The sequence below is a fragment of the Hippopotamus amphibius genome, chromosome 7, assembly GCF_030028045.1.
Source record: "Hippopotamus amphibius kiboko isolate mHipAmp2 chromosome 7, mHipAmp2.hap2, whole genome shotgun sequence".
NCBI lineage: Eukaryota > Metazoa > Chordata > Mammalia > Artiodactyla > Hippopotamidae > Hippopotamus > Hippopotamus amphibius.
The window spans coordinates 104,568,971-104,713,149 of NC_080192.1; the positions used below are offsets into that span (position 1 = coordinate 104,568,971).

Consider the following 144,179-nt stretch of genomic DNA (forward strand, 5'->3'; position numbering starts at 1 on the left):
TACAGCTGGAATTACAGCTCCATTTTGGATATGTTTATGTAATTATAACACTTGCTTCAGTGTATTGGGTGAGAGTACAGCCTCCCAGGGATTTTCTACATCCCTATTTGACATGGAAGTAGTTGGATGATTTCTTTACTCTCAAGAATGAGTAGTATCAGGAAAATCCACTGGACTGATGGGGCTATTTGAACAAAACAAGGGACGTTTTGTGTTTGGGTAGCAGACTGAGTCACAGTCATTTAGGGGTTTCAGTAGATGCCTTCACAACTAGATGGTGTTTATTATTTATTTAATAGATAAATAATGCTTATCAAGCACCAAAGGCTGTCCAAGCGCTTAATAAACATTAACTCACCTAATCCACATGACAACCTTTGACATAGGTACTATTATTATCCTCAGTTTACAGATAAGAAAGTCGAGGCACAGAAGGGTTAGGTGCCTTGCTGTGGTTTCTAATAGCTAGTAAGTAGCAGACCTGGGATTCAAGCCCGGGCTTCTGGTCCTGCATCCTCACTCTTCCCTCCTCTGCTCCTATCAGCTGCTCCACCCAGTTGTCACCGAGGGCTTCTCTGCAGACCCCTTGGCAGATGTACGTGCCCCACTCTCCTGAAATCCTGGGGAAGAGGTCTCTGAGATTATATTTTTACCACCCCCTCCAAATAGGATATTGAAGTAGGAATTTTAAGTTATCAAAAATAAAATTGCTACATTAAAAAACATATCTGAGTTTCATAGCTGCCACACAAATATAATTTGTCAACATCAATAACTGGCCTCTTGAGTCTGTTTTGTTTGTATGCAGACTCCTCAGTTCTCGGGAACCATAGTGCCACAAGACGGGGCTGAGAATCTTTGAGGCTCAGGGCAGAGAGGAAGCTCCTCTTCTATCACCTACACTGTTGCCTAAATGTGAAGGGCAGTTCTCTTTACCTTTTCCTGTCAAAGGGTAAACAGACAAGTCAGGCAGTGTCTGAACAGGAAGCTCTTCCTACTGAACATATTTTTGGAAGAGCCAAGGTTGTCTGTAATTCAGTATGAGTACGTGTTGGATATAGGCTAGTCCAAGAGCCCAAGGGTAAAAGGCTCAGAAACTTCTGCAACAATATCAAAAGATGTAGAAACAATCAATTTCTTTTTCCTTTTGTCTAACGTAAAACAAAAGTCATGCCGAATCACCCCAGTATTATTTTTAACTGTGGACACTGACCTCAGTGGCCGCTGTAGTTGCCTAATTGAGAACATGATTATTCATTTATCCCTCATTTCGTGTAAGGAGCTGGTTGCCCTCACGTTGGATTATTTCACACAAGGATCCAAATGCAATGAAGTTTTCACGGTTGTTAGGGAGGGCTGCCAGCTGCCCTGCAGCGTAGAATTTTTCCCTGAAATCTTTCTTAGAATACAGCCTTTATGTTTGTTATTATAGAAAAAGGTGAAAGGACTGTATTGATGGGAACAGTTGTTTTTAGACACATAAGGAGTAATTTATCTCTGGGGAGGACTGTGAGACCAGCAATGGCTAAGTTTGAGGTTGCATTAGACCAAGAAGGGCACGAATGTAGACTTGATTAATAGTTACTAACATATTAAGCAACTCCACATGCCAGGCGCTATCCTAATTTCTTTATACTTATGGTATTAAAACTTCACAAAACTCTATTAATTAGGTACTATCACCATTGCCTTTTCAAAACCAGGAAATTGATGCTTAGAGAACTTAAGTAGCTTGCTTAAGGTCACACAGCAAATAATGTCAGAGCTGGAATTTGAACCCAGGTTTGTCTAAGTTTATTCTTCTAACCATTACACTACACTGATAGAGCAAGGAATTAACCTCAATGTGAGGAGACAAGAATGTGTGTGTATATTGGGGAAAAGTTGGTCTCGATGGGGTTTGGCAAGCTTTTTCACTGAAGGACCAGATAGTAAATATTTTAGGCTTTGTGGGTTATATATGGTCTCTATTACATAATCTTCTTGGAAATCAGAGAGAATTATCCACCTAGTCTTAGGCTGTACTAGGTAACTGCAGCCCTCCCCACCAGGGGCAGAGTCTTTCCTGCTATATACCATATGCTTCCAGGAGGGTGGACTAAGGCAGTGTCTTTGCAGGGAGGCAGATCTGGAAGAGAGGAGGGATGAGTTCTGCACATTGAGTCCCCTTGCCCCAGACTTGACCATCACCCCGAGAGAGTCAGAAGCAAGAGGCTTAGCCTAGGGTTTCCAATTAAGTTACTGGTTTTATTATCCAAAGTGGAGACCCTGAATGGAGGAATTGATGCTCAAGTGTGAAAGGTACACTGGTAGCTATTTTATCATCATTTTATGGAAAACTAGATGAAAACCGTGAATGTCATTTCAGCTTTTACTTAGCCTGAAAAGGTAAATCTGCTTTGGCCCTATGCGTGTTTTGTCCTGGTCAGTGACATTAATGTCAATCGAATGATTTATTGTGCTGCTGAAGTGCTGGCAGTAATTTGGGCTGGGTCACTTACTCTGGTGGCGGCTTTTCACCCGGGGGCAGGGATGCCTGCCACCCAGCCCACCGCCACCCGAGGGGCCCAATGACAGAGCCACAGTCATTGTTTTCAACGTGTTCAGTTGTGGCAATCTAGATCAGTAAGCTGACTGGTGGGAACAGTGTTGTTAGCTTAAATCAAAACATCAGCAGCAGAAAAGGGATAAATTGCCCTAGTGTTCTCTCTTCCTAACATCAACTATCGCATGACACAGAGAAACCACTGATTTTTCTCCCTCACCATCCCCAGCTCCCTGCATTTACTGCATATTTGGAGTGTGGGGCTACGAGAGGGGCGCAGCCATCCTCTCAAGGCCATGTGGTTCTCTTCATTCCTCCCCTCTCCTCTACACATCCAAGAATCTCAATTAACTTCAAGTAGACAAAAGCTACAACGCAGCTTTCAGCCTGTTGGATGCCAGGCTGCCCTGAGATTCTTGGATGTGTAGATTTAAATGTTTTCATCAAATTTTGCCTGGAAACTTAATCCCATATAATATTTTGTCTGATTTGTGAATTTATTTAAATAGAAAGTGTTTAAAAGGCATAAGATTGCATTTATATTACATTTAATGAGTTGTATTTGTTAACCTGTATTATTATTTTTTTTCTTTAAGAATAAGAAGCAGCAATCTAGGGAACTGGCCGGGACTGGGGGCCCCATGATGGTTAACGCGTACTGACCAAACATCCTCACACTGCAAAGTAGTATCAGTACTTCCTCAAGAGGGGATATTTGCTGCCTTCCTATCAATTTCCTATTAGCCCTGTGTCTATTTTTAACCTACAAAAATGTAATATTTTTGGTTTTTCTTTGAAAATGTGGTCAATAAGGAGAACATTTATTCTGAATGTCAGGAAGGCTGTGTACGAGGCCAGAGAGCCAGAGATGGGTATTTTCTTATGTCATCTAGTAACTCACAAGAAATGGTGGTGAATAGCAGCTGAGGATCGGAGGGAATAAGGGCACTTTGAGTTTGGGGTCATCTTAGGTAATACGTGGCAGAGACAGAGAACTGATAATAAATCCCGCCTCTGTCATAGGAATATAGTACAGGAGCTTTAGGGATGTTTGAAATTAGTTTTTGCTCGAAGGGTGTGATTTCAGAAATTCACTTTTGCCTATTTGGTTATGAATCAAAGTAACTACATTTGAAATCATTGCTGGCTAAGGTGTCCCTGCCTGTTCCCCTGAGAGTGGCTCCTCCTGTTCTTTGCTCTCCTTCCACATCTTTGAAGAATTATTCGCCATATGACAGTTCCTATATTAGTAACAAGGTAGCCTCAGATTTTCGCTTCTTTCCTCTTTTCTCCGATATACCATTGGAATTGATTTACCTTAATTTACAACTTGAGATTTCACCCCGGGCATAAATGACTCAAGACTGATCATGCTCCTTTCAGTGGATTTTTAACCTTTCTTTGCTTAATATATTTATGACGAGGGTCAGAGACACTTCACTCAAAAGCAGCAGGGGGTCTGATGGTTCTGGGAGTGAAAAGTTCTTGCTTTTTAATTTAAGAAAGTTGAAGACAAGTCAGCAGTAAAAGCAAGGCTGGTGAACAGAGCATTTTGAGGTTTGGTGGCATTACTTGGATGCTCAGCAGGGCTGAAATGATTGAGTAGAGCACAGATGATGTAAAGTAATAAATAGGCAGGGTCCGAAAGATCAGCTGATAGCTTACACACATCAGACATGCGGCCCTCCTCCTGGAAATGGGTCTCCTCTCCTCTCCATCCTAATAGAGAGGGTGAGATGTCATCCAGCTGTCACAGTGAAATATGCCTCTTGGTAACAACTCCAGAATGGTAGGATATTTAAATGCCTAGTGTGAGAACCTCTTACTCTTTTCTCCTTAGTACAGTGATTGGGAGTGGAGGGTGAGTTGTAAGCAATAAAAAAGTTGAAGAGGGACTTCCCTTGTGGCGCAGTGGTTAAGAATCCACCTGCCAATGTGGGGGACACGGGTTTGCTCCCTGGTTCGGGAAGATCCCACATGCTGCGGAGCAACTATGCCAGTGCGCCACGACTATTGAGCCTGCGCTCTATAGTCCGTGAGCCACAACTGTTGAGCCCGTGTGCCACTACTGCTGAAGCCAGTGTGCCTAGAGCCTGTGCTTTGCAACAAGAGAAGCCACAGCAATGAGGGGCCCGTGCACCACAACAAAGAATAGCCCCTGCTCGCCGCAACTAGAGAAAGCTCCTGTGTAGCAATGAAGACCCAACACGGTCAATAAATAAATAAATTAATTTAAAAAAAGAGGAAGAAATGACAACTTCCCCATCACATGTACCCTCCATGCAGACTCACAAAATGGTGCAGCTGTTTCACAAAGTAGAATTAAATTCAATTAGCCCCAGAAATGAAAATATTATACCTGTTGCTGGGGATAAGTCTAAATAGTTAGTTGCTGAAGAGCTAGTCAGTCTATAGCAGTTTCTCTTTAAACTACTGTGAATCCAACAATATCATATATCATATTTATTGTCTATGAAAAGGCTTTATCATATATTTGTTAAGAGAGAAAAAGTTTACCAAATGGGATGAGAATTGTGATTCTACTTTGTAAAAAGCATACATTGATATATATTTAGAAATATACACATCAAAATATTAATAGCTATTAATATTACTTATCAATGAGAGGTGGGATTATGAGAAGTTATGTTTTCTTTGTATTCTGATTTTTCTGTAAAGGAGATGTCTTATTTGTGTGATAAGAATCATGAAATTAAAAAGAAAATTCCTGATCAGTTGAGTTGCTTGTCAGTAGTTCATAAATCTCAGGTTCTTTTAAGAATTCCATCTGAAGTTCAGAACCTTTGCACAGAGATTCGCTGAGGCTTTGTAACTCAGACTTGCCGTTTCTGAAGCTGCTAACAGCTTGAAGGGCTGAGGGCTTGAGTAGGGGAAAGCTTCTTAGAGGTTTCCCAGGGCCCTAGTCAGGGCTCTTACTCAACAGCTAACCATTCTTGTGACAAACTAAGGCATATGAAGTAGGGAGAAGACATGAACTTGGGAATTATTCCTGGTGAAGACCTTCCCACCTCCACCTGTCCAAATGTGATTGAGTTCCAGTTTCTCCACCTCTACAAAGCTTTCTTTCATGTCTCTAGAAAGGACAGGAGTAGTTTTTGTCACATGGCTATTTTCATTAAAAAGAAATATGTAGGATGACCAGCTCAGAAATGAGGGTGAACTTGTCTGCTTAAATGCGTTCCCATCTCTTATGTCTTCTTCACTTGGTCAAACAGCTGCGCCATAGAGCAGGAAGTCCATTACTTTCTACTTGAGGGTCACCTCTCCCTATCCTACCCCAGCAGCCTCCAGGAACCCAGGCTCATTCATTCAAATGGGAACTGACTGTCTCCACCAGAGCCAAGCAAAGGGAACTGGTGTCCTCTACACCCATGTCTCTTAGAGCCACAAGGTGTTGCTGTTGAAGTTCATTCCTGAGGCTGTGGTACCTGCGCCCAGTATGGGAAACAGTGTGCCCAAGCTGGGACTCCAGGATGATGGTTTTCTTAGTGTCCTCTCACAAGCTTGGCCACCTCAAAAGCACAGGACATATCCATCTGTTCTTTCTGACCAGACCTTCTTGTCCCAAACCCTTGAACCTGGGTCACTAGCCTAGACTCTCCAGGGAAACTGATTTCATGGAGCTTTTGTCCTTCCATGCCGCAGTGTCTTGATCAGAGCCTCCCTGGTCCATGCCAGTAGGTAGACCTAGCTTTGAATGTCAGAAAGCAGGGATGCCATATAGGTCCTTCTTTCTCCCAATGCCCTGGGATCCTCCTGTGAAAGAATCCAGTGGGAGTTTGGTCAATGTGACTAGGCTATCTATGTTTGCTATATTTTAATAATCAAATTTAGGTTTCTACCCTCTTTATCAGAGACTGGGGAAAGGGGTGGTCCTATCTTTCTTGATGATGACATTTCAAAGAGATGGCTTCCAGGTCCTTGAGAAAGACATTCCTGAGTTGTAGAAGATTTACATCTCAAAGAGGCAGAAAAAGAATTTACAGTTACAAGTTTCTAATGTAAATGTTCTAAGAAAAGTATGCTCTGGTGCCTATTGTCAGGAAGTAAGTAGCCTATCTAAAGTTTAGTCAAGCTGAGGGGAATATTAAGCCCATCTTGGTGAATAGCAGTCTTGATGTAATCACAAAAGTTCTATTTCACCTTCCCTCCTCCATTCCTACAGCAGGGAACTACTGTCCCAGTGTCTACAGCTCAGGGAGACTCTGAGATTGAGTTTTCTATAGCAGGGGCCAATAGGGTTCTGCCTTATAGCACAGCATAAGGTGCTGTTCCAACTTTATGGTAATCCTCTTTGTGGGGAGTTATACTTCATATAATGCTTTGGGTACAAAAGAACTTAAGAAATTACATGTCCTTAAGGAGATGCGAAACTGCAAGTTGGGGAGTCTATATTTTTCATTTTAGTGACAACTTTGTAGGTTTTCTGCTGCAACTTTATAAATAAACAGGCCCTCTGCACCTCCAAGTTAGTAACTCAAAGAAAATTTACTTCACCACGGTGCCATTTCCTATTGTATATGAGTTTAAAATGTGTTGCAGTGTGTCTTCATTTGCTCTTATTCAATGGTTAAAGAAACATACAAGGGATCTGGTAAAATTTATTAGACCGATTGATTTTTAGAGACTATTCTGAGTTCCATATAACTATTATAAGATCCACATGGGGAATTATGGCCAGAATTATTAGCTCTGTTTAGATCAAGACATAATACAGAAACCTCTGTCCAATTAGGAACTCATTCCATTGTTTCTCTCTGCCTATCAAGTCGGGGTCTACAAACAAGAATATTTCCTGAGTACCTTCATAAGGGACATACCGTGTTGTTTGTTCTGTTCATCACCAGTGAGAAGTAACTTCATGTTTTCATTGCTAGTAACTCCCTTGCAAAGTGTATTGACACTTCAGTCATTTTGGAACCAAATCAACAAATAAAGAGTGTCCCCGTTCTGTGAGACCCGCCCACACAGTTCTTGCTTGCAAATGACTCTATATCTCAAGAGCCAAGATATAGGCATGTGGGTAGTGAAGTCATGATGGACTGCTTAAATAAACACTCACGATATCAGCAGAGATTTCACCTCGAGGTATGTGACTAGTTGCAGAACAAACTCTGAAGATATTAATTACCACAGGAGGTGGTAGTTAATGGAAGAACATGTACAAAATGGACCTTGTGTTTCTTGCCAAGCCTGCTTTGTCTTTCTCTCAATCTCTTTTGCATAGGGCAAGCATCCTTAAAAATTTCCCCGTGCATAAACCTCTTTCTTCTTGCCTGCTTTCCTATGCCAATCCTTCACTGCAGATAAGTAGATTCATTCTTTTTTTTGTTGAAGTATAGTTGATGTACAATATTATATGTTACAGGTATCAATAGAGTGACTCACAATTTTTGAAGGTTATACTCCATTTATAGTTATTGTAAAATATTGGCTATATTCCCTGTGTTGTACAATATATCCTTGTAGCTTATTTTATTTATTTATTTTTAAAAAATCAGCAGTCCTTTTAATCATTAAATAAATCTGTCAATATATAAAAACATCATTTGCCTTTTTTTAAGAAGCAAACTCAAATTTATGATGACATGATACAGAGTAAGAATAAATCTGACTCAAATGTTAAGATAAAGGTGGAATGTAAATGTTTGCCTTGTAGCTGATTTTATACATAATAGTTTGTACCTCTTAATCCCCTACTCCCATATTGCCCCTCCCCCCTTCCCTTTCCCCACTGATAACCACTAGTTTGTTCTCTATATCTGTGAGTCTGTTTCTTTTTTGTTATATTCACTAGTTTGTTGTATTTTTTTAGATTCCACATATAAGTGATATCATACAGTATTTGTATTTCTCTGACTTATTTCACTTAGTATACTACCCTCCAAGTTAAACAGATCCTTTCTTAATTTCCTAAACACACTGTCATATGTAATGCTTCTGCCTCTACTCTGGGAGTGGGGGCCATGAACCTATGTTCTAATGTGCTTTCCAGGTGATCTTCATGTACATAAATGTTTGATAAATACTGCTTTGAAATGTTCTGCTCTGTCTTTTTAATGGGGTGCCCCCATCCCAAGCTTTAAAACTTTCTGCCCTGAGTCTGTTTCCAGAACTTGTATGGGTCTCTCCCACAGGTCCAATTGTTTTTTGGGGCTGTGGATGAGGATGGACATGTGAAGTGCCCACATACATGTATGCCAGGCCCCTTGCCAGGCAGCATGGAGCTGAGGGCAGGAAGAGAAGGGCAGTGAGCCACAGGCTGGGGGCTGGTTTTTCTTCTAGTTCTAAATTTGAACCTACCTTCTGGGTCATTTTGAAGTTGAATTTATTAGGATAGCAGTAGAGAACATATTTTATTTAACTGTTTGCTAGCTTGATATATACCATTTCGACATTCAGATACATGGTATGAGGGCCTCTGTGCCCTCTGCCAGGCCTGCAAATATTAAAGTGGAGGCTGCTGTGAAGTTTTACTATTGGTTTCCTTTCTGTGTCTTCCACTAGGCTGGAAGTCCTTGGGGCTAAGAACTGGATTTGTTTGGCCCCAACTCCATTGCCTCCTGCAGTGCCTGGCATAAGTGACTTAGCGAATGTGTGCCAAATGGTAAGTAAATAAGTGAATGCCTTTGTGAAAATTGGTGCTGTCAGGGAAACCCTGTTGGGGAGATGCTGGCCCCACATGGTGTTTGTTCTTTGAGCAGGATCAATGAATCCACTGCGGGCAGATGGAGTGTCCTCAAGCAGGCAGCACTTTCTGCTATTATCACATAAATTGTTAGAATTAGGGAAAATGAAGGGGGTAAAACATCCTCGTGATGTCATCTGATGGAACTGGTTCCTTAGATGAAACAAAACTAAGTGGGCTTTTAAAGTCCAAGCAAGGTGACAAAGAGAACCAAATGCCATAGATTAATTAGAAGTAATGAAAACAGCTATCAAACTAGTCTGAAATCTTGGCTTACTACAATTAAGTGTTCAATACAAACTAACTAAATTAGCAGTTCCCAGGTGTTGGCTTTACAGACTGTGTAAATTATGCATTGAGGCAAGAAGCTCTGTCCATACTAGGGCCTTATTTTGGTAGTTCTTTTGTTATTTGGTTTTCTGTGTGGCATTTGTTTCTGTTTTTTTTTTTTTTTTAATTGAAATAAAGTTGATGTACAATATTATGTTAGTTTCAGGTGTACTACATGACTTGACATTTGCATACATTATGAAATGATCATCGTGATAAGTCTCATAACCATCTGTCCCTGTTATTACAATATTATTGACCATATTCCTTATGTGGTATATTGCATCATTGTGACTTGTTAATTATATAACTGGAGGTTTGTGCCTCTTAATCTTTGCCTATTTCAACTACCCCCCTCCCCCCTCCCTTCTGGCAACCACCATTTGTTCTCTGTATTTATGAATCTGTTTTTGTTTTGTCTTGTTTGTTATATTTCTTAGATTCCACATATGAGATTATGCAGTACTGGTATTTCTCTGCCTGACTACTTCATTTAGCAAAATACACTCTAGATCCATCCACCCATGCTATTGCAATTGGCAAGATTTTATTTTTTATGGCTAATATTCCATTTTGTGTGTATGTGTGTGTGTATGTGTGTGTGTGTGTGTGATGTATCACATCTTCTTTATCCATTTATGTATTGATGAACACTTTCTTTCGTATCTTGGCTGTTATAAAGAATGCTGCAATGAACATTGGAATGCATATATCTTTTTAAATCAGTGTTTTTGTTTTCTTTGGGTAAATACTCAGAAATGAAATTGCTGGATCATATGGCAGTTCTATTTTTATTTTTTTGAGAACCTCCATACTGTTTTCCATAGTGACAGCACCAATTTACAAGCCCAGTAATAGTGCACAAGGGTTCTCTTTTCTCCACATCCTTGGCAACACTTGTTATTTTTTGTCTTTTTGATAGTAGCCATTCTGACAAGTATGAGGTGATATCTCATTGTGGTTTTGATTTGCTTTTCTCTGATGATTAGTGATGTTAAGCATCTTTTCATGTGTTTGTTGGCCATCTGTATGTCTCCTTTGGAAAAATATCTCTTCAGGTCCTCTGCCATTTTTTAATCAGATTGTTTGTTTTTTTGGTGTTGAGTTGTATTAGTTCATTTTGTGTTTTGGGTATTAACCCCATATTGGATTATTGTTTGCAAATATCCTCTTCCATTCAGTAGATGGTCTTTTCATTTTGTTGATAGTTTTCTTCACTGGCAAACTTATTAGTTTGATGTAGTCCCATTTGATTATTTTCACTTTTGTTTCCTTTGCCTGAAGAGACAGATCCAAAAAAATGTCACTAAGACCAATGTTTTCTTCTAGAAGTTTTGTGGTTTCAGGTCTTATTTTAAGTCTTTAGTCAATTTTGAGTTTATTTTTGTATATAGTGTGAGAAAGTAGTCCAGTTTGATTCTTTTGCATGTAGCTGTCCTGTTTTCCCAATACCATTTATTAAATAGGCTATATTTTCACCATTGTATATTCTTGTCTCCTTTGTTTTAGATTTACCATATAAAAGTGGGTTTATTTATGGGCTCTCTATTCTGTTCCATTGATCTGTGTGTCTGTTTTTGTGCCATTACCATACTGTTTTGATGACTGTAGCTTTGTAATATAGTTTGAAATCAGGGCACATGTGACCTGTTCTGTTCTTCTTTCTTGAGGTTGTTTTGGCTATTTGGGTCTTTAATGTTTCCATATAAATTTTAGAATTATTTTTTCTAGTTTTGTGGAAAATGCCATTCATATTTTGATAGGGATTACATTGAATCTGTAGATTGCCTTGGGTAGTATGGTCATTTTAACGATATAAATTCTTCCAATCCATGAGCACAATATATCTTTGAATTTATTTGTGTCATCTTCAATTTCTTTCATCAATGTCTTATAGTTTTCTGAGTATAGGTCTTTTATCTCCTTGGTTAGATTTATTCCTAGGTATTTTGTTCTTTTTGATGCAACTGTAAATTTTTTTTTCTTAACTTCTCCTTCTGATAGTTTGTTGTTAGTGTATAGAAATGCAACAGATTTCTGTATATTAATTTTGTATCCTTTGACTTTATTGAATTCATTTATCAGTTCTAATAGTTTTTTTGGTGGCGTTTTAAGGATTTTCTCTATGTAGTATCATTCATCTGCACAGTGACAGTTTTACTTCCTTTCTAATTTGGATTTATTTTATTTCTTTTTCTTGTCTGATTGCTGTGACTAGGACTTGCAATGCTGTGTTGAATAAAAATGGTGAGAGTGGGCATCTTGTCTTACTCCCAGTCTTAGAGAAAATGCTTTTAACTTCTCGCTATTGAGTATGATGTTGGCTTTGGTCCCTTTATGTTGAGTTATATTCCCTCTATACTTGCTTTGTGGAGAGTTTTAATCATAAATAGATTTTGAATTTTGTCAAGCTTTTTCTGCATCTATTGAGATGATCATGTGATTATTATCTTTCTTTTTCTTAATGTGGTGTATCATGTTGATTGGTTTGCAGATACTGAACCATCCTTGCATCCCTGAGATAAATCCCATTTGATCATCATGGTATGTTATTCTTTTAATATATTGTTGAATTTGGTTTGCTAATATTTTGAAGATTTTTACATCTGTGTTCATCAGGGATATTGGCCTGCATTTTTCTTTTTTTGTAGTGTCTTTGTCTGGTTTTGGTATCATGGTAATGGTGGCCTCATAGGATGAGTTTGGAAGTGTTACCTCCTCTTCAACCTTTTGGAATAGTTTGAGAAGGATAAGTATTAACTCTTATTTAAATGTTTGGTAGAATTCCCCTGTGAAGCCGTCTGGTCCTAGACTTTTGTTTGTTGGGAGTTTTAGAATTATTGATTCAATTTTATTACTGGTAATTGGTCTGTTGATATTTTCTATTTCTTCCTGATTCAGGCTTGGGAGATTGTTGGTTTCTAATCTGCTGTTAATTCCTTTTAGTGTATTTTACATTTCAGTTACTATATTGTTCAGTTCTGAGTAATTCTTTTCTATGTTTTTCCGTTCTTTGTTGAAATTCTCACTGTGTTCCTTCATTCTTTTGCCAAGTTCAATGAGCATTTTTATGACCATTGCTTTGAACTCTTTATCAGGTAAATTACTTATTTCCATTTCATTTGGGGTTTTTCCCTGGGGCTTCATCTTGTTCTTTCATTTGGAACATATTCCTCTGTCTTCTCATTTTTTTAACTTTCTCTGTTATGTCTATGAAATTAGGTGAAACAATTACCTATACTGGTCTTGCAGTTGTGTTTTTGTGTGGGCATGTCCCTATGCAGTCTGTGTGTGCTCAGTGGCTTTGATGGGAGAGTTGGATCTGAAGTGAGTGTGGGCTGGGCCTTTTTCCATGATGCTCTGGGGCCATTGCCTTATCAGGGTGGGCTTGAGACAGAGGGAGAGGGCTAGAGCTGGAGTTTGGCATGGCTTGGGCTTCTCCTGGGATGCACAGGTGGCTGCCACCCTGGCAGGGATAGACTGGAGCCAGGAAGGCTAGAACCAGAGCTCACTGTGAGCCACAGCTTCTCTCAGAACATATTGGCAGCTGCTGCCTTGGCGGAGGGTAGGGTGGAACTGCAGGAACTGGAACCACAGCCTGGTGCAATGATGGTCATTGCTTTCATGGAGCATGGGTCTACAGCCACACCCTGATGGGAGCTACAGATTCTCTGGGATGTGATGATGGTCACTGCTTTGGTAGGGGATGGGGCAGGAGTTGGATGGGGGGCTGAAGCCACAGCCCAGTGTGAGCTGTGGCTTCTCCTGGAGTTTACTGGCAACCAGTGCCCAGTGTGTGTTGGGGACATGCTGGGTGGTCTTGGCAAACTGGCCAGAGGACCAGTCACTTTTTAATCTGCTGCCTCTGCGTTGGGACTGAGAGTAAGCAGTTCTGTGTGTACACCCTTTAAGAGTGGAGTCTCAGTTTCCTACAGCCCTATGGGAAGCCCTACTGGTTTTCTAAACCAGCCCAGGGGGCTCATTTTCCCAGTATTGGTCCCCTGGGCTGGGGTGCCCAATGTGAGGCTTGAACCCCTTGCTCACTAGGGGGGATCCCTGAGCTTGTGATATCCCCCTCCTCTTTTGGGTGACCCACCAGGTGTGTAGGTCCTGACTAGATCACTTCTCCTTTCCTCCTGCCAGTTTCAGTGTGGCGTTTTCTTTATATCCTTGGTTATAGAACTGTTCTGCTAGTCTTCAGCTTATTCTCAGACAGAGTTGCTTTATATATAGTTGTAGTTTTGGTGTGTTCGTGGAAGGAGGTAGGCTCAGGGTCTTCCTACTCTGCCATCTTGATTCTGTCTCTAGTCTTTTCTTTTTTTGTTGTTTGGCTTTGATGTTTTTCATTATTCTGTTTTCCAGTTCACAGATCTGTTCCTCTTTACCATTTAATCTACTGTTGATTACTTCTAGTATCTTTTTATTTCAGTTATTATGTTTAGCTCTGTTTGGTTCTTCTTTATATTTTCTAACTTTTTTGTTAAAAATCTCCTCCATTCTTCTGAGTTCATTGAATATCTTTATAATCATTACCTTGAACTCTTTATTAGATAGATTGCTTGTTTCTACTTCATTTAGTTCTTTTTTTCTGAGATTTTGTCTGGTTCCTTTATTTGGAACATATTCCTCACTTTGCCTAATTCCTTGTGTTTATTTCTGTGTTAGGTAGGTTGATTACATTCCCCCATCTTGGAGAAGTGGCCTTATGTAGGAGAAGCCCTAAGGGGCCCAGCAGCATACATGCTGTAGGGGTGCCCCCTACATGAGCTGCATGGGCTCTTTTGCTGTGGTAGAGCCACCTACTGTGGGTGTGCTGGTAGGTGGAGCTGGCCCCAGCCCAGTTGACTGCCAGGCCCTTCCTGATGAGGTGGTTGCTGGTCCACTTTCAGGCAAGGCCAGGTCCTGGGGTGACTGACGGCAGGGCCCAGGGGTGCTCAGGGCTGGTGCCAGCCTGCTGGTGGGTGGGTAAGCCCCTAGGGCTAATAGGCTAGAGGGAGCACTCCAAAATGGCATTTGCCAGCACCAGTGTCCTTGTGATAGAATGAGCTCCAAAAAGTGGCTGCTGCCAGATCCGTAGGGGGATCCCACTTAAGTAAGTGGATCTGACCATGGCTTTTTTCAAATTACTACTTCTGTGCTGGGACTTGGATCCTGTGAGATCTTGCATGTGCTCTTTAAGATCAGAGTCACTATTTTTCTATAGCCCTCTGGCTTTCCCATATACCAGCCCTTCTAGAGGCTATCTGCTCAGTGCAGGATCCCTGGGCTAGGAGCCTGATGGGGGCTTGGACCCCCTGCTCCTTGAGAAAAGCTTTGTAATTGTGATTATTCTCCTGTTTGTGTGTCACCTACCTGGGTGTATGGATCTTGACTATACTGCACCTCTGCGCCTCCTACCTATCTTGTTGTGGTTCCTCTTTTATATCCCTAGTTGTGGAATATATTTTCTGCTGGTCTTCAGGTCATTCTCATAGAGGGCTGCTCTCTAAGCAGTTGTAATTTGGGTGTGCTGATGGGAGGAGGTGAGCTTACGGTCTTCCTACTCGGTTTTCTTGGCCCCGTGCTTTGTTCCTGGTTTTATTGTAATGCTTCATGTCAGATAGGCCCCGAAATAGCAGCATAATTGGACAATTAGGCATGGATACTGAATATTTAATAGGTTCATATTTTGATTTTTTTTCTTTCTTTGAAATTCTTCTTTTTTTCCCCTCTAAACATTTTACCCGAGTCTCTTAATAAAGTTGATGGTTTGTAAGATTCATCCAACCCACCAATAGTCATTAAAAATCTACTTTGTGTGCGAGGCCCTGGGCCAGGCTGGGAGGAAACTGTGAAGTGGAATGAAGGCTGTCCTGATCCACAGAGAGCCGAGAGTGCAAGTGAGAAGTTAGGACACGTACGCAAACTTGCACTGACTCACAAGCCATGTGTGCCCAGTGCCAATTATATTGTGCAAAGTAGGCGATCATTTCAGGATGGAATCCCTTCCAGCTGAGGAGAGAAGGGTTGTCCACGAGAAATGTCCCGCATCACTTTGACATCCTTTTGAGCCGTGTTTTTCAAATTGTATTGACCTTGAGTCACAGTAAGTAAAGTACTTGTCACAACCATACACATTTATGCATGTGAATCACCGAAACTGAAGTTTCACTAAACAATGCTTAACCCTTTCTATGTGTTGTGCACTTTGGCCTATTCGATTTTTTAATACTCTATTCTATAAAAATATTCTACTTTATGAAAAACAATGCAGGTTTTGCCATCTCAATAAATCGTTAAATGCCCCGCTTATTTGTTACCATCCACAGACTGAACAACATTGCTTTAGAGGCCTGACTTAAAATCCTGCTGCTTCTGAATGGTCAGGCCACTCAAGATGGCTGTTCTCTAGCTCTCTGTCCGTCCCTGCTTGACCAGTGCCTGCTCCACCTACACCCTACTCACAGGACTCCCCTTCCTACATTCTTGCCCCAGGCCCCAGCTGGTGCTTCTTATCAAAGGGGCAGTGAGGGGCGTGCCCCTCTGCTGGTTTCCCTGGTAACTAATGAGCCTCCCCTGTAACTGCTAACCTCCCCGCACCCCCGCGCCCCCGGGGGGTGCCTGCCCGCCTGCGGTCCCGCCTCACAGCGTGGGGTATCACTCCAGGACCTTGCTTCAAACAAGTAAGCTCCCCTTTCCATTAAAATCCATTGATGTCTCTGTTGCTGACTCTGGCCTCTTCCCTTGGTCTTAAAGCTGGGCAAGTACAGGCTTTGTAGACCTGCAGGGTGTAGGCCAATAGCTTGCTATTGTGCCATCTGCCCTACTCTCCTCTCTAGACCCTCCTATAATATGAAGCTAATGAAATCATCAGTGTCTCTGCAGTGGACTAGCTAGGGTTAATTCTTGGTGTCTGCATAGGATAGGTGTTGCTTCCATAAAAATTTGAGGATTTAATTTCTCGCCTTTACCTCCCCACCCCACCAAACCAGGTCGGGGCCGCTTGTGTGGGGTACCCAGTAAGGGAGAACCATGGAACCCCTTTGCCAAGCTGACTCAGATCCAGTTATTTGTTTCATGCCTTTTAAATCAGGTTCCAGATGGTTATTCAGGGGGAAGTAATAGGAGGTATGAAGAAGTGTTTGGGATGTGGGAGGAAGGTTTTAATAATATTTTCTTGCCCTTGAGGAATTTCTTCTCATTGAAGTTTAAGGTGATTATTCCTAGAGTCACTTTAATATTAATCTATCTTCAGGAAACCTTTTTCTGGACCAATTTATATAACAATAGCTGCTTTTAGGATAGCACCAGGTATTTGGCTGGAAGAATGTTTCATTAAATGTTATCCTTTGTTTATGCACTTAAACATTCACAGAGAGTCTTTTATATTCCTGGTCCTCTGTTCTGGGTTATCATGTTCTGACACACGAAAGCTTCAGAGTCTGAGGTGAGAGACAGACATATAAAATCAATCCCATGGAAGTGCTATGTGGAGACTATGGGCCACACAAGATGCAACCCCCAACTGCCTGTAAAAATCAGGGCTGTTTTTTGGAGGAGGTAACATTATGTAGGGGGAGGTGGAGTTAGCTAGGAAAGAGGTTAAGCTTTCCAGGGGGAGGGAACAGGATGTGTGAGGCATCAAAGATGTGAAAGAGCCCAGAGCTGCAAGAAGCTTAGTGAGGGTGATGGAGAGGAGAGAGAGAGGAGGTGGAGAAATGTGAAGAGGTGAGATGAGGAAGGAATTCTCATGCCATGCTGAGGAGTGTGGATTTTAGCCATTGAGAACTGGGGAGAGATGCATTTAAGGATTATTACTAGAGGAGTGATGTAAGTAGAATTTACATTTTGGAAAGAGTACCCTGGTAAATAGCATATTTCTGAGGAATTTGATTGTTCCCAAAGGCCTCATATAATGACCACACAATTTTAGAGTGGGGAAGGGGATGTGGAGTATGGATCAGTGTTTCTCAAACTTGAATATGCATCACCTGGAGGGCTTGTTAAACCAGGTTGCTGAGACCCACCCACAGAGGTTTTGCATCAGTAGAATTGGGGCAGGTCCTCAGAATTTGCATTTCTAACAAGTTCCCAGGTGCTGCTGCTGCTACTAATCCAGGGACCACAATTTGCTTTCTGAATGATGCGGTAGGAGGAGTAGCGGCCCTCAAAGATGTCCATGTCCTAATCCTTGGAACCATGAATATATTATGCTGGATATAAAATGGGAATTAGGTTTTTGAAAAGAATTAATTTATAAGTAATTTATTGATTAATAAATCAGTAAAGTAAGATTGCTAAAGAGCTGACCTGAAAATAGGGAGAGTAGCCTGGATTATCCAGGTCGGCCCAACGTAATCACAAGGGTGCTTAAAATGGTAAGAGACACAGAAGAGAAGAATCAGAGGGAGATGTGACTACTGTAAAACGGGCAGAGATGCAACGTTGCTGGCTTTGAAGATGGAGGAAGGCGGCTGTGAGTCAAGAAATGTGAGCAGCCTCTAGAAGCTGGAAAAGGTAAGAAGACAGATTCTCGCCGACAGTCTCCAGAAGGAACACGGCCTGCTGATACCCTGATTGCAGCCTGATAAAATCTGAGTCAGATTTCTAATTTACAGAACTGTTAGATAATACAGTTGCATAGTTTTAAGCCACTAAGTTTGTGGTAACTTATTACAGCAGCAAAAGGAAACTAATACAGACCGTGGTGGCTACTTGGAACCCAATGGTAAAAATCGACTTGGTCAATGACTGCCAGCTTCCTTAGTTTTTGCCTTCCCATCTAACTCAAGACCAACAGAGAAAGCCAAATATGTTTCCAAAACAATCACATAAGGTGCCCTGCCTCCAACTTCCCCATGCCAACAACTGCCTTCCAGAGCACTCCTGAAGCCTTCCCCTTTTTTCTCTATAAAGCCTTTCCACTCCCCTGCCTGCCTTTGAGTCTCTGCCAATCACAAGGGATGGTGGTCGACTCCCTTGCTATAGCAAGCTCTGAATCAATAGCCTCTGTTTATTCTCATTTGGGTGATCTGCTCTATTTTTTTTTCTCACTGGTTATTTTAATGCAGCGGTTTTCATTGGAGGGAGACTTTGCCCCTCACTCACGTTCCTGAACCAGGGGCATTTGGCATTGTCTGCAGACAGTTTGTGTTGTCAAAGCTGGGGAATACTACTGGCATCTAGTGGGTAGAAGCCATTGTAGGAATCTGCTGACTGTAATGCACAGGAATGTCTCCAACAACAAAGAATAATCTGGACCAAGATGCAAACAGTGCTGATCTAATGACAGAAATTTCTAGCCTCCATGCAGTAGAGAGGTGTTATGTGGAGGTATCTTTATGTGAGTGGGATAGTAATACTAAAATAAGAGGTGGCCAGCAATCTGTGTATTTACTCTGATTAGGCTTGGTCTTGTAGCAAAGAGTCCTTATTTTTGCTTCCAAAAAAGAATATGACCTCCCTTATCCTGAAGGAGCAGGAAAGTCTAGCATTTCATTTTGTTCCTCTGCTTAGTAACTCCTAGAGATTTATAGTGTATGTAAAAATATGCCAATATATTTGCATCTATTTATCTTTATATGTACATATGAAATATGACTATAACATGAAATTTCCATGTATGAATTGTGGAAATGATCTTTTTTACTTCATAGCTATATCATACACGCAGACACACACATAAATTTGTTTCTAGCTGGTTCGATTTGCAAAACTACTTCCCTAATTCTCTCTGTGCACTGGTGATCCAGTCCAGTGGTGCGGTGCTTCGTTGGAATTTTATGTATCTGAGACACTCTCATCTCTGGATCTTCAGAGCTGATTTGGAATGCATGCTATTGAAGCTTTCACATTCTTCATGCATTTAAAACAGAGCTGTAGTTGGAGATTTCTTCCACAGATCGACCTCTAGTGTTTCCAAATGACAAGCTCAGGAAGGAAGAGGCAAGGTAAGCTGTTAGCTGTGGAGAGAGGCATTCTCAGTCCTTTTGCTCTGACATTTTGCAAGCTCACAGGCTAATTAATCAATTTCATTAAGGAGGCGAGCCTGTTGCCATGGTATCATGAGGCATGTTTATACTGCCACATTAAGATTTCAGAGTATTTTTAATCTTTAATTACCTACTTCCATTTTTTTTTTGAATTGGTAAAGACCTTAAAATTTTTTTTCCTTTTGATTATGTGATTTTTCTGCCAGTGTTTTCTGAGATGGAGGTACTAATTGAAACAGAGCTGCCTCTGTTCTTTGAGAAGAAATAAGATCACCTCTGGAGCCCTGGTTCTGTGCAAGATTTGATTAAAAAGTTCCACGGAGGGCACTGTGCCAGCTTGCCTTCCGTGCACGTGCTTATGCACAAGAAGCCGCTCATTTATCGCCAGAGACGTGACCCAGAAGCAGTTTTATCTATAATGGATGTAACATATGCTCGCCAGGATTCAAAGTACTTCCAGAGACATATTCAATTCTAGCTTTTTCTTTCCCTACAGCATCACAGAAATGTTTAGTGTTAATAATAAAGCCAGTGACTTTTTGTCTTGGACAATAGTTTTCTGGGAGCGTTGAGAGTATTAAATATGCCCAGGTTCATTTAAAGAGCTGTTAACCACCTGAAGTAACAAGTAACCCTGATTATTTAAAGAGCCCTTTTCCAGCATATTTTCTAACTCCTTGTCACTAAAGGGATGAGTGAAGGTGGGGAAAGAGAGGGTGCAATATAGCTTTTGAATTAGATCAGACGGAAACTTTCTTATTAAAGTAGACCAGAAATAACATAATAAAAACAAGTCAGACAGAAACACTCTCCTGCATTTTATGAAGGATGTGAAAATGTGTGCAATAATTCTTTTCTTTTTCTCTTTTTTCTTTTTTTTTGATTTACTAGAAAGTCTGTGCTTAGGGGTATTTGGAATCTTATTTAAGAAGAGAAAATGAATGCATGGGAAATATATCTCTGTGTGTGTGTGTGTGTTTATAAGGGGCAGTCTAGCTAGTGCTAGTACTCCTCTGGGCCTTATCTATGCTTTGTTATTAATGTTTAATTTGTGGCTTGAATCATAATGTTCATTTATAAGATGTACCCAATTATAAGATCTATATTACTGAAGCTGACACCTTAGGTTTTTCATGTAGCTCAGCACTGTTAGTAGTGCTTTTGGAAAAAGCCACTTCTTCAAGGACAAAGGTAGTGTCCCAGCAATACAATCTATAAAGAACATCTTAGAGATACAGTGCCTTTCAGTATGGAAACCTCATACACCACCACTAGGAGTTTTCATTTCCATTTGCAGACAGGCTTGTGGGCTGCTTTGTGACCTGGGCTGGCCACTCTCAAGCTTGTGATGGCTCTGTCCTCTTAGATTCCACATGAGAACAACAATTAGAACTGCCTTATAGGATGACTGGACAGCCAGTCTAGGTGACTGAGAATCTAGCTCTGTAGTATAAAAAGTGCTCTATTTTCAGCTATGTCCTGTATTAACACACAGACACAGACACAGACACACACACACACACACACAGACACACACACACACACACACTGAGAAAAGTACTAAAAAGCTGTCAGCATGTTTCTTCATGGAACATTTGAAGTATGATTGCTGGTACTAGTAGCCTTTGGGTTAGCATAAAAGTATTATTATCCATCTAGGTAAAATCGACGTTGTCTAATATTGCATTTTGCTCATATAGCATGTGACCTTCAGCTGTGACTCCAAGGACAATACAGATTCCAAACCCTCTGCAATCTAGCAATATTAATTAAACTAGTATTGAGTGTCTTTTAAATGTTAGGGCTGTGCTAGAGCTAGAGATACTACTAAAGGTAAAACATAGTTCCTGCTTTCAAGAGCTTAGACTCCTTGATAGGATGGATGGAAGGATGCAGATAAGAGAAGTAGTTGAGGTAAAATTTTCATATTGTTAGTTTATTTGACTTCGGTTTGGAGTCAGGGTTTACTGCAAATCTATTCTGATTTGCACTAGGAAGGTCTCCTAGGAAATGAGTATTTAATTCCTCTCTGTTTTTTTAGGAACACGTTGGAGGGTTGATCTAGCCTGGCACTTTCTTCTGTGACATCCTGAGGGACAGGCTGGTGTTAGTGATGAAGGGATTGGAGTTTGGGGGAAAAGAGGTATAGGGACAAAGTCTGGGAGGCAGGCTGGGAGATCTGCGGCTGGCTTGTGAGGGAGCTGTGCTCAGATTGTGCGTTTGTCATAATGGGAAAGTGACATGGCGTTAAGAATCATCTGTTCATTGATTTACACAGGCAGAGACTCTCCCTGGAGTGTGTCAAGTGCGTGCACTGTGCGTGAATGCTGGATTGGGATCAGTGAGCTGAAAGATGCAGAGCGGCACAGTTGGCTGGATGAGTCCCTGTGGATTGTGGACAGGGAGGAACCCTGAGCACTCTTCCCTCTAGAAGGTAGGAGACATGGTGGCTGTTTGGTGATACTGTCTGGCTCTGAAGCCAGATTTAGCTGTGGCTAAATGACCTTCCATGGAAGTCATGCACGGTCTTTTTTTTTTTTTTTTGTCTCGCAACTTAAGATTTATGTGTTAAACATAATCACATAATCCCAGCTCTATTGCTCACTTTCAAAGCAATTAGAAGTCTTAAGCTGATGTTGTTCTAGGTAAGCCATAAATACACCAGAAGGTCAGCTTTCATCCCACTTTGGAGGAAGATATATATGAGAAAGTGTGACAAGGACTGAGGAAGCTAGGGAAACTGACAAAACCGTTTACCCTTCACTTTTATAGTTGGCAGGGTTTCTATTCAGAGCAGGCAGTGACTTTTTTTTTTTCCTTGACGATTACATTTTACCTTCCCAAAAAGAAGAAAAATGCTAAGCCTGGGTGTGGTGCTGTCTATACTCTGATATTCGGTGTAGGCATGTACCCTAGGCCCTGGGCAGTGTGCGAGGAGTTAGCATGCTGGCCTCTGGCTGGGGGTCAGTGTTTTCTGGATACGGAGCCCTGTAACAGGACTGCTGATGGGGATAGAGGACCCAGTGTTTCCACAGGGCAGGCGTCTTCTCTCTGTGAGAGGCAGTAGCGCTGAATGAGACAGCGCTAGCTGGCGAGGAGCCAGACTCTGGAGTTGGCATCTCAGTCCAGGTGCAGTTATTTGATGGGTTGTCATTTAATCTCCATGCCTCAGTTCGCTTCTCCTCTTATCATTAAAATTGAGCCAGTAATATCTGCCCCATCCTCATTACAAGACTATTATAAGTTCCAATGGAAAGATGATTTAAAGTACTCAAAAAAATGTAAGTTGAATTAGCGTACGTAAACATGTACAGTAATATTGTGGCAACAGGGCTCTGTTAGTTATCTTTACAGATAACTGAATATTATAGCTTTAATTCAAGCATTTAAAAATTACCACCCTTTAATAAAAAAAAAAAACCTTTCAAAATGCATGACACTTTCTATGGCCATTTAAACTCAGGTGACAGTGAACATGAGAGTCTAAGCTAGGAGATGGTAAGTGTTTTCCTGTAAAGGGCCAGACAGTAAATATTTTATGCTTTGTGGGACATAGGGTCTCTTTCACAACCACTCAACTCTGCTGTTGTAGCACTAAAGTAGCCTAGAAGCTTTGTCAACCTGTGAGCGCAACTGTGCTTCAGAAAATCTTTACGCAAACGGGCATTGAGCTGAACTTGGCTCATGAGGGCTGTAACTTGCTATCCCTGGTCTAGCCTAAATTTAAGGGGTGGGGAAATGTAATTAAACCATTTTCCTGGGAGAAGAACTGGAATATTTGTGAAGAACATGCTTAGCTGATTGGAAGCAAGCACGGGAGAGGCAGGTGCTGCAGGCTAGGCAGTTTGGAGTTTTGGAGGTGGTGATCATGAATGGGGTGTGATGGATGAGGGTAAGGGAATTAACGGTGTTTTTAAAGGAGTGATTACTTCGATGCTAACCCAAAGAGTGAGGAGGTAAGGGGGGTGAGAGTGGCGAACATTGTTGGGGTCAGCGGGTTGGTGTTTTGATGAAGTCTAACAGTCTTGAAATGGGAATAATGATAAGAGTGCACTGGAAGGATAGGAGATGGTGGTCAGTGGGCAGGAACTGGAAATCCACTCTTATGGGATTGGTGGGGAGTGGGTGGAGGTGAGATAGGAAAACAGCCTTCTAGAGGTGAGTAGGCCAAGACGTTGAATGGAAATATTGAAGGCATCAAGAATGATACAGAAGTAGAGAGAAAGACAGTAAACTAGGTGCTAAATTCATTGGTAAATGAAAAGGAGTTCCTGAGAAGTCTGTAGGGGTGTGAGAAAGTCAAAAGCGAAGGACTTGTGAAGTGTTCTGGAGTGAAGGAAGAAGGATGACAAATGGTCTGGAAGCAAATACTGTGGCCAGCACTGCCTAGGTATGCACTGATCTCCTTAATGCTTCTTCCTGGGCATACAGACTATATTTCTTAGCCTTCCCTGCAATTAAGTGTGGTCAAATGATATAGTTCTGGTCCACAGAATGAGGGTGAAAGTGTGCTCAGCACTTCTAAGCCTGTCCCATGGAAACCTTCTATGTGCAGGTCTCCATTCTCTCCCCTCTTTTGTCTGCTTGATGGATGGATACAGAGGATCCTGGAGGACACTCAGACCCTGGGGGATGAAGACCCACTAAATGGAAGGATCCTGTGGTCCTGAATCTTTGCTGCTTTTGGTCACTAGGTTGCACTTTACCTGAGCAAGAAAGAAACTTCTATTGTGTTAAGTCCTAGCATTACTTACTCTAATACACATACCCTAACTCTAGGTTCTGAAGTACATGGAGTGTGAGAAAAAAGAAATTAAAAAACCAAAACAACCCAAAACCTTAAGAGGGCTTTAAGGGAAGTGAAATCATACAGGGGCAACCAGATGTCTGATTATGAAGATACTATTATTGACTCTAACAATAACAGCAGCGATAACAATACCTCTGCTACCTATTTGGTGCCAAATGCTGCAGGGTGTGAGACCTCTGTCCTAGGTGCTGGGAATGCACTTAGAGATTGTGGCGGCTTTTGGTGTTGAATCTATTGACTCATTTCCTGTGAACGCCCAGGCATTTTCCACAGGGACTTCTATTTTCCCTTGTCTCTTTCATTTCCTACTTGCCCAGGTGTGATTTTCAGACCCAAAATGCTGACCCATGCAGTAGTCTACTTGCTACCTCACCTTCCCTCAGAGATCACCGTGAGACGTGGCATTCTCATCTGTTATTCTCTTCATAATCTCCTCAAGCTTCAGTTTTCTCACTTGTGAAATAGGAGTAATAAACAATATCTCCAACAATATGAGGAGTAAATAACAAGATTTCTATGAGTAAATCACTTAGCACTTTGTGTCCAGCACATAGTAAGCCCTCGATAAATGTTAATTATTATTATTGTTTGTTCAGAAATTTAATTTATCCAAGCCAAGGAAAGAAAATTATTTAGAGCAGTTATTTTCAAAGTGTGGTCTTCAGACCAGCAGCGTTTGTAGCAAAATTCTTGGACCCCACTCTAGTCCTACTGAGTTAGAAACTCTGGAGGTGGTGGCCAGTAATCTGTGTTTTAAAAAGCCCTCCAGGGGGCTTCCTAGGTGGCGCAATGGTTAAGAATCTGCCTGCCAATGCAGGGGACACAGGTTCGATCCCTGCTCCAGGAAGATCCCACATGCCGCGGAGCAACTAAGCCCGTGCGCCACAACTATTGAGTCTGTGCTTCAGAGCCCGTGAGCCACAACTATTGAGCCCATGTGCTGCAACTACTGAAGCCCACGTGCCTAGAGCCTGTGCTCCACATCAAGAGAGGCCACGGCAATGAGGAGCCCGCGCACCACAACGAAGAGTAGCCCCCACTCACTGCAACTAAAGAAAGCCTGCGCACAGCAAAAAAAGACCCAACACAGCCAATAAGATAAATTAAAAAAAAAAAAAAAAAAAAGCCCTCCAGGTGGTTTTGATGCACACTAGAGTTTGAGGACAATTTCTTTACTAATTTTAGCAATGTTTATTTTCTTGTTTGAAAACAACTCCTCTAAGTAGAGTCATTTAATTCCTTAAAATATTAAGAATAAGAGCAGAGAAAATTAAACCATTAAACTTTACTGTCTTCAACTGCAGGCAGGAAGTGGCAAGAGTGTCAGGGAGAGGTGCGACCCTGGGATCTGACCCTGGGTCTTGGACCACACACCAACCCCTATAGTTTGCCTTGTTTTCAATGACACTACAGAATGTATTTCACAGGCCAATGACCTTGCAGTGTAAATGCCAGCAATGTCAGGGCAGCTCTATAGCTATAACCCCTCACTACAAAGGGAATGGTCAGATGGAATTATTTTGCCGTTTGGAGTGGAGGTGCTGGTTTAAATGCAGCTCCGCTTTTGGAGCCATCCTTTTAAATTTCTAGGTGGATGGCTCAGAATCTGGGGCCCAGGTCCAGAATGGCTTGTCTGTGACTTTTTTGGATCAGTGTCCCATTTGTGCTTTCAATCTGGCTGTCCTCTGCCTTTGGGCTAGAGTAGGTCTTGAGGGTTTGTTTTTGTTTTTTGTTTTGTTTTGTTTTTAAGCCACAAATATATATTGGTTAGTCTGTATCTTATTGGTCCTGTTATCTTATTTCTTGCCTCTCCTTGTGCCTTGCTGAGTATTGGAGCTGGAAAGGGAGGAGGGGCCTTCTAGCCTGACTTTCTCACTCCACAGAAGGGGAAACACATTCTGAAATGTGACATGACTCCCCCCAAGGCCACACCGCTGCTCTCATTTCCAAGGTTGCAAGGCTGTCCTCTCATATCTCCTCTTTCTGTCTGTTGTAAGTTGACTTTTCTTTCATGCACCTTATTTTGGCACGGATATTCCTCTTTAGGAATGGGATTGTTTCGCTGAGTAATGATTTTTCTTCTATAGGAGTCAAAATAACAGTTTTCAGTCTACTGGTTTTGGTGGTGGCAAGAATCTCAGTGTCTGCGGAACTGTGTCAGATACTTGTGACTCATACCTTTAGGTTTCATGATAAATTTTTTTTTTAGAGTTGGGTTACTTTCCTTCTCTGAAGTTATAATCGGTTCTAGAGAAGCGACTTCATTGCTGGGGAAAAGCTGGTTGCTGCAGTGGATTTTCTGTCATTCAAAGACTTTTGGTGTGGCCATCAAGGTGCAGCCCTGGTCTCCGAGGCCGTCCAGCTGGGTGGTGTTCCCAATGAGCAGGTCTGAACGCTAGCACTAGAGTTTCAAAGATGTCTGCTAGAGCCACTCTGGAACCAGGGTAGGCAGTAGACCTCTAGCTTCCTTTAACAGAATCTCCTTATCTTTCACTTGTGCTCTTTTCCCAGTTATTTTTATGGTTGTCTCATTCCAGTTTAACTGATTGACTGCAAAATTCAAGACGGAGTTGTTATAGACAGTTTGTGTCCCCCTAAAATTCATACGTTGAAACCTAATCCCTAGTGTGATGGTATTAGCAGGTGTGGTATTTGGGAGGTGATGAGATCGTAAGGGTAGAACCCTCATGAATGAGCTTAGTGCCCTTATGAAAGAGACAGGAGCGAGATCTAGCTGTCTGAGGACACAGGGAGAAGATAGCCATCTATAAACCAGGAAGTGGGCTCTCATCAGATGGCAAATCTGCCATCGCCCTTATCTTCAGAATTCCCAGCTTCCAAAACTGAGAAATAGATTTCTATTGTTTAAAAGCCCCCCTGTCTGTGGTATTCTGTTAAAACAGCCCAAATAGACTAAGGCAGAGTGATCTCAAAATCTGTGTGCATTTTTAGTAAATGGGCTCTTTAAGGTTCAAAGGAATGAACTTGTAAGGGTAAAATGACAGGCACAATGTTTAAAATTTTTCCAAGATGAACTCAGGTAGGTGTGCTAAATATGGGATCTCCAGCATCAAAAGTACATCCCCCTGTTATTTATCTCCTGTGATAACATGCTCTGCTGTTGTGACCAGGGACCACTATGATTCCTGTGTGAGGAAGGCAGTTTCAAATAGTCTGGGGTGGGTAATACATTTATATTAGCCTTATCAGGACATCAAACCAATTATAATACACAGTCTGTGTAAAGTTCTGGTTTGTGTGAATGGGTTAAAAATATTTTTGCATTGGCTGCTAAGTGTTAGAATTAAAAGTGAAGAGAAAGATGGAGTGAGATAGGGCAAAAAGAGTATGTGTGAGGAAGTCCTACAACTCATGGCAAAAAACCCCTGATAACCAGATTAAAAATGGACTAAGAAAAAAAAAATGGACTAAGGACTTGGATAGATATTTCTCAAAAGACATACACATGGTCAACATGTATATGAAAGAATGCTCAAGGTCACTAATCATCAGGAACTTACAAATCAAAACAACAATGAGATACCATCTCATACCTGTCAGCAATTATCAAAGAAACAAAATACAAATGTTGGTGAGAATGTGGAGAAGTTAGAACACTTGGACACTTTGATAGGAATGCAAAATGGTGCAGCTGCCATGGAAAAGAGTATGGATGTGCATTAAAAAATTAAATATAGAATTTATATTTATAATATGATCCAGCCATCTCACTTCTGGGTGTTTATCCAAAAAGACTGAAATCAGGATCTCAAAGAGATATTAGCCCTCCCACATTCATTGCAGCTGTATTCACAAGGGCCAAGAGGTGAAAAACAACCTAAATATCCATTGGCAGGTGAACAGATGAAGAAAATAATAGAAAAATATTTGGTCTTAAAAAAGATTTTGCAATATGTGACAACATGGATGAATCTTGAAGATGTGTGCTAAGTGAAATAAGCCAGTCACAGAAAGACATACTATATGAGTCCACTTATATGAAGTATCTGAAATAGTCAAATTCATAGAATCAAATAGTGTAATATTGGTTTCCAAGGGCTAGAGGAGGGGGAAATGGGCAGTTGCTAAACAATGAGCATGAAGTTTCAGTTAAGCAAGATGAATATGTTCTAGAAATCTGCTGCACAACATTGTACCTCTAGTCAACAACGTTGTATTGTACATTTAACATGAGATCTACCCTCTGAATGAATTTTTTAAAATTTTATTGAATTTATTGAATTTTATTGATTTACAATGTTGTGTTAATTTCTGCTGTACAGCAAAGTGACTCAGTTATACATATATATTCTTTTTCATATTCTTTTCCATGATGGTTTATCACAGGATATTGAATATAGTTCTGTGTGCTATACAGTAGGACCTTGTTGTTTACCTCTCCTATACGTAATAGTAGCATCTGTTAACCCTTCCCTCCCCCATAACCCTTCCCTCCCCGTTGGCAACCACAAGTCAGTTCTCTGTCTGTGAGTGTATTTCTGTTTCATAGATATGTTCATTTGTGTCATATTTTAGATTTCACATATAAGTGATATCATATGGTATTGTCTTTCTCTTTCTGACTTTGCTTTAATATGATAATCTCTAGGTCCACTCATGTTGCTGCAAATAGCATTATTTCATTTTTTTTTTACAGTAATTCTCATAGACATACTTTCTCTTTTTTAAAAAAATTTATTGGCTGCATTTCGTTGATGCATGTGGGCTTTCTCTAGTTGCAGAGAGCAGGGGTTACTCTTTGTTGCAGTAGGCTGGCTTCTCATTGTGGTGGCTTCTCTTGTTGTGGAGCACGGGCTTTAGGCGCACAGGCTTCAGTGGCTGTGACACGCTGGCTCAGTAGTTGTGAAGCACGGGCTTAGTTGCTCCATGGCATGAGGGATCTTCCTGGACCAGGGCTCGAACCCGTGTCCCCTGCATTGTCAGGTGGATGCTTAATCACTGTGCCACCAGGGAAGCCCTATTTCATTCTTTTTTAATGGCTGAGTAATGTTCCCTTGTGTATATATATGTATACTAAATCCCCTTTATCAATTCATCTATCCATAGACATTTGGATTGTTTCCACATCTTGGCTATAGTAAATAGAGCTGATATGAACATAGGGGTGCATGCATCTTTTTGAATTATAGTTTTGTTTGGGTATATGCCCAGGAATGGGATTGCTGGATCATATGGCAACTCTAGTTTTAGTTTTTTGGAGGAACCTCCATACTGTTTTCCATGGTGGCTGCACCAATTTACATTTCTATCAACAGTTTAAGAGGGTTCCCTTTTTTCCACAACCTCTCCAGCTTTTGTTATTTGTGGGCTTTTTAATGATGGCCATTCTGACTGGTGTGAGGTGGTAGCTCATTGTAGTTTTGATTTGCATTTCTCTAATAATTAGCGATGATGAGCATCTTTTCATGTGCCCTTTGGCCATCTGTATATCTTTTATGGAGAAATGTCTGTTTGGGTCTTCTGCCCATTTTTTGACTGGGTTTTTTTTTTTTTTTTATTGAATTGTATGAGCTGTTTGTATATTTTAGCAGTTAAGCCCCTGTGGGTCCCATCATTTGCAAGTATTTTCTCCCAGTCTATAGGATGTCTTTTCATTTTGTTTATGGTTTCCTTTGTTGTGCAGAAGGTTGTAAGTTTGTTTAGGTTCCATTTGTTTATTTTTGCTTTTATTTCTATTGCCTTGGAAGGCTGACCTAAGAAAACACTTGTATGATTTATGTCAGAGAATATTTTGCCTATGTTCTCTTCTAGGAGTTTTATGGTATCTTGCCTTATATTTAGGTCTTTAAGCCATTTTGAGTTCATTTTTGTGTATGGTGAGAGGGTATGTTCTAACTTCATTGATTCTCATGCAACTGTCCAACTTTCCCAACACTGCTTGTTGAAGAGACTGTCTTTTTCTCATTGTATATTTTTGCCTCCTTGTCAAAGATTAATTGTCCATAGATGTGTGGGTTTGTGTTTGGGCTCTCTGTTCTGTTCCATTGATCCGTATGTCTGTTCTCGTGCCAATTCCATGCTGTTTTGATTACTGTAGCTTTGTCTGTAGTGTTGTCTGAAGTCTGGGAGGGTTACGCCTCCTGCTTTGTTCTTTTTTCTTGGGATTGCTTTGGCAGTTCTGGGTCTTTTATGGTTCCACATAAATTTTAGGATTATTTGTTCTAGTTCTGTGAAAAATGTCATGGGTAATTTGATAGGGATTACACTTAATGAATTTTTAAGTGTTTTTACCACAGTAGAATTTTAAAAAACTAAATAAATTGAAAATGCAGAAAAGCATATGCTACCCTCAAAGTCAGGCAGAGAGTCCATACAATTCTACTTATATAAAAATCCTGGAAAATGCAAATTAGTCTCTAGTGACTGAAAGCAGATTATGTTTGCCTGAAAGGGGTAGAGAGGGAGGGAGGGAGCACAAGAGGGCCTGAGGACGCTTTTGGCAGTGAAGGATATGTTCATTATCTTGATTGTGGTGATGATTTCATGATGTGTACGTATATCAAAACTCATCAAGTTGTGCATTTTATAGAATGTCAGTTATATCTTAATAAAGCTCTGAAGAAAAGCATATGCTGCTTTCATTCTATGACTAAATCTATTGTAGTAAAGCACATTTGTTCAAATGACAACCACATCCCTACCCCAGGCCGTTCGTTTATTCCCCAGGCACCACTTGTGTGATAGAGACAGATGAAAAATGAGAAAGAAGTCTAGTAGGTTTTTGTATCTTCACTCCCCCATCCCTCTAGTCCTTCTCTTTTTCAATCCTTTCTCCTCCCTTTATTTTTCTCTTCCCACCCCTCCCCAAAGTCACCAGAATGTGAAAAGCTACATCTGTTCCTGCAAAAGCTATTTTGCAGTGCAATTAAGCATTCCTCACCTTAGCTCCCCAGGAAGCTGGAGACTTGTGTGATCATTGGCATAATGGATGGTACCCAAAGCCCTGGCCCAGGTGTGCGGAGGCGGCACACACATCCATGTGGGAGGGAGGATGCAGCTTTCTGGCACACGACGTGAGGCTGCTGCTCCCCTCCTTGGGCCTCTTCAGAACTCAGAACAGCTGCTACCCTCTAGGTGACCGAAAAGTCCTGCCATCGTTCACCTGCCCAGGCCATCTGACAAATGGAGTTAGTGCATTGCAGACTGAATAAATAGTTCTGTAGTCATCTCTGGCTTCAGGCTGAGAGAAGAGATGAATGAGCTCTATGACCTGATGGGATTCATTCAAGCTGGAGAGAAAAAACTGTTTAGAACTTATATCCATGCTCTTTTCAGTTCCTTTCAGAAAGCTTGAATGGCTCCTAGACATTTTCCTGATATATGGTGCCCATTTACCAATACAGATATAACAGTGACTAGAGCATCCAAATCCTTTGCAGATAATTATTTAGTTTCTGTCCTTTTAGTTGCTAAAAAATAATAATATAAGTTTATAATCTATAGGAATATTAAGCATAATATCCGCAATAAGTAGCTAATAAATAGTGCATTAATTAGTTCAGTTGGACCATTCTGTAGCTTTTTAGAATGAACTACTCATAAAATAGGGACACAATTAGAATTTTGGGCATTGAGTCCACACTTAACATTTTGAAACCACTGTGTTCTCCTCTGACTGGTTTGCCTGAACATTATCCTATCTGAGACCTCAATTTGTTCTCTAATGAATACCTCTATAAGAGGAAAAATTATATAGACTAACTTTCATTGTATGCTTCCAGCTTAATTGTACAACTATATTGTTACAAATTGACTGAAACAGCCTATTTCAGTTTTTTTTCTCCATAACCAGCTCTGAATAGATGAACAGAAATAACTCTCTTCATGTCAGAAACTTTAATTAAACCATTCTGAAAATAAGCATGTGGAAGTACTGGCAGGATCTTAATTTAATCACATTTCCTGCTTAACTATTCCGGTTGCTTCCTTAAAGGGTTGGAGGTGAGGCCTAGCTGTGCCCCCGCTGTTGGAGGCATGGACAGGCAAAGTCTGTGGGATTCAGAAGATTGTGACCTTTATCTTTTGGAAATTAAGACCAGGGCCAGAAGAAGGCATATGGCTGATAGAATGCTCCAAGAGGTATTTATGTGACTGGGTCTCGTGAAATTCATTGATCCCTATTTACATATATATCTCATAAATCTTTTTTCTTTGATTTCATTTTATTATTTAATAAAAATTTAGAGCATTATATATTTGTGAGGGACTGCTTTAAACACTTATAAAAGTTACTCCTTTAATCCTTATAACAATCCTATGGGGCAGATCCTCTCATTATTCCCATTTTATATGTGGAGACTTAAGTAACTTTCTCGAAATCATTGCAGCTGGGTTTGAACCCAAAAAGCCAGCCTTTAGAATCTGGGTTGGTCAATACCATTTCTTTCATCAAGGTTTAGGAGTGCCTGTTTGAAAGGAACCAGATTCTTCTTCATGTTTTTGCATATGCATCCCTGTTACCCCAGCATCCTGCCTTCAGAATAAATCTCTCCGTTATGATTGTTCCAACTCAACCCATTAGCTGCCCATGTGCTGATCTTCAGATTGCATGCAACATTCAGCTTTTCTGTGTATTTCATCCAGAACTGTCTAACTTTCCTGGCTTTTTAAAAAATTGTTTGTTTGTTTGTTTTCTGCTTCTTAACTCTTGGGCTTCTCTGGCCTTTTCTCCCCTACTCTCCAGCAGTCAGTTCTCTTGAAATGATATAACTGGACCCTTTCACAAGTCTTTCAGGTAGGAGAATACAAGTAAAAGTAAAATAGAAAAAAAAAGGATAATAATACTGTATTAAAGGATTATTTTGCTTTTAATTCCCACCCTGCCCCCCCCCCCCCCACACACACACACATCAATAGCTTTCTAACAAGAGATGCTGTATTCTCATCCACATGTATATTGGGTGTTAGGCGACATATAGCTCTGAGAGTTTACATTTTTCAGCTGGAGAAAAATAATGACACCTATGTGGTAGGATCGATACTTACATTAGAAAAATAATCAATATGAAAGAATTTGTAATATGATGTTAAAATCAAACACAGTGAAAAACCAGAGAGAAAAAGTTTTTCAATATAACTGAATTTACTTAGCTTATAAACCATCTTACTGGCACATGAAAGCTTATTCACAGAGCAATACTAAAATAAAACTATTTTAGGTGTCAGATATACATTGACAAAGATCAGAATACACACAAGCTTTATTGAATTACAGAGGTCCCTCTACTCTTCTATTCCCATCTAGTCCCAGTGAATGTGAAGTTAGTTCAAATCAGTGAGGGTCATGAAACCATAGAATTCACTTTTTAAGATTGTTTTCTTAAAAATCCAGCAAACTCCTTTTGTTAGAAGCGATTCATTTATGTGGCCATTCATCTTCTTTTTCCTTAAACATCTGTGGTTATTTCACAAGAGTTCAGGTGAGTTGCTTCCTTAGACATCTTTAAAACAAATGAATTTAAAACAAATGATGGATTGCTTACAAAGAATCTAAATTTCTGGAAGAAGTTTTGGCTATTAAAAGCCCCACATCTAAATAACTGTTGATCAATATATCTTTTAAGAGGAGGTTAGAGAAGACTTGGCAGCATTGAATTTGCACTTACCTTTACTTAGAATAATGGGGGAAAAATCCAAACCAGGAATGGCATCAGCCTATGTACTGTGGTTGAATTTTGTTAGCACAACCTTGCATAAATCATTGTGTTAGAAGGGGTGTATGGGTCAGATAGGTGGCTTCAAATATATTCTCTGTGCTCCTCAGGACTCCAGGCCAACCCAGGACCCTTTCACCTTCCCTGATTCCCTCAGCTTTGCAATCTCCTGGGCCAGAGTCTCTCCTGCTTCCCAGGGCTCTGCCCGTCATTTCAGTGTCCACTGACTGCGTCTTCAACTAATAGGTACCAGTGTGACAACAGGTCCAAATGCCTTGAGGAATTTCTCTCTCAGATAATTTGTATTTAAATAGAAATTTCAAGACTCTCATAATTCTGCCCTTACAACTGTCTTTTAAAAATTTTTTTAATTTTATATTACAGTTGATTTAGAATGTTATGTTAGTTTCAGGTGTACAGCAAAGTGGTTTGGTTGTACATATGCATATATCTATTCTTCTTCAGATTCTTTTCCCATATAGGTTTTTACAGAATACTGAGTAGACTTTCCTGTGCTATACAGTAGGTCCTTGTTGATTATCTATTTTATATATAGTAGTGTATATATGTTAATCCCAAACTCCTAATTTATCCCTCCCCCCACCTTTCCCCTTTGGTAACCATAAGTTTGTTTTTGAAGTCTGTGTCTGTTTCTATTTGGTAAATAAGTTCATTTGTATCAATTTTTAAGATTCTACATGTAACTGATATCATATGATATTTGTCTTTCTCTGACTTACTTCACTCAGTATGACAATCTCTAGGTCCATCCATGTTGCTGCAAATGGCATTATTTTGTTCTTTTTTAGGGCTAATATTCCATTGTGTATATGTACCACATCTTCTTTATCCATTCCTCTGTCAATGGACATTTAGGTTGTTTCCTTGTCTCGGCTATTGTAAATAGTGCTGCAACGAACATTGGGTTGCATGTATCTTTTTGAATTATGGTTTTCTCTGGATATATGCCCAGGAGTGGGATTGTTGGATCATGTGGTAGCTCTAATTTTAGTTTTTTAAGGAATCTTCATACTGTTCTTCATAATGGTTGTACCAATTTACATTCCCATCAACAGTGTAGAAGGGTTCCCTTTTCTCCACAGCCTCTCCAGCATTTATTGTTTGTAGATTTTCTGATGATGCCCATTCTAACCAGTGTGAGGTGGTACCTCATTGTAGTTTTGATTTGCATTTCTCTAATAATTATATATGTTGAGCATCTTTTCATGTGTTTTTTGGTCATCCGTGTTTCTTACAACTGTTTTTTTCTTTTTTTTTTTTTTTCAGTTCTCAGTTTACAAGTTTATTATGAAAAACACTGATGTGCTCTTGTGCAGTAACATCATCTTACAGGAGGGAGAAAAAAACAGTTCTGTTCAAAACAACTCACTAGGTTCTGACAGTAACAAAGAACAACACGAGGCTGAGATTTGAGAAGGGAAAATAAACTGAGTGCAGACAAATCATACAGTTAAATGCTTATCTCTGAAAATAAACAAAACAATTTCAAAACTCACAAGTAGAGGGGAGGCCTTGGTACTTATTTTTAAAAATGTTCATTAAGCTCCCATGATTGTTTGCTGCTATTCTTATCCATAGTCATCCTGAGTAAAGTTATAGCTAAATGGAAGTTAAATGGTATTCACAAGGTGTTAATATTTACATCTTATTATCTGCAGTCTCTCAGAGAAAGCACAGTAACTACAAATAGCGCTATGCCAGAAACTGGTTTCTTGACCAGCAATGTCGCTTCAGCACGCAATGAACTGGTTCATTCTACAGTGGTCACGGCTGTTGATGACAAGAGGCTTTGTATTTTTATATGGTGCATCTTTTTGGTCCATGTGAAAACAAGTTTTTTTGAATGTTAACTACCCTCTGACACTTTGTGGAGTTACTGTTGCTCTTTCCATTTCCATCAGGTCAATATATGGTTCATGACAATACTGTACGAGTTTAAAATTTCATTACGGGAAGTAGTCTAGGGTACGACTAGTAACATGTGGCTCTCACCTCTGCCAGGTGCTGGGTCAAACTGCAAGAAAGTATTTTAGAGTATCATCGAGTTCCATGATTGCAGTTTGGTTACTCCAACTATAACAATAGTTTGGAGCCCTGAAAATCGTTACTACGTTTCGGTCATGGCACCAGTTATAGCCTTCCATCACCAGCTGATGAGCTCTAGACACTAATGTGAGGCCAATGGCAGGATTAAATGTCTCAGAAATATCTTGCCCAAAGGTGTAACCAGCTCCTCGAGGAGATATACCCCAACCTCCACGGTCATCTGGATCCGACCGTAGCAAGTCACACACTGGACCCTCGTGGGGAACTTCTCGTAGGCCGTGAAGTGCTCTGATGGGATCCAGCGTATCTGTGCATAGTGAGAGGCCACCATGTGGACAGAAGATCTGCCCAGCCACCAGGGCCGTCAGAGGAAGATAGTCAAAAAGATCTGTAAAATATTTCCTAACATTTGCATTTCCATATACTTGTGTGATCTGTCTGCTGCCATGACTTCCTCAAAGAAGGGTGATGCGGTCATGGTAAGGAACCTTAAAAGCTACAAGCAGAGTAACTTTCAGCTGAATAATATCCTCTGTCAACATAATCTCCCACGAACAAGTAATTTGCATCTGGTGATCGGCCACCAATTCTAAACAGTCCCATGAGATCATGAAATTGCCCATGCGCATCTCCACAGGCAGTGACTGGACATCAAACTTCTTGCACATGGGATTCTTTTGTCAGGATTTCTTTAGCCTTCTCGCAGAGGCTCCTGACCTGGGACTTGGACAGCTACTTGCACTCGTTCAGCTGCTCGATCCACTGGTCCAGCTGCTTGGTGAACACCTTCTCGTCCGTGATGCCACCCGCCCGAACCGGCTGCCGCTCTGCGCTCCTCCGGTGCCGCGGCCGCCCGCCCACGGGCCCCAAGCACACGCCGCGGGCGGTTTCCGGGGTACTTGTGCGGGTACCGGTGGTTGTTCGGCGCTAGCGCTGGCTGGCTAGCTCGCCCCTCGGTGCTCGGCCACCGGCCTCAGCCCTCCTCAGCTCCCTCTAGCCCCGGAGTTCCTTACAACTGTCTTTTAACGTTGGGAATTTTAAGTAGCTTCTTACATATTGGCCTCTTCATTTTTCTGATTTTTCACTCATTAGGGTACATATTTGCAAGGAGGCATTGGTACAGCCATGCTGGTTGTTAAGATGTGGAAATCAGTCCTTATTTGGTGGTTAAATAGCTATTGTCTTGAGCTTCCTGAGTGGTGCCCATCATCCAGTGGTCATCCTGACCTTCCCCCTGCCCACCTTCCCAGAGCTAAACAGCTGGAGGCAGAGCAGGGTGGTCCCCAAAACCCAGCTCAGGTGCTTTGGTCAACATCCCCTCTAATTGCTGCCTTGTGCTATATTGGGTCTTAACAATTTTGAATCTTAACCCTGCAGATAGGAAGCCAACTTCAGGTGGAATTGGCTTTGGGCTGAGCCAATCAGTGATCAGTGCAGATAGACACAAATATTTTGAAGACCAAACCATTGTGAAAGTTATATGACTTAGAGATATTCTAAGAAGCGATGTGAGAGTAACAATAAACTTCATAGCAGTCTTCTGGAGAGAGGAATTAATCATGAGACAGTTATCTGAAAGAGACTAGGCTGCCCAAAACAGACTCTTCTCATTTGTTAGGTCTGTCTTTATTCTCTCATGCAGTATGACAGTGGGGAAAGTTCTGTCCTAAATATAGACTATGATGAAGCATTAGCAGTTTATGTCTTAATAAAATGATTCTTACTGATGTGTAGGTAGCTGGTGATTCAGAATGAGGCCTTGTCTTAGTCACAAAATAGTAGGTCAGATCCATGGCAGGTTGGAAATTTTCAAAGAGAATTGCTATACTTCACATATAGAGATTACTTAAGATGATGTTATATATTCACCTATGAGAGCCTGAATATAGTGTAAAACACTTATATTTATACTTTTAACATATAACAGACAAATTTTGATTTAGACACAAATTTGAGGAAAGATGTTTTTATTAGCTTGCCAGTTATATGGGGAAAGCTTGAGGTTCAAGTCAATGATATGAATAAGGTCTTATATACAGCCCCACTACTGTTGCAGACATTTTCACATTCTCTCATTGATATTTCCAATAGCATTGTGAAGCTGGTATTGTTAATTTAATTTTAGAGATGAAGCTCAGAGAGATTGTGATTAGACATTCAAAGTCCTTTCCATTAGCGAATGCCTCAAAGCATCTCCTGTGTGTGTCTGTGTGCATCTGTGTTGTATTGTAAAAATGAGTAAGTCACATCATCTCCTCTTAGGAAACTTCTGTCTTAACTCCTAACACACCTTTGGTCTTTCTTTGATATTCAGTGGATGTCTCAGCTCTATGAAAAGCAGAAATGTTTGCTAAAGTGATCTGCAACGATGTATATTGCATGGGATTAGGAGGAGATGAAGAGCAGATTCAAAATGTGAAGGATACTGAGGTCAGGAGGCTGCCACTCTCCAGTCAAAAGAAATTCCTTGGCCTCTATCTGTTCTTACAGGTTGAAAGTTTAGGGCAGAAAGATTTAGATTTAAAAATCTTTATTGAGTGAATGCTCATTATTGTTAAGTTCCTTCACATGCAATTTCCTTTCCAATCCTTGAAACAACTCTATGAGAAAGATGTTAGTTAACCTTGTTTTCCTGATGAGGTGCCTGAAGCTGTGTGATGTTGTGTAAATTACATGGCTAGAACTGGAAGAGATATGGGTCCAGTTTCAAAACTGCAGCCCACTACAGCATTTCTACGGAATATTTCACTTTTATAGATATTAAAAACTAAGGGGCCAGTTTTGACTGGAAACCCATTCTCCTTTCCAGTTTCCAGTTAATTTTAGGTTAGTACTGAGAGATGAGTATTGGATTTTAAATTATTTCATTGAAGAAAATAAGCAACTATGGTGCCAAGGTGTTTATCGTATCATATTTTAAAGGTCTCTTGTAATATGAATATATTGTCGAAATTTCTAGTGCTGGAGAGAAGATAAAGCAATTGAAAAATAATTGAAGCTGTTATTAAGCATAGAGCCCTATGTCTGTGAGATAATATGCTGAGAAAAAATATAAATTAAAATTTTCATTTGTAAATAAATTACAAATGTATAAGTTTAGTAGTTAGGCAAGTAATTTTTTTTAACTCATTCTGTTCCAAGCTCCTAGTAAATATAGTTTATTGCATTGACTACACATAAGCGGCTGATTTTTGCAAACCACTGATTCTGACAAAAACTTTCAACCAGTTCTAATTCAGAGGTTGCCGCTGCAAGGTGATTCATTAGCTCCTTAATCATACAAATATGGCCAAAGTCACACTCCCCTGATACACACAATGGACACGGCAAACATTCTTCTGCATGCACCACTGTCTCTGACCCTTGAAAGAAGTCTACTATGCTTGTGGGGTGAAGCTCCTTGCTTTTTTTTTTTTTTTCCTTACTGCTGATGACCTTTACCCCCAATGTGATACCTCCACTAAATACTGCTTAATTCTAGTTGCTTAGTGTTGAGTTGCAGGCATTTGAAACAACCAGATGAGTCTTGCAAATTATTAAAACAAGATATGAAAATGTGATGAAGTCTGCAGAATTTATATGGGCCTTTACCCACACTCCTACTTTTTCAGCTTTCACTGAGTCATTGCTCTCATTGGCTAGGGAAACAGGAAATTCACACTGTCTCTCTTTTAAAAGAATTACAGACCTATGATGAGTAGGGCCCATGAGCCTACTGTATCCTCTTGTATGTGGCCATTCTACATCCATGCCTTCACGTGGCCACAGAGAACAGGTAAAGTGGGGCCCCGTTCCCTATTCTAACTTATCAAAGGGACATGCCAGTTTGTTACTAAAAGCACTTAAAATTCAGGAACTGATAATACTTCTACTAAGTATTCTCTCAGTGGTTTTCCATAGTAATAGCATCCATCCATTTGCATCTCCTTCTCTGTTCTCTGTGGATTTTCTTTAACCACTGTCTCTTCCTTTGTTAGATATAGAAGTATTGAGGAGAGTTGGAAAAAACTTATCAGAGTTTAAGGGTTAAGAGGAATAACAGAACAAGGCAGACCTGTCCCTCCTCCAAATAAGTATGTCTACTGTATCAAGACATCTGCTATATGACTGTGGTTAAGCATAGAGTTCTGGACAGAAAACAGTGTGACATGAGTATTCTAGAGGTGGCATTAGCCCCTTAGCAACAAGCTGTAGAAGGCAACGTAAGAGGCCTGAGCACAGAGGTTATGGGATTCTTCTTTCCATGAAGCATTCAGAGTTATAATCTGAACTCTGTATAATATAGGAGGGGCTGCCTGTTTTCCACTTCTCTGAGGTCTGTTCCCAGAGTTTAGCAGCTCTGTACAGTGAGAGTTATTGTCTTTCTGGGACACAGGAGCACAGAACTTGTCATTAGTAGGCAAGGTCTGTCCAAAAGAAGTTATTTTTTGGACAGACATTCTTTATAAGTAAAAGGCAAAGTCGGAAGCATTCACTTTTGCAGAAGGCAAGCAAACAGTTCTGTTCTCATACAAAAACCAAGGGAGTAAACATAGAAGTATGTTTTGCTTAGGATTATCTTTGATGGTTTAATGAGTCTTTGTGAAATTTCAGGTGTATTCCCAATTCTCAGATTTGCCCACACTGCATGTTTTAATTACTCTGGAGCATAGAGGGAGATTTTGTTAATTCTTAGCTATAAGATGCTTGAGTGATTTGAATACTTCAGCCCCTCTCAGTAGCATGTATATCCTATACGCAGGCCACATTAACTATGCAAGAGGCCAAATGAGGACCTGTGAGAATGGTGTTCAGAACATGGTCTCAGCAGAAGGGATGCCTTATTGTTAAGACAAAACACCTCCACACACTCTCAATGAAACTCACAGTCTCCTATAACCTCAAAACAAATATTCATGGCTTACATCTCTCAGGATGTAAGCATTGTTACTAATAAGTTTTGAGGCATATTTGTTACTAAGTTTTCTTTGTTAAAAATTTAAGAAAGAGACTGATGTAGATTTACTGTAGAGTAGACGTGTCATTCACTGGGGTCTTTTATCTGTGAAAGATCAAAGTTTACATCATGAATCCAATTAAAGACTTTATCTTGGGATTCAAATCTCCTGAATGTATTGGTGACCTTTTATCTGTCCCCATCATTATTTTTGCTTGGATTTGAAAGGCTGTTCATATTAGTAGGTGATGAAGGTAAGAATGAGTAGAAAGGGAGTTTAGAAATTAATATGTTAAGCTATTTGTGAAAGTGACTGTATGTACCCAACTCACACTGTCTTCTAGCAGAGTTAGTCTGGGAATCCAAACAAGCATTCCAATTCCAGTGATGCTGCTGGAGCTAACATATTTCTGGAAGTCTTCTTTGGAAATATCTGTAAAGGTCAGTTTATAAGCCTCACAAGACTTCCTCATTTATTTATTTTTTCTTAAGAACTTTTATGGAGATATAATTGACATAAAATAGACTATGTATATTTAAAGTGTACGATTTGATGATTTGATTTTTTTCTTATTAGTAATGTATATATGGCAATCCCAACCTCCCAATTAACCCCCCGCCCCCCTGCTATCCCACTTGGTGTCCATATGTTTGTTCTCTACATCTGTGTCTCTATTTCTGCCTTGCAAATCAGTTGATCTGTACCATTTTTCTAGATTTTGCATATATGTGTTATTATATGATATTTGTTTTTCTCTTTCTGACTTACTTCACTCTGTATGACAGTCTCTAGGTCCATCCATGTCTCTGCAAATGTCCCAATTTCGTTCCTTTTTACATCTGAGTAATATTCCATTGTATATATGTACCACATCTTCCTTATCCATTCATCTGTTGATGGACATTTAGGTTGCTTACATGACCTGGCTATTGTAAATAGTGCTGCAATGAACATTGGGGTGCATGTGTCTTTTCGAACCATGGTTTTCTCTGGATATATGCCCAGCAGTGGGATTGCTAGATCTTATGGTAATTCTATTTTTAGTTTTTCAGGGAACCTCCATCCTGTTCTCCATAGTGACTGTATCAATTTACATTCCCACCAATAGTGCAAGAGGGTTTCCTTTTCTCCACACCCTCTCTGGCATTTACTGTTTGTTGATTTTCTGATGATGCCCATTCTAAGTGGTGTGAGGTGATACCTCATTGTAGTTTTGATTTCTCTAATAATTAGTGATATTGAGCAGCTTTTCATGTGCCTCTTGGCCGTCTGTATGTCTTCTTTGGAGAAATGCCTATTTAGGTCTTCTGCCCATTTTTTGATTGGGTTGTTTGTTTTTTTAATATTGAACTGCATGAACTGTTTATATATTTTGGAGATTAATCCTTTGTCTGTTGATTTGTTTGCAAATATTTTCTCCCATTCTGAGGGTTGTCTTTTCATCTTGCTTATAGTTTCCTTTGCTGTGCAAAAGCTTTTAAGTTTCATTAGGTCCTGCTTATTTATTTTTGTTTTATTACTCTAGGACGTGGGTCAAAAAAGATCTTGCTGTCATTTATGTCAAAGAGTATTCTTCCTATGCTTTCCTCTAGGAGTTTTATAGTGTCTGGCCTTATATTTAGGTCTTTAATCCATTTTGAGTTTATTTTTGTGTATGGTGTTAGGGTGTGTTCTAATTTCATTCTTTTACATGTAGCTGTCCAGCTTTCTCAGCACCACTTATTGAAGAGGCTGTCTTTTCTCCATTGTATAACCTTGCCTCCTTTGTCATAGATTAGTTGACCATAGTTTATCTCTGGGCTTTCTATCCTGTTCCATTGATCTATATTTCTGTTTTTGTGCCAGTACCATGTTGTCTTGATTACTGTAGCTTTGTAGTATAGTCTGAAGTCAGGGAGTCTGCTGCCTCCAGCTCCATTTTTTCCCCTCAAGATTGCTTTGTCTGTTTGGGGTCTTTTGTGTCTGCATACAAATTTTACGATTTTTTGTTCTAGTTCTGTAAAAAATGCCATTGGTAATTTGATAGGGATTGCATTGAATCTGTAGATTCCTCATTATATTAACTCCTTTTTGAAAAATTCTATTATTTACCTTATTTACCAAATTTTATTTCAAATAATGTTTGGCTATTTAAAAAAGACAAACTTGGAAGAGAATAAAGGTATTAGGAAAAACTGAAGAAATCTAAATAAACTATGGACTTTGGTCCATAATGATGTATTGGTTCATTAATTATAACAAATTTATTATACTAGTGTAAGATGTTGATAACAGGGGAAACTGGGTGTAGGGCATATGGAAATTCTCTGTAGTAACTTTGTCATAATTCTGTAAGTGTAAAATTATTCCAAAATAAAAATATTTTTAAAAAAGGGGAAATCTTATACTTGAGATATGTTGCCTTTTTCTGATATCTCTCATTGAGAAAAGAAGAGAAAGTGAGGAAGAAAAGAATAAAGAAACTAACCTTTTCTGAGTATCTATTATGTTCCAGAATCTTATGTATATGTTCTCATTTACTTCTCATGATAATCCAGTGACAGTAGTTATTATTTTAATCTTAAAGAAAAAGAAAAAGAATGCTCAGAAAGGTTAAATAATTTGGCTGAAGGCAAATAGCTAATACATGGTAAACATGAGAATTCAAACCCATTTTACCTAGGTCTTAATTCTCTCTACCTCATACTCATATTTCTGCCTTAAAAATGTGTCACAGGCTTTGAAATTAATTTTCAAAGAGCAGTTTCTAAAACAATGTCAAGTACAAATTTCCCCAAACTAACCATACCAATTTCCCAAAACTAACCACCTTGAACAGGGTAACAGTAGATACCAAATTTCTGGTATATGTATTCTTCAAAATTAGTCATATTATTTTATAATTCAAATTACTTTCTGATAAAGTCTGTAAGGGTGACAGATCTTTCCCATTTGGGAGAACTGAGTTTTCTCTTCAGGGATAGTGGATCTCTTGGGCCAAGCCCCTTTCTGAGCTTGTCATCAGGCCAAAATATCCATTTGGTAGAAAGGCCTAACGTGTGAAAATGAGGTTGGCTCTAAGAAATGTGGGCCCAAATAAATGCTTCTGTGTTAATAGAAGACCCAGGGCTTTTGCCAGCATTATGGCTTATTCAGGTTACCGTGGAGAAATAGAGGGACCTGCTGATGAGCCCAAAGAATGACCTGCTGGCAGTGGGTTTTCACACCTGTGGGCACTGCCCAGATCCTCCACTCTTCCAGCTGCTGGGAGTGTTGACTGCTGGCCACTCACAGGTGGATGCCCGCCCAGGAGCTGCCCTCTGCTGAAGGGAGCTGCCTCACCCAAGTTTTGCACCTCCCTTTGGGCTCCCTGCATCTAATGATGGCTAGATATTGGCGTTACAAAGGCCTGATCCCCTTGCCTCAATATAGGGCATCTTTGAAGGACCTCCTCAGCTTCAAAGCTCCCTTTGAGATCAGCTGAGTCCTCTCTTGCAGCTGCCTCACACTTCTAACCTCACCCTTTTCTCAATTCAGCTTCCCTTACTCGTTTACAAGTGTTAATCCAAGAGGGCGCCTCAGCAAAGCATCCGTATGCAAATCTCAGAGCCCCTTTCCTGGGGAGAACAGCCTATGGGACTCAGTGTATTACCACCCTCTCTCATAAGGGAAAAATCCAGTACTTCAAAAAAGCTCTCTTAAAAGTGTAGACATCACTCTTTCTAGGAGGCCTCCTCTGATTATGTTAGTGCCCTCTTAGGAGGCCCCTCAACCGTCGTTAAGTACCTGCCCCAGTAGAGCATTTATGTTACCAAACTGTAATTGAATTGTACATAAATATGCCAAATTATTCAAGCCCCTTTAAAGAATTTTTATTTATATTGGTTTTGCTCCAAAGATAATTTGTCATATAATGATAAGTGTTGATGGGGTTATCCTGGAAACTTTATTTCTTGCTTTTCAATGCCAGTTGATTAAAAAAAAAAAGGGCAAAAATATTTGAAAGGATTGACATCCTAAAAAAAGAAATCTTGAAAACATTTGCCTATAGATAAAATTTTTTCCTACATGTGATACTGAAACAGAGATGTACATACCACAGAATATCGACTCAGAATTCGTGTTTCCTTCCAACCAAGAAATGTCTACTTAAAACTAGGGAAAATCTTACTGTGCTCCAAATGTAACTATTGTAACTATTTTTACAGATGATGGAATTGTGACATATGAGTTAATGCTTATAATGGCACCTTCTCAGATTCTTCCAGCTCATGGTACCATTGCTCTTTTCTGACTCTCCATTGTCGGTTTTGTTTGTGCCACCTATTAAGAGTTAATCATGGATGGGCATTGAGTACATTTGCAGACAGGCTTTTGGGGACTTTCTGGCCATAGGCACCTTGAACAAAGGACCAACTCTAAATAGATCCTAGAGACTCCCCAACCAGAAAACGTCTCCGTGGTTTCCCACATAGAAGCAAAGCCTAAGTGAAGATGAGGACTTCATAGGCTCACAGGGCCTTAATTTATAAGCTAACCCAAGTGAAAGGGGAGGATTTATTCTGTAAGTATGGACTGCAGCCACACAATTAATTGCTCTTGAAGATTTCACCTGAGTTGAGAGCTAGGTAGATCTTGTTGAAGTTGTGGGTCTGCTTTAACCCTGGAGTCTTAAATCCCCACTCAACACTTTGTACTAGCAATGCTCTCTTCATTACTGTAATAGTTTGAGCTAATAAAGAGAAGCAAGTAGTTTGTGTCTTACCTAACTCAAAGCCAATTTTCTCACCGCTAATCTTTCTCAAGAAACTTTATATTTAGTCCCATAACCACTTGTCTGTTGTACTGAATACCAGTGACTCTCTTTTATTGATGTTTAATTCCTCATAAATGGCTCTTGTCTTCTTAGTTAGAATAAATGCTCACTGAGGGAAAGATTCTTGCCTTGTATATTTTTCAGTCTTTCAAGAGGCTTAGAATACTGCTTTGCACATAACCTGCTGGGCTAAATATACTTTATTATACTTAGCATTTACTTCCACTTTCTTTTTATCCCTCCAACAAATTCATGTAAGAGAAGGCTAAAAATGACATTTCTTAGACTCCTTTTTAGCTTTTTGATGGATGTGATTTACATTCATGCGAAGAAATGTAAATGCATGAGATTGTAAGGGAAGTGGTGGATGTTTTTCTACAGAGGTGTCAGCTTGACACGCAAACTCCTAAGGATGGAGATGTTTTCAGCATCCAGATGCCACGTTCTACTCTCTAGACATCAGCTCGTGAGTGTGGGGCACACAGGAGGTCACAGAAGTAGTTCAATAACCTCTGGGTCACAGCTGAGGGAGCGTAGTTTTGAAGAAAAAAAAATCCAGGCTGTGGCCGCTATCTGACTTTTCTGCTTCTCCAGCCCTTCCAACAATTTTGAAAATACCAAATTCCCTATTAAATCCCCTTCTTATTGAAACACTTAGAGTGTTTTCTATTTCTTGTTTTGAACCCTGACTGACACAGTTGCTCAACGTCATTTGTTTTGGTAAAAATATCTCATGCCCCTCCAGATTACATACAAAAAGGTTTTGCATTATAGTTCTATTTGCTTTTATAGTTCTGATTTCTGATGAACTATGAGGGCTTTAAAAATGCTAAGGACTCACCTGTATTCCTTTAGTCACTTCAAAAGTGGCAGAATGAGCCCCTGCATTCTTCAAAACAAGTGTAAACATGTTCAGTTGGTCAGTAACAGAATTACAGCAAATAAGATATTAAAGATAGTAGAACTTTTGAGTTAAAAAAAAACCTGTTATTTATTGGTAGGTGAACCTTTTCAGAATCTGAAATTATTTACTCAATGCCCCAGTTTAACAGTGAACAATTTGTTTCATTGGTCACTAGTTTTCTTTAAGTCTTAACTAAATCTCACATGAGTACTTTTGATTGTGTGGTACAAATCCACATTCTGAGGTTGAATATTGTGGACTATTTAATTTTCTGAAAATAATTTTGTATATAACAGACTTATCACGGGAAGAGCTCAAAACACATTGAAAGATGAGGATTAATGAGCCATGAATCATAAATCATTTAGCTTTCCTCAAATTGCACTTCTGGTTGTGGAGTTATGACCATCTCCCAGTTGTCTTGATTCTTGTCTGCTGTGCTCTCCACTGGCCTTCCTTTTGTCCATGTCTTTTGGGTCTGTGATTAACTGAATCCTTTAATTTGAGCTTTCTGCCACTTTTTCTTATGCGACTCTTCCCTTTGGGTCTGTAAATGAGAACTACATCCACTAGCTTGGCAACCTCAGCTCTTGTGAGTATAATATGGCTGCTAATATTAACATGGCACTTTATACATATCTTTCACAAATTTTAGTTATTTGAGCCTCTCAAAACCTTATGAATAAGTAAGGCAGGTAGGTCTTATTATATTATCCTTATGTTATAGACAAGGAGAGAAATATCCGAGAAAGATACAAATATCTTTAAATAAAGGATGGACTCGGGATTAAAAAAATACTTCTGTAGTTTAAAAATATTTGTTAGAAAATATTTGTTAGAAACATTGTGTCCAAAAATTTAAAGTCAATAAGACTAAAATGCCTAAGCCTCAAGCTTGTCTGTGGTAAGGAGTGACATGATCTTTCATTAACTGACTTTTGCAAGTTAGCGTATTTTATAAGCTGGAGAGAAGGTAAGGAAGATACTTTCAGGATAACTTGTGAGCTTTTGGCAATCTTAGCAATCTCGATTTTGATACCAAGGCAAAGGGGTTCTTCCAGTTTCTAGTTTCCTGGACTGTTCTGGTCCACTAGCTATGGATGACTCAAGGGCAACAAGAGCATGCCTTATTCATTTGTAAACCAAATTCCTTGAACAGTGCAGAGAACATGGTCAAATGTCCACTAAGCTTCGCTAGTGGCTCTTATTCCAAAGTTCCTCTGAAGTAATTCATTATCTTTTGAAGTACTGTGTTGAATGCATAACCTCAAATGCTAATGTGAATCTCCAGTCCTTCATTTGATATTCTTTCCTAGTATAAAGCAATCAATTTTTCTTGTCATGATGGCTCTTTATAAATGCTTGCTGTTTATTGCATCTGCTTCCATTATTCTCTCCTTACACATTTAATTCACTCTTATACTTTATTTTCCTTTTGTTAGATGCCATTGGTAAATCACAAAGTACAGATAGAATATGAGTGGAACATTTTGCCCCTCTGTTCTAGACAAATGCTCTTTAACCAGAACATTGTAAACATCGAATTGAGATGAATAGATGGAACATTGAGCCATTCCCCAGGGCTTTGAGAAAACCTGGTGTTGTGGCAAGGGCCCAGCTTTCCCCTCCACACCTGTCACACTTGTGTTCACCCTGGGGTATAACAGGGAGCTAACTACATTGGCTCTTCCAATGAACTAGTGTCGACTTAAAAAAATGCACAGTGTGAGAGTTACGAATTAAGTTTTATTGGGGGCAAAATGAGGACTGCATCCCAGGAAACAGCATCCCAGATAGCTCTGAGAAACTGCTCCAAAGAGGTGGTGGGAAGGTCAGTATATATGCGATTTTGGAGAAGGGGGGATACATACAATCAAGCACATATTTTTTGCAGAATGTTTCTGCTAGTCTCGTAAAGGTTACTGCTAGTCGTGAGGAGAAGACGTCACCATGAAGGATTTTAGTGTTTTTCTAGATATGAGGAGATACAACAGTGGGGCTCATAAAATCGGCTCCTGAGAATATCTAACTATCTGAAGACTTGTTCTGCCAGTTTTTCCCAGAGCACAGAGTGCCTCATTTCAGCTCTCTACCCTGAACTCCTCTCAGTGGGGTGTTGAAAGTCAGCAGCTGCAACAGCACATGATTAAATCCTTGTAGAGGTAGATGTCAAGTGCCAATGGTGACTGCCAATTTATAGTTGACACTAGAATGATTGACAACTGGTTGACAGTTCTTCTGTGAGAGTTTTCAGGGGACAAGTGTATCTGAGGCTGGCTCTGTCGTCTTCATGCTGGTGTTCCATTTTCATGTACCCCCTTCTTTTCAAAGAAAAAAAAACTTTTTTGAAGAGTTTCACCCAGAATAGAATTCCTTTTTGGTACCTAAGTTAGGAGTATTTTTTAAAAAAATCTCCTACTGCCACAGCCTCCCAAAGTCTAAGAGGAACTGCTTGGCAGTAAGTGTAGCATTTATTTGCTTCTCCCTTTACTAGGAAATTCCCAGAGGATCCTTTCCTCAGAAATACAAGCTTAAACAGTGCCCAGTCCTTGTTACTAATGCTCACTAAGAGAGATGGCAACACTGAAGCAAGCAGCTATTAGCAATGGCATTTGGGCTGTGAGTGGTTTGCAGATGTTGAGAGTGAAATATTTCAAAATGGACCTGAGTGGAAAAGCCAAATTCAAATTGATAAGGGGGCTGCACATGTGCTTCATTTAACTTCAGGCCGACTCTTTACTTGTGTCATATGCAAATGTGTACAACAATGCTTGAAATTGGATTTCCATTTTACTTAATTAGATTAGTCAAGACCTGCATAATAATCAACAGTTAGAAGCCTTGCTACTATTGGGGTTCAGAATTCCAACATGATTGCTGGTTTTGAAGTTTGGTCTGTCCTCTGGGAATGAGGGCAATTGATTGATTTTTGGTGTAGCTAAGTTTGGTTTTACTTGTGTTTGTGTGGTCCAACTAAAAGACCTCAATTTTCTTTAACTTGAGTAGGTAGACATAAAAATAGAATGTGTTTTAAAAATTCTGAAGAAGTAATTAAGGATTTTTTTTTTAAAGACTGCCTGCTCTAACAAAAATAAGTTCAAGTACTATTTTTTTCCAAGTTTTAAAGGAAATGGGTAATGAAACCTCACTACATGTTTTCTCTCCAACATGAATAATAGGAATTTGAAATCCATTATAATTACAATTAGGGTGTTTTCTCTCCAGGTTTTAGATATCTACAGTGTGTGGCCTGCAAAGAGAACAGCTTTACATAATTACAAAAGACAAGGAAGATTGGTTTCAGGAAAGCCAATAGTGGAACAGACGATTACACATAAAATTCTGGGTAAGAAGACAATGACAATACCGAGAGAGCACACGCTCAAGAGAGCGATACTAAGAACCCGTTCAGAAATCAAGAAAACCCAAATAGCGTTTATCCAAGCAGAGAGCAGCTCTGCAGTGTTCTATTAAGCAAAAGGAAGGCAGATGTTCTATCTTATCCCTGTTGGGAAGATTTTCATTTGTAGCTGGGTGATGTTTTTAAATAAGAGTTTCCTAAGTACTGCTTTGTATAAGGAAATCGAATTTCATGACAGACAGGGGGAGTTTGGGGCCACTCCGGTAGCTCTCAGATGTGCAGTTCAAACTTTGACTTAAAAGGAACATATAGGAATGGAAAAAGTTCAAGCCTTAAAGTTAAGGACCTTATGCCTGCCTTGGCCATTAAGTCAGACTATCTACCTTTTCATGCTCCAGTTTCTTCATTGGCTGAGCAGATTATAACAACACACTGTGACTGTGTGAAATTGGTTGGTACACCTCTTAACTTCCCTGAATCTTGGTAGTTTTATCTGTAAAGGGAGATCATTTATGACTTTTGAGACTATCTAGGTAAGGGGCCTTCATTTTTCTTGTAAGTGAATTCTCACAACTCCCAATGTCTCATATTCTGTGGCCCTGCTATTTGCCTTTTATGTTTCATGGAGTGTTTATGAAGATGAAAGAAGACCATGTACAGATCAGTGCTTTAAAGGGTATAAAGTGCTACCTAAAAATCATAGTGGGACTCTTTTGTTAATACAACATCAGATTTTGAAACAAGTTCCAATTTTTGGTCAAAATGTTTATAAGTCATATACCCAATTTGCGTTAGGATTCTTGGGGGAAATTTATTACCCTAAAGGTAGTAAACATAGGAGATAGACTTTGGACCCAGCTCAGTCTGATCAAGGTCTATGTGTCTGATGACTATTTGTATTGGTAGGCAGGTGACTGTTGTTAAAAGATAAACTGAGGCATGTTAAAAATTTTAAGAGTTTATTTGAGCAAGAATGGATTTGAATCGGGCAGCATCCAATCTAGCAGATAGAAAGGATCTCTGAAGAGCTTACAAAGTGAAAGACTTTTATAGCCAGAAGGGAATGGGAATGAGGAAGTTATACTAAGCAAAAAAGAAAAAAAAGTTGGTTATTGCAAGGTTACTTTCCTTTAGGGGAAGACAAGGGTCTATCAGGCAGAGTACCTAACTGTTGATCAGGTGATTCCTGGTTGACTGGCTTAAGATTCCATTTGTGAGAGCTATAAGTGTAATTCAGTCTTGGTTCAGTGATGTGGGGCTTGGAATGAGGAACTCTATTTTGGGCCTGTTTTTTTTTTTTAACATTATCTATAATGGTGAGAATGCCCACTACTCAAACTGGTTTAGGGGGAATGCTGATAAAGGGGTTTGAAACTTCTTCATCAATTTTCTTTGGGTTCTTTCCATCAAGGGTGAAAAGTCCAAAACACACTTCTTTACTTCTCTCAATAGGCCTTTGTAATATCAAGAGAGAGGTGCTCTGAAATGTTTTGCTTCCACTGAGGGGTCTGATGAGTTACAGCTCTTATAATTAGGTTATTGATATTGGAAATATGCATTTTCCTTTATTGGTTATGAAAGATTTATGTAACTTGAGTTTTTTAATTTAACATGGCTGGGAGACTAAATGTATTCTTAAAAGTCTGTGAATGGCTGAGGTTTTCTTAAATTTTATATCCTAAATTATTGGTAATGTAGCTCATAAAATCTCAAGATGATAAGACCCTATGAAAATATAAACTTTATTATTAAAGACTTACAGTGCTTATATTGAGCTATGAATTGTGGTGGTGGTGGTGGGGGATGTGTGTATGTGTGTGTGTGTGTTGTGTTTAATTAAGAATAGATAGGGGATGTAGTGATATACGGGTTTTATTGATAGCATCTCTGCTGTGTCTCCTTTTCCAAGTCAGATTGGAGACAGGGTCTTACCTGCTCCCCCGGCAGCTGACAGGCACAGTGAAGTCGACAGCATGTGCTGAGATCCTGAGAGTTAGACTCATGTCTGTGCTCAGGATCAATAAGCACCATGTATATAAAAGGGGGAATGTCTTCCTGTACAGCAGACTGGGTGTGGAATGGAAGGAAGTGGAGGGAGCCTGAGAGGTAGCACACGTTTCCAGATTGGGTGACTGGGATGGTGTGGACAGGCAGAGAAGCAGGCTTGGTGAGAAAAATGATGAGTGCAGAGTGGGAACTATTGTTTGTGCTACAAATGACAACAGGCTCTTAGCAGTACAGATATGTACCTCAAAAGAGGGATTTGTCCTTGGTATGCAGAACTGGGATTGAGCAGCCTTGAGAGGATGGGATCACCTATGGCAATAGATGGACCCTGGAAAACGGTGTGCCATGAGATTCCCTTCTTTGAGCTGCTTTTAAACAGAGGCAGGTACAGAAAGAAGAGGAGGAAATGGTACTAGCAAATCAGTTGGAGGGCAACGTAACCTACTCCTACTCCAGGGCTTTAGCACATTTCATACTCTTTGTCTAAAAAATTCTTTCCACATCTAACTCTGTGGGTCATTGCCTCATCCTTTTTAGAAATTTGCTGAAATGTCACCTTCTCAGTGAAGCCTTCAATGACTGCTCCATTTAAAACTGCAATCTCTCCCATGCTCAGCATTCTCTATCCCCCTGTCTTGCATCATTTTTGTTCTAAAGCACATATGCCCATATGCCATGCTCTAAATTTAACTGAATGGTTTGTTTAATCTTGGTCTCCATCCACTAAAATTACCAGCTTCAGGTGGCCAGGTGGTCAAAGTAAACATACTTTGCATCTCTAAGATTGCCTGGCAAATCATAGGAGCTCCAAAAATACTTGTTGAAAGAACAAGTAGGCTTATAGAGACCTAAAGGCATAGCTCTCATATGATTGTTAGCCTTGGAAATGCAGGAGGACCCAGTTTTGGTGGGAGAGTGAAAAAAGATTATACACTAAGACTTGATAGCAGGAAACTTGAGGCCACATTTTGTGACTAGAAAATGTTTAAAGAAGACAAATAGCAAAGCAATTTGTCTTCCAGAGAGGATAATTTAGAATATTAATGGGGCTGCTGATAAGTTAGTCGAGAAAATTAAGGATGCGCTCACAGTGTTTGTGCAGGTGGAGATTGATGACAAGAGAGCTGGTTTGGAGGGACGTCATTGTGTCTGAAAATCAGGCAAGCTGTGACTTGGTTTAGGTGGGCGTAATGATCTCTCCTGTGTACGCAAGGTGGTTATAAGTGGTAAGTCAGGCTTGGTTTCTTAAAGTGATTTTTTTAAAAGGTCTCTATGATTCAGAGGAATTAAGGATTAGAACAGAGAAATTACCTGAATTGATAAAATGAAGAGAATGAATATGCTGGATTCATTAGAACTTGAAATTACGTCGTTGTAGAGAAAATGCAATTTTCAGAATGATATAACTAAATTTTTAAAAAATGATTAAGGTTACATTGAAATATATGAAAAAGTCAGTTTAATGTATTTTTTATTGCAGAGTTGTAAAAGGATGCAACCCAGTTGTGGATAAGACCATACAAGTTTCCCTCTTGGATTCTGAAAAGGCCTGGTTGACTCATGGACTTCCTGGAAGTGCAACTTTGCACACTGGAAAGTCACATGGATGTCCAAGACCCCATCTGAGGTGGCCATTGCATGGTTCTAGGAAAAGACTTGTGATGTGGTGTGAAGTCCAGGAGGCAAATGCTTGATATAATTCTGTTTAAATGATGAGTTGACCAACATAATCTGTATTTAAAAGCTTATTTTCTAAAGCACCAATGACTGCATACTGTTTGCATACACTCATTGACTTCTTTTCCTGGAAGGAGAGTTTGGATAATTGTACCTTCTCAAGCGGAGTAATACCTATCTTATCTTTCCCTGGGCCGATCATTTTCCATGATGTTTTATTTTCGGGTCTCATCAATAAACACAATTTGATCAATGAAGCTGACACAGGGCTGCTCCTTTCTTCACTGGAGATGGTCTTCCACTCCTCTCCCCTCCCTATTTTCTAAAAAATGAATGTCTGATTTGTCTCCTTTGGTTAAGGAAGATAGGACCTCTGATCCAGTGGGGGGAGGTAATTCTCCCCAAAGAAATCAAGAATGTGAAATGATGGGCAATGGAAAATGTAGCCAATATCCAAAAACTGATGAACTAGGAGAGCACTAAAAGTTAGGTAAACTGCTATGCCCCTGTATGTGGCCATAGCAGTTTAATTTCTGTGCCTGGCATTTAATTTTGAATACTTCTAGTTCCCTGATATTTTCTTCCATAATTTGTCAGAATGCTGGTAGACAATTAGTTGACTTTTTTTTTTGGTGTCTCATGAGATGAGATTATGGGCTGTGTAAAGCTCTTATCTGCTAACCTATATCCTGTAGGTGAATGAAAATAGGATTTGGAGTGAAACAATTTAGGTAGGAAGTTACTAAACAGGGTTCTAGAGCTATCACTTCCAGTAATTTTAATGTTGTAGTTTTATTGGCATATTTTCATCATGATATTTCCCACTAGGAGCTCTGTTTTCAACTTGATCCATGTTTAGGAAGAGACATCCTTCCATAAGGTTTTTTGTTGTTGTCAGTTTTGCTGTAATAACACTGTGTAACAAATAACTCCCCAAATCACAGTGGCTTTGCAACAACATTTATTTCTCACTCATTGGCCTGAAGATTCAGTGACTCTGATGGGCTCTGTTGTGCTTGGTTGGGCTTAGCTGGGATAGGCTGAGCTTTGCTCCAGCCTGCAGGCTGGGTTTAGATCTGGTCTAAAAGTGTCCTTCTCTGAAACCAGTGGCTACACAGAGTATGTCCTTCTCATAGTGGATACAAGAATGCTTTAATCTTGCTAGGACTCTTATGCCATCAGTTTAGAAGTGGCATGTATCACGTCTGCCCATGTTCCATTGGTCAAAGCAAGTCAGGTGACCAAGCTGAGTTGTCAGGGAAACAGTAGTAAATGTAGAGAGCAAAGGACAAATTGTAAGCAAGTAATACTGTCTTTCACAGGATTTAAAAATGCCTTGCTATCTTCATGCAGCTGCACGTGGATTGCTGCAGAGGACAGGGGGCTGAATGTTCTGGTTAGAAAGGGAGCAGAAAGCTGTGGTACCACATAGGTAGCATTAGCTGTGGTATGGGAAGGAAGAAAAGCTTTATATAGAAATCAATCATTTGAAAACTTTGTGCATAAATACGCTGAGCGAGTGTCTAGGCAGGGATCGAGTACTCAGCAATTCAAGAATAGAAGCAGAGATGGAGCACAGTTTGTAGTTGGCAGAGGACCTGAACCCCATGGGGTGAAGAAAAGAGGGATTCAGATCAGACTCAAAGAAAACAGAAGCTATTCTCTGGGCCGTCCTGGTCAGATTTTAATCACACCCAGTGAGAAGGAATTAAAGATTAGTTCCAGGACCAATCATTTACATTGTATGGTTCATATATAAACCTATATTGTAAAATATTTGATTTAGAGAAGATTGCAAAAATCTTTGACACAAAACGGTGTCCACATGACAGTATATTCTCTGATATCTTCCAAATTCAGTGTTTTTTTTCAGGGTGGCTCATTCAGTCATTTGCAATGAACGTTTTGATTCCCTTTATGAAGCCCCTTGGTTGTAGATACCACGTGGCTGGGCAGGCACTGCTTAATTATTAAGGTCAAAATGCTGATGCTCAGAATGTGCAAAACCAATGAAGCAAGCTTTTTACAGAATAACTTAGGTGTGTTTTTATGAATACCATTTTATTCTTTTATATCTCTATAAATAATTAGTGTGAACACTCCAAATAAAATCAATTTATTTTAAATGTCAATTTATTAAGCTAGATATAGATATAGAGAGATAGCGACCTAAATATTTGACCACAAATGACATGAAGGCAATTCCTAAATGATGTCATAAACAATACTCTAATCCAATAAGATGTCATCTTAACTTAATCACATCTGCAAAGACCTTCTGTCTAAATAAGGTCACATTCATAGGAATTAGGACTTAAACATATCTTCTTGGAAGATATAATTCAACCCATTGCAGATGTATATCAGAGTGAAGTGATAAGATGAAAATCTCCTCAGTTGACAAGATGTTATCAACAGATCAGCAATAAACTGAAGTTGATAACTGCTCACTCCTTTTAAATGGTGAACTGGAAGCATTAAGTTCCTAACTATTTTGAAAACAGTGAAAGATGCTGTTGACCAGCAGCATTGGAAGAATAAGGAAAACTGATCATGAGAGGTCATAGTCTCTTTATTGTTTTCAGATAATAATTGAAAACTCAACTTAATGCAGATAAATACAAAACAGTAAGTCTAGGGTCAATAAAACTGTTGAGAGGAAAAAAAAATCAAATGATTGTGTAGCATACTAGTCAGCAGTGGGATCGGTATATAAAAACCCTTGAATTATCAGGCTACAATATCCCTCCTTTTAAAAGAAGAAATTGATGAGGACACTGATGGTCCAGCAAGAGAGGAGACTATAAATAAGAAATATATTGTTACCATGTAAGCTATCTGAACTGACAGGTTTGCAAAGTTTGTGGCATTTAGATCTACAGGTATAAGGAAATCAATCCATTTCAGATGGTAGCTGCAATAGGGTGAAGTTCTACCATGGTTTGACTTAACCCACTGAAAAATGCAGAAACCCTTTTATAAGGTTCATAAACTTCATAGCTAGTTTAGCAGGTGATTTCATCTCCCATCCTAATTAACAATAAAATATTTTCAGTAAACTGCAAGAGAGATTATTTCAGAGCTTCCCATTAATCTGTAGAGGTGTTATAATTTTACCACTTCTAGTCTTGGTCTAACCGAAGATGGTGTTTTAGAATATCAATATGTGTATAATGGCAGGGTTTTTGTAAAGCATCATCTACATGCACTCTGTGTTCATAGAATAATGGACTCTGTGGATAAAGTTATTAATGTGTTAGTATGAGTTGTTAGAAATTTAAGGCTTTCATGGGTTGGTGTTAGCCTGGCAGCTCCACCCTCTTTTGGTTGCTGTGATGGTCAAATTTTGTCAACCTGACTAGTCTATGGTGCCCAGTCTACCCTACGGGCCTGTCCTACACATTTCAGACTTGCCTAATATATCCTATTGGTTGTGTTCCTCTGGAGAATCCTGCCCAATCCAATTGCTTTAGACTGCTTTTGAGCATCTTCAGCTTTGAAGTTCAAAGATGTCTATAAACTTGTGGTAGTGCTGCAAATGTGGCAACAGCCACTCCGACCCCCATACCCACTGTAGGATAGAATATGGAATGCTCAGTCCCAGGAAGGAACAAGTTTATTTGAACACCCTTATGTAAACAGCACCAGAATCTTGAAGGCCATTTCAGTTCTGTCCTTGTGGCTCAGCTGTCTTCTCTTCAGCAGTATTTAAGAGATTCTTGATATTTTAAGTTTTTTTTTTTAAAGTTTTTTTAATTTTAGGGCTTTATAATGATAACGAAAGTATACATTGAGAATGATAATCCATGCTCCAGAATGTGGTTACATATAAAATACATATATATTATTCACATATAAGATCAGCATGATCACGTATATAACAAACTGATATTCAGTGGTTCTAATATCTACCTTCCAACTTTGTCATGCAATGAACTAAGAAAGTCCCACCAGGTGGGAATTATGTCATTTCAGGTCCTGTCCAGACCATCACTTTCATTGTCTTGGTTCTGTATGTGGACTGATCAGCACTTGATTCTTAATGACCTTCCGTAGTTTTCAGTCTCTGCATTGGCAGAGTTGCCTCCTAATACATTAAGGTTCTTATACTAAATGTAGATAATTCTCAATATATCTGTCTATAGTTTCTTAAGGAAATGAAGAGTTTACTTCAGCTGTATTGTTTCTCTTTCTCTCTTGCTATTCTTGAATGGCATTTTACTCGGAAATATTTCTTGAAGGCCTATGCTGGGTAGTGTGTGAGATAGTGGATGAATAAAACAAATGTGAGTGACAAGTGCAGGAACCACAACTCCTGCATAAATAAAGGCCCTGCTGGAGCAGAAGGCACGTTGGTCTTCTTCAATATGCCACCTTCTAAATGCCTGCGAATCACGTGAGAAACGATCTCTCTGTGCGTTGGTGTCTCTTCTCTGCTTGTAGGGGCCTTGGGATGGGGAAACAGTCCTCCCTTCCTAAGATACTTTCTGTGGGACATTAATGAGATGCCTTTGGTTGGTTTGGGACAGGTGGTTGTTTACAGTTTAAATATTTCTTATGTGCCTGTGTAGAATAGAATTCCTCTTTCTTCTCTGAACTAAAGCTCTGTTAACAAGTGGACTCCTTAGAAACCTTATAAATCCTCATATTGAAAAGAAGATGACTTTTTGAAAAGCAGTTGACCCTTGAACAATGTGGGGGTTAGGAGTGCCAACCCTCCACGCAGTTGAAAATCCATAGATGATTTATAGTTGCTTTCTGTATATGTGTGGTTCTTCCTTATCTTGTGGTTCTTCATCCACTGATTCAACCAACCGCCTATTGTGTAGTACTGTAGTATTTACTATTGAAAAAAAAAATCTGTGAATAAGTAGACCCCTGCAGTTCAAACCTGTGTTGTTCAAGCATCACTGTGCTATGTCCTAGGTTGTCTATTATATTTTGGCTTTCTCCTCTGTGCTGGAGTCCAAATTACCAGGTGGAGGAAGCGTAGAGTAGTTCATTGAAATTCTCTCTTTTAAAGAAAAATAAAGCCCACGTGCAACCACTAGACTAATGTTCTCTTATTAAAAAAGGAATATTTGAATAAAAATTCAGCTTATATTTTTAAAAAGCCAAATTAGAAAAACTGAAGGTAAAATGGGAGAGTATCTTCAAAAATGTTCTGGAAGTTTCTAGTTACGTTAGTCCAAAGTGGTGATGTTAACATTTTAGGATAATAATACCTGCACGGTTTATTATTCTCCAGGGATACTCTGATCATCAGAGTTGTGCTATTTATTGATTAGAGAGTGCTGGAAGTGAAAGAGAGGTACTGAGAGAGAAAACTCAAGAGTTGCTAAGTTTTTCCCTGAGGGTTCCAAGGTTGTACGTACATAATGGTTTTAGTCACTTATTCTTTTCCTTCCCACATTACTGCCAATGTATGCTTTATGTTTGTACAAATTTTTGTTTCTCAAAAAAAATCTGTTTCTGAACAATATCATATTGTATCTCCAAACGTCTCTTAAAACCTTTTCTCTTAATTTTCAGTATGCCTAATTTCATTTATCTTTTTTCACTGCCGAATGTCTTAATTGAAATTTTAATACTCTCTTAGTTTTTCACTGTTCACCAGTTTATTGTCCTAAAAAACATGGATTCGATCCCTGGTGCTCTATAGAAACTACAATTGATTCTTCCGTTGCCTAAACCAAAACTTAGCCTTTTCTTTCAATAGTATTAATTATCTATTGTTGCCTAACAAATTATCACAAACTTAGTGGCCTAAAAGAACACACAATTTATTACCCCACTGTTTCTGTGGGCCAGGAATTTTGAGCACTCCCTAGCCATGGTCTTTGCTTCAGGGTGTCACAGAAGGCTGCAATGAAATCATTGGTCAGGGTTGCGATCTCATCTGAAGGTTCAACTGGGGAAGGATCTGCTTCTGAGTTTGCATAGTTATTGGCAGGATTCAGTTTCTTGAGCTGTTGATCCAGAGGCCTCAGTTCTTTGCTGGGCTGTTGACCACTTTCAATTCCTGGCCATGTGGACCTCTCCACAGGGCAGCTTACAGCATGGCACCTTTTAAAAAATTTTTTATTATTTATTTATTTATTTATTTTTATTTTATTTTTTATTTTATTTATTTTGGCTGTGTTGGGTCTTTGTTGCTGTGTGCTGGCTTTCTCTAGTTGTGGTGAGTGGGGGCTACTCTTCCTTGTGGCATGCAGGCTTCTCATTGCAGTGGCTTCTCTTGTTGTGGAACATGGGCTCTAGGCATGCGGGCTTCAGTAGTTGTGGCACGTGGGCTCAGTAGTTGTGATTCACAGGCTCTAGAGTGCAGGCTAAGTAGTTGTGGCACACGGGCTTTGTTGCTCCACAGCATGTGGGATCTTCCTGGACCAGAGTTTGAACCCATGTCCCCTGCATTGGCAGGTGGATTCTTAACCACTGTGCCACCAGGGAAGCCCCACAGCATGGCATCTTGATTCATCAGGGCCAGCATGAGAGAGCTTCTGCTAGCTAGCAAATTAGAAGTTATAGTCTAACCTCCTGTAATGTAGTTATGGAAGTGCTACTCCGTCATCTTTGCTGTATTCTATAGGCTGGAAGTCAGTTGCTAGGCCAGGCCACACTCAAGGGAAGGAGATTACACGAGGGCATAAATAGCAGGAGGTGAAGATGACTGGGCCCCATATTTGAGTCTGTCTGCTACAAGGATCTTTTTTTGGAAATTTTTTATCTGACACTGATGTTATTATTTTTAAAATTGTTCTGCCCAAAAACCTGAGAATTCTTTTTGATTCTGGTTTTTCTCTGTTTGTCTTCTATTTTTCTTCTGTTTCTGCACTTGTGCCATAGTGGAAATAATAGGGAGAAAACCAAGTTACAGTCCTAGCAATTCTACCAGTCTCTGGGAAGTCACTTAAACTGTCCTGGCTACAGTTTCCTCATCTGTAAAATGAGGTCTGGTACTAAGTTACAATTCTTTTCAGTTACAGCATTCTTTGATCTCAAGTATGCTGAGTTTTCCTATGTGAATCTATTCCTTTCTTTTCCTTTCTCATTCCAATCCAAGCAGACCATCATTTCATTTTCATTTTGCCATTTGCCAACTCAGGACCTTATAGTACCTTTCAGTTGCTTGCAGGATAAAAGCCAAATACACCTTGGTCTGCTGTTAAAGGCTGTCTTCATTCTGACCCAAATTCTATCCCCAACTTTACCTTGGATTCTACTCCTTCATGGACTTTCTACCTATGGCTAGACTCAGCTATCCACTCTTCACACCTTAATTTTCTTCTCTTTTTTTGTTCACACTATACTCCTTGCCTGATTGTCCTTCATACTTTCCTTCTGCTGATGTGTTTCCTACATATTCTTTGGAGTCTAGCTGAACTCTCATCTTTATAACATAGATATTAGTATATTGGTTTTGAATTTAGAAAGACTAGGGCTCAAATTCTGGCATTCTATATATAAGCTTTGTTACTTAAGCATGTTTAAACACCTTGAGTCTCATCTTTAAAATGAGAATATTAATACCTTGCTTATTGGGTGTTGTAAAGATTAGGTAAGATAACGTATAAGGTGCTTAATACAGTCCCTGGTACATAACAAGGGACACCAAAATTATTATTGTCCCTGATTTCTTCTAATCGGTAGTAATTTTTCTCGATGTTATCTATGGCATGTTGTTGGTTGGTCTTAGTCATTTAACGCATTTTTTTTTCTGCCTTTTATGGTTAGTTGACTATTTTTTCTTTTGCATAAGTTTTATTATACCCTAAATTGTACATTTCTTAAGGGCAGTGACCATGCTTTATACCCCTTTATATTCTCTCATCATCTAGAAAAGTGATTTGTAGCACATTGATTACCTTTTCCTCCTAAATATGTCATCCGTGTTTATGCTGCTGTGACTATGTGCTTTTTCATCAACTCTTCTTTTCATTCTCACCCTATCAATTTTTTTTCATTCTTTTTGGCTCATCCCTGAGCATCTCAGTTATTCATTCAACAGATGTTTATTGAGAGCTTACACTGTGCTAGCCACAGTGCTCTGCTCCGAGGGTGCATTGATGAGCTGAAAGCAACCTCTTATCTGACGCATGGAACATACATTCTAGTTGGGGGAAAACTGACATTTATCAAATATTCACAGACACAGATACACATGGCTCCATGAGAAAACTGACCTATTATCAGTTTTCATACAAAATTACATGGCACGATGAGCTACTATACTAGGAAAATTTGACAGGGATATTTGATACCTGAAGAATGGATAAAAGTCATCTGGATGAAGAGCTGATGGAGGATCATCATGTGGGAGGAAACATGGTGACAAAGATCAAGGGCAGAGATAGGTTCTAAAATTAGGGGCGTGAGCCTAGGGGTGGGTCAGGCCAGTAGGTGAGGTGACACAGAAGAGCCACTTTTTGGCCACCTACACTACACATATCATGATCCTGGTTTATTATGCTTTCTCTCATCATAATCTTAATAGTTGTTATGCTAAAATATTACCTTAAAATAGTTGAGAAGGTACCTGTTTTCAGCAATCATATAATCTGCTGCCTACAACTCCAGTTTTGAGCAACAGAAACTGAAAGACCAGTGTAGGTAGATGTCAGCGAGTAGGTGGGATCTTCAGAGTAAATGGGCTTGGAGGGGTAGCAGGGATCAGATCACACAGGGAGTTACATACCAGGTTAAGGAGATTTGTCCAAAGGGAAATCGTAGGGTAGTTTTAAGCTGGGGAGTTATGGGATCAAGTTTGCATTTTGAAAGAAAATCTTTGGCTGCTATATGGAGGCAGACAACTTCCCCGAATTACGTACTGTCGCTTGATTTTGTGTGAACAGGATGTTACTATATAATTAATGTTTATCTTAATCTACCTTATATTATAGAATTATCCCCCATTCAACTATGTGCTATAGTAATTAGGATTTGATTTGCTATTAGTAACAGAAATTTAAACAAATAGCAGCTTAAAACACACAGGAGTTTGTTTATCTCTCAATAAAGAAACCTGGAAGTAGGCACTCCAGGATGAGTATGAAAGCTTAGGAGTCATCAAGGAGCAGTGATCTCCTTTCCTGCTGCTCAACCATCTCAGTGTACATGAGGCCAAGAGGGCCATTTGAATTCAGGACATCACATTAGTTTCCTTGTCAGCAAGGAGGAGAAGGAATTGATGAAGGGCATATCTTCTCCCTTTAAGGGCACTTACTGGAAATTATGCACAATGTTTCCATGTTCCAGAACTTAATTACATGCCAGCACCTAGTTCCAAAGGATGCTGGGGTATATAGTAAATTTTCTGTGGTACCATGTATCTAGCTAAAAGTGAACAATTCTATTCCTGTGGAATAGGAATAGAAGGGGAACAATTCTATTCCTATGGAAGAAGGGATATTTGGGGAATATTCCCAAAGAAGGAATGTTTGGGACAAATTTGGATCCCATATTTTTTGGCCATGCTCTCTTCCTTCTTAGAGAGGTAACCCTGAATGGCATTAAAGTACTCATTCCAGTTCAAAGTCCAGGATCTCTGGGAGATAGGCAAACCTATCCACCGGGTCTGGGTATGACTCCTTATGTTCTGGTGGCCCTAAAACTAAAAGACAAATTGTCTTCCATAAACACATCCAATGCTCAATAGTGGAGAAGGAAAGGCTAATTTCAATAAAATCTCCCATTCAGAAATGGGGAGAATGGGAAACACCCATCAGCCACTGATCCCTAGAAATTTCAAATTCCCTATGGGCTGGAACAGTATGGGATAAGTTCCCTGATTAGCCACCTGGACCCCTAGTTCTTTGGGAGGAACTCCCTTATCTATTATCCTCTATGGTTCTGGCTTTGCTTATGGAAAGTTTTTTCATTTCCATTTACCTCTAAGGACCCCTAGGAGGACAACAACGGGTACTAAACTTTTACTGAGGCCTTGAAACTTTTGCAGATCACTTGCTGTTTTTGCTGTCTTGGGTGATGGGGAGCTCAGGAATTATATTCTGAAGGCTAGATCATTATGGACTTGTATTTTCCAAAGATGGTTGAAACCATACCTCTAATCACACCAATTCTTCTTAGAACTTGCTATTTCCCCATCAAGAAGTAGAGTCTGTGCCCCCTTCTCCTTGGAACTTGGAACTTTTTGACTGCCTCAACCAATAGCATAGAGCAGAATGGCCACATGTGACTTCCTTTTTTTTTTTTAAGAACTTTTATTGAGATACAATTGACATACAATAAACTACATATATTTAAAGTGTGCAATTTGATATTTTTTTTCTTATTAGTAATGTATATATGGCAATCCCAATCTCCCAATTCATCCCACCCCAATGGCCCCTGCTTTTCCCACTTGGTGTCCATATGTTTGTTCTCTACATCTGTGTCTCTATTTCTGCCTTGCAAACTGGTTGATTTGTACCATTTTTCTGTATTCATGTGACTTCCAAAGCTAGGTCATAAAAGATAATACAGCTTCTGCCTGACTCTCTAGCATACTTGCTCCTTGGACACCAGCCACCATGTTATAAGGAATGCCAGGCCACATTGAGAGGTCACATGCAATATTTGGGCTCACGGACTTAGCTAAAGTTTATTAGGCAACAGCCAGCATCAACTACTACCAGACACATGAAGGAGGAAACTGTTAAGATGACTCCAGCAGCAGCCACTGTCTGGTCACAATTACATACGCGACACTAAGTGTGAACCACCTAACTGGGCACAAGTCATCTCCCAGAACTGTGAGGAATGACAGTAATAGCAACAAAGTATTGTTGCAGCTCCACACGACTAAGTTAGGGGTGGTTTGTTAGGCGGCAAAAGATAATTAATTCGGGGCATATGCAGACTGGACGTGAAGATTTTGCCAATAAAATTCTGTGACACAAAACAAAACAGAAAAACAGGTTTTCAGTGTATTCAGTTTTGGTCAATTCCATGTATAAATGACCACAGTCAAAGTTCTTGAATAAACCTAGTTTTTAAGACTTTTGTGATATTTAAAACTTCTGATCTCCCCATGCCCACCCTCATGTTAACAGTGACTATCTGAAATAATGCAGCAGGGATGAAGGAAACACCCTTAATATCATCTTTGCCAGTATGTTCAGCCTGTGTAGGATAGGCATAAGTGTAATCTGCTGGAGTCTTTAACTTCTCAGCTACCCCACCTCCCAGTCTCCCCTGCAGCTTCAAAATGAATTACTGAAGCTGTAAGCTTTTTCAACCTAGCAATGTTCTGAATCATTGAACTCTCATGAAACCTAGATTTCAGGAGGTAAGTAGAGGGTGCCTCCCTCAGAAAAGTGATGCATTCCCTTCCATCTCTGCTTTCACGCTGGCTAGCTCTGGCTTGTGTTTAACGTTTTCTTGTAGATCTTTGCTAAAAGTGGAAAGTAGCAGCCAATAATCGCCAACCATCATTCTCAACCTTTTCTATCATTTCCCCTAGAGCTACAGCCTTGTTGGGCAGGTGGTCTGCCTTGCAATATGAACAAGTTTCAGTTTGACTAAGAATTTTGACTGCCCAAAAGCTGTGCCATCATAAAACAGGGTCACCAAATTTTTACTCTGCAGTGGCTACATCCTTATCACTAGATGTCTACCACATTCATTAAATCAATACCTTTTTTTTTTTCATAAAGTCTATCATTTGCAGCACCCACTTCTAGGTACCTAACCTAAATCATTTTGAATTAGATCCAGCTATGAGTAACAAATAAATCAAAATAACAGTGCCTTACACAAGATAGAATTCTTTTTCTATGTAACATAGAGGACTGGAGGTAGGCAATTCAGGATTTGTATGGTGGTTCCATGACTATCAAGATTCAGCTTTTTCTATCTTGATGCTCAGACATTCTTAAGCTGCCTCATGATTGAGAGTAGCTGCTTGAGCTCTAGTCATCACGCCCACTTTCTAGCCAGTAGTAAGAGAAAAGGGAGCAAAGTAGAGTATGCCTTTTTTCTTTAATGGTTACTGTTATTGATAGAAGTTGCACTCACAGCTTCCACTTATATCCCATTTGCCAGCAATTAGTCACCTGACTATACCTAACTGGGAGGGAAGATGGGAAATGTATTTATTATGGGTGGTCATGGTATCCAGAATAGCTCTTACTTACATCCTCTTCAAAATCACTTAGCTCTGTTTTTATATTTCCTTTATCTAGTTTACACATACATTTATTTATTTTTTAGTAGCATTGTATCTAAAGAAATAGACAGTCTGAGAATTTTACTACTAGAAAAGGATTTTAATGTCTAGTCCAATTCATAAATCACAATTGTTAGGGTTTTTTCTTATTCAGGAAACTGTGGCTCATTATGGCTAAGTGATTTGCCTGAGACTTAGAGAAGTAGTTTTATCCATAATCCAACTCTACTGACTTCCAAATTCAGGGCTCTGTACTTTAGCCTAGAGGTTAGCTGTAAAATGAAATGTATCCACAAGCAGCTTATCATAATGATGAAGAACAGATATTGGTATCTTTTTAGAATTGGTTGGGATACTGGTACTGTCATTTCATGTGTATGACTTTGAGAAAACCACTGTTTTCCTATGAGAAAATGTTTATTTTTATATGCAAAATAGTATTAGGTAATAAACATGTTCATAGAACCTGAATATGTTGCTTGAAAATAAACGGGCTCAGTAGTTTTCTCATGCATTTAAACTTTTAAATGAACTGTGCTTTGAGAGGAAAATGTTACTGGCACTTAATCAGAAAGGAAGCATTTTGAGATGATAAAGCTAAGAAAATCGAGCCTTGCCTGCGTCCTTGGGATCTGGACTCCCAGGACCTCATTCACCCCTGGTAACTAAATCCCCCATACCGACCCTCATTAACCATTCTCACAGAAAGCATTGGTCCTCCCAGAAGGGTTTATTATTTAAGTTTTGTGGAGACAATTAGAAGTTTATAGTAAGATTTAAATTTGATAAGAACCCCAGTGGCCTTTTATGTATTTCAGCTAAATAACCTGACCAAGCTTGTTTCCCCCTGCAGTTTAACAAACTTTGTCAAACCTGATCCTAGAAGAATAAGTTCTGTTTGTTCCAACGAAAGCTTCTTTTTATTTATGAGCAGTAAGTTGATAGGAGATAATGACTTTTCTCTCATTATATCTAAGAGGAAGATTAATGAGGTATTCAGGTGATAAAAACTCACCAAATTCATTCATTCCAAAAATGTAAGCTGAGAGCTTATTATGTAACAGCACTTGCTGTTGGGGATAGAGTGATAAGCAAAGCAGTCCCTGTCTTGACTCTGGGAGGCTGAATAATGGCCCACAGAAATGAATCCAAGTCTTAGTCCAGGGAGCCAGTGAATATGTTACCCTACATAGCAAATGAGATTTTGCAAATGTGATGAAGTGAAGGATCTTGAGATGGGAGATTATTCTGGATTATCTGGGCAGGCTCTACATGCAATTACAAGGGTCCTTTATAAGAGGAAGGCAGAGGGAGATTTAAGAGAAGAGGAAGAAGGTAATGTGATGATGGAAGCAGGGATAGAAAAGGCAATGTGATGTAGAGCCATGAGCCTGGGAGGGAACAGCCTTCAGAGGCAGGGAAGGGCAGTAAAAAGTGTTCTCCCCTAGAGCCTCCAGTGGGAGCCTGTCCCTACCCGTGCCTTGGTTGCAGCCTCGTGACACTGACTGCTGAGTTCTGGTCTCTAGGACTGTGAGAGACTACGCTTCTGCTGTTGTAAACCACTAAGTTTGTGGTCATTTGTTATGGCCACAGGAGACAAATACACTGCCTTTCAGAGAGCTGACCATCCAGTGGGTTAAAAGACAATTAAAATGAAGTATGACATGATATTTAATCATAGCCTTGTAAAAGCAATATGAGTTAGTCTGCGTAAGACAGTGGGGGAGGGCAAAATCAGAAATAGATGGAAACCCTGAGTTTCTAAAAGCCACTCAGTCTCTGTGAAGTGCAGAATGCTTCTGTGGAGGTGAGGGATTGTGGCAGGAAAAGAGGCTGAATGAACCATTAAGCACTTGCTACGTGCTGAAGGCACAAGTCCCGTTAAGGACGTTGGGCTTCATTCTTAGACTTGGGGAGCCATTCAAGAGTTTTGAGCAGAGTTGTGGACTGATTAGGTCTGCATTAACCGCCCCCCCCCCCAAAAAAAAACCCACAAAAAAAAAACAAAAACAAAAAACCCCCACAAAAACTTCTTAGGCTATGGGATGGGTTATGGGAAAGTTCCTCATTCCACATTACTCTTCAGACAATTTGTATTATTGTTGGTCTCTTTGCCTAACAATTAACATTCAATTGCAAATCTCTTGGTTTCACACATCTACACTTCTACAGATCTCTTTCTTGCTTCGCCTCCTGAGCTCAAGACATACATCCATATACCTTCTCAACATTTCCACTTAAATAGCAATACATTTCTCAAATTTACCATTCCAAAACTCTAGATCAATTCCACAAACCTGTTCCGCATCTCAATAAGAGACAATTGCCTTTTCTTTTAAAGATTTTATCTTTTAAGAGAAGTTTTAAGTTTACAGTAAAATTAAGAAGAAGGCACAGAGATTTGGCCTGTCACCCCTGCCCCCACACATACATAGCCTCCCCTATTATCAACATCGCTTACCAGAGTGGTACGTTTTTTACTAACGATAAGCCAACATTGTCATATCATAATCATCCAAAGTCCATAGTTTGCCTAAGAATTCACTCTTCATGTACATTCATTGGGTTTGGGCAAACGTATAATGGCACATATATATCATTATAATATCACACAGAGTATTTTCATTGCCCTAATAATCCTCCATGCTCCACCTAGTCATCTCTGATCTCCTCCCCACCCTCCTGCCCACTCTCCAGCAACCTCTCATCTTTTTTACTGTCTCTGTAGTTTTGCCTTTCTCAGAATGTCATAGAGTTGAATCATACAGTATGTAGCCTTTTCATATTGGCTTCTTGCACTTAGTAATATGCATTTAAGTGTTCTCCATGTCTTATCATGGCTTGATAGCTCATTTCTTTTTAGGACTAAATAACATTCCATTGCCACAGTTTAGTTATCCATTCACCTACCGGAGGACATCTTTGTTGTTCTTAAGTTTTGGCAATTATAATAAAGCTGCTACAAATATCTACGTGCAGATTTTTGTATGAATTTAAGTTTTCAACTCATTTGGGTAAATACTAAGGAGCACAATTGCTGGATCATATGGTAAGAGTATATGTTTAGTTTTGCAGGAAACCACTGAACTGCCTTCCAATGTGGCTGTACCCACCAGCAATGTGTGAGAATTCCTGTTGCTCCACATCCTCACCAGCATCTCATGCTGTCAGTGTTCCAGATTTTAGCCCTTGTAATGGGTATGAGTGGTATCTTATTATTGTTTTAATTTGAAATTCCGTGATGATATGTGATATTAAACATCTTTTCATGCGTTTACTTGCTATCTGTATATATTCTTTTTTTGAACATACAATGAATTGCATATATTTAAAGTGTACAATTTAATATATATTTTTCTTATTAGTAATGCATATGTGGCAATCCCAATCTCCCAATTTTTAGTGTATATATCCTTAGTGAGGTTAAAGTCTTTGGCCCATTTTTAAATCAGGTTGTTTGTCTTCTTATTGTTGGGTTTTAAGAATTCTTTGTATATTTTGGATAACAGTGCTTTATCAGATGTGTCTTTTGAAAATATTTTCTCCCAGTCCGTGGCTTGTCTTCTAACTCTCTCGATTTTGTCTTTCATAGAGCAGAACTTTTTTAATTTTAATGAAGTCCAGCTTATAAATTATTTTTTCATGGATCAAGTCTTTAGTGTTGTACCTAAAAAGTCATCACCACACTGCAGGTCATCTAGATTTCCTTCTTTGTTATATTCTAGGTCTTCTGCAGTTTTGTGTTTTACATTAGGTCTGTGATATATTTTGAGTTAATTTTTGTGAAGAATGTCTCTTTCTAGATTTATTTTTTTTGCTATGTGGATGTCCAGTTGTTCCAGCACCATTTGCTGAAGAGATGGTCCTGCCCCGTTGTATTACCTTTGCTCCTTTGTCAAAGATCCGTTGACTATATTTATGGGGGTCTATTTATGGGCTCTCTATTCTGTTCCATTGATCCATTTGTCTCTTCTTTCATGAAAATTACACTCTCTTGATTATTGTAGCTTTACAGTAAGTCTTGAAGTTGGGTAGTGTCAGTCTTCCAATTTTGTTCTTCAGTAGGCAACTACTGTTTCAGTTGGTCAAGTGCAACAACTTGAAGGTAACCTTGATTCCTATATTTCTCTCATATGCTATATCCAATCCAGTAGGAGATTTTGGATAGAAAACAGATCCAGAACTGATCTCTTCTTGCCATCTGCACTGCTACTGTCATGATCCAAACCATCGTTACTTCTCAGCTATGTTATTGCAGCTGCCTCTGACTTACACAGTCTCTTCAATTCTATCCTGCCTCCTTATGTTTTATTCTTAACACATCAAGTAGAATGATTCTGTCAAAAGTTAATTCATCTCTCTACTTTATATCCTCCAGTGAATCTCTATCTCACACATAGTAGAGGTCAGTGGTCTATTGGGCTCTACATGATCTACTCTCCACACCCTACTCGTGGTTGTAACTTCATCTTCTACTGCTTCAGTTCAGTCACATTGGCCTCCCTGATGATTGTCAAAAATTCCAGGCAAGCTCTCACCTTGAGGCCTTTACGTTTCCTCTATCTGTAATGTCTCCTCCCTGATATTCACGTGACTAGCTTCCTCATGCCCGTCAAGTCTTTGCTCAAACATCATCTTCTCAGTGAGGCCTTTTCTGACCACTATGTTTAAAATTGCAAACTCCTCCAAATTTCCTTCACTGTAGCCCTCTATACCCCCTTTTTGTTTATTTTTCTCCATAGCACACTTATACTTTAATACTATATAATTTCTTTCTTTCTTATTAATTTAAAGACATATCTCTCCTCCACCCCCTTGGAAAGTAACTTCTATGAGGGAAGACATTTTGTCTGTTTTGTTCAGACAAAATTTTCATTCCTAGTGCCTAAAACATTTTCTGGCACCTAGTATGTGCTTAATAAGTGGTACGTGAGTGAATGAATGCTGTGTTGACTACAGTTTCATTGGCAGACATTTCTGTGTTTCTCATTCAGGTTTGGAAGCTCATTTGACATTCACAGCATGCACTAAGAACCAATTAGGTCCGCTGCCCTGTTCCATTTTAGGCAAAAGAAAGATGTGACACTGAAAGGCTAGTGTGTAAGCAGTGAGCGTCAGCACATCTGAAGATATACTGAAAAAACAAATGTATGTGACACACCTGTTTAAAATGATTGTGTTTACCCCCTAGCTAGAACTTCCTACTGGGTTTGCTGTGCATGCTAAGATACTGACACTCTCATCTCTTAAGAAGGTTGGGTGACTGGAACTCCCAGGCAGCTCTCCCTAAAGAGGGCAGTCTTGTCTGGGGCTTCTCAGAGGGGGAGCCAGAGCAGAGAGCCTGGCAGCATGTTCCCTGTGTGTGCTGGGGATAATGCAGGACCTCGGGTACTCCTCTGGCCTGGCTGCTGTACGGGGCGTGCCTGTTGCTTTAGCATCTCCTCCATCAGCTGCTGCAGAGCATTCTGCTGCGTTTCATGCATAAGAAGTCCGTGTGTTACTGGGCAGTCTTGTGCTCTAGGTGTACTGGCCAAGGGTGCAGTTTAAGGTGATGCCAGTAGGGGGTGGGAGGCTCAAGGGGTGTCCTCGTGACTGCGCTTCCAGACAGGGATCCAGAAACTCATTCCTGTCAAATACTAGATATTCTGTCCATTCTCCATAAATGGGTTCTATGAGTGTCCTAACTAGCTGCAGGGTTCTGTTTTACTAATATATGTGTTCTGCAAATCACGGCTTCATCATTATTTTAAAATACTTGATATGAAAAGTTCAGTTGGATTTAGACTCTCTTCATGTTATTGTAAGAAATTGTACAGTTACATTTGCCAATGAAAGAGCTCTTAAATTCTTTAAATATAATTTTGGCTGTTGTAAAATTTCGAATGGTTACTTAAAAAGATTTACATTTTAAGAAATCACCTGCTAGCAAGAATAAAGGCTCTCTGTGGTGCCCATCAAAATTTTATAGAGATCATCATTAAAATGTCTTGAATAGGAATTGAATAAAACCATTCAAACTACAGTCATGCACATAACTTGTTAATTCAAGTTTTTTTTTAAATGGTTAAAATGGCTTCATTAAAAATGTCAAAAAGTTTTAATTGGAAATTTTATAAAAATTTTATGTTTAATACCCTCCCTAAATTTTTGCATTTTATTTTTCTTACCTTATTAATATGAGGAAAAGATAATGACTTTTTAACCAGGACTCATATAGAGGTCTCTCAGTCTCCTTCAATTTACCTCAGCGTGCTGCACAAATATTATCACTTTCTTGGTGTTCTTTTGGCATGAAAAAATTGGGGGAGTACTACCCTGTGCTGTCTGTTCCTTCTTTTCTGATCTTAACAAGGAGCAACTTGACTCAGCCTGTGAAAATGGCCAGGAGAGCTGGCTCTGCCATTTCCAGGTTGGAGGTGCTGCCGGGCAGGACAGACAGAGCCATTTTGACTCATGAACTCTTGGATTATTCACAGTATTAACAGGCTGGCTCATGGGAGGCAGACACCATGCCCCAGATTCTCAGAATTCACTGGTACAATCCATCCTTTTAAAATTTCTAATCTACCGCAGAGAATGGACTGGAGGACATGCGGGCGGGGCGGGGCGGGGGGGCGGAGAGGGCGAAGGGGAAGGTGGGATGAAGTGAAAGAGTAGCATAGATATATATACACTACCAACTGTAAGATAGATAGCTAGTGGGAAGTTGCTGTATAACAAAGGGATATCAACTCGATGATGGGTGATGCCTTAGAGGGCCAGGACAGGGAGGGTGGGGGGGAGTCGCGGGAGGGAGGGGATATGGGGATATGTGTATAAATACAGCTGATTCACTTTGGTGTACCTCATAAGCTGGTACAAGAGTGCAAAGCAATTATATTCCAATAAAGAGCTTTAAAAAAAATAAAAATAAAATTTCTAATTAACAATGCAAATCTTTCCTTATATGATCTTGCTAATTGTTCTCTATATTAACTTATTCTCCATTCCTCCTTTTTACTTGTGATTACAAGAATCTCAGAACTGAACACTCGCTTCTTTTTTATCATGTCTAATTCTCTTTAAGTGTCTTATTGACTAAGACACTTGTTCTTCTTGAGGATTGAATCATGCCTATCTAATTCTACTGATATAACACATCATAATTTTATAAAAGAAACACGCAAACTATTCCCAAATGTGCATTTTCTTATAATTGTGCCTTTTCTTTTTAAAAATCTCTAATCAAATACATTTTACACTTTCATTATTTAACCCAATACATTTCCCTCCCCTTGGTCAGTACATTTCCCTTTGGTTAGTGCTGCCAATCAGACTTTAGGCCTGGGGAGGGGGAAATCTGATTCCTGGCAAAATTCAGAAGTCTAGTATATTATCCATCATTTCTGATCTAAAATTGTGTTCTGGACTTGGTAATCCTAATCAAAAGAGAAACCAAGGCAGAAGATAGGAGAACAGTTAAGGCAATGTGTAGCTACTAAATGTGTTTTCAAATCCAAAGATTATCTCAATTATTCTCCTTTAAGTCTTATTTTTTCTAACCACTGTATTGCTCTATATAGGCCTCATTCCTTTTGATCAGACTGACATTCAGTTTCATAAAATAGCCTGCCTCTAATTACACCTAGATGCTTGACAAGATTAAAATACATTCTCTCTTCTCATTACCCATCTAAAAGAGAAATTCACTTTGTAAAGATGTAATTGCATTTTTCCTGTAACTTTCCTTTTGCTTTTGAGGAGACAGTTAAGATTCATTGAAATGTGTGGAGTGGCACCATCACTTTCTGTTATGTTATCTACATGGCATTTGCAGCTAAATTATTTTCTGCATGAATTTTATTCACAAAGGAGACCATAGCTTGCTTTTCACATTTTTGTGACCTAACATGCAGTGGGTGTTCCCCAATGCACGGTTAAAGGAATGCCTGCAAGGTCCAATTCCTTTAGTCAGAGCGCCACACTAAGAACAGTTCTCCGTGGAGGAGGCCCTTTGTCATGTTGGAAAACAGCTGATCAGTGACAGAGTAGAGCTTGGACACAGCAATTCTGATTCCTAGAGATGTGGCTTTCTTCCACATAGTAGTAGGAGCACAGCTGATTTATAGGAAGCAATTTGATTGGAGGCACATTCCATCAAATCTGAGTGTTCCTCTCACTGCAGTCTATGGACCATGCTATCAGAATCACCAGGCGTGTGTTAAACGTGCAGATTTCCAAATCCATTCCAAACTGTGTGAATGAGACTCTTTGGAGGTGGGACTAGGGACTCTGAACTTTTTTTTTTTTTTTTTGGCACACGGGCTTAGTTGCTCCGTGGCATGTGGGATCTTCCTGGAGCAGGGATCGAACCTGTGTCCCCTGCATTGGCAGGCGGATTCTTAACCACTGCGCCACCTAGGAAGCCTGGGACTCTGAACTTTTAAAAACACTTCAGGGGATTCTTTTTTTTTAACTAATTTTTAAAATTTTAAGATAATTTTAGATTGACAAGCAGTTGTGAGAAATAATATGGAGAGACTCTTTGTATCTTTTCCCAGTTTCCCCAATGGTAACATCTTGCAAAACTTTAGTATATTATGGTAACCAGGATATTGATATTGATACAGTCAAGACACAGAGAAGTTGAGGATCCCTCAAATTGCCCCTTTTATAGCCACATCCACTTCCCTCCCATCACCACCCTCTTCTTAACCTCTGGAATCTACTAATCTGTTTTCCCTTCCTATAATTTAATCACTTCAAGAATGTTATATAAAAGGAATCATATGTATCCTTTTGGGATTGGCTTTCTAACTCAGGGTAATTCTCTGTAGATTCATCCATCTCGTTGCACATAACAATAGTTTGTTCCTTTTTGTTACTGAAAAGTTTTCCATGGTATGAAGGTTACTACAGTCTGCTTAATTATTGACCCTTTGAAGGGCATTTCCAGTTTCTAGGTATTATGAATAAAGCTGCTGTAAACATTTGTATAAGGTTCTTGTGGAACATGAGTCTTTATTTCTCTGGAATGAATGGCCAAGCATGCAACTGCTGGGTAGTATGGTAGTTGCAAATTTAGTTTTTTTAAAAAAGAAAGTTGCCAAACTTTTCCAGAGTGGTTGTACCAATTTAACATTCCCACCAGCAATGTATGAGTGATCCAGTTTCTTTGCATCCTTGCCAGCACAAGGTATTGTCACTGTATTTTATTGTAGCCATTCTAATAGATGTGTAGTGACATTTCACTGTGGTTTTAACTTGTATTCGTTAATAGCTAGATGTTGAACCTCTTTTCATGTGTTTGTCATCTGTATATCCTCTTAGGTGAAATATCTGTTCATGGCTTTTTCCCATTTTCTAATCGGATTTTTTAAGACTTTTTTAAAAAAGAGAAGTTTAATGTTAACAGTAAAGTTGAGGGGAAGGTACAGAGATTTCCCATGTACCTCCCATGCAAGCAGAGCCTCCCCTTTATTAATACCCCCCACCAGAGTGGTGCATTTGTTACAACTGATGCACCTACAACGACACATCGTAGTCAACCACAGTCCGTACTTTGCATCATGCTTCACTCTTGGTGTTCTGTAGTCTATGGGTTTGGACATACAGTGACATGTGTCCACCATTGTAATAGCACACAGAGTATATTTTCCACCCTAAAAACTTCTGTACTTCGCCTATTTATCCCTCCTCTCACCCCCACCTCCAACCTCTAGCAACCCTTGATTTTTCACTGTCTATAGTTTTGCCTTTTCCAGAATGTTATATAGTTGGAATATGCAGTAGGTAGCCTTTTCAGATTGGTGTCTTTCATTTAGAAATATGCATTCAGTTCTTTTCATGTCTTTTCATGGCTTCGTAGCTCGTTTCTTTTTAGCACTGAATAGTATTCTATTGTCTGGGTGTACCTCAGTTTATCCATTCACCTCCTGAAGGGCATCTTGTTTGCTTCCAAGGTTTGGCAGTTATGCATAAAGCTGCTGTAAATATCTGTGTTCAGGTTTTTGTGTGGACATAAGTCTTTAGCTCATCTGGGTAAATACAAAGGAGCATAATTGCTGGATCATATGGTAAGAGTGTGTAGAAACCACCAAACTTCTTTCAAAGTGGCTGTACCATTTTGTAGTCCCACCAGCACTGTATGAGAGTTCCTGTAGCATTTGGTATTATCAGTGTTCTGGATTTTGGCCCTTCTAAAAGGCTGTACCTTGTCTTTTTATTGTTTTTCCAAGGTCTTTTACGGAGTAAATATTTTTAATTTTGATGAAGTTGAACTTGTCAATTTTTTCTTTTATGGATTGTGCTTTGGTGTTAATTTGAAGAAATCTGCCTATGTCTAGATAGGCTGTATGGTTGTATTTTTTATATTTAACTCTGTGATCCATGTTGAGTTAATGTTTGTATAAGAGATGAGACTTAGGCCAAGTTTTTGTTTTTTGGGATTTTTTTTGTTTGTTTGGTTTTTGTTTGTTTTTCCCCTTTGGATGCACCTTTTTTTGAAAATGCTATCTTTTCTCCACGGAATTGCTTTTGCACCTTTGTCAACAATCAGCTGCATATATTTGCGTGGGTCTGTTTCTGGGTTTTCTGTTTTGTTCCATTTATCTATGTCTGTCTCTCTGACAACACCACACAGGCTGCATTTGTGTAGCTATGTGATAAGTCTTAAAATCTATTGGACAGATTTCTTCCATATTATTCTCTCTTTTCAAAATTGTTTTAGTAATTCTAGTCCCTTTACCTTTCCATATATATTTTATAATAACCTTGTCTACATTTACAAAAATCTTGCTGAGATTTTGATAGGAATTGCCTTAAACCTGTATATTAATTTGGGGAAAATAGACATTTTTACTATTTTGAGTTTTCCAATCCATGAACGTGTTTTTCTGTTTGTTTAGATATTCTTTGAGTTTTCACCAGTGTTTAGTAGTGTTCAGCCCATGAGTCTGTTCATATTTAGTTAGACTTAAACCTAGCTTATTATTATTGTTTTTTGGTAATTATTAGTGGTATTTCTAATTTTGTTGTCTACATGTCCATTGCTAGTATTATATAGACATCCTATTGATTTTTGTACATTTATCTTGTATCCTGTGATCTTACCAGACTGACTTATTTGTTCTAGGAGGTTTTTTGTGTTTGTTTGTTTTGTTTTTTTTTTTTTTTGTAGATCCCTTGGAATTTTCTATATAGACAATCATGTCATTTGCAAATAGGGACAGCTTTACTTCTTCCTTTCCAATCTGTATGCCTTTTATTTCCCTAATATAATGACTAGAACTTCACTATGGTGAAGAGGAATGGTAAGAGTAGGTATCTTTACATTGCCCCCAAACTTAGAAGAAAGGCATTTTAGTTTTGTACCTTTAAGAACAATGCTTATTGTAGGCTTTTTATAGATGCTCTTTATCAAGTTCATGATATTACCCTCTATTCCTACTTTTCTGAGAGATTTTATTATTAATGGGTATTACATTTTGTCAAATGCTTTTACTCTTCTTTTTTTCCAGTTTAGATATAATTGAAATATGTCTCAAATAGTTTTTCTTCATTGAATTATATGATATTGTGATTTTTCTTCTTTAGCCTGTTTATATGGTAGATTATATCGATTAGTTTTCAAATATTGAATCAGCTTTGCATTCCCCTATAACCCCTGTTTGGTCATGGTGTTTAATTCTTTTTACATTTTTGTTACATTCTGTTTGCTAATATTATGTTAAGGGGTTTTGCATCTATATCCATGAAGGATGTTTTTCTGTAGTTTCTTTTTTTTTTTTTTAATTGGTATAAGGGTAGTACTAACTTACTAAAATGAATTGGGAAGTATCATCTTCTTTTCTGCTTTCTGGAAGAGATCATGAGGAATTGGTATTAATTCTTCTTTAAACATTTGGAAGGATTCTCCAAGGAAACCATCTAGGCCTGGAGATTTCTTTTTTTGTGAGTATTTGAATTAGGAATTCAATTTCTTAACAATTTGTAGTGCTAGTCAAATGATTTCTTTCATATTGGGTACTGTGATCATTTGTGCTTTTAAAGAAATTGGTCTATTTCATCTATGTTGCCAAATATATGTGTATAGAATTGTCTGTAGTATTTCCTTAGATATACTTTTTAAAGTCTGCAGGGTCTGTAGTGATATCCCCTGTTCTATTCCTCATATTGGTAATTTGTATCTTCACTTTTTAAAATTTGTCAGTCTTGTGAGAGGTTTATTAATTATACTGATCTTTTTGCGGAACCAACCTTGTGTTTCAGTAATTTCCTCTATTGTTTTCCTACTTTCAATTTCATTGATTTCTGCTGTTTACCATTTCCTTCTTCCTGCTTGCGTTCAGCTTATTTTGCTCTTCTTTTTCTAGGTTCTAGAGGTGGGAGTTTAGACTATTTTCTAGTCTATGTATTTAGTAAATAAATTTGGCTTTAGTACTGCTTTAATGGTGCCCCACAAACTGTAATATGCTAAATTTTCATTTTCATTCATTTCAATGTATTTTTTCAGTTCCCTTAAAACTTCCTTTTTACTCATGGATTATTTATAAATGTGTTTATTAGTTTCCAGTCATCTTTCTGTTATTGATTTCTGATTTGATTTCATTGTGGTCAGAGAGCACACTTTGTATGATTTCAACTATTTTAAACTTGTAAAAGTTGTTTTATGGCTGGGCATGTGGTCTATCTTGGGCCATGGTTACTGGAAAATAATGTGTATTCTTTTATTGGGCGGAGTGTTCTATAAATATTGATTAGATACTGTTGGTCAGTAGTGTTATTGAAGTCTTCTACATTCTTGCTAATTTTATGTCTAGTTGTTCTTTCAGTTGTTCATAGAGGAGTGTTGAGCTCTCCAACTGTAATTGTGTATTCAACTATTTCTTCTTTTAGTTTTACTAGTTTTACTTCACGTACTTTGTAACACTCTTGTTTGAAGCATACACATTTAGGATTCCTATGTTTTCTTGGTGGCTTGACACCTTTATCATTAAATATATCTCTCTACCTTGGTAATTTTCTTTGCTTTGAAGTCTACTTTATTTGATATTTATATAGCCACTTGTACTTTCTTTTGATTGGTGTTTTCATGGTACATCTTTTTTCATTCTTTTACTTTCAGTCTGCTTATATAATTATATTTAAAGTGAATTTTTGCAGAAATTCCTAGCGATTTACAGAAATTCATAGCATATAGTTGGGTCATATGCTCTGTCAATTTATATTTTTTAATTAGTATGTTTAGGCTATTTACCCTTAATATAATTATTGATATGTTAGGGTTCAAGTGTGCTCTTTTAATTTTTGTTTTATGTTTGTTCTTTGTTTTTGGTTTCTCTCTTTTATGTTTCATACCTTCATGTGGTCACTCGAAGATTTTTTAGAATTCCATTTTGATTCATCTATAGTTTTTTTTTTTAAAGATGTCCTTGGTATATTAAATATTTATTTATTTGGCTGTGCCAGGTCTTAATTGTGGCACATGGGATCTTTAGTTTCCACGTGTGGGATCTTTTAGTTGCAGCCTGTGGGCTCTTAGTTGTGGCATGCATGTGGTGTCTAGTTCCCTGACCAGGAATCAAACCTGGGCCTCCTGCATTGGAAGCACGGAGTCTAACCACTGGATCACCAGGGAAGTCCCTGTAGTTTTTATTATTTTTTTTAATTGAAGTATAGTTGAGGTACTATATTATATAAGTTAAGTTGTATAATATAGTGATTCACTATAAGTGTACTTACATAAATAAGGTTATACTCCATTTATAGTTATTATAGATATTGGCTATGTTCCCTGTGTTGTACAATATATCCTTGTAGCTGATTTTATACATAATAGTTGGTACCTCTTAATCCCCTACCCCTAGATTGCCCCCTTCCCTCTCCCCACTGGTGACCGATAATTTCTTCTCTATATCTGAGTCTGTTTCTTTTTTTGTTGTTATATTTACTAGTTTGTTTTTCTTTTTTGATTCCACATGTAAGTGATATCATACAGTATTTATCTTTCTCTATCTGACTGATTTCACTTAGCATAATACCCTCCAAGTCCATCCATGTTGTTGCAAATGGCAAAATATCATTCTTTTTTTGGATTAGTAGTATTCCATTGTATATGTATACCACATCTTCTTTATTTGTTGATGGAAACTTACCTTGGCAATTGTAAATAATGCTGCTATGAACATTGGAGTGCATGTGCATTTTTTTGAATTAGTTTTTTTTTTTTTTTCCCAGATATATACCCAGGAGTGGAATTTCTGAGTCATATGGTAGTTCTATTTTTTTTTAAGCTCTTTATTGGAATATAATTGCTTTGCACTCTTGTACCAGCTTTTGAGGTACACCAAAGTGAATCAGCTGTATTTATACATATATCCCCATATCCTCTCCCTCCTGCGACTCCCTCCTGTTCTCCCTGTCCTGGCCTTCCAAGGCATCACCCATCATCAAGCTGATCTCCCTTTGTTATACAGCAACTTCCCACTAGTTATCTATTGTACAGTTGGTAGTATATATATATATCTATGCTACTCTCTCACTTTGTCCCAGCTTTCCCTTTGCCCCCTGCCCCCCCCCAACCCCGTGTCCTCTGGTCCATTCTCTGCATCTGCATCCTTATTCTTGCCCTGTCACTGGGTTCATCAGTACTTTTTTTTTTTTTTTTTTTTTTTTTTTAGATTCCATATATATGAGTTAGCATACAGCATTTGTTTTTCTCTTTCTGGCTTACTTCACTCTGTATGACACACTCTAGGTCTATCCACCTCATTACATATAGCTCCATTTCATTCCTTTTTATGGCTAAGTAATATTCCATTGTATATATGTGCCACATCTTCTTTATCCATTCCTCTGTTGATGGGCATTTAGGTTGCTTCCATGTCCTGGCTATTGTAAATAGTGCTGCAATGAACATTATAGTACATGTTTCTTTTTGGATTATGGTTTTCTCTGGGTATATGCCCAGTGGTAGTTCTATATTTAATTTTTTTTTGAAAAATATCCATACTACTTTCTACAGTGGCTGTAACACTTTACATTCCTACCAACAGTGTATGAGGGTTCCTTTTTCTTCACATTCTTGCCAACATTTGTTCCTTTTGTTCTTTTTGATGATAGCCATTCTGACAGGTGTGAGGTGATATCTTATTGTGGTTTTGATTTGCAGTGTTGAGCTAATGATTCACAGTGTTGGGCATATTTTCATGTGCCTGCTGTCCATCTGTATGTACTCTTTGGGAAAATGTCTATTCAGTTCTTTTGCCCATTTTTTAATTGGGTTGTTTTCTTGATATTGAGTTGGATGAGCTGTATATATATCAGAAAGAGAAATTAAGTAAACAATCCCATTTACCATCACATCAAAAAGAATAAAATACTTAGGAATAAACCTACCTAAGGAGGTAAAAGACCTGTACTCAAAAAACTATAAGACAATAATGAAAGAAATTGAGGATGATTCAAACAGATGGAAATATATTCTGTTTTTGAATTGGAAGAGTTATTATTGTTAAAATGACCATCCTACCCAAGGCAATCAGTGGATTCAATGCAATCACTATCAAAATACCAATGGCATTTTTCACAAAACTAACAAATAATTTTAAAATTTATATGGAAACACAAAATATCCCCAATAGCCAAAACAATTTTGAGAAAGAAGAATGGAGCTGGAGGAATCACACTCCCTGACTTCAGACATTACTAAAAAGATACAGTAATTAAAACAGTAGGTGCTGGCACAAAAACAGACACATAGATTAAGGGAACAGAATAGAGAGCCCAGAAATACACCTACATACTTAATGGTCAATTAATCTACAACAAATGAGGCAAGAATATGCAATGGAGAAAAGACAATCTCTTCATTAAGTGGTACTGGGAAAACTGGACACTTACATGTAAAAGAATGAAATTAGAACATTCTCTAACACCATATACAAAAATAAACTCAACCTTCATTAAAGACCTAAATGTAAGACCAGAAACCATAAAACTCCTAGAAGAAAACATACGCAGAACAATCTTCGACATAAATTATAGCAATTTTTGTTTTTTTGGATCCATCTCCTAAAGCAAAGGAAATAAAAGCAAAAATAAACAAACAGGACCTAATTAAACTTAAAAGCTTTTGCACAGCAAAAGAAACCATTGACAAAATGAAAGACAACCTACAGAACAGGAAAAAAATATTTGTAAATTATATGACTGATAAGGGGTTAATAGCCAAAATATATAAATATCTATAGTGTTTTTTGAGTGTATCTCTTCATATAGCTTTTAGTGCTTGCTCTAGGTATAATGTTGTACGTACAAAACTCATCAGAATGGTGTCATCATTTTGCCAGTTTAAGTGCAGTATAGAAATCTCACTTCCCTTTACATTTTTATCCTCCCTCATTTATAACGTATAAAAATAATTACAGCATAGATTCAATTATTATCATTTAACACTTTATAATAAAATTACCTTAGATTATTCTTTAAATACATTTAGAACCACATTAGACAGTTACAATGTTTGTTTTAATCATCAAACATAATTTAGAACCTTAGAAGAGAAGGAAAGTCTATGATATTTACCCATATTTCTGCTTACCAAGTTCTGTATTTATTCCTGATTGTTTTAGTTTCCACCTGCTGTTGTAATAAGTCACCCCAAAAGTGTTAGAATAAAACAACACACATTTATTTTCTTACAGTTCTAGTGGTCAGAAGTTTGAAATAAATTTCTCTGGGTTAAAAGCTGAGGTATCAGTAAGGCTGTATTTTTTTTTCTGAAGGCTCTTGGGTAGAATTTGTTTCCTTGACTTTTCCAGCTTAAGAGGCCACCTGCATTTCTTGGCTTGTTTTGTCTTTCTAATCTGGCAAGGTTCAACCCTAAAATTTTGTTGTTTTCCCCAGCCCAAGTTAGGATCTGCGCTGCTGCCTAATAAATTCCCAGGTAGATATCCATGGATCTTACTTTTTACTTTCCCTAGAATTCAGTTCCTCCAGTCATGATCAATGATACTGCCATCATTTTCTCCTGAGTCATAGTTTATCTCTATATGTTCTAGTTTCTAAGATAAGATTTCTGATTTTTTGTTTGTTTTTAGTCCTGCTTCTCTGTTTTTCTGTAGTTACAACACAGGCTAATATATGTGGATGCATCTCCCTGATGATACCTATCTGTTGCCTGGACTCCTGGTTACATCTAGCCCTGAGGTCGTATCTGTGCTCTATATCCACCTTCTGGGATCCTAGCTTTTTCCTTGAAATACTGCAGGATTTAATGTATCTTGAACATGAAACTGAGCTTTCTGTGCCCTTTGAAATTTTCCTTACTCTCACTGCCCAGGCACCATTTTGCTCTTATAGTTGAATTTCATTTAACATTGAGTTTTACATTTCAATAAAAGTGGAAAAAAATCTTGCAAAGAAAACTAACCTAAGATTGGCTAATTCAACTCCATCAATTTTTTTATATGCCAAGTTCTCTGTTTTTAAATTTATAGTGGCCTAACCGTGACACATTCTTGTGATACAGTGGCTCTTGTATCCTGTGCGATTCTGTGCCTATGTTTAGCTCATAAATTGTTTGATGCTTTGGTTTTAGACTTTAGAGTTTCACATTTGAGTTTAGAGTTTCAGATTATAATTTTTACTGCTGACAGTCACTGTGCCATTTACTCAGGAGGCCATAGAATATGAGGCAAAATAAAGCTCCAACTCTGGAGTCAGACTTTCTGAGATGAAGCTTCCTTCCATCAATTACTAACAATGTGAACTTGGGCAGTGATTTCATCTTCTAAGCACATTAATATAATTTTAATAATATTATAAACTGCGGATAACAATAATGGCATTTGTATATTAGATTTTTAATGAAGATTAAATCAAATACTGTATATAAAGGTAAGTACCACAGTTCCTGGCATGTAATAACTTCTCAATAGATGTTATGATTTTTTTATTACTTATTTATGGCAAAAATGCAGATTCAGAATTTTAGCTAAGCTTAACACTATCAGTTAATTTTACCAACCATTAACGTTTGATTAGTTTTACATTTAGCAAATAACCAAAGAGGTCTGTTTATTATCTGTCCACTACACACATGAAGGATAGTCCTCTATCAATAATGAATCTACTTATTCGTTGTAAATTGCACATGGAGCTTCATTTCCAAAACCAGGCATAGGTTTTCAGAGGGCATCGCCAGGGAAGGCTATAGAAATGCAAATTCTTGGGCCCCTTCTCGTGACTACTGAATCAGAAGCCCGGGGGTGGGGGGGGTGGAGGTGGGGGGGGGTGGGGGGGTGAGGTCCAGTAAGCTGTGCTTTCACAAGCCCTGCAGGGGATTCTGCTGCACAGTCAAGTTCAAGAACCACTATTGGATGAAGGTTTGAACGGCTCCGTGCAGTTTCTGTCTCATTGCTCTTGCTGTGGTGTTCACTGTTCTTCTCGCTGTCATGCTCATCATAGACCATTAGCTGATTAGGAAACTAAAAGGCCCAGCGTAGAATTAAATGCTTATGTTAGATTTAAGGGGAAAACCATTTTTATCTGAAGGCGGGGAATAGCTAATGGCTGAACCAAGCAGTCACCTTTCCTGTGACTAATCACTGGAAATGCCTTATTTCATTTGATTATCTGCTTTTCTGTTCAATAACAACAACCAAGGCCTCAGGATCTTTATTCTCCTTCCTTGGAAATAATCCCTGAGAAATTGGAATTTCTTAGTATCTATGACTGCCTTGTAGATTGTTATTTTAAGGGGCCTCTTAATTTAATCTTAGTATAATCCTTTTTTTTTTTGGTTAGTGTTTCAATGCTTATTTCAACACATGAATAAACTTAGAGTGACTGCTTAAAAGCATTTTGGGCTGCTTAAAAGCATTTTCAGTACAGTCTGGGCAGTTGTAAATATAATTGCATCTATTCTGAACAGATAATTTCTGGATAAACAGTAATTCAGTTGCTAAAAGCTATCATTGTTATGTTTTCACATTTTCTAAGCATGCAAAGTGAAGCATAAATATTACATAGAATTGAGAATGGTGATATTGGATCTTATGTAAATTAGGTATATGAATTTTCAAGAAATAGCATATTCTTTCCATTTACTTTTATGGGAATCCTAATATATTGGAAAACCCAAGGAGAGAACTAGCTTTAGAGCAGAAAGACCTGCACACCATCAGCTTTGCTGCCTCCTTGCTGAGGAGTTTGGGTAAGTTTTTTAATATCTCCAAATTCTGATTCCTCTTATTTAAAATGAGACAAGAAGGCCAATTTCAGAGGATTGAGGATTAAATGAAATAATACAGGTAAAGTATCTGGCACAGGGTGAAAGCTCAAGAAATATTGTCAGTATGTCTGAGGTATTTTATACATTAGGTAGTTTTGATTTATATTTAGTTACTTTTGTAATTGATAAGGCAGTTTATATACCTTTTCATTTTTGGTTCCTTGTTTGAGTTTTCAGTTTTTCTGTGAGTTATATAGGATAGACCTCTTTATTAGATTTTGTTTGTTTGTTTTGTTTTTTAAACAGAAGTGTTTAATGATACTAATTGCCAGCTTTGACACTGCTTCATAAAACTTTAGAATCAGATCTAGGAGTGATTGATCTTAGAAGCCATCTAGTTCAAGCTCCCCCTTTAACAAATAAGGAATCTGAGACCCTGACAGAGGAAATGACATACCTAAGGCCTCAGAGCTAGTTGCAGGGATAATGCTACCTGTTCCCTATTTGTTGGTAACCTGCTAGGTAGCAGGGAAAAACAGATCTTTGCAAATGTCCTAAGCTCCTTAGCTTGTCCCATGAGGCCCTACCTGATATGGCCTCTTATTTTCCACCTTCATCTTCACCATTTCCTACCTCATACTTCATGTTTCTGCAATAGATATAATACTGAGGGTTTTCTTTACTCCAGTTCTGCTGATGTTATCTTCTTTGCCTGAAAGACCCTTTCCACTCTTTCCCATTTCCAACTCATTATTTCCAACTGTTAATGGCAGAATAGGAGTCTTTGAGGCTCCCACAGTCCAGTCCCCATATCCTACCCCCCACACACTGCAAGACCTCCCAGGCTGTGGGGGACCACACTGTGTTATAATGATATATTGATACATCTGGTCAGTATATTACAAAACTCTCAAGCTCTGGGAACATGTCTTATTTATTTCTCTATTTTCAGTATCTAGTGTAGGGTCTGGCACATTTCGTATGTTCAGCCAATGCTTGTTGAACTGAGCTGTTGTTTGGCTTCTGTGAAATGTAATTTTGGACTATCTTTATTTTCGTGTCATTGTAATCTTCTCTAGTCTAATACTTTCAGACCTTAATTCTCATGACTCAAGGTTTATTTCTACAAGTAGCTACAAAAATGGGACCTGTGGTCCAGAGACCTGAGTTTTCCAGCTTTGCTGCTTATAAGTAATGTGAAGACAGAAAACTTATACGGTCTCAGTGCCCTGGTCTTTTTCTTTCTTAAAATTTTTTTGTTGTGATAAAAAATGACACACAGACAGAAAAATGTGTAACACACAGATTTACCCTTAACAGATTGATATAATGCAAATACCCCTGTCTCTACCACAAAGCTGGGAAACAAAGCATTGCCAGCCTGCCAGAAGCTACTCTCTATCCTTTTCTGATCACAGTGCCTCTTTCCACCCTAAAGGTAACCTTGATTCTGACCTTATTGAAAGTTATTTCTATGCCTGCTTTTCTTTTTCTCTTTCTTTTTCTTCCTTCCTTCCTTCCTCCCTTCCTTCCTTCTTTCCTTCCTTCCTTCCTTCCTTTCTTTCTTTTTCTTTTCTTTCTTTCTTCCTTCCTTCTTTCCTTCCTTCCTTCCTTCCTTCCTTCCTTCCTTCCTTTCTTTCTTTTTCTTTTCTTTCTTCCTTCCTTCCTTCCTTCCTTCCTTCCTTCCTTCCTTCCTTCCTTCCTTTTTCTTTCTTTCTTTCTTTCTTTCTTTCTTTCTTTCTTTCTTTCTTTCTTCTTTCTTTCTTTCTTTCTTTCTTCTTTCTTTCTTCTTTCTTTCTTTCTTTCTTTCTTTCTTTCCTTCCTTCCTTCCTTCCTTCCTTCCTTCCTTCCTTCCTTCCTTCTCTCTCTCTCTCTCTCTCTCTTTCTTTCTTTCTTTCTTTCTTTTTCTTTTTCTTTCTCTAAATAGACATTCTTAAATACTTTAGATCAGTTTTGCCTCTTTTTGTACCTTATATGAATGGAAACTTACATTGGACATTACTTATTGTATGGCTATTATATAGAAGTATAGTTGAGTTTTTTATTGTGGTAAAAAACATAAGATTTAACATCTCAACCATCTTTATATGTACAGTTTAGCAGTGTTAAGTGCATGCATTGTGAAACACATCTTCAGAACTTTTTCATCTTGTACATCTGAAACTTTATGCCTACCAAACAATTGCCCTTTCCCCCTCCCCCAGCCCCTGGTAACCACCATTCTACTTTCTGTTTCTATGAATCTGACCACTTTAGATGCCTCATGGAAGTGGAATTACACAGTATTTGCCTTTTTGTGACTGGCTTATTTCACTTAGTATAATGTCCTCACTCATGCTGTAGTATGTGACGGGATTTCATTCCTTTTAAAGGCTGAATAATATTCCATTGCATGTATGCACCACATTTTGTTTATCCATTCTTCTGTGGATAGACATTTGGGTTGCTTCCACCTCCTGGCTATTGTGAACAGTGCTGCTATAAACATAAGTGTGAAAATAATTCCTTGAGACTCTGTTTTTAGTTTTTTGGTTATATACCCAGAAATGGAAACTTTATTTTCTTGGTATGGTTTGGTTTGTAGTTTCTGCAGAAGTAAGTGTTACAGATCAAAATAGTCCTGACCACTAATTTACTGCTCAGTGTCATGATCTACTTGCCAGCAGTTAGGGTGGGGTGATGTCAACTCAGCTGGATTTCAGGGAGCAGAGAAAGCTAGCATTGGCTGCTATCTCTTTTAACCTTGATGGGCTTTGTAAGGCAGATTTGAGGTCACAGGAATTATTTGAAGAAGGACTAGAACGGTTGTTCTTAAATTGGAGTCCACAAACCCCTGGGAGTCTCTGAGGCCCTTTCAGATGTTAGCTGTCATTTTCACTGAATTGATATTTGTACTGATTGTGCAAAAGGAATGACAAAATTGTTGATACCTTAATTGTAAATCAAGGCAGTGGCTTTAAACTGTATTCTCCATCACCATACATACACTATTATATTCAATAAGAAAAACTGTCCTCAATGAAGCAGTAAAAAATATTAATTTTATTAAAATTTGATCCCTGAGTACATCTTTTTTTTAATGTTTTTTTATTTTTTATTTTTAAGCTCTTTATTGGAATATAATTGCTTTACACTGTTGTGCCAGTTTTTGCTGTACAAGAAAGTGAATTGGCTGTATTTATACATATATCCCCATATCCCCTCCCTCCTGTGACTCCCTCCCACACTCCCTATCCCAGCCCTCTAAGTCATCACCCATCAGTGAGTTGATCTCCCTATGTTATGCAGCAACTTCCCACTAGCTATTTATTTTACATTTGTTAGTGTATATCTATCAATGCTACTCTCTCACTTTGTCCCAGCTTCCCCTTCGCCACCCTTCACCCCATGTCCTCAAGTCCATTCTCTACATCTGCATCTTTATTCTTGCCCTGTCACTGGGTTCATCAGTACCATTTTTCTAGATTCCATATATATGAGTTAGCATACGGTATTTGTTTTTCTGGCTTACTTCGCTCTGTATGACAGACTCTTGTCTTTTTAATATTTTGTATTGAAAATGGAATGTATGCATACAGCACAGTGAACTATGCTAGTTGTCTTTATTTTAGTTTTTTAAAGATTTATTTTATTATAAAGATAGCTAGTGGGAAGCTGCTGCGTAACACAGGGAGATCAACTCGATGATGGGTGATGACTTAGAGGACTGGGATAGGGAAACTGGAAGGAGTTGCAGGAGGGAAGGGATATGGGGATATATGTATAAATACAGCTGATTCAATTTGTTGTACAGCAAAAATTGGCATAACTGTAAAGCAATTATATTCTAATAAAGAGCTTTAAAAGAGATTTATTATGTATGTATGTATATATATATATGTATGTATTTTGGCTGCATTGGGTCTTTGTTGCTGCGTACAGGCTTTCTCTAGTTGTGGTGAGTGGGAGCTACCCTTCGTTGTGGTGCATAGGTTTCTCATTGTGGTGGCTTCTCTAGTTGCGGGACTCAGGATTTAAGCATGTGGGCTTCAGCAGTTGCAACACACGGGCTCAATAGTTGTGGCTTGTGGGCTCTAAAGCGCAGTCTCATTAGTTGTGGTGCAGTTGCTCCGTGGCATGTGGGATCTTCCTGGATCGAACCCGTGTCTCCTGCATTGGCAGGCAGATTCTTAATCACTGCACCACCTAGAAGTCCCGCTAGTTGTCTTTAGAAAAAGCATTTGTGTGATTGTTTGAGTTGCCAGCCGAGGTAGCCATTTATTTATGGAAAACCATTTTTACTGGAAAGAATTTCAGACAGACAAACTATGGTTATTCAGACTTGTGCATTTAGTGGACAGCCATTTTCGTGAAAATGAAGTGAGGCTGTTTCTTACCAGCACTTACTGCCAGTGATGAAATTTGAGACTTCAAGTGAATATTAGAATTTTGGAAAAGTTGTATTAGTCATTTTGAGCTTGATAGTTTCCCAATAATTGAAGATTTTTTGATGAGCTTACTAATATTATTGATGAACTTGATTTTTTGCTATTACATGATGAAAGGTACCAGCATTTGGGCGATCTGCATAACTCATGAACCAATATTTTCCAAGTGACCAAAGCATGTTATTCATAATCATGTGTAGGTAAAAGACCCATTCAAAGCACAAGACAGGTCAATGATTTTACCATATAAGAGTATGAAAAGTTCATTGATATGGCTCCAAATTTCACACTGCAGTCAAACTTTAAGAAACTACCATTTATTGAGTTTGGATATAGTATAAAAATGTAATATCCAAAATTATCTGAAAAGGCTATTAAAATACTCCTCCGCTTTTCAACTAAATATCTGTATAAGGTTTTCTTCACATCTTTTAACCAAAAGAACATAGTGCAATAGATTGAGAATCCAGTAGTTTTCTATTAACCTATTATTAAAAGATATTTGCAAAAATGTAAGACAATGCCTTTCTTCTCGCTACTTTGTATTTCAAAAATAAAGCTACTTTTAGTAAAAATATTTGTTTTAACCTGTCATGGGTTATTACAACTATTTCCAAATAAATAATTGAGTATATTTAAAATGTCTAATGTAGTAAACACAAATATATATCACTTATAAAACCACATCTCTTTTTGGTTGTTAATAATTGTTAATAATGTAAAGTCATCCTGAGATATTAGTTGCTGGTCTAGGGAAAACAGTACATTTTTCTTCCTTATTTCTTTCTAGATATTTCCCTGTAATCTCCAAAATTCTGAGAACTGTGTCTAGCCCAGGGCAAAGATTGTGTGGACATAAAATTTTGGACACTTAGAATGGTAAACACCAAGCTTTCTTTGTGTAAGCGCAGTAAACATGCAAAACAGATATTATGGGCCACTGTAGAGCTTTCGTCAACTGTGTATTTCCTGGAGCCCATTTGAAAATAAGACCCTGCTCTCTGGCAGAGGACAGGGTGAAGGGGAACAGACACACCTGGATTTTCCAAGTAACTTGATATATGAGCAGGGATTTTATACATTTATACAAACATACAGTGTCTGTTTTCAATTAAAAAAATTTTTTTAGGGGTTGGGACTTCTTTGCATCCTGCCAAAATGGTTCTCAATTTTTATCAAGTAGGTAGCATCATCTCAAATAGTCATAAAAATTCATCCACTCCATCTTTTTTCTTGGTTTTCAAATTTCAGAGCACCTGGGCAGAGATTTGACCTTTTATTCTTCCCCTCAGGAGTGCTGATTTTGTGTTTAACCACCCTTCAAGCAAGGAATATTTTTGTTTATGGCTTGAAGATATTTTTAGATGCCTCCAAAAAGTTCCTGGAATATTTCGTGAGTGTTAGACAGGTGGATTATGCTTTTTATTTCTTGACTATATAAAAATGCAATAAAACAAAATGTGATATAGTTCTATCCTAAATTTGAAGTGTTGTTACGGTGATAACTAGCACATAGATAAAGAATCTCAATTTTACTCACAAACTCACATTTCCTTAAAGGGTCTATATCTGGATCGTTATTTAAGATATGTGTTAAGTTTAAATTCTCCCTCTGGCCGTTATTGACAGGTTTCCTGATATATCAAGCTACAGAGTTCTGTAGCTACACTCACAATTCCATAGAAAGAAACTTGGAGAAATAAATCAGAAATACAATTAGTGCGTGAATGAAATATTGATGTAAATAAACACAGGATATGTCTATTGTCCACAGTTTTCTTTTCCGAGATTTAAGACAGAAGCTTTGCAGTGATACAAAAATACTAAATTTCAAAGTTAGCCACGTCAGTTTTACTGTTTGAGAAAATTGAAACTATCAATCTAATTATGTGCTCATCAGTGCAAGTTATTGAAAGTATTACCTATCTGCAAGTTTAAAACAGAGACTTAAAAAAATTCCTACACTTAAAAACTACACTTTGGGGGCATAATTTCTACATCTAACATAAGGCCTTTCACAGGAGCCCAGATAAATCTTTAAATCGTTCAATTATTTTAAAATATTTTAACCACATTGCATGAAACCTTTACGAAATGGCCTGTCCATCCCTCCAGGGCCATCTTTCCCCATTCTTCCAGGTGTACCCAATATTCCTGCTATGTTGAACTCTTTGAAATGTCCTAAGCACACCATTCTTTTTTTTCTATAAAAATCTACTTTATACGTATTGCTCCTCCTTCCCACGATTTCCCCACATATTTTTCTTCCTAGCCAATATCTAATCATTTTCCAAAATAATTGTAATAACACCTTATATTTACATGTGCTTATTACCAGAAGGGGGACCCCTTCCAGGGCTCAAGAGTGGGTTTTTGTCAAACACTCAGAAAGGAATTGTCCAAGGAGACACACGTACTGAGGAAGCTAAAGACTTTATTGGGAAGGGGCACCCCGGCAGAGAGCACCAGGGTGAGGGAACCCAGAAGAATGGCTCTGCCATGTGGCTCACAGCCTCAGGCTTTATGGCGGTGGGGTTCACCTTCTGGGTTGTCTCTGAACAATCATCTTGCGCCTGTGCGTATGTGGTCCACTTCAAGCCCCTTTCCGGAGGCGCGGGTCTCTCACTGAAGGTGGTCTCTAATGTGAGGGTTTCTGGGAGGTTGGCAGGCCATATTATGGGCTGGTGTCTCCTCCCTCCTTTGGACCCCTCCCAAATTCTCCTGGTTAGTTGTCAGCAGAAGCACCAGTTTCCTTACTGGGACCTCCTGTTGTGAGACAACCCATGCAAAAGTGGTGATTATTATGGTGTCTGGCCAGGGCGGGTGGTTTTGGTGTTTTCCTAACATGCTTAGTATGAACAAGGTACTTTTCTAAGTTGTGCATACATTTTTTGTTTCATTTGATCCTCACAACTACTCTATAAGTACTATTATTGCCCCCATTTTAAAGAGGAGGAAACTGAGGCACAAAGAGGTTAAATAGCTAGCTCAAGGACGCCCAGCTCATAAGTGGTGAGGAAATGATGTGAACCCAGGCTGTGTGGCTCCAGAGTCCACACTTTAATCATTATATAATGCTGCCACCTTTTCTAGAAAGACTTCCACGATGTACCTGGCAAGAAAAAAGCTTTCATCTTTGCTCCTCGTTCATACCTTGGTTATAGCCCTTACATTGCTGCCGTGATTTGTTCACTTCTCTTTCCTTTATATTAGTGAAACTATGAAGAGCAGGAAGTGTGTTTTATTCAACTTTATATCCTTAATAGATTACCTGGAGGAATGCTTGTTGAATAAATGAAGTGGCCAGTTGGGAAAAACCAAAAAACCAAAAAACCAAAAAACCAATATGGGTTTCCTACTTTGAAATTTGACCCTAGAGTTCTAAATACTTTTACGAATTGACTGTAGAAATTTTTTCCAAACTTCACTTTTTTTTTTTTTTATGAGGAAACTGAGCCAGCCCAATGAAGAGACTTGCCTAATATCGGAGGTTTTTTTTTAGCAGGTTAGTGATTAGAATCTGGTCTTCCTGACCCCAGAGTGACTTTTCCAGCAGAAAATGTGAAACTTCTCCTTAGGCTCTACATTTGTAAGTTAGATTAGTATTCTCAGTTTCTGTGCTCAGGGCATGTTTGAGCTCTACAGTGGATGCAGTATGTACATTTTTAGAAGAGAGTTCTGAAGGATTGTATGTTTCTTTACAGGTCAAACCTGCTTTGTTAAAATTTCCCCTTCCGTCAAACAAGTTCCACATTTACAAATGAATTTCTTTTTGATTACACAGAAGTGTTTCCATGCTATCTCGTTAAAGATGAATTTTTCTCCCTTTAAAATTTAAATGTAACTGGAAGAAGAGTTGCTGAAAACCTGACATGCTGTTACAGAAGCAGATTTCTTTAAATTCAGGGTTAAATAGAAAGTAATCCTTTTTTTTTTAAAAAGGCTTTTATTCAAGTTACCATTTATAATTAATTTTATTAAAGTCTTTGCTAATGGGGATACTTTTGGCAGCTAAAATATTTTCCTAAGAATGTGTACAAATAGAAGGAAACTGGGAGTGGTAAGCGAGGAAAGCCTGGGAGAGCTTTCTGTCAGTGCTGAAAGGAAAAGTATAGGAACAAATTGTAAATTTATAGCATAATTAGAAGGGATTATTTGAAAAGCTACCCTTACTTGCTATCTCTGAAGACCACAGTCCATGCAGTGGCCACAGTAGTTCAAGGTAACTTGATTAGAATTGGCAAAGGTATGATATAAAATAATTAAAATATTAAAGTGCTGTTAAAATATAGATGAGAGTTGGCTCATGGTACAACTCCTCTTATCACTTACAAGGATCCAAAAGACTTAAATTAACCTTAAAAGTCTATTAGGTTTTGAAAGCCTAAAATATCTGAAGAGTATTCAGTTTCCTTAAAAAAAAATCTGTCAGTATTAAATCAAAGAAGAGAATAAAGTCAATTGTAATGTAAATCCAAAATTTTTATGCACCTATGCATATATTCCAGTTTCAATGACGTGTGACTCCTTCCCCCTCCCCCCAGCTCTCCAACTAAACTTTCAGCTTTTCAGGGCGTAAGGAGGTAAAAACACTTTCCTTTTGTGTTCATTAATATAACACCTTTGTTTGAAGACACAACCATTCCAAGTAGAAATCCACTCCTTTAATTAGGACTTGCAGTAGATAAGATCTCTCTTTCACTTGAATTATTTAATGCTGTGAATTTTTAAAAGCTTTATCCCTTTCTCTCTTTAACTTCCATTTCCTGAGGTAGACAGAATTGGAGTCCATTTTGGGACAAACTTGGTCTACATGACAATGGAGAGTCTGTTATGGAAATACTTACTCCAAACTATTTGGACAAGTCAAGAGTATATTTTGAGTGCAGTCTCATTGCCTAGGGATGAGATGATATTTTCAAAAATGTTTTTGAAAAATGCTGTTTGAAGAAAGTATTGAGGTTTTCTTCACGTACTGCACTCTGTAAAAAGGCATGACTTCTTGCTGTTTCAGCTGAATATCCTTATAACAGACAGAAATAAAGAACAGTTAGAGATATTCTTATAGAGACACACAGACAATAGGCAAAAGTGAATGAATCTTGCTGATTGTATAAATAATTCAAACTCATTTGTATTTATTGAGTGCTTTCTATCAAAGCATTGAATTAGGCGCTTTAACTCCAAATGGTCTGCATTGAGCCACAGAAGTATGGGAACCAAAATGAGGAATAGCACTGTGGGAACCAAAGGAAGAAAAAAACTAAGAACCAAACTAGGAATAGATACATAGTTTTAAAAAACAAAATTCAACAAAGTAAATTTTAAAAGTCCAGTTGGCTTGATTGAATGTTTCGTGAATCAGCCAGCCACCATCTGGCAAGTAGAGGGGAGCTTAAAAGTCTATAGAAAGGGAAAGGTTTTTAAAGGGAAGACAGCAAAGTCATCCACAAAACAAAAAGAAGGAGATTATTTCAGGTTAGGCCATCTCCTTTTGGGGACAATAGGATCTTATTATATGGGTTACCTCATCTTCCTTTGAAGGGGGAGGTTGGAAAGAGCCCATGTAACACATTACCTTATTGATGTTGAACAGAAAATTCTGACTGACCACTTATGACTACATTCCTTGGGGAGATTAACGCATCAATTAGGTTAGGCATTAAGCCCCAGTTGGTGGTATGGCCTAACATAAGTGACTCCACTTGGGGCCTGTGTTTTATTTTGCGGAGGAATGGTAACCAATAAAAGAAGAAAAAAAAAATGAAAAGAAGTAAGGAGATTGGGGTTTTAATTCCTCTTTTTTTCTTTTGCCATCCATGTGACTTTAGACCTGTCTGTGAAGTGTAGATGGCCATACTTAAGCTAGTCATGTCATGGGATTACAGTATAGAAATACCTTGAAAAATGAATGATGGAGTATAAATATAATACTCTTAATTATTATTTATTAGCTAGACTTTTTTCTTTACCTTTCAGTGATTCAAAGAGCATAAAGGTCAGGTCCCATTTCATAAACGCTTTGAGCAACTAAAGATTTCCAATGCCTAGATAATGATCTATGACATAATTCCAGAGAAACCTTATTCTGACAGGATTTGAGCTGTAAAAGCAAAAGTAAACTGCACTTAAGAGCAGGCGAGTTTCACTAAGTTCAATTCTGCGGTTGAGATGGACGTGTCTCCTATGCATTATCTTTTCTGTGCTCATCTATCTCTGGACGTGATAAATGTGCTCGAGATTTCAGCAGCTTCAGCTTCTCGTGCCTTTTGTCATTGTTTCTAGCTGCCCTTGTTTAATCAAAGCCACAGATTAAAGTTGCTTCTGTATTACAAGGCAATAAAAGTCAAGATCATCATTCTTTAGGGACTCTGAGCTATTGTAAGAAAAGGGTAGAACAGGTAACCCAATGTGCCTTTTTATGGCCCAAAGCTAGACCATTTGTTGTTGATCTGATATGAAATAGAATCTGTTTTCTGCCTTTGAATCTCTTTAGATTTTAAGTATTTAAACCATGTGGAATTACTCAGAAAATATTTTTTAAAAACATAGAAGAACTCGAAAAAAGAGAAATGGAAAAAACCAAACATTCTTGAGAATGTTCTATATATATCTTCTTATCGTTAAACTCACACTTTCTGATAGAGCAATTTAAAGTCAAATTATTTAGACAAGCATATCATTTCCAAGAACCAAGGATGGAAAGTTTTGAGGAAGAGAGGAAATACATTATACTATTAGATGAAAGGAAAGTTAATGTTAGTCTTTGTAATAAATAGTTTCTCTTCTTAATCATTTTATAGATTTCTCTTAAGAGAAATATACATAAAAATAAAGGCTCAGGATCAATTACATGAACCCTTGGTCCAGGGATTTGGAAGACAAGAAAGGAGGTGTGGAAAGGGAATATTCTGACTCTCAAAATTAATTCAAATAGATGGTATTACATGTCTGTCCCTATGTGCTACCTCCTTATTAACTAACTCTATTCATGCTTTTGTGAACTCAAGTAGTATAGCCAAAGCACATTAGTACCAAGAATGAATTTGGAATGAGAGTACTGACACGCTAGATTGGAAGAATTAGTGCTCCTATAGGAAGATCAGGTTTTCAGTCTATTTTTCCTACGTAACTTCTTTTTTAAACTCAAGTTGCTTCTTCTGTAAAATGGGAATGAAAACATTTCACTTTTCTTAATGCAGGAGGCTGCTTCAAGTGATGTCTTCAAGATAATGACTTTCATCTCTATGATCTATTCCATGTCTAGGTCTGAGTAAAAGGCCATTTTTGTTATGCTAAAGTCAATAAAAAATATTGAAAACTTTTCCCCTGCCTAGTCTGAGTAGAACTTGAGTTATTGGTCCTAATTAGAATGAAACTAGAGAAGATTTTCTGAGAGTTTACCTTAATCTAACCTAAACATATCACGCCTCTTTGGCTGATTCAGGACTGGTCTTTAATTTTATATACTTGTGTAATGTGATTTTATTTTATCTTTTTGGCTGCGCATGGCTTACAGGATCATAGTTCCCCAACCAGGGATCAAACCCGCACCCCCTGCAGTGGAAGCATGGAGTCATAACCACTGGACTGCCAGGGAAGCCCCTGGAATGTGATTCTTTAAGTCATCAATTCCCAGACATTTTGTGGTTAAGACATATCCTAGTTTGACACTGTCTTTAAAACTGCCAACTATAGTACCCCCCCAAAAAAACAAAAACAATAACAAAAACAAACAAAAAAAACTGCCAACTACAGATTTGTTACTATATTTATAATTCTTAATATACCTTGAGCTGTTTGAAACTTTAAAAAACCACAAAGATGACTACCATTCTGATTTGATATGAGCTCCTCTTTACTCTAACAGACATAGTTAGCCTGCTCATTCTTAAATGAATTATGCACAAAATATTCAGAAGCCTTGTTCAAGCTCAACGGTTAACCAAGAAAATTGTGTATCTTTTTACTTTAACCATTTGATAAAATCTACTATTTTGGTTACCATACTTTTTACTGTAGCATTTTCTTATGGTGATCTAGTGTTTCATTATTATCTCATCATTGGTAATTATTGATATTATTGAACTAAGGCAGGATTCTCACCTTCATTTCCTTAGTAACTGACACAATCTGCTTTATTTTAGTCTTCCCTTGGCTTAAGATATTATTGCTAGCAAATCAAATAATTATTTAAAAGAAGAATAACAAATTCAAAAGAATATTTATTTAGATAAATTTAGGTAGGGGAAATTCATTTTTGAAAGACTTGACCCTTTACATTTTAAACTTTCAATGTAGAATGTAAGAAGAAGAAAAGTGACAACCTTTAACTAAGGTGAGTAGTATTGGTGTGGAGATGGAGGGATTGGGGCCCTGCGGTTCATGTTGGTTTATTTCCTGTTTCACCATATCCTTGGTTTGTTTCATTTATTTTTTAGAATGGTTTTATTTTCAGTCTATATTTACATAGAATTGATTTGTTTTTGCTTATTACGTAAAAAAGTAATGAATATAATCTTGTTAAAAATTATGATCCTCCTTCATGCTTTCCTTACTAACCTAGAACAACCCTGATTTGGGCTATATCATTCCAGTTTATCTATATATTTTATATATATTATATTTTATTACATATATAATTTTATATATATACATATATATCAATATATAATTGTGTATCTTTACAAAAAAAATAAATGCATTATGACTTGCACTTTTTAATGATGTACAGAGGAACTTGGGAACATTTCCATGTTAGAACATACATATAGATGGTAGTTCGGTTTTTTAAAAATTAAAAACATAGTCATATTATATACACTGCACTGATACTTGTTATTTTGGTTCAGGTAATATATCAGGGATATCTCTTCAGGTTAATGGTTATAAAATGAATACCCCATAATTTATATAGCCATTCACCAGTTTAAGGGATAGTTAAGTTGTTTGTTTAGTGTTACAAAATGTACAAGCACAATCTTTTTACATTCATCTTTGTTACCAAGTGGGGTAATATTTTAGTATAGATAACTATATGCAGAAGTAAAGGACTAAGGGTGTGAACATTGTAATCTGTGTTAGTTAATGCCCTGTTATTCTGAGAAGGGTTTTACCAATTTACGTGCCCACCTGTAAGGCATGAGACTGCTCATTCCCCACATCCTCACTAATACTGGATAGCATTAATCATCTTAATTTTTGTCAACCTGGTAGAACAGAAGTGATATCTTATCGTTGTTTTAATTTGCCTTAACATAATTGCCAATGAATTTGATACTCTTTCCCTTTCTTATTTCTTCTGTATATTACCTGTTCATAACATTTGCACGTTTTCTCTTTAATTACCAATTTTCCTTTTGATCTAGAGAAGTTCTTAATGTAGTTCACACCAGTTTGCACTTGTTTTTAGTTTTATAAATGGTGTCTTTTAAATCTCAAATAGTCATCCTTTCTTTTCCTGGAGTTTGCTGTTATATCTAGCATTAGAGGGCTAGGTATAAATATTGTTTTTCAGGTGTGATTATTGCTAAGTCTATTATGCTTTGTCCACAGGTCGATTCTAAAAAATTAAAATCCGATAAATAGATTCTACAATAGTATGAGTATGTAAGTATTGTTCACTGTAAAACCAAGTAGTACTTTTGGACCCCTAGGAAAAGAAACGAAATCTATTAACATTAATTTCAGACCTCTTAAAGGAACATGATGTCATGGGTAAAACTTTCCCTCTCTTTCTTTTTTTAACACTCCAACACTTGCTCAAAAATGGTGCCACATTTTAGTTCGCTTCATAGATAGACCATTAATCTCTGTACAGTTTTTATCCTTTTGGTGTTTTTAATAATTTCTCATATGAAAACTTTACTCTGGTTACTAGTGGGATAGAAAGGAATGCCAGTAGTAAAAATGAAAACAAACTTAATTTTTATACACCTATCAATAAGACTCAATTTGTAGATGTATATGATGTATTTCATTTACTAAGATGCTAAAGATTTTGGATCTGGGGGCACACATGAAACTAGCATGGTTAAAAGCTGGCCAGGATCCTCAGTTCTTCTTGGCCTCATTTCAAAGAGTTCTCTTCACTTCTGGATATTTCCATGTGAGCACATCGTTAATAAGTCCTTCTGAAATTTGGGGTTCAGGTAGAAGCTAATTCTGGCATCCTCATTGAAAGGTGAGTTCTAAAATTGGGTGGGATCCCACAGAAACCATTTGTTTCTTTGTAGGGGAACGAGGAAAAGGCCTTGGAAAATGTGCATTCTCCACAGGTGGCTCAGAGAAATGGGGAGGAGGTTTTAGGGAAAGCCATTAAATCTCTGAAAAGGCTTGTTTTCAATACAGCAATGTGACTATTATGTGACACAGAATAATGTACAGTAAGGCATTTTAAAATCAGGCAATTGCCACAGTTAGAGTTATTTTAAGATAATGGAGACTTTCTGAGGTTTTCTCAATGCAACATTAATTTTAAAGTGATAGATTACATGTTTAGAGTAAGGGCAGGTGGGGAGAGAAATGGGAATGCCAGCTTTAGAGCATATACTTTTAGAAAAATATTTCTAAAGTTCTGCCCTGAAAGATGAAATGAACTGATATGCTGGTTGGGCTCATTTCCTGCAGTTTTCTCCTCTGGTTTCCTGTTACTGAATGGTCCACTAACCCTCTTTGCTGCCTGTGGATTGGAGATCCTTGCCAACATTAGAACACAAGAACTGGCGCTCATCTCGTTAACATCTCTTTCTTGCTTAAAACAAATAAGCAAAAAACAAACAAATGAAAACAAACAAACCCTGAATTGAAACTCATTCTCTTTTGGTTGGGTTGGGAATCCCGTGTCATGTACCCATGACAGAAAGTCATAAATTTAGCCCTGGCATTAGTGTCAACTCAGAATAAAGTATGAATTCCAACTTAACACTGGTATGTTGATACTCAGCATGATTGTTACCATCCTCTGTTAAATAAGTCTGCAAGCCGTGCTGAGGGCTGGGTGTACCTAAGTAGCAGTCATAAAAATTATATTTTATGAGGCTGGAGTGACTGTCATGGCCGTCTAAGTTTATGTGCTTATTAAGTCCTAGGCAAGCCACCAGTAACTATGTGGCTCTGTCTTTTGAAGTAATATCAAAATAGTAATCCAGGGGAGGAGTGGATAGGGTTGATAATGTACTTTATTTAAGTTAATAAATAGTTCATTTCAGCTTGTCCTTTGCATTTACATACTTGGGGTTGGCTGTGACTGAAGTTCCACACAGCAGGAGTGAAAATATTTTCTGTGAAAAATGATTGGCTGAGCCCATTAAGATAGTTTTTATGAGAGAAAATGTGTATTCCCCCACCGAGACCACTGTTGGTCACTTTAAGAGCAACCTGCATAATGAAGTGACATGTCAAATTTTTATGAGTTGACACGAGTATTTTTGATGTAAGGGTGACAATTGAAGGGCGGTTTAATGCCATGTTAGGAAAAATGGAGCTGGTTATCTTATTGTATTCTATAAAGAAGACTTGAAATTCTAGAACGAATTATGTTTACTTTCAGACACGCTCTGAGGGGTGGGGGAAAAGAAGCGCTGGAATTGTTGGATTTGAAAAGCTAAGAACTGATGTGTGAGAATTAAAATGAACAATTACTATATATTTCTACCTACAACTTCCACACATGATTTTTGTCCCTTTAAAATATTTAAAGATATTTACAGGCTTAACATTGTATTGGAATTTATTTAGCCTCAAATAATTAAATATTATTGTAGCTGTTTATAGTATTCTTGTGGCTGTTAAAAAGATGGTCATCTCTCCAGGGTCCATACTCATTACAGTTTGTGTGACCGTCTCTCTGGGCTTCTGAGGTACAATCTATGCAGTCATATACAGCTGCTCTAGTCTCCTCTCCCTGATAGATGCCTGTGTAAAGTAACTCACCTTCTGGACTTCAGATGTGGTTGTTTGCTGGGTTGACGCCTGGAATGATGGCAGCCATCTTGTTATCTTGTAGCTGAAGGCAACACACTGAAGATGACCAAATGGAGAGAGAGCACTCAGGTCTCTGATTATGTCATTGTGCCACGAAATTAATCAACTCTGGATCAATCTTTCTCCAGATTCTTTTTATGTGACATAATAAATGACCTTATCCTTTAAGACCTAAATAGTTATATATTTTGTCGCTTATCACCAAAGACATTCTAGCTGGCATAGTGAGCGTTTACTTTGTCTCTGGACTTTTACCCTTAGCTAGGTGGATATTTATCCTATACAAAATTATAGCACAGCATTTTTTGCTACCAACTCTTGGCTTGCCTTGGAATTTTTTTTCATTTGGAATTGGTTTCATGCATTTGAGGTGAGAAAGTAGTAGGACTGGCAGCACTTGAAAATGTTGCCACAAGAATTTCAAGTCTTATGAGACGTGTGTTCTAATTTATGTTTATCAAAAGCAGCTTTGGTCCAAATGCCGGTTTGCAGGATCCACTTCTCTTCCCTGAGCTGCATGCCGGGCCATGAGAGCTGATGGCAAATATACATTAGACATTTTGAAATCTTCCTTGAAACTCCCACATGACAACACTTCAGCTCTATGAGGTTAAGAACATCTTTTACCTATTTTTCCAACTGGGTAATATTTTCATTAACCAGAGCAGCTCAGGCTGTGTATGATGGAAGGTCAAAACCAAACTGATTTTTCTATTTTTCTTCCTCCCACATTATTTTTCAAACAAAATTGTATCTAGTCATTTTTTCAAAGTTTAATATGTTTTAGTTTTTGACTTCTCAGAAATAAACAGGTACTCATATACTTACAGACTCTGAAGTCGACTACAACAATACAGCATAGCTTATATAGCCAGTTGTCATCTCCTAATTGCTATGAAATTCTTAGGTTTATGTAATAATGACAAACTTATCTTTGTTTCCTTTAAAGTTTTTGTTATCAGTGATTAAAAACTTGGTCAAGTAAAGATCTTGTTATTCAGTTTAAAAATACTATTTGTTCTTTACTGTGTTGAGTTGGGTTACATTGAAAGGTGGTCAACATCATCAGCCATTAGGGAAATGCAAATCGAAACTACAGTGAGATGCCACTTCACATCTATTACAAAGCTCTAATCAAAAAAAATAATAATAATAACAAGGGTTGGCAAGCATGTGGAGAAATTTCTGTTGGAAATGTAAAATGGTACAGCCCCACTCAGGGAGACATGCTGTCAGTCCTTGAAATTTTTATTAGAGTTTTAGAGAGTTACCCTATGTCCCAGCAATTCCACTCCTAAGTATATTCTCAACAGAAATGAAAACCTGTATCTACACAAAAACTTGTACAGAAATGTCCATAGCAATATTATTCATAGTCATTAAAAAGTGGAATCAATCCCATTGTCCATCAACTGATGAATGGATAAACAAAGGAATATATTCATACAATGGAATATTATTCAGCCATAACAAGGAAAAAAGTTCCTTTTTTGATACATGCTACAAAATGGATGAACCTTGGAAACATTGTGTTAATGAAAAGAAGTCTGTCACAGCTGACCACGTATTGTATGATTCCATGTATGAAATGCCCAGAGTAGGCAAACCTACAGAAATATAAAGTAAAGTAATAGTCACCTTGTCTGTGGGAAGTGGGATGGAATGGAACATGGGAAATGATTACAAATGGGCATGGGGTATTTTTTCAGGTGATGAAATGATCTAAATTTAGATTGTGGTCATGGTTGCACAACTCTGTGTGTGTACTAAAAACCACTGATCCATATACTTTAAATGAGTGAATTTTTTAGCATGTAAATTATATCTCAATGAAATTGTTAAAAAATAACATATGGCTGTCTCTGTGCGCTACTGTGTGGGTTGTTCTATTTCAGCAGTGGCAATCAGGGGAGAGTAATTTCTGTCTTTTCTTTGAGATGCTGGTGAGTCCCACAGCCATGTAGTTGAAAATCATTTCTGTGCAATTCTCGAGGATTTATCCCTTAAGTTTTGAAAGTTAGTTCAATGGAGAAGGAATGTCATTTTTCTCAGCCTGCAAACCTATCTTCACTCTAGACCTTGTTTGGAAATGCTTTTTCAGACAGCCTATTGCACTTTAGAAAGTGCTAAATTATGCAAGAAAAGTAATATAATATCAAAGAACTAAAGATAGACACTCCCTTCTTTTTTTCTACGTAGACTTTCGAGATTGTGTGTGTGTGTGTGTGTGTGTATGTGTTTTACAGAGTATTCCAGGTTTTTTATTTCTTTTCATTGTCTGAGTAGAGATGATAAAGGAAGAAAGAAAATCTTCCATTCACTCATTATTTATATATTTATTCAAGAAGTATTTATCGAATACCTCCCAGGCATTATGCAGGACTTTGAGAAAACCAAGAATGCTATGTGAACTGAGACTTCAGGGGTTTCTTAACCTCATGTTAGCATTCTATTTCTAATTCAGCAAGACAGGTTTCTCTTGGTGAACACTCACTGCTAGGTTAAACAGTGAGAGATTTGGTAAACCTTGTGGCTCACTCTCTTTAAACCACATGTTTCCCTGGGTTCTTAGTAGTTTATACTGTCTTTTGCAGTTGTGTATTGATGAGACACAGTGAAATCATCTTTGTTAAGAACTCTAAAAAAATTCCCTAATCTCCTCAGGATGTAAAAGTAGAACAACCGTCAAATGTGAATTGAAAATAACTAGTCCAGATCTTTGGCACTAGAGACAAGGTAGTTAGCACAAGGCAGATATTCTGCTTTCCTTATAGTATTATAGAGTCAGTAAGCATTCTTGACTTGTGCTTCTTGATCACTTTCCTTGCAAATGTATACTGGCAGATTATGATAAGTACCATGTGCGAACTGTGTTCCTTCACAATTTTTCAATCTCAAAATATCATCAGACATACTTTTTAAAATTGTTGACACAAAACAGATAGACTGACAGATATTTCTCTAGCAAAGCTAGGTTTATTTGCGATCAGCAGAGAATTGCAATTCCAGGTCTGCAGCCATGGCAGGCCATGCAAAAGTCCCTCCAAAGCAAAGGAAGAAGAATGCTTTTATAGAGGAGAAAAGGAAGTTGCAAGGCTACAGTAAACAAAGAGGCCATGGCTTTTCATTGACCAAGTCCTCACCAGGAAAGAAGAGGAGTCTTTCTTATTCCTGTCGGGCCCCGTTATCGTTGCAGGGCATGAGAGCTCCTTTTTTCTGGTTTTCTGACTCTATTTAATTGAGGTTTCTGTTTACTGATTTTTTTACATATCCCCATTTTAATCAGGATCTTTCTCTGAAAACATCGCTGATCAAGTGTCAGGTTTTCTGGTTTCAGCAGTTTTTTTCCCTCAATGCCTGGGTATAGTGTCTCATTGTTGGAGGGAAAGTGCACCTATTCAGGTCATGTTCAAGTGAAAAAGAGAGTAGGAGAGAGGACTCTCAGGTACTTTTTATCTAAAGTTCATGCGCGATCAAGATCATAGACTACTGGAGAGCATCTGAAGCATTATGTCATCATCAAAGGTTTGGTGAAAAATTTCCAACAGGCTTGGTTTAAATATCTTGGGAAATCTGTCTCATTAGATCTTGTCTGCTTCAGTTCTGGGAGAGCTTTACTTTCCGGTCACCAGATGATATACAGGTCCAGTCAGGTTTGGTGCTTTCTTTAGGTGTGTCATGTGAATACAAGAATCTATTCCATGGAGTTTGTTGACACAATGTTGGTTTGTGGTACCTGCTAGGGGCCTTTCCAGTGAGGTTGAAGAGAATTCTTCTAGAGGTGTCTTTTCCAATAGACACAATCTCCAGGTTGCAAGGTGTGATGTTTAAGGTCTTCATCTCCTGATAGTGCACTGTGGAAAGATTGCTTATTCAAAACATGGTTAAATAGAAACAATTAGGCCTTTGTGATATTGGAGCATCTCTCTTTTTATCGGTTGTGGGTCATAAGAAGCAGGAGCCAAGTTATTGGCATTTTCTGACTATCTCAAAGGGTGAAAATATTTGAGTTATAAAAAGGATAGATCTAAGATTTAGAAGCAGCAATGGCAATGCTTTGGCCAAAGTATTTGGAGGGCCTATGCAAATTTTGCCAATTGAGTCTTAATAATAATGCCATTAGTATGTTCTACCAATCCAGATGATTGAGTGAAAGTGTTGTAAACCTGGAGAAACAGTGGAGACTTCTGGAAGTACCTGGCCAGTAAAAGAGGTTCCTTGATCACTATGAAGTTCAAGAAGAGTTCCCTAGGTAGGGATAATCTATTTCAAAAGGCCCATAGCCACAGAAGAGGCCGCAGCCTGTCTGCAAGGGAAGGTTTCAGTCCAGTGTGAAAACATATAGACCATCACTAAAGCTTATTTATATCAGTGATATAGAGGAAGTTGTATGAAATCCATTTGTCGGAACTTGAGTGCTCCATTAGGCAGTTTATAATGTCTGGGAGCAGTATGAACAGGCTTCCCTGGGTTGTACTTTGGTCAAACAAGGCAAGTGAGTTAGTCACTTTTTGCAACCTTGTTAATGTTTCCACCAATATTGATTCATGAATGCTATTTATTTTGCAGTCGACCAATGGTTTAATGAACTGATAGTGGTGAGGAGTAGTAATATTAGAGTCTCTATTAGGACTGGGTTGTTATTTGGTCCAAACCAGGGCTTTCTCTTTTTATCAAACCAACAATTGTTAAATTTCCAATATTGTTTTTCCTTTTCTGAGGCCAGTTGTTGGGCTTCTCTAGCCAGTTTTTCCAAGTTATCATTTGGGGAAATATCCCTTCATACCATGACAGAGGTTTGACTGCTGCTAGTCCTTCAAAGGGCAGTAGTCTTTGCAGAAATGTTAGCAAAGTGATTTCCCTTATCTTCCAGAGAGTCAAGTTTAGAATGCCCTGGAATGTTAACAATAGCTAGAGTGGCGGATAAAAGTATTGCATCCAATATTTCTAAGCATAGGGACCATTTAAAATTTTATTTTCACTGGAAGTAAGGAAGCCATGTTGCTTCCACAGCATTCCAAAATCAGTTACTCTGGAAACATATTTAATATCAGTATAAATATTGGCAGTTTTGTCCCTGGCTAAAGTACAAGCCAGTGTAAGAGTGTATAATTCAATCCAGCCTGTTGGGCCAAAGTAGCCATAGGTAAAGATGCTGCTTCAACAATATCAAAAGGAGTTGCGTTACCATAGCCTGCACAATATTTGCCATTGTCACCTTTTAAATGGGAACCATTAGTGAACCATGAGAGGTCTGCCTTACCCAGGGGAATTTTCTGTAGATCATTACAAGGAGTCAAGAGGTGATCTGTCAGCATTAAACAGTTGTGAGGGACTTCATCAGTGACAAAAGCCAACTGTAATTGTTATGAATAGATTCATCAGATTTTTGTGTACAAGCCTGAATTTTATTTTAATCAACAGTCTTTGGAAAAGCCCTAGGAGTTACTTGATGAAGCTGCCCAGCAATTGCTTGAGCCTGATCATATAATAAGTTAGTTGGCTGATCTCCCGGTTGTGATTTCCAGAGAATTTTCAGAATTTTTCCAACTAGTGGTTTTCATCCAGTGCTGAGCCTGGCCTTCACTGACAAGCATATGGCCTAGTTAATTTAAGTCAGAGAAATCAGGTTGAAAGGTTTGAATGACTATATATCTCTGGTTAATTTGGGGAAATCTTTGACTATGGCTCACAGTTTACCGTTAGCTCAGGGAATATAAGAAATTAGGATTTAGCCTCTGGATTCTCAGAGGCTTAATTTTAAATGGACAGGTTCTGACAAATTCAGAGGAAAAGGGAGTGGGGGAGAGTTTCCGAGAAAAGGAAAGTTCAGTGAGAGAATTAGTATGGGAAACTCAGGGTATAGAAGAGGTATAGGTGATATAGAAGGGGAGGAGGAAGATGGCACTGACAGTGGAGCCTGAGACAAAGAAGCCAAGGAAGAAGAGCATGAGGCTTCAGGAGCCTTATTAGTTTGTTTGCCTCAGTTAAACTTAAGATCTTATTTTGCAAAGAGGCAATTTTAAGTTCCCAAAACACCAATTGAAATAGGCATACCATTCAGTTATGGAAATTTTTGAGCTATTGTAATCCAATTTGGTTTTAAGAAAATTAAGTTTGGGGATTTCAAAAGTTCCCCATAATGGCCATTGATATTCTAAATTGCCCTTGGTTAGGTAGGCCCATTTAGTTAGAAATGCACATGAGGAAGGACCATGGTTTTTAAACACAAAATTAGCCAGAGTCCCTGTGGGGGGTGGTGGTCGGGCAGAGGGGGGGGTGTCCTTAAAATATGTAGATGACTGGAATCCCATTTCTCAGAGGTTTTTGTCTAGAGTAAAAGACCCATTTTCAATCAGCTTGAATAGCTTACAGCTCAAATAGCTCAATTAAAACAGCTTGCAAACTCAAATAGCCTGCAAGCTAATACCAGCCAGCTCTAAGGAAACAGCTTGGACCCAGAGGATCCAGGCCAGGGGCTTTTCAGCCAGTTTCTTTAGAACAGTGTCTATTCAAAGGAATGGGCCAAAGGCTGAAAAAACAGCAGTTTCAGTGAAGCAGTCCCTGTTGCCAAAGGAATGGGCTAAAGGTGTCTCAGCCAGCTTTTGTTGAAACAGTCTGATCTCAAAATCATACCAAAGTGACAAATGAGTACTCACACATAGGAGAAGGCCTTAACAACAAAGAATGAAATCTTAAAGTAGATACCAAAAAAAGCCTGGAGAGCTTCAAATGCAAGAGGGCACAAACTTGTATCCAGGAGAAAGATGTGCCTCCAGACTTCAGGGTCAATTAAAAAAGCAGTGAGTTCAATGGGTTTAGTTGTGGGTACTGCACCTGCTTGCTTCCCAGCCCTGGAGCCTTAAAGAGTCATCTCTGGTCCCCATAAAGGCCACCAAAATGTTGACCTAGAACAAATAGACTTCCAGATATTTCTCCGGTAAAGGTGGTCTTATTTGGATGAGTAGAGAGTTGCAATTTGCCGTCTACAACCATGGTGAGCCATGCACAAGTCTCCACATAGCAAGGGAAGGAGAATGCTTTTACGGAGAGGAAAAGGCAATTGGGAGGGCTATAGGAAACAATGAGTCCCTGGCTTTTCATTGGCCAAGTCCTTGCCAGGAAAGAAGTCTTTCTTCTTCCTCTTGGGCTCTGCTACCATCGTAGGGCATGAGCACTCCTCCTTCTGGTCTCCTGACTGACAGTGTTTAATTGTGATTTCTGTTTATTAATTTTTTACAAAATGAAATACTGAATAGATACTGTATGCTCATACCTGATGAATCTGCTAATGTATCATCTTCATTAAATCACTTGAGGCCACAAGTGGACACCCTGAGAGACCCAGTGGAAAAAAATTGTTACGTATTTTGGGAATCATTATCTTAATCTCTGTTTTCTCTTCCATGTGCCTATACTGCTGCTGTGATATCTGGTTCCAGTGCAGCCAGACAGCTGCCAAACGAGCCACCTCCATGCTAGTGAAACTCCTTGCTGACCACTAAGGGCACATGGTGGAAGAGGGGCCATGTAAGATTGTAAGAGCTGGTCACGAGGAGGGGAGTGTTGGAGGAGGTCATTGAGAAAACAAGACCGCTGGTTGAAATGTGTCAACTTAAAAAAAACTCACAACATGAGAGTTGTGAGTTAAGTTTTATTTGTGGCAAAATGAGGACTGTAGCCTGGGAGACAGCATTTCAGATAGCTCTGAGAAACTGCTCCAAAGAAGTAGGTGGGATGGTCAGTATATATGTGGTTTTAGTGAAGGGGGAGTACATGCAATCAAGCATATATTTTTTGTAGAAGTTTTATGCTAGTCTTGTGAAGGTTACTGCTAGTCACGAGGAGCAGATGTCACCATGAAGGATTTTAGTGCTTTTCTAGATATGAGGGGATACAAGAATTGGGCTCATAAAATCGGTTCCTGAAAATATCTAACTATCTGAAGACCTGTTCTGCCAGTTTTTCCCAGAGCACAGAGTGCCTCATTTCAGCTCTCCACCCTGAACTCCTTTCAGGGGGGTGTTGAAAGTCAGCAGCTTCAGCAGCTCATGATTTAATCCTTGTAGAGATAGAAGGCAAGTGCCAATGATGAGTGCCAATTGCAGTTGACAAATATAAGCTGGACCTGTGCAATCAGAGGCTCCTCACTCCCTCCCCCGCTGTTGGAATATACACCTTCTTTATCTTGAGGTCATAAAGATAGACTTCTGTGTTATCCTACATAATCCTAAGTGTGCCTTTCACAATTAGGTATGTAAAACATTTGGAATAGATTTTAAAAAAAAATTTTAATATAAAGTAGGGGTCAGATTTACTTTTTTTTATGTGTATACCCAATTGTCCTACCATCATTTTGGGGGTGGAAAATCTTTTTGCCCCACTGCTTTGCAGTGCCATCTTTTTCATGTATCAGGTGTCCATATATGTGAGATCTCTCTATTCTACATATTTTGAGTACTCTATTCTGTTCCTATTGATTTTTTTAAGCTCTGTGCCACTATTACACTGCACTGATCACTATAGCTTTTTAATATATTTTGATATTGTTAAAGCAAGTCATTGAGTTTTTAAATTTCAACTGTTATTTCAAGAAATTCTATTAAAATATTTTTCTCAAGTTTGCTAGTCATTATTTCGGTCTTTTGATATTGTTTATATTTTTCTTCATTTTAAAGAACAAACTATTTCATATTCTATATTTGATAATTATAATGTTAGATGACTTTTGTGTTAGATTCTACGGTTGTTTTTGTTGACATCCACTCATGATGCCTTGTTTTCCTAAACGTTTTAAGATTTTTGACTTTGGTCTAATATTTCATAGAACTTTGTGGAAATCTTTTCAGGTTTGTTTTGTAGGTGGGTTTCTCTAAAGATTTATACCTTTTCTCTCATTTCTCTACTCTGTGACTACTTTAAGTTAAGGTAGCATGAATTCAGGGTGGAAACCCATGCAGAGACCACCTTTAGGCAAAAAATCAAGTTTCTTTTAGATTTTCCTTACACTCCCCTGGTAGAGTAGTTTATTTCTATTTGATACTGAATGGCAGTCCTTTGTTTCCCCAGCTTTAGGGGAGGTCTCACCCTACTAAATTTTCTGTGTGGACAGGCCCTGGGCTTTATTTTGAGTCCTTTGTTTTCTGAGAGACATGGAAACCCAAGTTCACCTTGTTTAACTAATCTCCTCAAGGCAAAGACCAACTTTTATGAAGAAAGACTTTAAAACTATTTTAATCTGGCCTTTTTCCCCACCATCAGGTGAGTCAGGATATCTGGTCTGCCCCGCTACATGAAACAGAATGCTCTGTACATAGCCTTACCGACATCACTGGGATATTAATTTTTATTGAGATGCGCTCAGTTATTGACACATAAAAAATAGTTCTCATGAGTAGGGTGACTATTAAGTTTGTTACCCTAACTGGGAAACCTCTGAGAGTGAAATAAGCCACAACTGATAATTAGAGAGAGATCACAGGCATAATATGGGACTGTCCTAGGCAACCAGGACATAGTATCATTCTACTTATGAGTAGAGGCCAAATCATGGGATCATGTGTGAATTGATTTTCTCAACTGTTCAATGCAAAATCTGTGGATTTGTTTTTTGTTGTTGTTTTGATTTTTTGTTTTTTTAAAGGCACACAGGCTTAGTTCCTCCACGGCCTGTGGGAGCTTCCTGGAGCAGGGATCAAACCTGTGTCCCCTGCAATGGCAGGTGAATTCTTAACCAATGCACCACCTAGGAAGTCCCAAAATCTGTGGATTTGAATTGCTTGAAGAGATGAGAGGTTTTCCAGTGGAAGTGATAGAATAAAATTAATCTAAAGTTATACTTGGTTTAAATCCTGATTTTACCATTTACTACTTGTTTGTCCTTGGGTGAATTATTTAACTTCTCTAAGGTTGAATTTTCATGTACATTATGTTTATAATATGGGAGTAATATCCTCACAGTGTTGTAGTGAGGATTATGTAACATGCCTGATAGAGTACTTTACACACTCTCAATAAGAGTAGCTATTATTACTGTAAGCATGAATTTTTTACAAGAGATGGCTTGGGGACTCAATATCCAACATTATACTTTCAGACCTTGCAGGTGATGTACAGCAAAAGACTCAGGAATTTGAATGTGACATAATTACGAAAGAAGTTGTAACTGTTAAAGGTGAGGCTTATCATTAGTACCGTTAGTTAAACTACATGTATAGAAGTAATTATAAAACATCTTGATTCCTATCATAAGAACTGCCCATTTATAAGAAGGCATTCCTTTCTGTTGATCATTGCTTTATAAGTTACTGCCAGACCCCAAAAGGAATATTATAGTCTTGAGGCAGCAGAAATTTGCAGTTTAAAAAATGGTGCCCTCATCAAGTTGTTCATCTTATTTGTAAAATTAACATATCTGTTCCCTGAATCCTGAATATTCATTGCTTTTCCTAGACTTAGATGAAGCAAGTGCTTTGAGAAACTTATTGTAGCACATACTCAGGCCCCTTGGACTTTCAAGGGTTCTTTATCTGTTTCCTTCAGGATAGAATAAAAGCATACGAATTTCAGGGAGAGGCTAATACTAAGCCTTTCAATATGTCTCAAAGCAGTAATTTGATACATTAACTCAGAATATGCAATAACGTGTTTAAGTATTTGAGAGGGTTTATACTGCTGTTATTGTTTGGCTACTTAAAAGAAACTTTTTTGAGGGAAATATGTATTGTACCAACACTATCAAAAACACAGTAATAAATTTAAAACAAATTTATTCACTAACAGATTAACATTTATATTTTTAATAACGTCTGCAGCCTTTGTATACTCCTATATGGAATCTTTAGATGATGTAATTATAGGGTAGACAGTTTTGTGTTTCATACTGTGACAGTGTAATTTTTAATTACTATGTGGCCCTTTCTCTATTGTGAAAGGAGGCTTATCAATAAAAGTATCTCATCCTAACCACCAGAAGACGTTGTGTGCCATATCACCTCGTGTGCCATATCAGGGACCAACTAGATTCTCAACAATTGCCCTGCATTGAAACAGAAATGATTAGGATTAATCCATAATCTCTGTAAAATAAAACTGCATCTCTCTCATATACACAAATGACAAAACAAAACAATGCTAAATGGCTCTCCCAAGGAACAAAAGTGCCAACTTTGTAACACAGTTTATTTTGCATACATAATATCCTTCCAGGCATCTCTGTTGCAGAAATCAGGAAAAAGAAAACTCACTTTCTATCTCTCTCTTTTTAAACAATCAGCTGGTTCCTAGGATCTTGATTGAGTAGTAATGTGATTCAAAGTGCAACAGGGGAGGAGAAATGGCTTTCCTTTCCCATCTAGTTTCCTATCCCAACTGGCGGTGCTTAAGGCCAGATGCATCTAGGAAAGGCTTAAAACCCCATCAGTACACCCAGTTGTCCAATCCTACACAGCAATAATGTCTGGGGTATGTAGTGGTAATAATAAAAATAAAAGAACAAGCTAGTAATCTCTGTGTGAAACCCAAGGCTGAGAAACAGTGCTCTTCCCAGTAATGACCCCTTAGAGTCATAGAAGCTGAGGGCAAACTCAGTGCATGCTGTTGGCACGTTTCTTTATCGCTTCCTGTTTCCATATCAAAGGACTTTACCCTTATGATTTTAGCTTCTTTTGACCTCTCAGATACACTGTTCAAATTTGTACTGTAAGGGCTGTTCAGTATTTCTGGGATCCCTGCTAAGCTGTTTGACTCCGTAATTCCCAGTGGGTAGAGTAAAGCCCTCACGTTAATTATTTTGCTTTGCATATAGAGAAAGGTCCCCTTTTATTGGCTTTACATTTAATATCATCTCTTATTCTTCTCACACAGGGATAAACAACCAGGAAAGATCTTAGTAAATTTCTTGTCCACCATTTTGAGATGGCTTTTTTCATGTCGCCAATGATTTAGCTTTGGTTAAACCATTAGTTGTTTTTAATAAATTATTTATTGCCATATTTTCTTAAAAACAATATGGTTCTCTACCAGGTAGCTATATCTACATAGCAAGCCACCCCAAAGCTTAGTAGCTTAAAACAATGATGCTTCTGTAGGTTGGCAATTTAGGCTGGACTCAGCTGGTGGTTCTTGTCTGGGCCTTGTTTGGCTGTGCTCAGCTGGTATGGCTCGTGAGACTGAGTTCAGCTATTGGGGAGCTGGGACTAGCTGGTTTGGGAGCCTCAGCTTGGATGGCTAGGATGGCAGGGACTTTCTCCATGTGCTGTCATTCTCCACCAGGCTTGTTTGCGTGAGGACCAGCTTGCAAGCATGAGAGTAGGAATGGGAGAGCAGAAGCTGCACATTATCTTGAGGCTGAAGGGACCCAAACTCACCAGAATGGTATAAAGATTACTTTAAACGAAGGATTTTTGAGATACAGCAGATACAGGAGGAAGCCTTTGCTGAGCCTCCCTTATCTGGTTAAAGGCAGAGCTTTCTGAGAATGAAACTGCTATAAGTCCCCTCTCTGAGGGAGCTTCCAGCCAGGAAGGAGACTGACCATTGACACCGGGATGAAAAATTCCTAAATAAGCATTATCAGTAGCTTCCATATCTTCCATTTTCTCCTCCTAGAAGCCTATATGTCTTCCAAAGAAGCTCTATCTGTCCCTCCTTCCACCATTCATCTGATATACAAACCTTTACTTCTAGCTGTTTGGTGATTCATTCCTTAGGGGATGATTCCACATGCCTGTGAATTAAATTATTCACTTGTTAATCTGTTGTCAGTTAATTTGCAGGCCCCCAAGCACCTAAGTTGGTAGAGGAAAAGTTTTCTTCCCAGCAATGCCTAGATTCAGAACTGACACAATGTACCTTTGCCATATTCTATTGGTAAAAGCAGGTCACAGGCCCAGTTTAGATTCAAGGGATGAGGAAATAGACTTCATCTTTTGATAAGAGGAGCTGCAAAACGTTGTTACCATTTTTCCAACCCACTACTATATTTTTAGTGTGAGGATAAAGAGAAAGTTGCTTGAAAAAAAGAAGTCTTTGTACTTCTTTGACCCAGAATTCTTGATGATCAATGTCATCGTTCATTCATTAAGTTTCTACCAGACTTTTTCATGTGTCTTTTTCTTATTTATAAGATAGGCTCATGTGCATACCATTTTTACTTAATAATATATTGTGAAAATGTTCAATATCAAAATTTATCTGCAGCTTCATATTTAGTATTGGTATTCAATAACATAGATCAGGACATACATTGAACTAATCTATTTCTGGGCATTTTGATTATTTTGTGTTTCCTACTATAACAAACAATACTATAATGAATGTAGCTGTACTTTTGTGTTTGCCTTTGATTTTTTTCCCCCTAAGATAATTTTCAGGAAGTGGACGTGGGCCTTAAAGATTATGTGCATTAATAGTCCTTTTTAAAAAGTTACTATAGTATATAGTTTGTAACTCTATAATTATAGAATTCTACTTCTCTCGGCTCATTCCACAAAAGTAACTACTAACACAATTTTAGGTGTTTCATCTTTATAGTTCTACTTATTATGGCTATGTTAGTTAATATGTTTCTATTTCTTCAGTTTTTAATTGTTTGATTAAATTTCTATGAAGTCATCAGTATTTTCAACATAAATTCCTGGAAAGAACTCTAAAACACCTTTATTATGGTCAGAAACAAAAGAAAATCTATTTGTTACAACGTTTTTCTTGTACACATTCTTTCTGGAGCTTTCTCTAGGCTTTCTATACACCATCGCCATTTGTCGTCCTAGAAATCCTCTCTGCCTTGACCTTAAGTTAGAATCCCTGTTTCCTGGACCTTATATTTTTAATCTTTATTGATTTATTAAACTTTTTTGAGTTTTTTTTGGAACGTATCTTCAGTAGTTTCCCAAGAAATGATTCAGAGAAGGCAAAGTTTTGAAAACCTCTCATAACTGAAAATACTTTTTATTCTGTGCTTGCCTTTAATGGCTGGTTTGGTTTGGTATGAAAATGTGTTGGAAGCAATTTTTTTCTTCACAATTTTGAAGTTGTTTTTCCATTGTCTTCTGGCTTCCAATGTTGTTGTTGAAATTTCTTTTGCCATTTTAGTTCCTAATTCTTTGTATGTCCTCTTTAACTTTTCTCTAGAAGCTTTTAGAATATTCTCTTCCTTTCTGGTGTCTTGATATTTTGTGATTACCTGCCCTGATAGAGGTCTTTTGAATTTAAACTTTTTGTCACTCTGTAAGCCCTTTCAATTATAAATTCATGACTTTGTTATCTGGGAAACTCTCTTGAATTATTTCCTTGGTAAATTCTTCCCCTACGTTTTCTGTTCTTTCTATAACTCCTATTATTCAAAAGTGGGACTACCTTGCAAAATCCTCTTATGTTCACATCTTTTCACCATTATTTCCCAACACACCATCTTTATATTCTCCTTTATTGAAGGTTCTCTCAGTGTTATGTTTGTCTTTATTAATGTTGTTTTATAACCATCTGCCATCATACTTTTTACTTTCTCAAGGCTTTTTCTGTGTCTCTGGATATCCTCCTCTCCTCCCTCTCTCACTCCATCTCTCTCCCAGTTAGCAATACATTATTCTCTTCCTGGCTATAATAATGGTTTCGTCTTTCAGGTTTTCTTCTCCCTGCATTGCCTCTGTGTCATCCACATGCCTTTGTTGTTTGCTTGAGTCTCCACTTTTTGTGAGAAGTGTGCCTCAAAGGTCTTGTGACCCTCATCTCCATCTGTATTAAGAATGGGAAGCTCACTGTTTGGACAGGGCTGCATCTCTCATAGGCTGAGTCTGGTGGGGCAAGGTAATCAGGCTATTTCATTCAGGGATCTCTAAATTTTAATTTCAGTATCTTTTCTTGTAGGTTAGTCATTTCCGCAAAGAAGAACCCTCAGTCTCCGCTCTGGGATAGTATAAACCTTGGAAACAGTTTCCTCAGATTGAAAGGGATCAGGGAAATGGAAGGTTCATTGTCCTGAATGCAGACCCTTGGTTAATTGTCTGCTTTTCAGTAAGGAGCCTCATCCCTAACCCCAGCTGTACTCATTGTCCCCCAGTTCAGAAAAACTACAGTTAAATCCCTCCAGAACACGGCACTGAAACCTTCACATTGTTATTGCTTAAACTGGACCTATCCTTTTGGTGTGAGGGTTCCACAGAGCTATTGCATGCATAAATTTTTTATGCAAAATATTGAGGTCAGTCATGTAAAAGGAGTATTTTTAAGGGGTACATTCCCCATTATCAGGGTCCAATTTTATGGTCTTGATATTTGGACAGTGACAGATTTTCTTAATTCAGCTCATGCAGATTGTGTCACCTTTGAATCTGGCAATATAGAAATACAATATTACATAAAAATTGTTATATTTAATGTAACAATTCATTTACATGTAAAGTAGAAATCAAAGCAGGAGGAAAATTTCCACTTTAGTTTCCTTCTTTTTGTTCCACTTACAACAAGAATGATTATTCTCTCGGTATATTTATAACTGTATTGCTCTTATCAGATTCTCAGTTGTTCAGGCTCATTCAGGTTTACTTCTCCCTGGGAGACTTGGGAAACTTATTTTGAAATAATGTATTTAATCCAGATGTGAGCATATGAATGGGAGATTTATTTTGACGCATTTAATCCAGATGAGCTTGGACTAAGATGGGCAGTCTGACTGGAACACTCAGGAGTTGCACGCCTTGATCTCTGTTGGATGAGCCATGGCCACAGACTCACCCATTTTCCCAGGGGGTAGCGCTCCGAGTCAGGCTGAGGAACAAGTTGCTACACTTCTGTCTGCTTTCAGCTGTGAGCTGAGTTAGGAAGAACACACACGGAAGGTTCATTATTTACTTTGGATTATTTTTTTAACCTAATTTTGTTAGGATCTAATATGTGTTGATCAAATGACCAATAATTTGGCACTAATCCAGATTTAAATCTGTGGCTTATTATTTATGTATCTATTTATTTTTGAACTGAGAGTGGAGGCCCAGGTTTGCGAGAAGCTTACTTTGCTGAAGGTCCACTCTGTACCATTCTGGGGAGCATAGTCAAGTTGATAATAGGATATTGATAAGGTTGAATAATGCTTTTAATAATAAGGTGGGCAGGATAACACTTTGGGCAGTAATCAGATCTGGAAATAAAATATTTGTTTGGACTAGCTCAGCTCTGTTTGGGAATCTGGGCTGTTTGTAGTCAGGATAATACCTCTTGGCTGGGATATTAGGAGAGATGTTATAAAAAAAAAGTAACAGGGAAAGATTATAATCTGAGCTATAGTTGGGCAATATATGTAAATATGATCAAGTACATTAAACATTTAACCAGCAAGATTAACTCAACCTTGTTTGTTCAACCCTATACATGGTATGTTTGGCCTGCACCACTATGATATTTTCCATGTTTCTGTTGCCTAGTTTTCATTCAGTTGTAAATACCATTTTATTCCTAAAGGACTAGTGTAGTATGAATAGGTAACAATCATTTACCAAAGGTGAAGTTCGCAGTGTACCTCTTTCAAGTGCTGTCTTTCTAAGGGAAGATAAAATTCCCATCTAAGCAAGTTGTAGAGAAGCTAGCTGTGTCAGTGTTGTGTTGGCAGTGTTATTATGTTGACTTCATGATGAAAAGAAAGTGTCTGTCCACTGCGTTATAGGCTTGTATGGGAATCTTCCTTGCTGTGGGCTGTGAATGTCCATGTTTCTCTAATGTGGCAGTTTATGGCAATGTGAGTTGTCAGCAACACTTGGTATGGTCTGACTCAGAAAGGGTCAAATGAGACCTCATATATGTTCCTTGATTTGGACCCAATATCTAGGTTAGATTTGGAAACGTTGATAACTGTGACTTTGCAAAGGCAGATTTGGCCTGTGAATGATAAAACTAGGCAATATTTGTAAAACCTTGACAATATAAAATGCTATTATTATCAGATAACTGTAATGGAATGTTTTTCAAGTAGATACAAGAAACCTCTTAGGCCTGTCATAATTAGTTGATGTGACAATTTACTTTTCCAATTTGATGTGGCCCTTTAGGTCTTTAAGTTCAGGTTAATCAAATCTTCAGACCAAGTTAAACTTGTCAGAAATTTTAGACAATTTTCTTCCTTTTAGACAATCTTCTTTCAGTTCAAATACTGTGTTTTCTTTTTTTTTTTTCCCGTCTCAACTGCTCCTGCAGTGTGAGACTGATGTGAATCATGCAGGAATTTTTATATATTAAAGAACTGACATTTATTTTCTAACCTGATTTGTGAGATAGTTCAGAATAAAGAAATAAAAGCAGGCAAGCCTTTTGTCGTTACAGTCAAATCAAGTCTTCTATTAGGATGGGCTTCTATAAATCTAGAAATTAAATATACCATCAATAGATAATGTTATCAGTTTACCTTGGAACATTGGATCAAACCTATTTGTAAATTTAGAAAAGGTCTCAACTGCTTAGACTTGTAATTCTTCTTACCCTTTTTCCTATATCAGGACTTGACAGATCAGGCTCATGGAAGGATAGTCTTTAAGCAGTTTTTTAAAAATTGGGGGAAATCAATATATATTGCACCTGATTTATTATCTACTTTGCCTATCTGAGACATAGAGTGCATGAACAAGATGTGGAAGAAAAATTTGAGGAGAAATGAGGCCATTATCTGGAGCTTGCCACAGACTATCAACTTTGGAAAAAAAGCTCTGGAGGACTCTATAGACTAGACCTCCCCAAGAGACTCCCAGAAGAGCACCTAAGGCTGCTAAGGGAAATGTTGTTACATCTTTCACTGTCAGAAAACTGATGTTCAACTTTTTGTTCCAGAATCATACCAATTTAATTTAAATTCAGAAATCAGAAAGTGATAGCCAAACTATTGGCAACAGGAAGACCTTGCCTTAGCTACAATCTAGAAATCAGCCTCTATTATTTTCATCAAGAAAACTCTCATACTTTCTCTCTCTCCACATGTCCTAGTTCCAAATGCAATTTTCATAAAAATATATCTGATTGGTGGAACATAATTTATATCTAGAACTTCAAGTGTATACTTAAAAGTAGTATTGAGACTTCCCTGATGGTCCGGTGGTTAAGACTCCATGCTTCCACTACAGGGGGCACGGGTTCGATCCCTGGTTGGGGAACTAAGATCCCATGTGTTGCACAGTGCAGAATAAACAAACAAACAAACAAACAAACAAATAAATAAATGTAGTCTTAGTTTTCCCATCCTGTGCAGCATGGAAGGTTGGCACAAGTGATAAGCCAGTCTATCGGATTTGACATCCTTTGTAATTTTTAAATTTTGACCTATGAGATTGAATTATTTAAAAATTTTAATTAAAAAATTAAATAAAAATAATCTTGATGGATTTCTGTTACTGGCCATGATAAAGTAACTAGTACCAGACTTAATCTAACCATCATAAACATCTATGAAATTGGACAAAATACATGAAACAACTGTTTTTGGATGTTGGTCAATAGGCATTGCAGGACTTTGACCCCTGAGAGAACATAATCACATAAGATGAGCCCAACTTTTGCCCAGAGTCACTTTCTAGATTTGGCTCAGGGAAGTAGGGTCCAAACAGAAGTCAGTGGTGTCAATAAACTGAAGAGACAAAAATCAGAGTCAGGGATGATGAGGCATCTGGAACAGAATACTGGAGGGGTGTGAGCTACTTAGTAAAGAACTGGAAATCTGCACTAAATCCCTTTGGGCCTTTAGGGAAAAAATTATGTTAATATAATGCAAACTCCTTCAGACAACAGAAGAGAAGGGAATACTTCCCAGTACATATTAAGAGACCAATTTAACCCTGATACCAGTAATAGAAAACAGTATTACAAGAAAAGAAAACTATAGACTCATACCCTCATAAATATCAATGCAGAAATCCTTAAGAAAATGTAAGCATATTGAAAAGATAATGCATCCTGACCAAGAGAGTTTAAGCTGATGAATGCAAAGTTGGTTTAATATTTAAAAATTAATAAAATTTACCACATTGAAAGAATAGAGGAGTAAATCATATGATCACTTAAATATAGTTACAAAACTCAGCACCAATTCATAAAAAAAAACACACAGAAAAGTAGAAACAGAGGGAATCTTCCTCAACTTAATAAAAGGCATCTATGAAAATCCTACAGATGACATCTGAAGATTGAATGCTTTTCCCCAAAGTTCAAGGAGAAAGAAAGGGTTTTTGCTCCTACCATTTTTATTCCATATTTTTTATTGAAGGTTCTAGCCAGGGCCAACATGAAAAGCAAAAAAGAAAATTCAAATTCCATTTACAATAAAAGTAAAAAATATTATACTTAGGGATAAATTTAATTTAAAATATGTAAGACTTTTTACACTGGAGACTACAAAAGATTCCTGAACAAAATTAAAGAAGACCTAAATAAATGGAAAGGTGTGTTATATTTATGGAGTAGAAAAATCAGTATTGCTAAGATGTCAGTTATCTACAAATTGATCTATAGATTTAATACAATGTCAATCAAAATCTGGGCAGCTTTTTTTGTTGTTGAAATGGACAAGTCAACTCTAAAATTTGGAAATGTATAAAATCAAGTTTAAGTATTTTCTACCACCTTATTTTAAATTTACTATAAAGTTACAGTGATCAAGACAGTATTGTGGGGACTTTCCTGGTGGCCTAGTGGTTAAGAATCCACCTGCCAATGCAGGGGACATGCGTTTGATCCCTGGGCCAGGAAGATCCCACATGCCACGCATCAACTAAGCTGTGTGCCACAACTACTGAGCCTGCGCACCTAGAGCCCATGCTCCGAAACAAGAGAAGCCTCTACAATGAGAAGCCCGTGCACTGCAATGGAGAGTAGCCCCAGCTTGCCACAACTAGAGAAGGCTAGGGCACAGCAACAAAGACCTAATGCAGCCAAAAATAAAAATAAATAAATACTTGTTTTAAAAAAAGAGAGAAGTAATTTCCAATGACTTTCAACAAGTATTCTATAAAAAAAATAGTATTTATATGAAAACTATCAGATTATTGAAAATGAGATAGAAATTCTGGAATTTATGCCAAAATTACTTTTGATAAAGGTACCAAATAAGTTCAGTGAGGGAATGGATAGTTTTTTCATCAGATAGTGGGGGAACAACTGAATATCCACATGGAAAAAAATTAATAACAATCCTAATCTTATACTATTTACAAGAATTTGATATGAATCATAAACCTAAATGTGAAGCAAAAAACTATAAAGCTTATAAAATAAAACACAGAATATTTTAATGGCCTTGGAAATTTCCTTATCAGAACTCAGAAAGCACTAACCTTAAAAGATAAAAGGGATAAATTGATGTACTACTAAAAAATTTTCCTCTTTAAAAGTCAGTGTTAAGAAAATGAACATGAAAACCAAAAATAAGGTGAAAGTATCAAAAGTACCCACAATAAATAAATATGATAAATAATATACATTAATATATAAAAAAATCCTATAATTCAGTAAAAATATTTACAACCCAATTGAAAATGGGCAAAAACTTGAACAGACACTTCACAAAGGATACTATACAAATGGCCAATGAGTCTGGTAAAAAAGTTCAACATTGTTGATCATCAGGGAAATTCAAATTAAAACTACAACGAGATGTCACTACACATAGCTACTGGAATGGCTAACAGCAATAAAAAGATAATACCAAATGTTGGGGAGCACCTTGAGCAACTAGAACTCTCATACACTGCAGGTAAAAAAGTGAAAAAAAAAAAAGACATTTTTGGAAAACAGTTTGGCAATATCTTACAAATGTATTGACCATATAAACTAGTGATTAGCTTTAAAGTATTTAAGAGAAATGAATACATTTGCCCACAGACTTGGGCAAATAGGTGCCTATTATCTAAATTGAAAAGGGACAGGTAAAATTATCTCTATTTGCAGGTGATATAATAGTGTATATAGAATATACTAAACAAAAACCTTAGGAAAATACTATTAGAGCAATCAATATGTTTATCAAGTTTGTAAGACACATGATCAATATACAAAAATCATATTTCTATAGACTAACAGTGAGCAATCTGAAAATTAAATAAAGAGAACAGTTTCATTTACAATAGCATCAGAAATGATAAAATGCTTAAAAGGAAATTTAACAAAAGAAGTGCAAGACTTATACTTTAAAAAACTACTAAACATTGTTGAAAGAAATTAAAGAAGACCTTAATAAGTGGAAAGACATCCCGTGATCAGAGATAGGAAGACTTAATATTGATAGAATGGCTATATTTTCCTACAGATGTAATCAAATCCCAGCTGCTTTTTGTGGGGGAGGGAAGGGCAGAAATTGACAAGATAATCCTAAAATTTGTATGGAAACTTGTGGAACACAGAATAGCCAAAAAAATGTTGAAAAAGAATAAAGTAAGAATACTCACATTTCTTGATTTTAAAACTTAATGTAAAGCTAAATTTATCAACACAGTATGATATTATGAGTATGGTACTATCATGACAGTGTGGTACCATGATCTAAGATAAATAGACATACAGAGCAATGGAATGGAATTCAGAGTCCAGAAATAAATCCTACACTTATAGCCAATTATTTCAACAAAGGTGCCAAGACTATTCAATGGGGAAAGAATAGTCTTTGCAACAAATGATACTAGAATAACTGGATATCCACATGCAAAATAATGTAGCTGGCTTCCTCCTCATACTGTATACAAAAATTAACTCAAAATGGATACTTACCTAAATTTAAAAGTTTAAGCTATAAAAGTTTTAGGAGAAAAGCTAGGATTAAATATTTGTGGTTTTCAGTTAGGAAATAATTTCTTGGATATGACATCAAAAGCATAAGCAACAAGAGAAAAATAGATAAATTGGACTTTATCAAAATAAAAACTTTTGTGCTCAAATGTTAACAGGGAATTGAAAAGACAACTCACAGAATAGGAGAAAATATTTTCAAATTGTATATCTGATAAGGGACTTTCATATAGAATATACAAAGAATTCTTACAACATAATAATAAAAAAAAGACATTTCTTCAAAGACCATATCTGATGACTAATAAGCATATGAAAAGATGCTCAATATTATTAGTCATTAGGAAAGCACAAATCACAGCCTTAATGAAATACAACTTCATACCCACTAAGGTGGCTATAATCAAAAAGACAAAAAACAAGTCTGTGGAGAAATTGGAACCATTATACGTTGCTGATGGGAATGTAAAATGGTGCAGCCACTTAGAAAAATAGTTTAGAAGTTCCTCAAAATGTTAAACTTCGTTACCATATAACTCAGTAATTCTACAACTAGATATATTCTCAAAAGAAATGAAAAGATAGGTCCATGCGAAAACTTATAAACAAATTTCATAGCAGCATTGTTCATAATAGCTGAAAATTAGAACAAAAAATATCCATCAGCTGATGAATGAATAAATAAAAATGTGTTATATACATTCAATGGAATATTATTTGACCATTAAAAAGGAATGAAGTACTGATGTATACTATAAAATGGATGAAACTTGAAAACATATTAGCTAAGTGAAAGAAGCCAGTCACAAAGATTACATTTAAATGTCCAGAATAGGTAAAGCTATAAAGACAGAAAGTAAATTTAGTGGCTTCCTAGGGCTAAGGTAGTGAGGTAGGTGGTTGGGGTGGGGTGAAGGGTGGAAGAGTTGAGGGGGAAATGGGAAAAGACTACTAATGGCGATGGGTTTTCTTTTTGGAATGATGAAATATTCCAAAATCGATTGCGTGATGTTCGCATAGCTCTGAATATACTGAAAGCCCTTGAATTGCGTACAGGGTGCAAGTTTCCTATTAAAGAGGTAAGTTGGTTAGTATGTGACTTATATCTCAATAAAGCCATTAAAAAAGAAAGAATACATCTAGAAGCTTTATTCAGAATAAGCCAAAAACTGGAAACAAAAGTTATCAACAGGAGAATAGGTGATCTGGTGTATTCATACAAAAATTCTACTAATAAAAATAAATATACTACTGATACATGCAACAATGTGGATGAATTTCAAAAACATGCTGAGTGAAAGAATGCACACACAAGAGTACATACTTATGATTCTGTATGACATTTAAGACAGGCAAAGTTAACCATTGGTGAAAGGAATTGGAAGAGGGACAGGGACTGAATGAGAGGGTATCTAGGGAGCTTTCTCGGATGGTTGAAGAATTCTATATTTTGAAAGGAGTTTGGGTTACACAGATGTTTAAATTTTTCAAAACTGCCTGAACTATTCAGTTAAAATCTGTACATTTCAGTGTTTTAAAATTATAACTCAATAACATATCCTGTAACATTACAAAAAAGTCCTGCCTTTTCCCACAAGTTTTTCTTTTCTATATTTAGTAACTTGTGAATTTTTTGCATCACAGAAGGAAGTATTGGGAAAATCATTTTTATAAGGAAAATACACTGAGCTGAAAGGGGGGAAACAGAGTAGAAGGATGCCATCTGGAAGAGAAGTCAGAAAATGTATTTTCTTTTGAGACCTTAGTAATAACTTTTAAAATTTTTCTCCAAACATCTTGGTATTTGATTTTTATTATAGAGATACAAATGCTGTTTTCTGTTAAAATAGGAGGGAATGAGTGCTTTTCTTTTAAAAAGAAAAAAAAATTAATCTCTACCAAGGGAATTCTATAGCATACTAAATTTTAGAACACATTGTCTTAGGTGGTTCTCTGCCTCCCTGCTGCCCCCCTCCCCCCCCCCCCCCCCACCGCCTGGCCAGAACTACTAAGTAATATAGATAAAAGGGACTATATAGAACAATAATGTCTTTGAGCTTTGTCAATTTCTTTAATACTTATATTTTAAGACTGTTTAGATTTAAAAAAAAAAGATTTATTGTTTATTTATCCATTTTTGGCTGCATTGGGTCTTCATTGCTGTGCGTCGGCTTTCTCTAGTTTTGGCAAGTGGGGGCTACTCTTTGTTGCAGTGTGCAGGCTTCTCAGTCCGGTAGCTTCTTTTGTTGTGAAGCACAGGATCTAGGCTCTCAGGCTTCAGTAGTTGTGGTGCACAGGCTTAGTTGCTCCGAGGCGTGTGGGATCTTCCCAGACCAGGGATTGAACCTGTGTCCCCTGCACTGGCAGGTGGATTCTTAACCACCATGCCACCAGGGAAGTCCCAAGACTGTTTAGATTTTCTATTCCTTGTTAAGTTAATATTGATAAGTTAATTTTTATGGGAATTAGTTCATTTCATTTGAAATTTCTGTGGTTGTTGTTTTATAACATTTTGTACATTTGTATTTTCTGTAGTCATGCTTCCTTTTTCATTCCTGATATTATTTTTCCTTTAACTTGATCAGTCTTGCCAGATGCTTGTCAGTTTTATTAGCCTCTTTACAGAACTAAGTTTCAGCTTTGTTTTCTCTATAATATTTTTGTTTTCTATTTCATTAATTTCCACTTGTAGCCCATTATTTCCTTCTAGTTCATTGAGTGTACTGTTTTTCTTCTACTTTTAAAGGGAATACTCATTGAATTCTTTTTTTAACCAATATATGTCTTTAAGACTATGTTTTCTCTCTGAATATTGCTTTAGATGTATCCACAAATTTTAATGTGTAGCATGTGGTTCCACTAAGTTCTGAATATTTTCTGTTTTCTGTTCCTTCTTCTTTGACCCATTTTTCTTGTATTTCAAAACACAGGGATTTCTACTTATCTCTTTGTTATCTTCAAATTAGTATACTGTAGTAAAAAACCACTTTTAGATTTTAACTCTTTAATATCTGAGATTGTTTTATTGGTCATTATGCAGTCAGTTTCTGTAAATGGTTCAAATGTACACAAAAAGAATGTATTTGAAATCTTTGGGGTGGAATGTTCAATACTTGCCCATTAGCTCAATTTCAATAATATTCAAACACACTGTATTCTCACTGATATTTTGCCAGCTTGTTCTGTTAATTTGCAAAGAAATGCATTAAAAATTTCTGTTTATGATTTATTTATTTACTATTTTAGTTCTATAAACTTTTTTTTTTTTGGCTGCACTGCACAGCTTGTGGTATCTCAGTTCCCCAACCAGGGATTACACCTGGGCCATGGCAGTGAAAGTGCTGAATCCTAACCATTAGATCACCAGGGAACTCCCTAAATATTCTTTTTTATATATTTTGAGAGTATTGCTGTTTAAACTTTCTATCTCCACTAGAGCTAAAGAGGTAAAGTGTAATCTTTTAGGAATTATCAATTTCATCTAGGTTTTCAGATTAATTTGCATTAGAGTTGTTCAAAGTAGATTTTATGATTAAAAAGAATTTTTTATATTTGATGGTTATTTCCTTCATTATAATAATTTAAAAATCTTTATATATGCTTTCTTTTTTCTTTTCTTTTTTTTTTGACTTATATTTTCTGGTTACTTTTTTTGTTGATTCTTTTAAATAAAGCATTCTCTACCTTATTAATGTCTGTTTTAGTTTTCCTTTTATGCCTCACTAACATCTGCTTTTGATTTACTTTGTGGGTTTCTTTTCTTTATCTTTTTCTTTTTAAGTTGAGAATTTAATTCATGTACCTTTATTCTTTGATTTTTGTTGATGTAAATATCTAAAACTGTGAATTTTCATCTGATAATTGCTTTGTTTCCCATAGAATAAAGAAAATTCTGCAGTTATAATGTGAATTTTCTCTTCGACCCAAGTACTGTATAATTAGAGATTTCTAGAATTTCAGATGGAAGGGCCTCTTTTTAAAATTTTTTAATTAATTTTTAATTTTATTGAATTGTCATCAGATAAAATGTTTTATTTCTGTGGTATGGAATTTGCTAAGCTTAATGTTTATATATGCTTGAAAAGAGGGTGCATTCTTTGTTACTGGGTGAAAAGTTTCATAAATATATATCCATGGAACTTATGTTATTGATATAATTTTTTCCATTTGATTTTCTTGTAGTATGAGTGGTATACTAGAGTCTCTGATTATCAGTTTGTTTCTATGTCTTACATCGACTTTGGTTTTTGCTTTATGAAGGTGGTTGCTTATTTGGTATATATGTATATTCTTATATATTCATTCATGTATATCTTCATTGTGGACTGTGGCCTTTATATTATTTAGCATTATAGTGTCCTTTGTCCCATTTCTTGCCTTTGGGACAGAATTATGCTTTAATATAAAATTACAACCTCTGTTTTCAATACTTTCCATTTGTCAGATATGTCTTTGCTTATCCCTTTATTTTTAGTTTTGCAAAATAATATTGTTTAGAATGTTTTAAAGTATAGGACAGTGTTGAATTTTGATTTGTGAACCAATTCAAAATCTCTCTCAGTAAACAGGAAAATAATTTAGTTTTATTAATATGACTGCCATTTTGAGTCTTAATTCTGTTATACTATCCTATATAATATTTAATGTGTTTTTTCAAAATATTTTAATTCTTTTTTTAGTATGTTTTTGATATTTAAATGGTACCTAGTTTTCATATATATCTTTTCTTTTTTCTTTTCTTTTCTTTTTTTAAAAAGAACTTTTATTGAGATACAGTTAACATACAATAAACTGCATATATTTAGAGTGTACAATTTTGTATTTTTTTCTTATTAGTGATGTATATATGGCAATCCCAATCTCCCTATATTCTTTATATTAATATTTTTACATTTTTTTAGCACCTTTTTCTCTTTAGGATTCTGCTAATTGGTTTGCCTCCTTAAATCATTTCCTTCTACTTTCTCCTGTTACTCATTTTGCAATCAATTAGCTCATTCTTCTTTTCTCTTTTACTCTTAGATTTTGTATTTCACCTTTGTCTGAACCTATATCATTTATATGATATTCTGCTACCTATATCCATACCTTTGTTTTGGTCTTAAAGTTACAGTTAAATGTTGTAAATGTGCTCCATCAATTGTTTTGCAGAAGTGTCCCCAGTAATATTGTGGTTGAGTGAAGCTTGTTCCAAGAAGTTTTTTCAGGAAGGGGCTGTGAATTCAATTTTCTTTGAGTTATTGTATGTTTAATAAGTTGTCTGTAATTTTGACAGTTGAACAGCTTATGATCTAGCCCTGGGAGTCATGCAGCATTATTTATGACACATTTTATTCAATGAAGCAGTAAAAAAAAAAATCCTAGTCAGGTTTAAGGAGAGGAAAAATAGGCTATGCCTCTTGATGGGGAATAGCAAAGTTCTACAAAAGCACGTGAGACAAGAAATATTGCTATAGCCATTTTAGGAAAATACAGGAGAGAAGATCATATGGAATTCAGAAAGCAAAGACAAAGGTAAGAGACTGGGCAGGTAACCTACTGGCACTTCAAATGAATGAGAAATTGAAGTTATGGAACTAATATCTCAATAAGAATGTATGGCAGGAAACCATGAAAAACAGTAAGGAAAACTGAGCGAAATGGGAGAATCTGGAATAATTTTTTCAAACTTTCACTGTACTTTAGGAGTTTATTTTTTGAGCAATCATTTCACCATGCTGAAAATTGTCATGCTAGTAAATTCTTCTACAAGGAATTAACTAGTTTGCACAGAATCATAAAATTGGCTTATAATATAAACTAATATTTCTGAAACTTTTGCCATCCACAGACTATACAATGGTTATAATGTATGTTTTAACAGACAACAAACCACCAATTTTAGATAAATTTAAAAACAGATTTGTAGCAATAAAAATATAAGCATAGTATTTATAAAATAAAAATAATCTTGATTCATTCAGTTACTGGGATGATCTTTGAATATTGTATATATTATTAAATTATAGCTATCTGAAGCCATAGATCACATCTCATATCCAGATGGTTTTTTTTCTTACTTCTTTTATGCATCTACATTAGAAAACACAAACTATTATAGATCATTGAAAAAGGTAAGTGTCATATTTGTGTTTGGATGGATTATAAGTCTAGAAATTATGGGAAGATATTTCAGCAAAGATTTCTGCTTTTGGTTAAATGCTCAAATGAGCATACCACCCTTGAAAGCGGAAAGATTGACTGTTTCTTAGAAAAAATGATGAATGATATTCAGCTTTGGTCTCTTTCAGCTTTGGAAAATTTCATTCTCTGAAATATTTGGTTTTACTTAAAAAATATATCCAATAATGCATTATCATCTACTTTCCTCAATGGGTGAAAAAAATCAAGTGTTAGGAAAGAATCAAATTATCTTAGATTGAGTCATTCATATCACAGTTGGGTCTTTTTAAGACAGTCTGATATCTTATTCTCAACATATTAGAAAAAATAATATTTTAGAACTCTTAGATTCAAGCTACTAAATATTCTGAATGTATTACTGAAGTATTCTACTTAATCAAGTCACATAAAATAATAGAATTACTCTTTATCTAGTTATCAATGTCATGAAGAAATAGTATCTTTAATTTAAAAACACATATAAGCATCTTTCCACTCAGCAATCAGCATAATCCATTGTTAATCAGCACTGTTGTGTATTCATACTCATATTTTTCCCAGAGCCCACTGAAATGTCATCTGCTCCCTGATTTCAATTAGATCGTATCTGTTTCTGTGCTGTTTCCTTTAGCACTGAATTAAGAACCGTTGACCACAACTTGTTCTTTGAAAAGGCCATGTGTGAAATGACATTCAGGAAAAACTATTTATATCCTTATCAATGTTCTTCCTTGCTGTATACATAACTAATGCTGATCAGTGCTAGTCCCAATGTATCCTTCTTGAGTCTACATTCCAGCTCATGGATTTTTAGCATTAAAGCAGAATGGTATTGGCACATCTCCCCTGTATATGAATTACACCTGTGTCAACAGCAGACTCATACTCTGAACTTCAGTGGTTTGGTTCAACTTTAAATTCAGATGTCCAATGGGATACCCATGTGATAGTGATTTTGCTTTCATACTGTATGTGCATTGTATTAATTTCCTATGGCTACTGTAACATATTACCACAAACTTGGTAGATTAGAGCAACACACATTTATTCTCTTACAGTGGACAGAATTCCAAAATCAGCTTCAGGTATAAATCAATGTGTAGGCAAGGGGTTTGTTCCCACCAGAGGCTTTCTGGGAGAATCCATTTTCTTGCCTTTCCAGCTTCTGGAACTATATTCCTTGGCTTTGGGCCTTTTCCTTCATTTCAAAGCCAGCAGGGTAGCATTTGCTTTAACACAAATATCAGGGACACTGTGCCATGTTTTACTGATGGATAGATCATTCTTTGTATTGGAAAGAAGGCCAAGAATATGGGTCTCATGCAGATAGGATGATGTATTTGGTCATGAGAACTTATAATTTTTCTTTTAATTCTATTTTTGTTATTGAAGAGGCAAGACTGTCAGTAGAGGGAAAGGAGCATTAGAGTTTGAAGGGGGAGGAAATATGGGAAAGAGAATGACTAGGAAAACTTAGCAGCACAGAGACTTGGCTTGTAGTCATGAATTCAAGGTAAGGCCAGTGAGTGTGGTGGTGTGTTTTCCTTTTATTTTTTAAAATTTACTCTATTTTATTTATTTATTTCTTAAATTTTTAAAAAATTGAAGTATAGTTGATTTACAATGTTGTGCCAACCTCTGCTGTTTAGCAAAGTGACTCAGTTATACACACATATAAATTCTTTTTTAATATTGTTTTCCCCTGTATTTTATCACAGGATATTGTATATAGTTCCCTGTGCTATACATTAGGACCTTGTTGTTTATCCATTCTAAATGTAACAGTTTGCATCTACCAACCCCAAAATCCCAGTCCATACTTCTTCTTCCCCCTCTCTCCCGCTTGGCAACCACAAATCTGTTCTCTATCTCTATGAGTCAGTTTCTGTTTTGTATATAGGTTCATTTGTGCCATATTTTAGATTCCACATATCAGTGATATCGTGTGGTATTTGTCTTTCTCTGTCTGACTTACTTCACTTGGTATAATCATCTCTAGTTGCATCCATGTTGCTGCAAATGGCATTATTTTGTTCTTTTTTATGGCCGAGTAGTGTTCCATTGTATATATGTGCCACATCTTTATCTATTCTTCTGTCGATGGACATTTAGGTTGTTTCCATGTTTTGGCTATTGTGAACAGTGCTGCTATGAACATAGTGGTGCAGGTATCCTTCTGAATTAGTTTTGTCTGGGTGTATTCCCATGAGTGGAATTGCTGGATCATGTGGTGGTTCTGTTTTTAGTTTTCTGAGGAAAGTCCATACTGTTCCCCATAGTGGCTATACCAACTTACATTCCCACCAATGGTGCAGGAGGGCTCCCTTTTCTAGTGGTATGTTTTTCTTAAGTAGTGTGTAGTTCCTTGGACAGGGATGAAGAGTACAGAGAAATGGCTTTAACCAGAGCTGGGGTTTGCCAGTCTTGTAGGATGAACGGAAAGAAGGGTATGGGCATGGAGGGTGTACACATAGAGCGATTATAATGATAGGCCATGAAATCTAAGCCAATTTAGGAGGAGAATGGGGACCTGCAGGGGTGATGGACAGTGAAAAGATAGTAGGATCGATGGATTGTCATTCTCACTGTAAATAATATGGGGAGTTGCTCCTTGAGGGAGTGAGTGGATTGATAGGAGAAGCTAATTGCAGTATGGGATTTTGAAATTGAGATTGTGGAGTGTGTTTTGTTAAGAATATAACAAGGTTCAAGATATAATCACAGAGCAGGTGACTGAGGTGGAATGGTGGACAAGATCACTGAAATAGGAGGTCAGTGAACTTAGAGGACAGGATATTATTAGGACAATTTAGATGGATACTGAAATAACCCAGAATTATGACAGGAGTAGTGATAGAGAGAGTGAGAGCCAAGAGCTAAAATCTGGGAATGAAGGAGGGTGACTCTGAGGTCTGCAGTTAATGGCAGTAATGAAGGATCAATGGTGTTATGATCTGATGGCATGAGCTTCTAGGAGGACTCATGAAGATTTTAGGAAACTTTGAGGCTCCATGTTTTGAGTTTGGAAATAAAAAATAGTAACCATTAAAAAGAATAGTAACCACTTAGTAAGGTTTTTAGGAGACAGCAAGACTTTGCCTGGAACCAGAAGGAGAAGCAAATATTTGGGGTTGAAGGGTTATGGCATAAGGCATTTTGCTGATGGCAGATGATTACTCTGAAGGTCAGGGGTTTTTAGTGTGTGGGGTGGAGGTGGCTGGTCCTTATCAGGCAGTGTACAGAGCTGTATGGAGGTGAGGGTCCAGGTGAGGAGGGATTGCCTGGGAGTTAGGGCTTCTTGCGGTGGCCACGTAAATAGGGACATAAGGCATGATGTTAGGTGGATGGTGAGATTCATGGCTGTGGCTGTGGCTGTGGCAGCATCAGCGCGAGCCCAGACTCTTCTGTAGTGTGTCCTTCGTAACAGGAAATACTCTATCCCACATTTCACAGTTGCATGTGGAGAAATCTTCCTGGCCTTTCTCATTACACTGCTCTTACTCCCAGTCCTGTTGGGAAGGAGAAGACCATGTGATTTGCAAGCTCAGAAGACAGAAGTAGGTATGCTCAGCTCAGCCCTATTTTCTGTTCTTCTTCTTCTTCATGTCAGCCTGTCTGCAGAAGAGCTGCACTCTGCTGTGCTCCTGCCTCATGGGAATGGCCTTGCCTCTGTCCAGGGAGATGTTTGACTGTCCCGCTGTGGAATAAGAGGGACGATAAATCTAATTCACGGAGACTGCTCTGTCCGAAGTTACCATCCACAACACAGTTTTTTCAATAATAACTGGTAATTTGCACCCCCAGGTCTCTGACTCAGGTGGGGAAGGAGAGTGTTGTTCCAGCTTAGTGCTAATGGAGATGTTCGGAGATGCTTTTGTTTCTACCCATTTTCAAATCTGGTTCCTCAGCCTCGCACTGATTCTGTACTAAGCCCTTAATTGTTCTTCCCCATTTGCTTAGTATAGCTAGAGTCAGTTTCAGTTGCTTTAAACCAAACACTGTAACCAGTACAATTATTTAGTCCTTGTTCTGGACAAACTTCATTGGTTTGCCAGAAAGGTGGTTGTGATTTGCTTGGAAATGGCTAAAATGGCTGCATGTTACTCTTTGACATTTCATTACAGACAGCACACGGGAGAGTGAATCGCCACTCTGGGAAAACCCGATTTTCAGATAATTATCATTGTACTTTGTATTCCCGCTCTGCTATTTTGACTGCCTTTGCTAAATTCTCATACTCACAGATTCACTTGACTGAACATGTAAAGGTTCACTTTCTGTGGTCCTTCTGGAGTCAAGTTCAAATATATTTATGACATTCTTATGGGTTGTACTTTTTACATTCTAGTTTTCAAACTTATATTTATTCATCCATGTACAAGGTTAAAGCCATTGTTCCATTTTGAGGAATTGGTGGCATAATGATAGACTGTAATACCCACAAAAATGTAAATTTAACAACTGTAAACAATTACACAGAAATGTAAATACATTGGTTTGGACTGACTGCATGCTGTCAACAATATCAGCTGAAGTAAACAGACCTTGTTGTCTTTGAAGCACTTTTGTGAACTTTACAGACTTAATCATTAGTAAGAATCTCACAGGGATTCTGTGAACATCATGACTAATTTTATTTTTCTGGTTATCTAGTGCTATGCAACAAACTACCCCAAAATGCATTGCCTTAAAACAACACCATTCTACATCTCAGTTCTATGTGTTGGAAGTTGGACAGGGCTTGCTGGTTGATTTTTCTGCTCCACATGGCATTGCCTGGGATAGCTCACTGGCATTCAGTGATGATGGCTAGTCTGGCTGGGGGCTCCAGGATGCTTCACTTACATGCCTGATGTTTTAGTGTGAATGACTGGAAGGCTGGAATCAGCTGGAGCCGCTCTCTGTCCAGGTATTCAAGGGGTCTTTCCCTGTGGTGTGTAAAACAGGGTTGATCAGTTTCAAACACAGTGGTTTAGGGATCCAAGAGTGACTGTCTCAAGATAGGTGGAAGCTTTAAGATTTTTAGTAACACAGACTTGAAGGTCCCAGAATGCCACTTTTACATTTTATTGATGAAGTAAATAACTGAGACCAGGCTGGATTCAAGGGCAGAGGAATTATCCTATCACTTCTTAGTGGCAGAAATGTCAAACACGTTATGGCCATCTTTTATCCACACTGTGAAATTTACTAAGTGAACGTGAACAACATTGTTCAATTGCTTTTGTTTCTGAAATAAATTGCCTGAGGACTGCTTGATCTTTGGAACCATCAGTGCTCCATGGATCATTTTGAGAAAAGATTTGTCTAGAATATGAGGGTGGTCCTAAAATATCCTAAAACTCCTGATTACAAGTGCTAATTGAAAACATATAATATCAGTCCTATTAGGGAGGTAATGTAGAATAGTTAGCATGGTCTCTGGAGGTAAATTGCCTGGAGTTCAAAGCCAGGTGCTAAAAATTATTAGCTACATCATATGGGTGAATGTCTTAATTTGTCTATTTTCTATTTCTCATTTTCTTCCTCTCTATCTGGAGATAGTATTATCTCCCACTTCACCAGGTTGTTTTGAGAATTAAATGAGAAAATGGAGGTAAAGAATTTAGTACAGTGCATGGCACAAGACATCACTCAATACATGTTAATTACAGTGATTAATATTGATAAACTTACTTAGGCATCTGAGTCTCACTGGGTATTTCCTCAAGAACAACAGATGTTTAGGGGATGAGATGTTAAAAATGTGTAAGTCTGTGCTTTTCAATGATTCTTTTTTGAAGCTAGATTTTGTTCTCTTGATTTCTATAACAGAAAATTAAAGGGACTCTTAAGCTGATAGAATACAATGGAGAGATGAAAATAATTGGTCAATATATTAAGAAACAAAACCCAAACCAAACCAAAACATAAAAAAATAGAAACCAAGGCTACTCTAGTGTTTCAGGTAGATTCCATGTGTGATCTTCTTTTCTGATTTGGGCTGGTTCACTGCTCCTTAGGCAACATGGTGGTCCCTTCTCCTGGGAGGTCACTGTATTGATGCTGAGCTTAGTGTGAACGCACAATCAGCGCTGAGTCCTACAGCCCAGAACTCTTGGGCTCAAGCCAACCTCTTGCCTCAACATCCCTAGTAGCTGGGATTATAGGCACGTGCCACCATGCCGGGCTATGACCTTCTTTTCTTATTTCAACACAAATTCAGTCATGTATTTTTTTTTCTTTATGAATACTTTAAACACAGCATGTGTAATAAAAAAATCCCCTACTGATATCTCAAAGCTTTCATTCTAGAGTTTCTTGTATCATTTGGGTTTAGATTTGGCTCTATGTGTGACATAAATCTATAGAAATACTGGCTCAAGTAAAATAGAAACTTCTTTTCATCTCACATAGAGTGTGGAAATAGGCAGTCCAGAGCTGGTGTGGCAACCTGTAGTTTATGGACCCAGGTTCCTTTCATCCTGTGACTCTGTCATGTGTAACTTTCATTCCTAAAGACAGGGGCCAGGATGACTTTTGGAACTCCAATCGTTATGTTTGCTTTCCTGCCATCAGGAAAGAGGAAAGAAGAGTATGCCTCCCCACTTTCAGGATACTTTCTGGAGGATTCAAATGACACTTTTACAGTCCTCTAAGGTTCTTTCTGACACCAAATATATGGTGTCTTTCCACACCAATTCCCCAATTATTGGACACTGAGTGTCCTACAATTTAATTCAATTCTGACAATATCTACCTGGAGTTAGTATCAGATCCCATAAGACTGCCTGCATTTCACATGCCAGCTGCAAACTTTGTGCCTAGGCTACCTACACTTCTGTTTGGCTGACAACAAATTCAGCGATTCTTACAATCCCTCTCATATGTGATAATTAGGTAGAATGACTCATAGACCTGGGAAATACACTTTACTTACATTTATTGGTTTATCACAAAGGATACAAATGAACAGCCAGATGAAGAGGTACGTAGGGTGAGCTCTGACAGAGTTTTGAATGCAGGAGCCTCTGTTCTCACGGAATTAGGGCACACCATCTTCCCAGCATGTGTATGGGTTAGCAAACCCCACGGGTCCCCAGTCTCACTGTTCGAGAGTTTTATAAAAGCTCAATCTTCATCCCCTCTCTGGAGGTCTCAAAGATGCTGGAAGTTCCAACACTCTAATCACAGATTTGGTGTTTTGAAGACTAGCCCCAACCTCAGGCTCTCCAGGGGCTCCACCCTAAGTCACTCCATTAGCATAAGCTCACCTGTGGTTGGAAGGGGCTTGTTATGAAGAACAAAAGACACTCCTATCATTCAGGAAATTTCAAGCATTTTAGGAGCTCTGTGCCAGGAATTTGAGACAAAGAAAAGTATTTTTTTACTGTACATCAAGCCCACTGGTCATAATTTAGTTCCATGACCTCATCAAGCTATAATAGAGTCTTAGGAATGTGGTCAATGGTGATATTATTATAAAGAAGGAAAGAAGAGAAGAAGGGATAATGGGGGACAACTTCCCTGCTCCCTCATGGATGAGTTTTCCATTCATTGACGGAAGTTTCTTGGCCGTAAGCCTTTATGCTTTAGAATAGGCCTGGGTCCTGCTGGGATGATTTTCCCGCTCTTGGTCTTAGCCTCACTGCTGCTGTAGTCCTGAACATTGCTAGTCAGTCTGGACTCTGATCTGGGATGATAGCCTATGACCCTGCTTGTCCTGATGTCAATTGTGACTTCATTCAATTTGGTTTTTTAGGCTGTATGTCCTGCAGATAGGGACCATGAGCAGTTGTAAAGGTTGTGCCTACTTCCTTGACGTTTGTATTGAATACGCATTTATCTGAACACTTGTCAAAATTTTCAGTATTACTCATAATAAGATACTTCTTCTTGATCCCCTACTCTAATCAACTGAAATGAATTTGCTACTTTTGGATAATCATCCTTCAGCTTCTAACACCCTTTGCCTTATCTTTGAATTCTACTTTTTATCTGTTACTTGTTAGTTTACTTCTGATACTCTTTTTTTTATCTTTTAAACCAATGCTAAATTTGTTACAGAAATTCAGAAATTTCTGGAAGCTCAGAAATAAATTTGTCTCCTATGATGGATTTTATCAAAAGCCCACAGAGAGTCTAACGTCACTTAAAACCAGGCATTCTCATCAATTTCTCTGCAATCTCCTTACTCTTAGATTTTCCTGGAAAGCGATCCACATAAGATCTTCCCAAAAGGTTCACATTTCAAGCTTATTTAGAAATACGTTATTGCAGGACTTTGTATTTTAGGCTTTTGTTCTTCGAATGAATTATCACGTTCTTTGCTGTCGATCTTACCAGTGAAAGCATATGTCTTTTTCTGTGAGGCTAGGGTGCTTTTTCAGCACTCTTTCAATACTCTTTCAATTATTATTGAAACTTGTCAATATGTTAAAAACATACAGAAACATAGGAGTATCATTTGTGATGTATTTTGGAAAGATTTATCTATTCTACACTGTTGAGATGTATTATGGTGGAAGTTATTACATGCTGTGACAAGTAGTAGCATTTAGACTCACAAAGCCCATTAGATGGACAGTAGCGGTCTGGTGGGGTCAGCACAAAATTTGTGTCTGAACAGCTGGGTTATTGGGAGAATTTAATTGGGAGTTGTATGTAAAGTTATTTCAGGGAGCTTCAAACTGCTGTAAAATAAAATCCAACAAATGTTTTCTGGGAACCCACATTGACTTGGTGTTTTGCTTGTGCTTGCGAGAAGCACTCAGCCTAACGTGGGCAATCAGTTCACAGGCATCGGTAGCTATTGGATAGTCAACTTCTGTGCAGTGCTAGGACAGGAGATATAAACAAAGACATTCAGTAACACGTCATAGCTCTCAGGAACACTAGTCCTGATTTTTCCTTTTCAGTTGCTCATATATTTCAGTGTTACTATTTAAAACTGGATTTCAGTGCCTATGTTCCTTTGTACCAATTAAATGCAGTACGTAATTTGATTCCTTGGATTGGAAGGAAACTTTGGGGCCTGTTCCCTTCTTAGCAGAGCTAGTGGTCTCTTCTCCCATAATAACTTACCAAGTCAGCAGGGTCAATTTAACTCACAGTCCTTTATTAGTTACTTTAGACAATTTAATCAAATTAACTAGTTCTCCAGAGTGTAATGTGAAAATACGTATTCCAGCATTGTGTCCTTTAAAAATTGTTACAGATAAGTCCCAAATAGTAATTTTCTTTGTAAGACTAAAATACACCAACCAACCCACATTTTTGAACATAAGATTTTTGCCTAATTATTTCTTATGTAATAATAGCAATGCAATTCTATATTTTAGTGACTTTCTTTAACTTCAGATCCCTTACTTGGCTATGTCTTGTTTATTCTTATGAGTTTCTTGAGCCTTAGTGTTGTACACGTTCAAGTTTGAGTTGAAGGCAAGTTTAATCATATCTTGGCATAACAGGAGGATTAATTGATTGCTTGATTCATTCATTCATTCTCTCAATACTATCTGAGTGCCTATTATGTGCCAGACATTGTCCTAGGCATTTGGGATAAAGCAGTGACCAAAACAGAAAAAAAATTCCTACCTTCATAGAGCTTACACTCTTTCTCATGTTTTACAATGTAGGCTGTAGAAGAGACAGTCAATAATTCTGGTACGATATTTGTATTAGGCTCTATAAATAGATAAGTCTTACTAGAGGACAGAGGAGCCATTTACCAGGTAGACACCTGACACAGTCAGAAAGTTTTAGCCACTAGTGTGGAGGGGCTGACTTTAGATTCTTCTCAAGACTGGCTGACAATGAACTCATGATTCAGTATGTAGTGAGTGATGGTGTTTGTGTATGAATGTGTGTAGGAGAAAGAGAAAGTGGTGGGGGGTGTAGAGGAAAGGGAAAGAGAAAGTCAAGTCTGTGAGTCTGGAAGTTAAAAGGAAAAGAGTTCATCCCACAATCTATGAGGGAACGGACTCCATGTGTTTATGAACACAAGTAAGAGAATATGCTCAGGAATATGGGAGGACTTTGCAGAAGATCACTATCCTGTGTGTGAAAGTGGGGAGAGGCACGATTGCTGTTAATTGACTTGAGGGCTGATGAGAGTGTCTTTTCCTAGAGATTACTTCCTGACCTGCAGATGGGCTTACAGCTATCATGCCTTCATGTCTCAGCAGAAGCATCATTTTTTCTGAGAAATCCCCCATGATACCTCAGATATGGAGTTACATGCCCCTTCTTTTTGCTACCATTGTACTTGTGTCCTATCATGGTATCTACTATCCCGCGTTGCGATTGTGTGTTGTTTTCACCTAGACTGTAAGCACTTTAAGGCCAGGACCACATCCTCTGCACTCTGTTCCCTTGTGAATAACAGAGTGCCTGCCATATAGTAAGAACTTAGTAAATACTTACTGAATAATTTTATATTCTTAATCTATACTCTTTTGCTACTCTATTTCTTTGTCATTTTTATATGATGGTAGAAAATAAAAGATGTTTTTCAGGGAGTTTGCTCAACATATTGTAAATGACTGTGAGAGAATTAATTACCAATTACCATATTCAGAATGTTGTTTTTTTTCTTCTTAATGTAATGGTTTCTACATATTTTAATTCTCATAAAAAGCCCATGAGGTTAAATTGCTTTTGAGATCTTCTGAGTTGGGGGAATTAAGGATTCAGTCTTTTTACAGTTTATTTATTGTTCTTTTGCTCCTGTCATTACCATGAAGTGTTTATTCTTTACTGGTTCATTTTTTCACCATGTTGGTACATAAAAAACAGGGGATTTCTTCTCCTTGGCTTGTTTCCTATCGTATTAAATAAAGTTCTTGACTAATGCATGCAACTCAAACCAACATCACCACAATCTTAAGCCCAAAAAAATTATATTAATAATATCATGAAATCCAAGGACTATCTGAATAAGACATCTCTAGAAACTAAGGCAATTTCAGGGTTTTATTCCAGATTCTTGCTATTTTGGTGACTGCTACCAGCAATTCTTAGTGATCTCAGTTCAAAAGTCCAAATTCCAAGGTGTTTAAGTTAGAGTATTCCAGACTGGGTCAGATATCTTCTCTTGACCCAAACAACTGTGGGTGGAGGAAGGTCATAAAGTAAAAAAATGTCTACTGAGAATCCCCTTTTGAAAGGTATGATAACTTTCAGAGAAATGAGAATAGTCAGATAACCAATAGTGTACACTAAAACTCTTAAGACCGACTCATTGATGACAAAGGAGGACAAATTTTGATAATACTCATTAGACTGCCTTTAGTTTTTCAGATTTAGCACTTTAATTTCATGAACTAATTGATCTAACAAGGTAAGATATTTGCAACAAAAATAAAAACTTCCAAATGAAGAATCATCAAGTCCATTATATAGATAACAAAACTGAGTCTCAGAGAGTTTAAGTAAATTTTTCACGTACAAAGAGCTACTAAGTGACATAGCCAGAATTTAGACTTTAAACTCCAGATTTCATTCTCTTTCTACATTATCATGCTACCTCTCTACATTGTTTTATTTAATCCTCACAATGGCTCTGTGAAGCTGTAGCATTATCTTCATTTTATGTTACTTGGAACAGTAAGATTAGCAGAAAAAATTTGTCTGTACTTCAGGGTATTTCAGGATGAGACAGGTTATTGTTGTCTAATCACAAGAAACCCCACATCCATAATACCTATTGAACTGTTTCACCTAAAAGATGACATCCTCCATCTGGTGGTATTGAAGCTCAAATGGAATATAAAGAAATATTCAGAAAACAGAGACCACATGCCCTTTAGATCTTGGTTTTGGCCATAGATAATAAATTAATTTACTTAACATATTGCCATGAATTTTTATTGATATTTACTTCTAAAATATATATGCAATAGTTCATTGATTCTAAGACATGTTCCCTCCAACCCCCCAGTTTTGACATTACCGAAACTGGGCTTGCTTCTCTCAAATGATGTCGTGTTGTAGTTTAATTGACAACGTATTTTATTTCTTAATGGTATCCAAAAGAGTTGTGCATCTTACATTTGTTGGATTCTTAGATTTAATGAAATAATATATATGCACATACAAATTTAAATGTAACAAGAGAGTAACTGAAGACTATTCCAGCTGCCTACTATCCTGTATTGAAAATTTCATCCCTTAATAACACAGAACAGCAAGAAAAAGCTAAAACTACACAAAGATCACTCAAAATAACTTGAAGACAGAGAATACTCAAATTTCAAAATAACTATAAGTAAAAATAAGAAAAATAAAAAAAATAAAAAAAGAAACATCATATCCCAACGAGTGATCTCTTATGCTCCTGCCCTCCTGCAAGGCTCCATGGCAAACAAAGACAGGCTTTAAAACGCTGCAGGGAAGAGAAGAGAGGAGTTAGAAACTAGCCTAAGGTTGGTCTAAAATCACCTGCAGAAAGAGTAAGTCCATGTTAAGTCTAAAAATGAAAAACGTATTTTGGGCATATTAGGGCATGGCCTACAAGGAAATGATTAAAAATATGTGATCTGTTTTTTACTTCATTTTTCTGCTTTCTTCTGGCTCATTGAAAAATGCAACTATCTCTTAAATCTAACATTGAGAAATGCTTTGAAAAATGGATATCTTGCTCCTTGTTAAAACCCTTAATTGGTAAAGGCAACTTCAAGTAAATGCTTTCATGTATATTAAATGGCTCAGGAAAACAGGGTAAGGGCATAATTCTCCCACAGAGGTAGATAAGCTCAAAGCAGTTAAAGTTAAGTCTGGTGAGAAAGAAGCAAGTTTCAAAAAGGATTGGAGATGTGTCTTTTGGCAAATTGAGCTACCTGGAATCAAACAGCTAAAAAAGCTAAGTTTTGATAGAATGTGTCTAGCCAGAAAACCCACCAAAATCCTCTATCTTGTATTAGAAGGGGCTGTGACCATTCTAGGCTTAAAATAACCTTTTAGCCTCCAACATTATATAGGCAAGAAGCCTTTCAATGCCCTTTGATGTGGTCAAAGAAAGAAAGGGAACTGGAAGGACATTCCAGGGTATAGAACTAAGAGACATGGAGAGCTATAGATTGTAGAGGCAAAACCAGGGCCTGATAAGGAATGTTTTTTACTCCCAGAGGAGGCTCCCTAATGATAAAAATCTTCCTACTAGGATTTCAGAACTGTTGTGGGCCACAGACTGCTGTGTGCCTTGCATTCTTTTATTTATTTATTTTTTTAAATTACTTGATTTGAAAATTTTTCTTTCCGGCTTTACTGAGATATAATTGACATACAACACTATGTGAGCTTAAGGTGTCCAGCATGATGATTTGATATATGTATCTATTGCAAAATGATTATCACAGTAAGGTTAACAGTGTTACCTGTTACCACACCCATTACTTCACTTAGTTACCTGTTCTTTGTGCTAACTTTGAAGATCTACTGTCTTAGCAACTTTCAAGTATACAATACAGTATTGTTAACTACAGTCACCACCCTGTATGTAAGGTCTCCAGAACTCATGCATCATATAACTGAGAGGTTGTACCCTTTGACCTTCTTCACCCATTTCCTTTACACCCCCACCCCTGCCAACCACCAGCCTACTCTGTTTCTGTGAGTTCCGTTTTCTCACATTTGGCATATAAGTGAGATAATACAGTATTTGTCTTTTTGTCTGTCTTATTTAACTCAGTATAATGCCTTCAACTTTCATTCATGTTGTGGCAAATGGCAGGATTTCCTTTTTTTTTATGGCTGAATAATTTTTCATTTGTGTGTGTGTGTATAAAATTTTTTTCTTTAGTCATTCTTCTGTCAACAGACATCTGGGTTTTTTATGTATATTGACTATTATAAATAGTGCTACAGTGAACATGGGGGTATAGATACCATTTCGAGATAGTGATTTCATTTTCTTCGGGTATACAGCCAGAAGTGAAATTGCTGGATCACGTGGTAGTTCTATTTTTTTAGCAGTCTTCTCTTTTTTGATGAGAAATGTTTGTTACCTTTATACTGTCCTTGTTCCACCATTGTATTTTAATTATGTGGTCAACAGATAACTTGTTCTTTTTCTGGATCAAGAGGAGTTATATTTATATTTCATGTTGAGATTATCATGAGATTGTTAACTTTATGTCTCAGATCTTGACTGGTTAGGACTTTTGCATATTTGACTTAGAGAAAAGCTTAAACTTTTAGATGCTGAAAGGAAGTCATCAAATATTTATGAGTAAGATGATGGATTGCTGCAGATTGTATTATTGAATCCAGTTATTTGCTGATGTCCTTGAAATTTACATATCCACCATTTGCAATGAAATTTGCAGTGCCTCAAATTTGTGGTGACTTCTATGGGAGGTGTATACTTTCCCACCCGATTGATGTCGAGCTCTTTTCAATAAGACTTTCTTTAGTTGTAGAATATAAATTTAGGAATGTTTAGAGTAAAAAAAAAAAAGACATGAATCAGAGAAGCAGCTGACTTGCAGGTGACATATCACATGAGCGAAAATGAACCTTTGTTATTGCAAGCCACTGAAATTTTGGATTGTTTATTACTGCAGCATAACATAGAAAAAGCTGACTAGAACATATGATATGATTTATGTTCTTGAATGAATACTCAGGATTTTCATGTGGGAAATGAATTAAAATGATAAAGAGTGAAATTGGAAAAAAGTTAGAAAACCATTTCAGTATTCTG

At 37.8% G+C, this 144,179-nt stretch overlaps 1 pseudogene; it reads right to left on the minus strand.

Moving 5' to 3' along the window:
- Nucleotides 1-36,006: 36,006 nt before the first annotated feature.
- Nucleotides 36,007-70,693, minus strand: LOC130857673 (serine/threonine-protein phosphatase 2A catalytic subunit alpha isoform-like; annotated as a pseudogene).
- Between the last annotated feature and the right edge of the window lie 73,486 nt (nt 70,694-144,179).